This window comes from Tetrao urogallus (genome assembly GCF_951394365.1).
Source record: "Tetrao urogallus genome assembly, chromosome: Z".
NCBI lineage: Eukaryota > Metazoa > Chordata > Aves > Galliformes > Phasianidae > Tetrao > Tetrao urogallus.
The window spans coordinates 62092779-62236957 of NC_136816.1; the positions used below are offsets into that span (position 1 = coordinate 62092779).

Sequence of the window (144179 nt, forward strand, 5' to 3'; positions counted from 1 at the left end):
CTGTACAAACCCCATGGCTGTCCCTAGGTTTCCTGAGACCCTTTCAGGCTTCTGAGATTCTGGATTTAGTCTTTATCTATCTGCAACCACTCGCTCACAGACAGGCACTGGTTGGTAGCACTTGGGTGGTTTTGATTGAAAAGCCTGCCCCCAGCTCCTCCAAAGGATGTACAGTTTGCAAACCCACTGATAGCTTGTTTCACCTCTGAATTAATTAGTTTTACTAGAGCAGATGCAAAGCAGTGTTGAAACAGTCTTTTATTATCCCAGAGGATGCCTGTTTCTTGGTGCACTATTAAACATACACTGAAAAACCCAGAACGATCTCATCATCGTGCTGAGAAAGTCTGTATTTATGAACAAGTTACAGGGTATGATATTAAGGTGGGAACTTTTCTCTAACAATCACAGGCTGCCTGCTTTAAAATAACAGAACTGAATAAAGTCATGCCACTTAAGAAAAGCTTGCCAGAAGCAAACAAGTGCACATAAATTGTAATGGCTAATAAAAAGATAGACTGCTGACAAATAACAAAACTTTTAGCACTTAGATCTTAGACATTTCTGTAAGGAAGGAGTATCAAAGCCAAAAACAGTTAGGGTGCTTTTACTATTTCAAGCCTAAAATCTGCAATTCAGGGAGAGCATAACTTACAGAGATTTATTTCCAACCTTGTATTACAGAGCATATGCAAATAACAGGCAAGCATATTTTATTTTATTTTATTTTATTTTATTTTATTTTATTTTATTTTATTTTATTTTATTTTATTTTATTTTCCCCATGTCTGGTTCTCCTTTTGCAGTGGTTTCATACAACGAAAACCTTATTCTCTTCATTATATTTGCACACACAGGAAAGAGTTTCAGATTTTTGCTATTCATGATGACCAAGCATGCAAGGGATTTCCAAAGGCCATCTGGCCCAGCCACCCTGCTCAGGCAGCAAGGCAGAACCTCTGGTTGGCCCTTCCAATCTCAACCGTGCTGCAACTCCAGGAGGACCTGAAGACCTTTGCTGTTCATTTCAGAGGCAGCCATGCAGCGCTTCCTTAAGTTTTAAGGAGGATCACCCCTTTTAAAAAATCTCATACCTTACACAGGGAGGGAACACGCACTTAGCAACAGGCAAAAGCATCTGAATAGGAGTTTGTATCCCAAAATGAAGAAGATACATGAGTCTGCTATACCATTAAGTACACAGTTAATTCCATGAATTTGGTGTTACTGTTTGTGTGAATGAAGTTCTTTTGTAACTCAAAAAGAAATTAGATGCTGTTTTGATGTTACAGGATCAGCTAGCCACTTGTGGCTCTGAGGGCTTTCTCTTTGATGCAGAAATTTGTACTTTATTATGTTTGGTTAAAACAGGGAAATAGAAGAACATGCCTAATTGGGTACTGTTTGCTCTCAAAGGCAGAATCATAGAATCATCATAGAATCATAGAATGGCCTGGGTTGAAAAGGACCACAGTGATCATCTAGTTTCAACCCCCTGCTATGTGCAGGGTCACCAACCACCAGACCAGGCTGCCCAGAGCCACATCCAGCCTGGCCTTGAATGCCTCCAGGGATGGGGCATCCACAATCTCCTTGGGCAACCTGTTCCAGTGCATCACCACCCTCTGTGTGAAAAAATTCCTGCTAATATCTAACCTAAACCTCCCCTGTCTCAGTTTAAGACTATTGTCCCTTGTCCTATCACTATTAACCCATGTGAACAGTCATTCCCCCTTCTGTTTATGTGCTCCCTTCAAGTACTGGAAGGCCACAATGAGGAAAAGGCACCCTGGAGCCTTTTCTTCTCCAAGCTAAACAAGCCCAGTTCCCTCAACCTTTCCTCACAGGAGAGGTGCTCCATCCCTCTGATCATCTTAATGGCCCTCCTCTGGACTTGTTCCAAGACCTCCTCGTCTTTCTTGTGCTGGGGGCCCCTGGTCTGGACGCAGTACTGCAGATGGGGCCTCAAAAGAGCTGAGTAGAGGGGAGCAATCACCTCCCTCTCCCTGCTGGCCACCCCTTTTTTAATGCAGCCCAGAACACAGTTGGCCTTCCGGGCTGCAAGCACACACTGCTGGCTCATCCACCAGCACCCCTAAGTCCTTCTCCATAGGGCTTCTCTCTTGTCCCAGTTTGTATAAATACCTGAGATTGCCCCAGCCCAAAGATAAGCTGTATTTATTTATTTGTTTTTTTTGTTGTTGTTGCTGTCAGTGAGACCTGAGATGCAGCAGCAGTGTCAACAGGAGTGTATAGATGGAGTCAGGTAAATTCTAAATGTTTCGTTGATTTACTGTTTAACTAAATCCAGGCTTTTGCCAGTGCAAGCATTTACCAGTTTATGAAGGAAAAATATACACATACGATCCCAGCTGTTTTACATTCTTTTCAAATTAAGGATCAGCTGCTAATGATGAGAATTTCAGTAGCTAATAATAAAATATGTAAGTGGCATCTCTCCTAGGGAAGCTTTACAAAAGATCACAGTATCATGGGATCATCTAAGATGGAAAAGATCTTCAAGATCATCAAATCCAGCTATCAACCTGACCTACTGACACATCTCTTGAACTCCTCTAGGAATGGCAACTTCACCACTTCCCTAGGCAGCCTGTTCGTCTGGAACGAAAATTCTATCAAGTATGCTAAAGCACATAACTGAAGTGTAACTAAACTACTCCACTGCTTGGCACTTCAAATTCAGGACAAAAATATGAGGTAAAGGGTGAAGTCTTAGTGAAAAGCAATGCTTTGCAGGAAGATTTCACTGGTATATTTCCAAAAGGATGAAATGCAAAATGAAGTGGAATGGAATGGAATGGAATGGAATGAAATGAAATGAAATGAAATGAAATGAAATGAAATGAAATGAAATGAAATGAAATGAAATAATGATAGGTGGCAACTCTTTAGTACAGACTTAGGCAAGTGGAGTAAAAAAACAAGTGATCTGAGAGCAGTTGCAGGAGGTAAAACAGCTACTGCCCTGGGGCTGAAATTCAGCAGGTTGGCTTTGGAGTGTGACCACTTAGGCAGAGTGATTTGACAGGTGAGAAGATGAAATCTTACTGGGTAATAGTAAGCGTGTGGCAAATTGGTAGTGCCACTGTGGTTAGCTAAGCTGGAATAAAACTCTGATTAAGAAAGCTCTGGGAAGACCTGGTAGCAGACTCCTAATACCATAATGGGCCTACAGGAAAGCTGGAGAGGGGCTTTTTATCAGGGAGTATAATGATAGAACAAGTTGTAATGGTTTAAAACTAAAGGAAGGGAAAATTAGGTTAGATATTAGGAAGAAATTCTTTACTCAGAGAATGGTGAGGCACTAAAACAGGCTGCTCAGAGAAGCTGTGGATTTTTTATTCATGGAGGCATTCAAGTCCAGGCTGGATGAAGCCCTGGGCAATCTAATGTAATCAATGGGTTTCAATCCTGTCCATGGCAGTAGTTGGAACTAGATAGTTTTGAGTTCCCTTCCAACTCAAACCACTTTGTCACTCACTGATGCTATCAGGAGCAGCAGCATGAGCCTGATGCCATTAACCTGGCTCTGGAGTCTTCCATGTGCCTATATCACCTAGTTTTGAGCCCCTCGCTACAGGAATGACATTGAGGCCCTGGAGAGAGTGTTCAGAGAAGGGCAACAAAGCAGGTGCGGGGTCTGGAGCATAAGTCTTATGAGGAGCTGGGATTGTTTAGTCTGGACAAGAGGAGGTTCAGGGGTGACGTTATCATGCTCTACAACTGCCTGAAGGGAGGTGGGGGTCACCCTCTTCTCCTGAATAACTAGCAATAAGGCTGGAGGGAATGGCCTCAAGTTGCACCACGGGACATTCAGGTTGGACATTAGGAAATATTTCCTCTCCAAGAGAGTGGTCAGGCACTGCCACAGGCTGCACAGGGAGGAAGTCATCGACCCTGGAGGTGTTCAAGTAATGTTTACATGTTGTACTGAGGGACCTGGTTTAGTGAGAAATACTGGTGATAGGTGGATGGTTGGACCAAATGATCTTTAAGGTCTTTCCCAATCTCAGTAATTCTATAATTCTGTGATTCTATCATCCCTCCAATTTCGGAGCCTAATCCCTATGTAAAGTGGGGAACAGCCTGTACCTTTGCTCCATTCTTGCTGTCTCCTGACCAATATTTTTGGGCTGTAATAAACACCACTGTGTTTTCAGCAGTGGAATGAAAGCTGGTATTTCAGAGGGTTTTATGGCTTTCTAGTAAGTGTAAAGTAGGGATAAGGGATAAATGTTGACTCAAAGGGGTGTTTACTTTTTTTTTGTAACCCACAGGTGTTAGCTTTGCACCTAAGAAGTGGCTCAGAGTCTTTCAATAAATACCAGCTTTCACTTGCTCAGCTTTCAAAGCAAATTTCACCTTAACTAAACCATATTTTTTCCCCAGGAAAACAGTGCTATCTGTTACACTTGCACTTGCCAAGCCTCAGTAATTTTACAGTTGTTATTTAGAAACATGGTGTTTGCCAACACAGTAACTATCATATATGCAAGTCTCTTTATTTCAAAGAGGAAATAATTTTCAAATGGCAAATTAAGTTTGGCAAATTGTGGCAACTACAGTAACTGTGAATCATGACTGTAAATATTTTTTGCTGTGCCATTACTCTATTTTCCATGAGAATCCCTCTTAAGCCAGCCCAGCAACAGTAGGCATCGTAGTCCCATGGTTGTAAGTTGAGGCAAAGCCTCCGTAATGCACCAACACACATGTACCCCTGGCACCTGAACAGAGATGTCTGCATCATTTTATTGATTTCCATTTCTCTGACATTATCTGGTCTGGTGTCCTGCCTGGTGTTGGTGGTTGTTGGGTCAGGAGCTTGTCCTCACAACACAGAGACAGCCATAGGGATGCATGGGTTGCTGCTGGCAACACTTTGTGTGATGGAGGAGAATAATTAGCCACAATCTGGATGTAGAGCATAAGAGCATCATAAACTGTTTGGAGGGTTATTAACTTGCAGAGCAGTGCCTTCTGTTCACCCAAGTGTTGATGGAGTTTTGAAGAAAAATAGGAAAAAAAAAAAAAAAAAATTGCTACCAAAAGGTTGACTGTAAAAGTGAAGATTGGTCTTGAGAAGTTAGTATTTACTTGGTGTTTGAACAGACCCAGTGCCAGCAGCACAAGGCAATGGTCATCCTCTCTTCTGAGTTTTTCCTACCTTGAATGAAAGCAGGAGCAAACAGATAGCTGCTCTTCTATAAACAGGACTTTGCAATGTTCAGCATGTGTTTCACTTAAAATATATATATATATATAAACTTTCATGCATTTTATCCTTGTAAAATGCATGCAAGTTGCTAATCACCACAGCATACCAAAATAGGATTATGTAGTGTTAAAGTTCATCACAACAGAGTTAAAAAATTCATTGGAAATTTTTTGTATTGAGAGTCTAGAGGTATCTATTACGTATTACGTATTAATACGTCTAGAGGTATCTAAACATTTAAAACCCACTGCCAGTACTGGCACTGATTTACCAGTCTCACAATTGTTTCTTCTCATTAATATACTTTGATTTTTACAGTCAATAAAGAAATAACTCAATCTCTAGGCACTCCACATAACTTTTGAGATAAGCACTTCAAACTTCTCAGGCTTTGCCAGACAAAGCATCAGCAGTGATATATATTCCCCCTAATAAACATTTTAGAGACCCCAGCTTGCAAGCCCACCATCTATCTTCCTGAGATATTTTGCCTTCAGAATTCAGGAAACAGACATGGTCTCCGGGCACCTTTCTTTGGGCAGAAAAGTAGTATCAAAGAACACACAACATTCGCAGCAATTCCTCCTTTTGGATATGAGGAAGTGCCAACTGCAAGAGCAGCCATGGAGGAAAGCAGCAGAGATGCCAAAGAAAACACGGACGCAGCATTGCATATATGTTTTGACCACCTGAATTACTGTGTGAATTACTCATTCAGGCTATGAATTTGCATTATACTAGTGAGGAGAGGTCCTCATTACTATGTTAGTGTGAGAAACACTGAGCTAAAGAATTTAATACAGTAGGAAAAAAATCAATGTCTGGCAACGGGTGAGTTGCAAGGAAAGGAAAGGCAAGGGAGCAGCGAGGCACTTCTGGTCTGGGTAGGCTACCATGCGCCTGCCTAGTCTGGCACAGTGTTTTGTGGGTGCTGTGCTGCAGGTGGATTGAAAGGAGAATTTAAAAGAAATTACTGTTCTTTCTCCTTTCTCATTTCCTCTTATCTCCCAGAGACAGAGGCACTTTTCGCAAAGATTCATTGCCTTTTCAAACTTCTACTTTTAAATGCTTTCTTTATGAATTATAAATGTTTATTTCATAAATTCTTATGAATTATGTGTACATGAAGTGCCAGAACTTCCTTCTATATCTAGCAAGACTTCCTTTTTTACAAGCACTGGATGCACAGTAAAAGGATGTTCAGATTATTCCAATGTACTTTTGTGAAGATATTTTTTTCCAAAGGTATTGTTTCTTGGTCAGCAAACCATTTATCCACTGCTGGCAGACACTCAGCTGCTGAAATCCTTTGCTCTCACATTATTCTTAATTATTCCTCTTTATTGTCCTACTACCCATCTCTGTGCAGCAGAAAGGAGGTAGCACTTCAGCCCAGTCTCAGTTGAACTTCTCTAACTTCCTGAAAGTGCTGAGAGCTTCTCCTAACAAAGGAAACTTCCAGAAGATTTTAGAGTGAAAAGCAGCGGAGGAACAAGTCAGAGTGATGACACATCATGTCCCAAATGGACTCCTGTGTGCATGTATGAAAGCATGTGTGCATGACACATATTGCTCAAAATTGCTTTGCTTTCTATGAAGATAGTTTCAAAGCACTGCATTTGCCCTTTGGGATGCCTCTGGTTGAGAAGATTGAGGTTATCTGTGTCCAAGCAAGTCAAGAAAAATTTCAATCTAGGATCCCAAGATTGTTTTCAGGGAAGAGGAGAAATGCAGTAGATCAATGCATATTCTTGGTTCTCATTTGCGATGGAAAAAGTAGTTCATGCTTTTCCTTTTACTTCCACAACCCCATGGCTGTTTAGCCAACAGTGTGACTTGCAAAGCTCTTGCTATATTCAAAAAAAGCCAAAGCTGATGGTTAATTCTGGCTCCCTCACATTCAGAGCCAAGTCTCCTATTGACTTCAAAGGGAAAAGGATTTTACTCACTGCATCTCCTCCAAGTGCCACTCAAGCTGCTTATCACCCCAAACACTCACAAACCTCCCACTGTCATTTCTCTTTCAGCAATGGAAAACTCTTCCAAAAATGAAATTCTAAAAATGAGACTGAGTTTTTCTAGCTTTTTCACTTCATATGGCTGGTGGAATAACACATCTACACTCCTTTTCAAATGGCATATGCTTAACATAACAGCAAAGAAATATCGGGCTATCTTCACCCTGTAGCTACTGATGAATATGCTACATCATTTCAACACAGAGATTTTCAACAAAATACTTACGCTGAGAATCAATATGCACTTTCTTCCATTCACAAAAATGTATTGTATGATCTTGACATATTTATATATAGACTTGCATCAATCTGTTAATGTCTGAGAAGATCATGGAACAGGTCCTCCTGGGAGACACATGTAAATGTAAAGACACATGCAAGATGAGGAGGTGGTCCAAGATAGCCAGCACGGCTTCATCAAGGGCAGACTGTGACTGACCAGTCTGGTGGCCTTCTATAATCAACTGACAGCATTGGTGGACAAGGGAAGGGCAACTGATATCATCTACCTGAATTTATGCAAGACTTTTTACATGGTCTAACACCACATCAGTATGTCTAAACTGGAGAAACATACAATTGAAGGGTGGACTATTCTGTGGATAAAGCATTCGCTGGATGGTCACAGAGCTGGAAGATTGTCAATAGCTTTGTGTCCAGGTGGATGCTGGTGTCCCCTAAGGGTCTGTCTTGGGACTAGTGCTCTTCAACATCTTTAGTAACAACCTGGACAGTGAGATTTCGTAACTGTTCATAAGTGTCTACAGTGCAGGAGTCAAGTCAATCGGGACGGACTCTTTTAGAGGCATGCATCAGTAGTACAAGGGACAATGGGAACAAACTGTAACACAGAAAGTTCTGCAACTAACACAAGGAAGAACTTCTTTACTTCAGAGTGACAGGGTACTGCAACAATAGAGAGGTTGGGAGTCTACTTTTCTGCATACATTCCAAGCTGGAAATCTACCTGTGCAACCTACTGCAGGAAGCCTGCTTCAGAATGATGGTTGAACTCAGTGATATCCAGAGATCCTTTCCAATCCGTACATGTGATCTGTGATCACATGCTCTTTCCTCAAGTTTGATGGTGACAGAAAGCAGAGTGGTGCAGTTGATGTGATGGAAGGAATGGATGCCATCCAGGGGTCCTGGGACAACTTGAACATGGACCAACGATAACCTAATGAGGTTCAACAAGGCCAAGTGAAAGATGCCACACTTGGGCTAGGGCAAACCTTGATGAGAACAGAGTGAGAGAAGAACTCATTGATAGCATCCTCTCCACTTGACCATGCCTGTGCTGTTGCTGGTGGCTGCCCTCATATCTGCTGTGGACAATACTGAGTTCTTCACAGAGCTTTCCAGGCTGGGGCTCCACTTCTGAGCTGTTGATACTTACATTCCCAGCTCTGTTCCTGTCATCTGAAGCTATTTTTATTTCATCCTAGGGTCAGTGAGCTTCACAAAGCTGTAATTACTATGTGGAAATCACCAAGGATCTCTTACAGGGTGCAAATACAAACCAGTACCAGACAGGTTAAGTTTCTGATTTCTACAGCAGCAGAAATTGGAAATCTATCACTTTACACACAAATATTTCAGAGTATTTCATTAAATTCTATGTGTAGATTATGGTAGTCAGTGTGGATTTGGGAGCTTGAATTCTTTCCCTTTTTGTTGTCTTGCCCAAGTGAGACAACTTCAAAACAAGAAAAAGGAGATAATGCACATTACACCTCTGCCCTGCTCTGTTCAACTCTTCTGAAAACATGCGTTGGGAAAAAAAAACAACAACATGCATTGAAATAATACAAAACATTGAGTGCTGCAGAGGGTTATTTTTCCCCATTCTCCAGAAGAATAATTGTGAGAAGAGCAACTGAGAGATCAGACATCAGAGTTGTACCCTGAGTTCAGGCTAGCAGGTCAAGGAAATGAGCTATGAAGCACTGGGGCTTTATTTCATTGAGCCTGAAAATGAAGTTCCCTGGTTGATCCTTCACTGAGAACTGTGCTGCCAGCCATATCCCATGGAGTCCAAAGGGACTTTGAACACAGTGAGTTGCCAGAGTGGACTTGCTGTAACCTCTTCCTCCCGCCTGATGGTTTATTGCACTTTCAGGTTATCTGATAAGTCTCCAGTGACTTCTTTAACCTTGATCTTACCAAGAGTATAAGGCAAACCTAGCAGCTGAAACATGTGACTTTATGTTGGAAATTGTTTTAGTCCTAAGGGATTATATTAGTATAGTATATTTACTAGGAATTCCTCATATCTTTTATTCACTCAGCATCATACAGATCGTTACATTTGCAAACTTAATTGTCTTTATAATCCAGAGCTGCACTGCATTTAATGAAATTGTTTTTAACATTTTTTCACTCTGGGAGCAAGTCATGAAGCACAGCAATTAGGGCTCCATCCCGTGGGCAGAAAATTACTTTGGAAACGGATGCTTGAATTCCAAGCTTTAGATAGAAACACTTCCGGACTTTTGGAATGGTTCATTAGGTACAGAGCCATCAGGCCATTAAGGTGTTAGGTTTAACTTAATTTTCTACATAGGTCAAGGTGAGGAAGCAATTCAAAGCAGAGAGAAGCTAACTTGAGTCCATGGGTATCAGGAAACTGGTGGCAGAGTGATAGGAAATGTGACACCTGCCCCTCCACTTCATCATCTCAGAGAATGGAGGAGCTAGGCAGAAGTAACAGAATCACAAAATCATAAGGATTGGAAAGGACCTCAGGAGATCAAAACTTCCTGCTAAACCAGGTTCCCTACAGTAGGTTTCACAAGAAAGAATCCAGGCATATTTTGAATATTTCTGGACAAATAGAATTCACAGCCTGTCTTGCCAGCTTGTTCCAGTGCTCCATCACTGATAGTAAAGAATTTCTTCTGCATCTTCCTGTGTTCTAATTTGTTCCCACTCCTCCTCATCCTGTCACTGGGCACAACTGAAAAGAGCTTGGTCCCATAGACTTGACTCCTGCCCTTCAGATATTTATAACTGTTGAGAAGATTCTCCCTCCTTTTTCTCTAGTCCAAGTTGAAGAGTCTCAGATCTCCCAGCCTTTCCTTATAAGACAGATGTTTGAGGCTTCTAATAATCTTTGTGAATCTTTGCTGGACTCTCCCTATAAGTTTCCTGTCTTTCTTGAGCTGAGTAGCACCGAATTGGACACTGTACTCTCAAAGTAGCTTCACTAGGGGAATAGAGGGGGAGCGATCCTCCCCTTGACCTGATGGCTACACTCTTTTTAATGCAACCCAGGATACCATTGGCCTTCTTGGCCACAAGGGCACACTGCTGACTCATGGCCAACCTGTTATTCTGTAGGACATCCAGGTCTTTCTCTGCAGAGCTCCTTTCCAGCAGATTATCACTTAACCTGTACTGATACATGTTGTCAATCCCCCCCAGGTGTAGGATTCTGCACATGCACTTTGTTGAACCTCATCAGATTATTCTCTGTCCATCTCTCCAGTCAGTCTAGGTCTTACTGAATGGCAGCATAGATCTCTGGTGCGTCAGCCACACCTCACAGCTTTGTATAATCAGAAAACTTGCTGAGGGTGCACTCTTTCCCTTCATCCAGATGATTAAACTATTAAACAAGACTAGACCCAGTACTGACACTTGGGGAACACAGTTAGTTACAGGCCTAGAGTCTGTGACCCTGATCACAATACTCTGAGCTCTGTCAGTCAGCTAGTTCCCAATCCACCTCACTGTCCACTCATCTATCTCACACTTCCTGAGCTAATCCACAAGGATGTTATGAGAGCCAGATTCAAAAGCCCTGCTTGTGGCTCACCCGGTCATTACATCATAAAAGGCTACCAGGTTGGTTAAGCATGATTTCCCCTTGGTGAATCCATTTTGACTACTCCTGATGACCTTCTTTTCTTCTACTTACTTAGAGATGACATCTAGAAAAAGTTGTTTCATCACCTTTACAGGGGTGGAGGTGAGGCTGACTATCCTGTAGTTTCCTACATCCTCCTTCATGCCCATTTTGAAGACTGAAGTGACACTGGTTTTGCTCTAGTCTTCAGACATCTCTTTGGTTCTCCATTACCTACAAAGATAATAGAGAGTAGCTTAGCAAGCAGTTCTAGCTCCCTCAGCTTTCATGGGTGTATCCTATCAGAGCCCCTGGATTTGTGTGCTTCGAGTTTCTCTAGACAATCTTTAACCAGATCCTCAACCATGATAAAATCTTCCCTTCCCCAGACTCTCTCTCTCCCTTTCTCTTCTACAGGGTCTTATATTCAGTCTTTAATAATAAGACTAGTTGCTCCTCAGGCACACAGCCCCTTGCGCTGGAAGATAGGGATGGGGAACAGAATAGGCCCTGTATAATCCATGAAGAGATGTTTTGGACCTGCTCTGAAAGCTGGACACTCTCAAGTCCGTGGGTCCAGATAGACTGTACCTTAGAGTGTTGAGGGATTTGGCAGATGTGGGTGCCAAGCCACTCTCCATCATCCTTCTGCAGTCCTAGCTAACTGGGCAGGTACTGGTGGTCTGGAGACTGGCAGATGTGATGCCCATCTTCAAAAAGTGCTAGAAAAATGATCCTGGTAGCTACAGACCTATCAGTCTCACCTTGGTGCTTGGAAGGTTATGGAACAGATAATCTCGGGAGCCATCATGGACCAGTTAAAGGTCAACCAGGGGATCAGGCCCAGTCAGCATGAGTTCATGAACGGCAGATCCTATTTGACAAATCTGACTTCGTTCTATGACAAGTTGACCCGCTGAGTGGATTAAGGTAAGGTTGTCAATGTGGTCTGGACTTCAGTAAAGCCTTTGACACTGTCCCCCACAGTATCCTCATGGCGAAGCTGGTTGCCCATAGTTTGGATGGGCATACCCTCTGCTGGGTGAAACACTGGCTGGATGGCCAGGCCCAAAGAGCTGTGGTCAATGGAGTTAAATCCAGCTGACAGCCAGTTACGTGTGGTATCCCCCAGGGCATGGTACTGGGGCCACTTCTATTTAACATCTTTATTAACGATATTGATTACAGGATTGAGTGCGCCTTCAGTAAGTCTGCAGACGACACAAAGCTGGGAGGGAGTGTTGATGTTGATCTGCTGGAGGATAGAAAGGCACTACAGAGGGACTTGGATAGACTGGATCGATGGGCCAAAGTAAACTGTATGAGTTTCAATAGGGCCAAGTATTGGGTCCTGCAATTTTGTCACAACAATCCCTGGCAACCCTACAGGCTTGGGGAGGAGTGGCTGGAAAGCTGCCTGATGGAAAAGGACCTTGGTGTATTGATGGACAGTTGGCTGAATATGAGCCAGCAGTGTGCCCACGTGGCCAAGAAGGCCAATGGCATCCTGGCTTGTATCAGGAGTGGTGTGGTGAGCAGGACTAGGGAAGTCATCCTGCTCCTGTACTCGGCATTGGTGAGGCCTCACCTCGAGTACTGTGTCCAGTTTGGGGCACCTCAGTACAGAAAGGACATGGAGGTGCTGGAGCAGGTCCAAAGAAGGGCAACAAGGCTTGTGAAGGGCTTGGAGAACATGCCCTACGAGGAGAGACTGAAGGAACTGGGGCTGTTCAGTCTGGGGAAGAAGAGGCTGAAGGGAGACCTTATTGCTCTCTTCAAATACCTGAATGGTGATTGCAGTGAGAGCAGGGCTGATCTCCTCTCACTGGTGACAGGTGACAGAACGAGGGGAAACGGCCTCGACTTTCACCAGGTGAGGCTTAGGTTGGCTATCAGAAAACTCTTCTTTACAGAAAGGGTTATTAAGCACTGTAATAGGCTCCCCAAGAAGGTGGCTGAGTCACCATCCCTGGATGGTTTAAAAACCATTTGGATGTGGTGTTCAGGGACATGATTTAGTTAGGGTAGTATGGTTAGGTCATGATTGGATTCGATCTTTAGGGTCTTTTCCAACCTGAGCAATTCTATAATTCTGTTATTCTATTCCTGAGGAGCAGTCTTAGCAGTAAAGACAGAAGAAAGGAAGGCATGCTGTAACTCTTTCTTCTCAGTGTCCTCCATTAGCAGTGCACCCCTCTCATTCAGAGATAACCTCCACATCTTGGTTTGTATCTTCAACACCAGTCCTGTTTGCTGTTTCTGCAGTGCTCAGTGACTGCCTTCCCACACAGACAAGTCATAGGCTGCTTGAATCCCCCTGGGCAAACTGAATTCATAACCTAGTTTCTGTTATTTGGTTCTTTTTTGTGAGAAGTTGTTGGCTGTGATGTTTCGTGCTTGTGGTCCTCTAACCCTCTCAGTGTGCCAATGTGATCATTCCCAAATCAGTCCCTTCTGCTACTCCTAGCTTCAGAGTCCATCAGGCCTGCATTACACAAAACTTCACTTGACTCTTTATTAAGCAGTTAGAGAAGTCGTATTGTCATACAATTCATAGAATCATATAAAAGTTGTGTTTGAATGACTCACAAGAACTTAGAGTCCAATTCCTGGTCCCATATATGATTACCCAACATTCATATCAGATTTCTGAGAACTCCCCAGTCCTGAGAAATTATTATGCAAAATCCACCATCCTCTGCATACTTCACAATTTGTATCTAAAAGCTGCAATTCCATGTTCACCTTCTAATTACGTGACTATCTTCACAGCATTCTATTAGTTGTTCTACTGAATACCACTTTTCAATGTATTTTGATTATATAATTCATACACTTGCCTAGTTTTGCATTCTGTAGAGTGTTTCCTCAGCCTTGAAGGCCAAGATTTGAAGCACAATCCTCTGCTACATCCCTTTTCAGGAATTACATAAGTCTTTCCTCTAATTAGCCTGGGCTCAACTGCATGTTTAACTTACTCTGTTGAAGTCTCCATCACACTGTTAGTTGGCTGCAATCAATTAGCCCCAGAAATAGTTTGTATGAGATGCATTTGCTCTGTGTTCAGCTGTTAGTTATGGTGCATTTAGCTGAGACAGGTTGTGCTGTATCTTCCAGATCTACATGTTACTTCATATCTACTAAAAGGCACACTTCCTGTAAGGCCATACTATTCCTCCCTTCACAATATCCAGAGATTCGCAGAACAAGCTGTATAGGATTACGAGTGACCTATGATCTGCACATAAGACCAAGATTCTTCATCATTCAGATGATATCCAAAACTCTGCTATCTGCTGGTGGAACTCTTTTAGCAACAGATACTCCTGGAGTCTTCCCTCCTGGGGAATTGGTTGAGACAGTGGCATCTGACATATCTTTTTTTGCAGCCTTTGTTATACTGACATTGTTGAACCCTGCAATAAACTGAAATATTATTGTTTCCATTCGGAACCAGATTTGGATATGAACACTGTAAGTTTCTCATCCTCATTTGACAGTTATTTTCAATCCACTTCCAGCTTCTTTGTTCTCTTGTTCTAGCCTTCCTCTCTCACTTCATTCTCTTGTGCTGGAAGATAAGGGATGAAGTTTAAGGGAAAATTTTATGTTGTTGTATAATATACTCCTATTAAGCTGTTCCTTAACATCACACATCAGAGTCAGGCATACAGTGGAAATATGACTTCCCAGAATTAGTAGTTGTCTTTTTTTCTCTAGCATCCATGCCTACCTCTTCCTACCTCTTCCCCTAGAGAAGCCAGATGCATTGCTCATTAAGGCTGAAACAGTGCCTTGCGTCTTTGTCCTACCTCATCTACAGATGTCGACATGAAGTGACCACATTGTTCATACCAATCATGCGGAGTGTGTAATTAGAAAGGAACATTACCTCTCATCCTCACAGCATGAATGGTCTACAGCCTGTTAAATGCGGCTAGCATACCAATTTCATTCTAAAATCTCATTAGTCCTGCTTACTATTCCCAACACTGCTAGGCAGTGTTTCATTACCACGCAAACAGCAAGAGCCTGTTTGGGAAGCCTTGTCTAAGATGTTGAAATACATCTTTCGTAAAAAACAATGCCAGTTGCCAGGAGTGGAAGTGACTACTGTTAACACTCTTTGGCTCCTGTTGGGAAGTCTCTGTGTCATCAATCATGGTTTCTATTTAAAAATAGAAAATACTTTTCTTCCCTAGTGGCTTTGGATGTAAGCACAGTAGAAGCATCAGCCTTTAACCAAATCACATTGGTTCTCCATCCAGGGGATCCATATTCCACTGAATCCAGTGGAGTATTTTCATTATCTTCACTTCATTTTGGTCTATTTTTCACCAGCCAAAGAAATCAGAATTCTTTGTTTATTAATGCTTAGTATTAATTGCGTAAGAACCCACTGTATGTTTATTTGCTTTCCCTATTTTCTCATTTAGTTGTTTCCATTTCTTTTAAATAACATCTTCTTTTAAATAACAGCTACTACAGAAAATGAGTGACTTGACTAATGTTTGCACTTTAAAAAATAATCTTACATCAAACAAATGGGAAGTATATTACAGTGCATATGTGCTCTTCAGTCACAATCAAGATCAATTACAAGATATCATTCACAATCCCTTGATAGTAAAGAAGCAGTTGTAGAATTTAAGAATCACTTTTTAGAGTACCTAATTTCCATATTTCAACAAATAAAAAGTTGCTTTATTATTAGGTCATCTATCTAGAAATAGTAGTTTCCTCTTTTCCCTGAGTTGCTAAATACCTTATCATGTAGATTTCAGCTATGTCCTAAATGGCTGACACATACAAAATTATTGCATCTCCTGTCTTTAGTGATCTGCTGTAAAATCCTGCAGGTAATCTCATCCATTTATTTCCTGGTACCTTCACCAATTTTTCTCTGTATAGGTTTATGTTTTCTTACCACAGTAGTATTATAAACATCATTAATGAAATTTTCTTCACATGGTTCTGTCTTTTAATAGTCTTTACTTAGATGTTCCTATTTTTTTTTTCTTCATGTTAGATGTAACCCCAAAGGTACGATCCCAGCATCCAGAAAATTTGAATTCTTATGGAGCCATGTGTATTTTCAGTACTGACTTTAGTTAGAGTGTTCAAAAATGTCTGTTCCTTCAAAGGAGTAGATTTTCTGACAAAACTATCTGACTGCCTTGAAAACCTTTAATTCTTCCTTGCTGCTGCCAGAAAGCTTAAAAATTGGGAGGGGGGAGAAAGAAACTGGAGGGAGGAGGCACCTGTCTGCTGCTTTCATCTCTGTATTTTTTTGGAACAAAGGTAGATATTTTCCTACAGATAAAGTATTTTCTGACCACCTCAACACAATGTTTGGTGGCTACATCAATGATGATTAGCTTTGGTTCTTGCTTCTGCTTTGCCTGTGATAAACCCACTGATAAATTAGCTCAATTAGATCTTATTTTTGTTAAAGCCCACTTTTAATTCGTGAGAATGTGCTGAAATTATACTGTTATCCAGCTTGTTTTGCCCTGTGAATACTTCAAAAACACATAGAGAGTTGTTCATGGCAGAATGTTCATGAGTTTTTACATATGAAAAGCACCATTTCTTGCATCCTTCCCTGCACAGAAGTTGCATATTATTTGTGTGATCTTATACCACTGTGTGGAAAATAGAATTTTTCAAGTGCTGCCATCACCACCCTCAGTAATGCCGTTACAGTCTTTACAGTAATGCTGTTACCAAACTTGATCATTTTTAACCAGATGAAAAAGCAGCCACCATTTATGCATTTTTAAACAAATAACCTAGGTAAGAAATATGGTGTGGGATAACATCAGAAGTACAATGCTTTGTTCTTTTAGACACTTTATTGTTTAAATGGCCTTTCTTAAGCACTAAATAACTCCACATGACAAACTTAGAAAAGAGAAGAGTATAAAATAGAACAACTGCTCTCTTTCAGAAGTCTTAGAAATAATCCTCAGGGAGGATTGATTTCTGCCTGCATGCTGGATGCGTGCATTATCACTCATCTTTCACCTTCTTCTTCTCAACTTCCAGAATTTGGTTAATAATAACAAAATACATTTCCATATATGCTAATTATTTTGTTCTGTTTTAAGAGTACACACAAGTCTGCATTTTGGACTTTTTAAAAAATTTGCATTAAGGCATGCACAATTCTCGGGTTCTCTGTGTTTCTAATTTGATTATAAAGAATACAAGTATAAATATGTTAATAGATCAACCTGCATCCAATCCAACTTCACACACTGAAAGAAAAAAGCAGATACGAAAGCTCTAGCTATCTGTAGAAACAAAAGCCAGTGAGTTTCTCACCAGTGCAAAGAGAGACTTTTACAGTTCTCCAGTAAACTAGGAACAGTGGAATGCTATTAAATATTTCTACCATTATTATAAAAAAAAAAAATACATTGAAAAATGACAGGGCTTTCATGTGTACGATTTCATTTTGCTCTGAGTTAAGCCAAAAGCTTTAGAGACTGGCAAAGATCAACAGTAGTTATTAGCAACATACTTAAGCTTTCAAAAACCAATATACACCTATTTTATGTCAGAAAAGGCAGAACAAGTAGTGGCGTGGATAACAAATCAGCTGTAGTTTTCCAGGTAACAAGTGCAATCCATTACTAACTTTGCCACTTACAACAGATTTGATCCAATCATGGTAATAAAAATACTCATTACTCCTCACTGGAATGCTCTTTAGAAATCTGTAATTTTTGTATTGTAATTTCATACTGTCCTTTGAAGATAAAGTAAAGCAGTACCTTCCATTTCCAGGTCATTAGAGTATTTTATGTTTTCATATCCAAAATCTAGACATTTTTCCATGTTTACTAGTACCAGTGATCTTGAAAGGGGCAAATTAGCTTAAAAGGCTTACAAAAATACTGAAAAATTAAACACATTATGTGATCGCTTGTGTACTTCTCCTTCTCTTTCATGTGGCATCAGTTCACATCCAACATCTCTCCCAAGGCCAACCATCTGTTTGCATTTATCCATATAAAACCCACCTTAAGAACTGTTTCTATTGCAATGAGTGAGTCAGCATTTTCTCTGTTTTTAAAAAAGAAATGTCAGAAATATTCATTTTTCAAGAAATCTTTATTTTGGGCTGAAGGAAGAGGTTGTATTGTGTGTGTTTTTTATTTGTTTGTTTTTGTTTCTTCTGCACACTTGGACCAAAAGAGAAATAATGGCTATTAATAATTGCTCCCTGCATTTTTTTTCCCTAAAACAGCTGCTATCAAAGATGTTGAGGAATAACACAAATGCAGGACCACAGCTGGCTCTGCTAGGACTTCAAGGTGAGGTGATCGTCTACCCTGGTTCTTGTCAGGCATTATTTCTTACAAGTGCACACCTCCAGAATTCCACACACATATCAGCCACTTCAATAAAACATGACCGCTCATGCTGAGGTCAACAGATCAAGGCTGTTGTAACAGCTCCAGATGGCTTACAGAGCCTTATTGGCTTCATTAATTCATTGATTCTAGGGCAGAAATATAAACGCTTTGCTAATGCAAACACTGAAGAAGCTGCCTCTCAAAATAAAGACAGGTTGGGAATGAGAATGGATGATACCAATTTATATCATCTGCAAAGGGCAAAGCCAAAAGAAAACAAATGTCCAAAGAGTATTGCAGGAAGGAATTATTTTTTTGGTGTGAACAACCCATTGCAGAGATTTCATATAGGAACAAAGAAACTTGGAGCAGCCATCAGCTGGGAGATCCTGCCAAGGTCAAGATCCCAGCACAGAGGATATCTGGTCTTATTCTGCAGTTCTATCACTGATAGAGTGGCTGGGCACTGAACAGGTTGCCCAGGGCACTGGTTACAAGCTGCCAGAGTAGTAGTAGTGTTTGCACAATGCTTTCCATCAGACAGTCTGACTTCTGGTGATTCTGTGTGGAGCCTGGAGTCGGACTAGCTGATCCTTATGAGTCCCTTCCAACTTGAGATATTATGTGATTCTACGATTGCAGCCAGGGCCAGGGAGGCTATTTGGTGCCCAAGGGCTGCATAGGGAACGAGGAGGCTGTTGATGTCCCCACCACCGTTCCAGAAGCTGGGCTGAGATCCCGAATTAGCGCTGAGGGGAGATGGGTGACACGGCCCAGTCGGCGGCACAGGCGAATTCTGTGCCAGGAAAGGAGCGGCGGCACGAACTCTGCCGCCCAGCGCCCGGCCTGAGACGGCTCCTCGTCCCCTGAGTTACCTGGGACGGGCTGAAGCTACCGTCGCCAACCCCTGCACTCCTCGGGGACAGCCCGGCCGCACCGACCGGCGACGCGGCGGCCACACGAGCAGCACACCGCATCGGAACCAGGGCCCGGCCGGGGAGGGGCAGCGGGCGGGGGCGAGGCGGCGAGGACGGGGCGGCGCCGGGCGGGCGGGGCCGGGCCGGGGCCGGGCGGGCTGGAACGAGCGGTTGCGGCGGCAGTAGGAGAGCGGTCGGGGTACGGCGGCATGGCTTCGTCGCAAGGCAAGAACGAGCCGCGGTTCGCCGACTGGATGGCAGCTCTGCCCGACAGCATCCGCAGCACCCCGCTCACCAACCTGGCCATCCCAGGTAGGGCCGCCCCTGCCTTCCCCCCGCTCCGCCGCCGCGAACAGGTGGGCCGCTGCCCGCCCTCTGCCCCTCGCGACCGCGGGGGGGGGGGAAATGGCGGCGGGACTCGCGGCGCCGCTGCCGGTCCGCGTCCCCCCCGGGATGGAGCCGGAGCGGGAATCGCTGCCGCGGGAGCGGCGCCGTGCGGGGCGCTTCGGCGGTGCTCGGCGCCGGGCATACCGGCGGGCGGTCGCGTGCCGAGCGCTCCGTCCCGGCCGTCATACCGCCGGCACCCGGCCGAGGGTCGGCGGCGCGCCGGCGGCGACCTCCTCACTCCCGGACTTTCTGTGTTTTTTCTTTTTCTTTCTTTTTTTTTTTTTTTTTCTTTCCAGCGAGGTGCGGGCTGTGAGTTGACCTAGGCGAGGCGGTGGGTGGCCCTGGTGGGTGGGCTGCATGGCTCTGGTGCCTTGCCCGGTATGCTGGCCCCGGTGCCCGCTGGGCTCCTCAGGCGCTGAGGCTGCGCTCGTGTCTCTCGAGCTCCCCTGGGGGAAGCGTCCACTTCTCGCAAGTTTTGCCCAGCAGCTCCTTGCGTTGCAGCTATTTGTAACGCCAGCCGAAGACCTGTTTAAGTCAATCGCGGCAGTTTCACTAGAACTTGTCTTCTGCAGCAGAAAGCTTTGCTTTCATAGTCTCTTACAGCTCATGCAAGCTGTGGCTCATCTTTTATTGCTACACTGTGTTTTTTGCTGTAGGTTGGGTATACTGGGTGTAAAACTGCATTCCCTCCTCAGTGTAGAGACCCAGCATCTGTAATTATGATGTCAAATCCTGTTGGAGCTATTAAAAGCTTTTGGTGTTAATAACTCTTTGTTAGTCCTCAAGCTACAGAATGTTCCTGTAGAAAACTGTCTGTGATGAGAATTGAGTTGGTTTGCAATTCACTGAGTCTTTACAAGTTAAATGTATTGTTTTAGAGTCTTTTTCTTGGTTTTGACTAACCTTGTGTGAAATTGCTTGTGAAGTGGATCAGTGTTCACTGGTTTCTTTTGCTGAGGCTTTTGGGGGCATCTCTTACTGAGCACTCAGTTACTGTCTCTCAGTCCTTTAGTAAAACACAGGACAGGCTTTCACAGTGCACTTTTATTAGAGCTTTGGTGCAGCTTGGGCAGCAATAACACAATCTTTCAGATGTTTTATTAACATTTCTGAATGTTTTTCGTTTTTTTTTTTAAATGATCTCTCACAGACCTTCTTATTGCAAAGTGCAAAGAGTGCCCTTAAATTAGCAGAAGGGCTTTTTTCACATAATGGTGAAGGACGTAGTTCTTTCCGTGAAATTATCTTCAAAACTTCCTTAACTTCAGTGACATAAAGTGAAGATCTTAGGAATCTGCCTGTCTGGTGACATAAATTGATGCAAAATCTGTTAGTTTTTCTGTTTTGCTTCTAAAATGCCAGTTTAGGCAAATAGAGCTGTATGGAGAGGGGGGAAATAGAGCTCATATATATTGGTCTGTCATGGAGCACAGGCATACAGCCTCCGTGGGTACTGCTGCAGGTAAACTAATCGTACCTTCTTGCAGTAGATTGTTACCGTGTTCAAAATGCAACATGAAAATATACAAAATATACAGTGTTAGGGCAAAAGGGATGGGATTGATTTAATCTTTCAAGATGAAGTAATGTTTTAGACATAGACAAAGTTTGTTTGCAAGTTTATTTCCATATGACCAAAACTGAAAATTAACGTTGTGTGTGTGTAACATAAGCACTGCTTCCTGAGTTGCTGATGCAAGGAATGTGCAGAATCAGAAATCTATTAAATCAAACGTTTTAGTTTTGACATAGGACTTTTAAACTGTTTTGCAAACTAATGTTTCCAAATTCTCAATTATTGTAGTAATGTAATCATAAAACAATTTATGTATAAATAGAATTTTCTTTACTTTTTTTTTTTTCTATAACAAAGGAAATTAACAGTAAATTATTTTATTTTCTTTTGAGCAGGATATAAGCTTTCCTTGCAGCAGTAGGAATACTGTCTTTGAACTTAACTCAGCTGTATAGAATTCAGCTTAGAGTACTGAGGAAGAGTACAATGCTCATGTGCAAGAAACCAACTGTTAGCTTGAAAATGTCAGAATGAATTTTCCAAATGGGTGTATCATCATTGATCCAACACAGAGGATATTTCATTACATTATGGAAAATGTTGTTGTTCTATTAGAAGCCACAGGTACGTTTCTCATTGTTTCAGAAGGAGTGCCTGGAAATGAGATGATGCACTGTGTCTGTTGCAGAAGAAAGACACAAAATACGTAGCGTCGTGTTATGATAGTATGTAAGCAGTAATACTGCAGCGTTCGTAATGTTTAGAAACATGATAGATCGTACATAATCTATTTTTATTTATTGGTTACTTGTTAAGCTTAAACTCTTGCTTCCATAGCCAGTGCTGGGTTTTGTCAATATCCCAGCATAGTCATTCACTTGTTTTGTTCTCAGCAGTTCAGGCCAAGTATTTTTCTGAAGATGGGGAATCCAGTAGAGGAGGCACAGATCTCTATTACAACGTGTGCCAGCTTTGTCAGTCAAACTTTTCCATTTGGATTTCTTCCAAGTATGAGAATGTCTCCTTATACCATGGTATTTTCTTCCTTGTCCCTGCTGGCTGTATCTGTGTTGTTGCGTATTGCAGATGGCAGATTTTCCTCAAGTAGAGAATGCCAGTAACATCTAATAGTATACATTGTGTGGAAACAACAAAATCTTCTAGCAACCAGAAAATAATATCATGTTTAATCTTCTATTGCTATGACGATTAGAACAATGAAGGAGTTATATTCACTTCAGGGTTTTTCTCCTACTGCTTTAAACTCCTGACATTAAAAGGTCTGCCTGGCTAGAGACATAACAGTCTGATTTAAAAAAAAAAAAAGGTGGGGGATTGTGGGTTGCTGGCTGATTGTTTGAGAGAGTGTCTCACAGTACTTGTTAAGGTGTAGTTTTGACGGATGGCTGCGCCTATTTACTGGGGTAAGAAACGGCTTTCTGTCGATAATGTAGGCTTATAGAACTGAAGTTTTTGGGCCCCCAAATCATGGATAGAATGTGAAGTGTAGAGTGTGTTCTGTTGCACTGATGCTCTCTTCTTATTCTGGATTGACGACATAAGCTGTGTGCAGTGCAGTAAAATAGGCATTGGTAGGCAGCATTTCCTTATGAACTGACCCACTTAGATCAATTAACTTTTTCTTATTGACAGTCTGTAGATAAGCGTGTAGTTTTGAGTCTGAGTTTTATATAAATTATGTATATGTTACCTTTCCCCCTAGTCCTGATTTTCCAAGCATCTGAGAAAGCCTTTACAAATAATTTACAGTGGAAGAAAGTGCTTTCCTCTTGAAGTAACAAATCTTTCTACCAAAATTATAGCTTGCCTGCAGTTAGTTATATGAGTAATTCTGATGTGCTAGGGACATGTATAAAATCCTCTGAATGAATTTGAGACCCCAAATACCCTGTGAGTGCTTTGTTTTGAGTGCTGAGACTTTGTTGTTTCGTGTGAGGGTTTTGTGCTTTCTTTGAGTAGATGAAACCTTTGGCCTCAGCATGTGCTTTTGTCGCCTGAGAATTCACTGTAAGCAATACAATTCTCAGTGAAAATTATTTTCACTTATTACCAGCTTGGTGGCTGTTTGCTTAATGTAGTACCTTAGAATGAATCCGCAGGATCTGAATAACATCTTTTGTTTCTCAGATAGGATTTTTTTTTTTTTTCCTCTTTTGACCTATAAAGTTCTTTGTCCATTGGCCAGAAAGCAATTACTAGATACAGCAGAGCTAAAGTTGACTCATTTTAAATGAGAAGGAGATTTTGGCAGATGGAATTCTTTACTTCTTATTGTGCTATCCATATTTGGAAAGAGGCTCAGAGATCTGAAATTCATATTCCCCACTTTTCTATCATCATCATTTAAAAAAAAAAAAAAAAAAAAAAAAGCAGCAGGACCTTGCATAAAACTACCTTACAGAAAGAGGTGATGTCTGCTGGTATCAAAGATTTTCAGTAAATGTATATGATGTATATAAGGTACAAGAAATGGTACAAGAGACTTGGGAAAAAAACATTTACAACGTTGTAGTTGCAATATTTTGGCTATTTTCTGGATGACAGCATTGAAGAAGTAGCATAATGACTTCTTTTCTAGTAATACTTTAAATTTCTATCTTCTGTTGTAATACCTTGCAGATGTTTGAGTGGTTACTGCTTGGACAGATAGTTCTCACTCTCAGACTTACAGAGAACTTTTATCACCTTTTAATGGGCTAAAAATATTTTCCTGTTGGTTACATGCATATACAACGTTTTCATTTGTAAATGCTATTAGGGATCTCTTTAATTTTGAGCCTGAAAAGCTGATGAAATTGATGTTCTTAGTGTGAAGAGGGGTGTATTTAGGAAGTCGTTGGAGGCCGCTTCATCTTTATTTGTCCACTAGTGGTCAACAGAATACCTCTGCTTTTCTGTGTACAAAATTATTTCCACTTTCTACTGTGAACTGATACTGCAGGTAGCCTTATAAATAAGCTGATAATGCAGGGCCCCACCTAGCTTTTAGCCTACATATAAATATCTGGAAGAACTGTTCTTTTGCCAGCACAACCTGTATTCTGTCATAGTGCCCTTCTGCCTGAAATAAGTGCTTTATGCTTTCTTTTCTGATCTGAGAATTAATATGTTCATGACTGACATTCCTGACCTTTCCTTTGTTAGCCAATTTCTTAAGTAATGAGCTTCTTTTATCTTACCTACCTGTAAAATAACCTCTCGCTAGCCTTGCACATGTTAGCGTTATTTCCAGCCTTTTCAGAAGTACTTCTCTGACATGGTTTCTGTAGCATTCACCATTAATTCTCCATGCCAGGATGTGTTTCTAGCATGCAGAGAGTGAGACTGTGTGGTTTCTTTTACCGCCATGCATTCAGGCTCTTCAGCTTCTCGCCTGTCTACTTGGAGGAATGACTTGAAACCACTTTTTCTTGGTTTTCCCAGCAGGTGGTTCTTATTTAATATGGCAGTTTCCTTCCCTTGATCTCTTCTGTGTAGTTCCTGCTGAGCTGACGACTTCTCTTGCCTTCCTTGCATCCCACTACACTGGTAGGTGTGGCAGAGGAAATGACTGCATTGCCATCCGGAATTATTCCCTTCTTTCCACCTCATTGCGTTTGTTTCATTTCATCTCTTGGCTGGAAACTTGCGGTTCTGTCTTTACATCAGGACTGCTTTTACCTTGTATGAAATTTTAAACTCTGCAAATGTTTTATTTTTGGTAACTTTTGGCATGGTCTTCGACATGAAATGATACTTACTTTGCAGGTGCTCCAATGCACTCAAAGAAGAAAGTAATTAAAAATGCAAGTTCAAAGCAGGCCACATTATGAAGCCACAACTTTGAGTAGAGGATTTATCCCTCTTATAACACTTAATGTATTTAAAAGGAAAACTTCAGTGTCTTGTACTGCTCTGCCAATGGAGATTAACTAAAGTTTTAGCTATGTAATTAGACATTTATTATTTTATGTCTAATAAATACTTTTGAAATTCAAGGAATAGGCTTGGATTTAACAGTTCTGATTTTCAAACCATTTCCAGCAGCTGTTTCCAATGACAGTAACATTCCATCTGTAGTCATTCAGAAAAGCTTTCTCACTCTATCCTGTACAAAATGCCTAGCATACAGATAAAGAAAAACAGTGCAGTGGGTGAACAACTGGGTGATGGGTCAGGCTCAAATGTCTAGAATAAATGGGGTTGCATCAGGCTGGCAGCTAGTTATTAGGGGAGTTCTGACAAGCTCCATTTTAGGGCCAGTTCTCTGATGTTTTCATAACGATCGGATAGAGGACTCAGATGCATACTAAGTAAGTTTGAGTTCGACACCAAGTTGAGAGGAGCCTTTTGGGCAGAAAGGCCTTGCAGAGACTGAAGGGCTGGGCAGTCACCAACCACATGAAGTTCAAGAAGAGCAAGTGCCAGATTCTGTGCCTGAGACAGGGCAATCATAGAATCACAAGGTTGGAAATGACCTATAAGATCATCTAGTCCAACCATCTCCTCATCACCATTGCCACCACAAGGCTACTGTATCATATCATGCAGCACATTGTCCAGACGCCTCTTGAACACTGCCAGGAACGGCGACTCCACCACCTCCCTGGGCAGCCATTCCACTGCCTGACCACTCTCTGAGATAAATAGTTCTTCCTTATGTCTAATCTAAACCTCCTCTGATACTACTTGAGGCCATTACCCTGTGTCCTGCTCATTGCCTGGGAGAAGAGGCCAAATCCCTCTTCACCACAACCTCCCTTCAGGAGGTTGCAGAGTGCAATGAGGTCTCCCCTGAGCCTCCTCTTCTCCAGACTAAACAATCTCAGCTGCTTCTCATAAGACTTGTGCTCCAGACCCCTCACCAGTTTCGTTGCCCTTCTCTGGACACGCTCCAGGACCTCAATGTCTTTCCTGTAGTGAGGGGCCCAAAACTGAACACAATATTCGAGGTGCGGCCTCACCAGTGCTGAGTAGAGGAGGATGATCACCTCCCTGCTCCTGCTGGCCACACTATTTCTAATGCAGGCCAGGATGCCGTTGGCCCTCTTGGCCACCTGAGCACACTGTCGGTTCATGGTCAGTCGAGCATCAACCAACACCCCCAGGTCCTTCTCCACACTTCATGCAGCCACTTGTCCCCAAGCCTATAACACTGCATGGGGTTGTTGTGCCCAAAGTGCAGGACCCAGCACTTGGCCTTGTTGAACCTCATCCCATTCACCTCAGCCCAGCGATCTAGCTTGTCTAAATCCCTCTGAAGGGCTTCCCTACCCTCAGGCAGATCAACACCACCTACCAGCTTGGTGTCATCTACAAACTTACTGAGGGTGCACTCAGTCCCCTCATCTAGGTCATCAATAAAGATATTAAACAAGATGGACCCCAGTACCGACCCCTGGGGGACACCACTTGAAAGGGGTTGCCAGTTGGACTTAATTCCATTCACCACTACCCGTTGGGCACGGCCCCCTAGCCAGTTCCTTACCCAAAGGAGTTTATACCTGTTCCTCAGTTGCCACATTCCTTGCTGCATCAAGTATAGGATGAGAATTATCTTTGGTTCTTCTTTTGCCATTGATATATTTATAAAAGGATTTTTTATGTCTTTTACTGCAGTGGCCAACCTGAGTTCAAGTTGGGCTTTCGCCTTCCTAACTTCCTCCCTGCATACCTTAGCTACTTCTCTGTAATCTCCCCAAGTAGCCTGTCCCTTCTTCCAGAGGACATAGATTCTTTTTCTCCCTAAGTCTCACCAATAATTCCTGGCTCATCCACACCAGTCATCTTCCCCTACGGCTCGCCTTAGGGCACTCAGGGGCAGTTTGTTCTTGTGCCTTTAAGATTTCCATCTTGAGGAGCGTCCAGGCTTCCTGGGCCCCTTTACCCTTGAGAAGCGACTCCCAAGGGACCTGTGCTACAAGTGCCCTGAAGAGATCAAAGTCCGCCTTCTGAAAGTTCAAGAAGGTAGGTTTGCTGGTCACTCTTTTGACCACTCTTTCTCCCCAAGAATGGAGAATTCTACAATTCTGTGGTCACTCTGCCCAAGACGGTCCCCAACTTTCACTCCTCCCACCAGTCATTCTCTGTTAGCAAAGACCAGGTCCAGCAGGGCACCACCCCTGATAGGCTCTCCTACCAGTTATGTAAGGAAGCAATCTTCCATGCAGTCTAGAAACCTCCTGGACTGCTTCCTCTGCGCTATATTATTTTTCCAACATATATCAGGGAAGTTGAAGTCTCCCATGAGAAGAAGTGTTGGTGATTGCATGACTTCTGCAAGCTGCTCATAGAATGCCTCATCCAACTCTTCGTCCTGATTAGGCAGTCTATAACAGACCCCCAAGATGCCGCCCCTACAGGCCTTCCCCCTGATCTTTACCCATAGACACTCCACTCTATCATTCCCAACCCCGACCTCTTCAACCTCGAAACAGTCTTTAATATAAAGGGCCACACCACCACCCTCCTTTCTTCCTCTATCCCTTCTGAAGAGCTTGCAGCCATCTATCACAGCACTCCAGTCATGGCAGTGGTCCCACCATGTTTCAGAAATAGCAACAAGGTCACAATTAGCCTGACTTGCAATCCCTTCCAACTCTTACTGCTTGTTGCTCATGCTGCTTGCATTGGTATAGACATATTTCAGACGAGTCATCTGCCTCACCCCCAGCTCAAGCATCGTTCCCCTAGAATGCTCATTCCCCTAGAGAGGCTCATCTCTTGAGAGGCCTGTTTTGAGGGCCCTTCCCCCTTCATAGTTTAAAGCTCTTTCAATACGCCCCGCTAGTTCCTGCGCTAGTATTCGTTGCCCCCCTTTGAGATAGGTGGGTTCCATAGACAGACAACAGGCCAGGGGCCGAGTAAACTGCCCCATGATCAAAGAAACCAAACTCTCTGGCTCGACACCAGCCTCCGAGCCAATTATTCATCACTTGTGCTTTCTGATTCCGCTCAGAGTCCCTCGCTGCCCCTGAAGGTATAGTGCAGAAGATCACTTGAGCTCCCACTCCTTGAACTAAATGCCCCAAAGCCCTGAAATTTTTTTCATCTTGTGTAGACTTCTCTGAGCGATTTCATCACTGCCCACCTGAACTACAGGTAGTGGAAAGTAGTCAGATGACCTAACCAGCTTTGGGAGCTGCCTACTTGTGTCCCTGACCCGAGCCCCAGGAAGGCAGCACACTTCCCAATGGCCCAGGTCAGGTCTGCATATGGGGCCCTCCGTTCCTCTGAGAAGACAGTCACCCACCATGACCACCCTTCTTTCTTTCCTGTCGGAGGCAGTCTCAAGGCGTGAGGGTGACCGCCTTGCCCTAGGCTCTCTCCTAAGCAGATCCTCTATCACCTCTCCAGTCGCCTCCCCTTCAACTTCCAGCATCTGGAACCTGTTACTTGGAGTTGTGAAAGCGGGCTAGGCAGGCAGGGGTGTCTCTTGTGACAACGAGTTGGGACTCTCTTCCAACCTTCCTCATCAGTGAGGTCTGTCTGACTGTGACAGGGCAGGGGGTCCACCACCTGTCTGGGCTTTTTTCCTGGAGCCCTTCTCTCTGGTAAGCCAGTGAGTCACTCCACCAGTCGATCTCCCGCTCACACTCCCTGATGGTCCTAAGTCTCTGCACCTCATCCTTGAGCTCCACCACCAGGCTGAGCAGCTCATCCACCTGCTCACACCTTGCACAGGTGAAGTCCCTGTCACTCTCCCTGGGCAGAAGCGGGCTCAGGCACTCTCTGCAGCCAGAGGCCTGAACAGCAACATTTCTCTGTAAGCATTCCATGTGGGTCGCCACGGTCTTCATAGAACGAGCCCGCTGTCTAGTGGAGACTATGTTTCAGCCTATGTTCTCAGAGACTGCCAAGGAAAGCCGGTCTCCTGAGCAAGGAGGGAGCAGAGCTAATTCTCGCTACTGGACCCACCTCCCACACGCACAGATGTAGCGCCCTATGGGAAGCGTAGGCTGTGCTCTCTCACTGAACCTCCTCTTTCTCAATGAGCAGAAACAGTGGCTTCTCACCTGATGTGACTCGTGGGGGGAAACTAGCTTCCACCCTCTCAGGAGCTATTTAAGGCTTATTATCAGGTGCGAAGGTGTGAATTTGAGGGTGGCTGTCTAAACCGTGCCGCCAATGTGCCAGCTCCACCCCTGGTGACTCAGGAGCCCGCCCACAAGCTGCCGGCTCCCAGCACAGGCGCAGTACTGATGCTAGCCTCAAAAAAGCCCTAAAAAGCCTTAAAAAAAGCCTTAAAAAGAGCTTTTTGATTGGCCTTTTTTTACTCCAGATCCCTTGCCAGCGCAGACTTACCTGCTCAGAAGCTAGTCTCCGCAGCAAATGACCGATGGCACGTTTGTAGGGTGTTTAAACCGTGCCGCTAATGTGCCAGCTCCACCCCTGGTGACTCAGTAGCCCGCCCACAAGCTGCCGGCTCCCAGCACAAGCGCGGTGCTGATGCTAGCCTCAAAAAAGCCTTAAAAAAGCTTGAAAAAAAAAGCTCCACAGCAAAAATTCAAGTGTGGATATGTGTACAGACTGAGGATTGGAACCTTAGAGAGCAACCCCATGGGAAGGGATCTGGGGGTTCTGGTTGATAGCATGTCAGATCGGAGTCAGCAGTGTGCCTTGGCAGCCCAAAAGACCAGCCGTACCCTGGGGTGCTCCAGACCCAGCACTGCCAGCAGTGGCTGTCCCCTCTGCTCTGGGCTATGCACCCTCACTTCCAGCACTGGGTGCAGGTTGGGCACCACAATATAAGGAGGACATACAACTATTAGAGAGCATTCAAATGAGATCTGTGAAGGCGGTAAAGGTTCTAGGCGTTGAGGAGTGTGAGGCTCTGCTGGGGTCCCTCGATTTGTTGGGCCCAGAGCAGAGCAGGCTGAGGGGAGGCCTCAGGGTGGACTTGGCTGCCCAGGGCTGTGAGCACGGCCTCTAGCTGCTGGAGTTCAGAAGGTGTCTGTACAACGCTCTAAGACTTAGAGTTTGAATTTTGGGCATACCTGTGTTGAGCTAGAGTTAGGCTTCATTCTTCCGGGTCCCTTCCAAGTCGGTTTATGGTTCTGTGTTCTTGTTTTACCTTCAAGGTGGGTACAAATCACAGTGCTCTGTTTGTGAGCAGCTTGTACGATCCTTACAGTAAAGTTCATGAGGCATTGCAAATAATGTAATTTGGAAGAAGGTTGATTTAAAATATGAAAATTTGAATTTCAATTTAAGCTTTTGCAGAGCTGGTTGCTTTTTCATTTGATCTGCTGTAGCATGTGTTGGCTACATCTTTTTGTATTCTTTTGAACATTTGTAGAGTGAGAAATAATAACTGTAAGGAAGTACTGAAATGTTGGAGTAAGTCAGTATAAACAGATGCAGTGAAACACTTTTCGCCTTCTCAAGTAGCCATCAGAAATTGGAATTACTAGTGGTTTCCTCAGGAGGATTTCCAGGATAAATAATTTGCATTTATTTTCATGTATATATATATTGTTTGTGTTTGCTCAGCAATACCAGCTGAGGTCAGATTTCACATATTTGTAGCAGGGTTTGGTTTCTTTATTGAGAAGTAACAGTTTGTGCTGAGGACTGGTTGGGTAATGTGAAACTCTGAAATATACGAAGTAATTTTTTAACTATTTCCAGTAAAAGTAAAATTGCAACTGATAATAACAATAATAGTAATCACTCCCTAAGTTGTCATCTGTCCAAAATGCACGCAGAAAAGCTGGGGATTTTTTTTCCCTAGGAGAAAAATGCCTGGCAAACAAGAGGGCTTTAGTGCTAGAAGGTGCTGAGTGCATCAGGTCCCATGGGATGGTATGGGTCTTCCATCAGCTCAGACCTAATTGTTCTGAAGAGACTGTGGTGTCTCTAACGTAGCAAAATGTCATATCAACTTTTGAAGTTGTTTCTCTTGGGGTGAAATGTAATATATTCTATTTTTTTCATCTTAAAAGCAGAATATGTACTTTTTTTTTTGGCTGAATCCAGTCTTTGTCATGGTTTTCACTATGATCTGATTTAGCAGAATCATTAGAATAATTTTCTGATGTATTGCCAACTTTTAAAATGCTTCTGTTTCTATTAAATTATGTTTAATTTTTTTTCATCTAATCTTTCATCTGCTAGCTTGCATTCCTTGTGCTTTATTTCACAGTTGATACACTAAAATGATGCATTTAAGCATTTCAGAATATCTAGAAAAGGAGAAAGGGAGGGAAGGAAACAACAGATACCCTTAGCAGCGATTCCAATTTTGGCTCCCCTCTGTCTGTGACACTTAGGATGTCTCAGGTGATTGAAGATGTATGACTTGAACTACTACTATAAAAGTGGAAACCTATGGAGGAAGCTTATTATAAATTTTGCTACTGATTTGGAAAAGCCAGGATAAAGCCAGAGCTAACCTGACGTTTAAGTAACTTCTAAAGGCTTTTTTTTCCCCAGCAGTTTTTAAATCAAAGCAAAACATAATGAAACAGGTAGATATTTTCTGCTTTACCTTGTGGTACTGTCATCCAGAATGTATTAATGTTTGTTGTTGGATTTTTTTTTTTTAAATCTTATTAAACATATGGCAAGTACTAACATTTTGGCAGGCATGCAGCTTGCTTTTATAACTATGGAAGGTTACTAAATTGGGACTTAAGTGAGAATGTTTAATATGTGAGTTGTGTTTATAGTGCAATGTGATCAGTCTGTTGGTCTACATCTTAAAAATTTTTTTAGTTTGTTTAAATACGTTTAAAAAACTGCATATTCCTCAAAAGTGAGTTTCAGACTTTCCAAAGCTGAATGATGTGTTCAGAAGATGTACCAACTGAGAACAACAGAAATTGTTTTCTGGTGTTTCATTCAGATTTCTACTATTAAAGGGTAGAAAAGATACAGAAAAAAAGTTTTAGTTTTTTACTACCTCTGAAGCCACTACAAAGCTGCTCTTTTTCCAGCGTAGACTAGGGCTACTGATCTCAAGAAAAACACTAACATTGAGGCTGGGCTTGTTTTTAGGAGAAGAGATTAATTATGAATTGTACTCCATGGGATGTGGAGTAATTCACTGACCCCTAGACAATACTGTGGGAGAAAGGCTATTTATTTGTTTATTTGCAAACTGCAAATCAGTGCAGTGGGGTGATCTGGGGCTGTTCAAAGCTGTTCTTGAAATTCCTCAGAAAGTGGGAGGAGAAAGCCTCATGGAAGTAAAGATCTGACTTGGGCATTAAGTAGCAGATGCTGTGGGTTAGGTGGCATTCATCACTGTCTCCATTTGCACTAAGAAGTACCATTTAGGGTTTCCCTCCCAGATCCTCTTATCTGCAGATACATTCTAGAATTGGCTATGCTCGCTGCCTGTATGTAATGGGCATCTACCTGTAATGCCAGAGTCACCTATGTATGTCTTTGGTCAACACATTCAAGTTGAGGACTATGTAGGCCATTTAAGTATGTGGATTTAAATCTGGATTTTCCTGTTCAGGAAGTAGCTTTGTTTTGTTTCTTTTTTCTTATTAATACTACAAGCTTTTCCAGAAGTCATTTTACCATCTCCAAGCATGAAATGCTTTTGCATTGGCATGGAGATGCTCAGATTTACAGAACCACAGAATCATGGGGTTTGAGGAGACCTCGAGATCAAGAGTCCAACCCCTCTGCTAAGGCAGATACCTGACAATAGGTCACACCGGTAGGAGTCCAAATGGGTCCTGAATATCTACATAGAAAGAGACTCCACAACCTCTCTGGGCAACCTTTTCCAATGCTCCATTGTCATTACTATAAAGAAGTTTTTCCGTATGTTTTTATGGAACTTTCTATGTTCAAGCTTTAGGCTATTACCCGTTGTCCTATTGCTGTGCACCACTGAGAAGAGCCTGGTCTCATTCATTTACCTCCCACCTCACTTTAGATACTTATAAACACTTACCAGATCCCCTCTCAGTCTTCTTCTCAACCTGAGCAGAGCCAGGTTACTCAGTCATTCCTCATATGGGAGATGCTCCAGATGCTTTATCATCTTTGTGACCCTCTTCTGGACTTCTAGGAGATCCCTGTCTTTGTTGAACTGGAGAGCCAACAGCTGGACACAGTAGTCTAAATGCAGCCTCAGCAGGTCAGAATAGAGGGGTCCATCAGCAGGTCCCTCGGCCTGCTGATCATGCTCTTTATAATGCACACCAGGATACCATTGGCCTTCTTGACTACAAGGACACGTTGCTGATTCATTGCTGACCTAATGTCCACCAGGACACCCAGGTCCTCTGCAGAGCTCCTTTCCAGCAGGTAAGCCCCTAACCTGCACTGATGCATGTGGTTATTCCTCCCCAGGTATTAAACCTCACCAGGTTCCTTCCGGTCTGTTGGCCACTCCTGCCAGCTTTGTATCATCAAGAAACTTGCTGATGGTAGACTCTATCCTTTCATCCAGGTCACTGATGAAGATGTTGAACAAGATTGGACCCAGCACCAGCCCATAGGAACACTGCTAGTTACAGGCCTCCAACCAGACTGCCCCAGATGACAACCCTCTGAGATCTGCCACTCAACCAGTTCTCAATCCACCTCTCTGTTTACTCACCTGTCCCATGCTTTCTAAGTTTCATAACAAGGATGCTGTGGGCAATGTTGTCAAACATCTCGCTGAATTCAAGGCAGACAGCATCCACTGCTCTCCTCCCATCTACCCAGCCAGTGATGATATCACAGAACGCTACTAGGTTGATGAGCATGATTTCCCCTTAGTGAATCCACGTTGGCTATTCCTGATAACCATCTTCTCTTCCAATTGCTTGGAGAATTATCTGGAAGAGGTTTTCCTCTTTCACCTTTCCAAAGACAGAAGTGAGGCTGACTGGCCTGCAGTTTCCTGGATTCTTCTTCTTGTTCTTTTTGAAGACTGAAGTGACAGTCTTCAGGCACCTCTCCCATTCACCAAGACCTTTCAAAGATGCCAGAGAGTGAGCCAGCTTCACCTCTGCCAGCTCCCTCAGCACACGTGGGTGCTTCCCATCAGGGCCCATGGAGTTGTTTGCATTGATTTTGCTAGACGGTCTCTTTAGTTCACTTTGATCTGTAAAACATTGCTTGGTTGGAGTGTTGACTTAATGCTCTTATGTGCAGAATTGATAACCTTTAATCTTTCCATTAGGACAGGTTGTCTCAAATGGATCTTGTCTGTGCTCGGAGCAGTTAGTGCATGTATTTTAACATTCAGTCATGCTTCAGGGCTTATCTAGTAGTGCAGGCTTTTATAGTAAGAGGGAGTTGGACTTGTGCCGGTGGCTAAGTGTTATTTAGGACATGTGCCTAGTGAGTGTTTTGAGAAACATATTTTATCAGTTGACAATAAATAAGGAGAAATCAAGCCAGCTTCAGTAGTTTTTGGATGTAGCTGTCTTACAGGGGAAATAAGCCAAAGGACACTGTGAAGGACATGAACAGCACACGTACAATTGAATACTGCTGTTTCTTCTCTGTAAGAAGCAGGAATCCCTTTGAAAATCACAGTGGAGAATATGGAGAAAAACAGATATTTCTAAAGCCAGTTTCTGATTGGAAACAACCTGAACTGGTAAAAACAGACACTGAACTGTTAGAGAGCTCGGTTGATGTGGTGGTGGTGCTGAAGAGGAATGGTCTGTTTTTTGTTCAATTATGCACGTTAGTCCTGTTGCATCTTTCTGCTTTGCAGAGATCAGAACAACTGAGCCTCTCAATTTGGTCCATCTTAGGATTTAAATTCCTAGCTTTCTTGTTGTATATTGTGTACATCACTTAATTATTATGGTTTCCCTACAGTCTGTCCTTTTTGAAATCAGGAGGAATCTCTGATACTGAAAAGTAGCATCAGTGTTAGATGTGCCTTACTGGTACAAGGAGAAAAAGCATGAATTACACTGAAACCAGTGTTATGTGGTACAGGAATCAGAGCTAGAAATCTAAGTCTGGGATGAGAACTGCTCTGTCAAATGATATCAAATATGCAGTTAGCTTAGCATACTAGACTTTGTCATCTTCCATGTCCTTTGCCAGGACAAGGGCACAAGAAATTGATGAGGATAAAGGGATATTCCCACCATGCGTACATGTACTCCATTATTCTTCTGACCTGTGGATTTCTTGAATCAAACAGTTGCATACAGATTATTATGTTGTATAACCCTTAATGGACTTTTTCTTAATGTCCCTTTAGGCTGTAAATAAAGCTGGATCCGTCTTGTTCCCTATCCCCCTCTGCCATTGGAGAATGCAAGGTTTGCAGGGCCATGAGTAGAAGGCAGCGTGGATCACTGATGAGATGGCTTATCTGAGACAAGACTGGATGGAGAAAGTTTTTTTCCTTGCTTCTGGAATTGCTTAGATTTCTTACACCAAATACATGCAGAATAAAGCAACAGAAAGTATTCTGGAACAGCAGCTGTAGCCTGATCCCCTCCTTTGCAGCTGAATCACTGTATGTCACTGTAGGAGCTAAGGTCATCTTGTCTGTGGTCTTCTGGAGCCTGCTGCAAAGTTGAAGGGGGGAGGCTGAAGGATGACTTTGTTTTTCCGGTGCTCGGTATCTTCTGGCTGTCTGCAGTTCACATAAATGTTCCCTTCCTTTCGAGGAGGAATGTATCTTTCTGAATCTCATGCTTTGTGCCAACTACCCTAGAGGAACTGACTGTATGGTGGCCTCTTTCCAGTCCAGTCTGATTCTCAAGTCTTCAGGCAAAAATAAGCTGCTGGTATAATGTTCAGAACTAGATTTTATCTTGTTTTGCCATTACTTTCCCTTATGTATCAGGAGATAATTTCTTAGTCTTCAAGTCACCTCTGTCATTGTGAAATAACTTGAGTTTTATCAGAGAGAGAGAGAGGAGCTGATGGTGTTTCGGTGTCATTGTAAGTGTTTAATAATAAGTGTTTTCATATTTTAAGAGGTATACAAAAGTGTTGATCAGCAAAATTAATGCATTGAAAGCAGCTTCTGAGTCAAGTGAGAGGTAATGCCTTTTCCTTTCGAAACTATTATTGTATTCAAATTCAGGTTGGGCATTAGGAAAAAATTATTTTCTGAAAGAGTGGTTGGGTGCTGGAACAGAGCTGTCCAGGCAGGTGATGGAATCAGTGTCCCTGGAGGTGTTCAAGAAGGGTTTGGATTTTGTACTGAGGAGCATGGTTTAGTGAGGAAATGCTGGTGATAGGTGGATGATTGGGCTGGAAGATCTTGGAGGTCTTTTCCAACCTGGTGATTCTGTGATTCCAGAGGGAGGTGTGAAATGAGATTTGGTAAAGAGGTCCTATAGTCAATGAGGTACTTAAATATTGTTTGAGAGAAACGCAACCTGGACAGTGTGTCCATCTCCATAGTTTCAGTACTAAACAGGCTAAGGAATTCATATTCTCTATTATGACTGTTTTTTTTCCACACTTCACGGTGCCAAAAAAATAAATGGGTTGCTTAAAATGAGAACTGAGGCAGAAGCAGAAAATAAACCCACTTTTAAAGATTTTAAAGATCATGATGTAGTGACTTAGTCTTTGAACTATTCTTTTTTTCTTAAGGAGTATTATATTTTAAAATAGTTGTATTCTGCTCTGATATTGAACTGCAGATGTATTAGAGGAAAAACTAGGTAACTGAAGCTTCTTATTATGTTTTGCATACTGCTGATGCCTTGTGTGTGAGACTCATTTGTGCTTTGTCACACGAACGAGCACAGGAAACACTTCTGGCAGGAAACAAGCAGTTCATCTAAGGGCCTGATGGCTGACAGAGTGGTGGGGGGCACTACCTGTCTCGTGGTCTCTGGAAAAGAAGACCAGCTCCAGTTGTAAGCAGGTTAGAGCGTGAGCTGTGAAGCTGAGGTTTCTGGACTTAATTGAAAAGCAAAGAAAGCATTGCAGCAGCCTCAGTGAAATGGGAAGTTTGCACGGAGGGAAGTAGCTGTTAAGTCTGTGTAAGTACTGAAATTCGTTAACAGTTCTGCATCCTTTCTATGTGAGTGTTGTACACATGCTGCCTGTTTTGGTGTTTCCTGGAGCAAGCCAGTAGCACTTCTTTCCCTCAGTCTATATCCTTCAACCCCTCATGTAGAGTTTCTGAGCATGCTTTTGTAGACACAGACTTGAAGAGGCTGTTCATTGCTTTAGTCTTTAATATATGCTATTTAGTATATGTTGCGAAATAAGATGTGAATGCTCAAAAGCCTCTGATTTGTGTCGTCTGAAAGTTTGAAGGCATGAGTAGTTTCAGTTGTTCATCCAAAACAATACAAGAGAAGAGAATATATTAAATTAAATGGAGAATGAGTATACTGAGGGTTGGAGGGATGAGTACAAAACAACTTAGGTTATGCAAAGTAGTATTTTGTTATCTCTTAGTCAGCAGAAATATATCTGGGTGACTTCTCTGGCACTGCATAAGGTAGAAAAAAACTTAATATTTTATTCTGATCTCCTTATCAGTAGCTGCATGGGTAATGTAAAGCAACTATAAATACTTATAAGCATTTTTGACAGATTTGTAAAGATTTGTAAAGAGAAAGAGGTTATAAAAACAGAGTAGGAAGACTGTTACTGTGCTCACTTGTTAAATTTGTTGTCACACCCCAGGGTATCATCATGCTCTTTTGCTGAAGCATGATAAAAAAACCAAATTTCTGAGAGTTCTGAGTCCCAGTCTGCTCCTGAACCCAAGGGCCTCTGTGCAGATTAGAAGGTGAACTCTGCCAGATACATCCCCATCTTTTCAAAGCACTGCTTCATAAAGCATCTAGAGCATAATCCAGGAGTGTTTTGCTGATGATTTCACCTATGACTTAAGAAAATGCAAAGGAAAACCTAAGCTCGAAAAGAGAAAGCATAGGCTATTAGGAAAGTCAGTACAGTTCACAACAATGAAAACAACATGCTACTGCTAAATAAGAAGTTATAAGAAGTTATACCCAGTCACTTCAGCAGCTGCTGCATTCGTATGTGGGCTCTGAAATGACTGGTTTATTTCTGTCCTTCTTATGTGTGTTCTGAAAATACATATTGTTGTGATATCTCTATCATTTAGAGGTCTTTTGAGCTCTATCATTTACAGCTACTTTGCAGTATGGAAATATTCCATGGGTGTCAAGCTAGGATATGTAAATTGAAAGCCAAGGGAGGGAAGATGTTTTTATAGCTGATAAATTTTAATTGGGATATGGAGCAGGTAACTGCCTACAATGCCATTTTCACTAGGACTGTGCCTGCTGATGTGTGTCTTGCATGCTATTCTTGACAGTGATTTTGTGTTAGCTTTAAAGAAGTAACCTTGAAGTATTTTTGAAGGATGAGCTGACTTTGGGGAAAAAACGAACAAACAAACAAAAAAACCCCATAAATTATAATCTTTTTATTATTTATTGATATTATTTAATTTAGAAAAAAAATCTTGGTAGTCATACTTGCTTCCAGTCAATTTGAAATTCTTTTGGGTGAAGACAGCATTAACTGGGTGACATGAAGTTTTGGGAAGGAACATTATTTCATTGCTAAAATGGTTGGGTGCTCTTCAATTTAATGTATTTCATGAATAAGCTAGATGAGAACAAGCTCATTACTGAAATACATGGGTAACAACAATTGAAGTAGGAAAACATTAGCCCATACTGGACCACAGTAAAATGAACTGCAATTGGGTTAAAAATAAGCAAATAGGTTGGAGTTGGACTGCAGAGTTATTTGAAAGTTATTTGGCAGGAGACTTAAAATGTAATTCTGAGAGAGATCTGGAGGGGAATGATTGCTGCAATTTTAACACATCAAGCAGCTGGGAAGAAGTTGCTGTTGCAGATCTCAGCTGCGTGCTCACAAGTATTGTTTATGATGGAGATGCTAGTACTGTGTCACTGCAAATGTGGTACTGTATTTGTCATTACTAAAAGACAGAAATGGAAGGTGGAAGTGAAGTTACAAAACCATTAGCTGTATGTCAATTTGAGGAGTGGGAGTGAAGTGGCAAAATTGCTAGCATAGGGCCCAGATACAGCTTTGGAAATGGAGTTGAAATCAGCAAGAGATGATAACAGCACATAAATATATTGATGATGGATTAACATAATATATTACTTGGAAGAAAGAAATGAGGTATGATTTCTCTGAACTCCTTGAAGCTTGAATTGGAAGGTCTATCTTGCTGTAAATAAAGATACACATTTCCAGGTGGAAATGCCTTGTCTGACTTAAGGAACACTCTTTTCCCATCCTTTACTCATCTTCAGGAAACAGAGGTTAAAATGTGTCATTTTTTCAAGCAATCTCAGATGTAGAAATGAGCTGTAAGTCATGATAGTCCATTTAAAAAACTGAGTGCTCCTGGTGGATCAAGCTTATGCAGTCTTCTTGAAGTTGCGGCTTGCCATGACGTCACCACCACCTGCAGCTGTCTTCAAACCTCAATTCTTTACTTGTAGCTTCAGCTTTCAGGCTCCTTAAGAGAGTTGCTCTGCATGTGGTAACAATCAGGTGGACTCCGTGGAACACTGGGCATCAGGAATTCAGGGGGTTTCTTCTGCAGATTACAGCATGACAGAGGTGGTTTATTTCTGAGGAAACCTTTTATGGAATATTTTTAGAAAAACATTAAATGTCTTAACGCTTTGCTTGAGCCTCATTGATTTCCTTCAAATTAAAATCACTTTCTGGCAAAAACAAAACAAAACAAAAAACAGCAATGAAACCTCTAGGGAATAAATTTAGAGAATATCAATTAAGATTGTCATAGCTGTTAATTGGTGGCAAGATTGGAGAGGGTACACTACATTTAGAGGGCTGCGATTACAAACTGTGAAGGAAATAATCTAACTGATGCTGTATAAAAGTTGTTGCTTCTAGAATAACTGGGATGTTGTTGTACCGTTCTGTAAAAAAGCCTGGCCATGTACTGAGAGATTGGATTATTTTACATGGCTTGACCTGCTCTCTGAGCCCTTCTCTGCAGGGGGCATCTTAGACTGTCAAGAAGCGTTCTCCTTTTTGATGAAGTTTTAAGCTGAGTAGCTCTGTCTGGTGAAGAGCCAAGATGTATGAGCTTGGAATCTCTCTCTAGATGTTTCTGTGCATGGCAGAGCCTAGCCAATTGAATTGCAGCCTGAAAATTATAAAAAATTCTCTCCACATCAAGAAGTGAATTTTGAACCCTTTTCCTTTTCCAGTGAATTATTATTATTATTATTATTTTTCTTGAACAGGTAGGCCAACTTAAACTCTATAAGCAACTGACAAACCAGGGGGCAATATCCACCATTGAGCCTTAACTAGCTGTGGCTTCATGTTCCACTGGAGTCAAAGCGCTGTCTGTTCTACAGAATATAAAGCAGGACAAGTGTGAGGAAATACACCAGCAGTTAAATGCAGTGATTCTTTCTAAGTATTATGGTAGTGCTTGTAGGTTAGCAGTCCCTAAGACTTGAGGAACATATGAATGAACACTGTACCATGCTGCAAGTAGATTGCTGTCATTCTTGAGCTAGGCAGTCTAAATGATTATTCTGGCTTCTGTCTATACTGTCCTTACAGCTCTGCCAGCACTTCAACCTTAAACACATAGTAGAACCTCTGAATGGTCCAGTCAGGGAGAAAATGCAGCCTTTCCATGTATATGGTTCTGGAGTGCAAGTCATGTTCTGTGTTGCAGAACCACGTCCATGGAGTGAAGACAAACCATAAGTTATGTGTTACTAGAAGAGTAGTAGTGTCTACTACTATTTGTTTGTATATTTAAAAACATTCAAGGTCAGTCTCGACAAGGCTGTGAGACCTAGCTGTAGATGTCTCTGTTCACTGCAGGGGAGTTGGTGACCTTTAAGGGTTCCTTCCAACTCAAATTATTCTATGATTTATTTTTAAGTGTATGTATGGATATATATGTTCCATGTGTGTATGTATATATCTATATAATCTATTTATACAATTCCTGAAATATGTGCATTATAATGCTGTGATTATTATGTGCAGGGAACCTACATGATATCAAATTACCCTCTTCTTTTTTGGAGGGTGGTATTGACTTCCTGATCAGTTTGTGAATCTGCCAAAAAAAAACAAACCAAAAAAAAACAAAAAAAAAACCAAAGCAAACACTAAGTAGTCACCATTCATTAGTCTGTTTGTTCAACCTAACCAACTCCTACATCCCTAAGTAGCTCTTATTTTACCCTTGTAAGGACATGATGCCTTTGTAGTTGAGGTTCCAACATGTGGCAGTGCCATCCTGTATAAATGAATGCATTTCTTAACTGTGCTTTGTTCCATTAATCATGGCACTTGGTTGCCTAAGAAGGGTGTATTACTGCATAAGCTGTTGCAGCAGTTTCAAAGCCTCAGGAAGGGCAAGCTTTGAGGAACTGCTTACCCTGGCTGCAGGGAGAAGAGGGAAACTTGTGCATAATGAGAAGTTGGAAACCTTGCTGCTCCTCTGCACTTCAACTCTGGTACGCTGGGTGTTCAGTTGGAGATGATGTCCTGTAAATTATTGCATGAGCTGCCTTTTTACAGCTCTTAGTGATGCATTTTATTATGATATTAGGAATGATGATATCTGGAGGAGGCCATTTACTGCATCAAGAGCATGAAGAAGATTGGTGTTAGAGACCCTGTGAGATTCATGTTTTTGATGGAACTACTGCTTCCTACAGAATATGAAAATGTTTCTGACTCTGACTGAAAAACATGAGCAATGGTTTTTTTTTTTTTTTTTTTTTTTTCAGAACGGCTCTCTGATAGGGACATAACTATCACAGCATGCCTTGAAGGTAGTAAAGAAGAGAAATATAAATTCTGTTTGTATTCTACATATATTCAGCTTGGAGTTAAATTGTGCGCTTTTACCAATCACAACCAGTAGATTGAGAAGTAAAACTTGTTAAAGCAAGGTTAGAGTTCTTTCCATGAAACACACCCAGGGTTTCACAGTTGCTGTAAAGTCTGTCAAATGGAGTTATTCTGTGGCCTGAACTGATTTATTCTGTTTTTTGCAATAGTCCAGCATAAGTAATCACTGTCTTTTGTGGCTTTAGAGATCTGCAAAGAGACTCCGATCTGAAATCCGCTAAAATTGTAATCCCTTTTCCAGTAAATTCTGTATTGTCAGGAAGACAGCTTTGGAAATAACAGATGGCTTTTTTCATTAACACCAGAGAGGAAGGAATACTTTATTTGCAGTGGAAAAATACATTTTCTGATTTAAAATAAAAAGTTCTTCCTCAGGCATGAACCAGCTTGAATGTATGAACTCAGTAGTAGCCATATATGTCAAACATAAAGAACATGTTTCAAACCGAGGTTCTGTTTAGAACACCATATAGGTTCTTGTATTGTCATCATCCCATTACCTTGCCATTCACCACTATATGCACTATAATATATACAATATATAACTATATATATTATTATACTATATATACTCTATATTAATATAATTAATATTAATTAAAATTATTTAATTAATTAATATTAATTAATTAATATTAATTAAAATATTAATATAATTAATATTATTATATTATTAACTATATATACTCTATATGCAGAGTACTAGGGAAGAGCAAGAGCAGAGGCAAGCAGATCTATTACTTCCCTTGTATGTGTAGCTTTCAACTACTGAAAATGGCACAAGCTTTGCTTTATTTCACTGAATTACTTGTGCATCTTTGAAATCTTGCAGTGATGGAGATTGCATATTTTTTTCAAGATTTTAGGAGATCCAGCTAGTTCTGTTCAGTTTCTAATGTTGAAGTAACTCTTTATTCTGTGACTTATTCTAGGTCTTGAGGGGTTTCTGACTTCTGGGTTATCTCACAAATAGGACACTTTCTGTAGAGGATTAATTAACAGGGAGCTGAATTCCCCTTCATGGAATGTTGCACTCCACCGAAGCACTCCTGGTTAAGCTCCTATTTTAAAGCTGTTTATAACTGAGGAGATTTCTAGTTGAAAGTTTCCTCTTTGGGGATATCTGTAAAGAAGATTCAGGGGAAAAAAGAAAAAACAAAAACTACTTGATAGATTCACGGAATAAGCTTGGTCTGGAAGGAACCTTGAAGATCTTCAAACTCCAGTTCACTCAGTCAGGCTGTTCAGGGCTCCATCCAGCCTGGCCTTGTGGACCTAGATCAGAATTAGGACTTGCAGGATAAAGGGTCTTGAGAGTGCCAAGAGGAGCTTTGCATAACTGAGAACTATGTATTTCTGCTAGCAGTGTTTTCAGTCCACTTCTCTGTTGTAGTTGCTTGTTTCAGCTGCTGTTGTCTAGCAGCTTTTAAAATTTTATTGTATAGTTTTGCTGAAATATGGCTTGCTAATTCCCTCAGATATTTCTGTTCCATGAACCATCCATGGAAAATTGCTTTCCTCCAAAATAATAGCCTGCAGGCATTCTTGAACAACAAAACATGTAATCTTGGATGGATGGAAATTACACATTAAATAAATAAAAAAAAAAGTAAAAAAAATCTGATTTAAGTAATAGAGTAATGTGTGACCTGATCTGTGTTCCTGCTCTGGCAGGGGGATCAGACTAGTTGATCTTTCAAGGACCCTTCCAATCCCTGATATTCTGTAATCCTGTGAAAATAATTGATGAAATGGACAACACATCTTCTTAGTTTAGGATCAATGGACTAGCAGAAATAATTGTTTTCCCATTATCTTCAAGGTCTGGAAATACTGCAGAGAACTTCTGACATATCTGTCAGAAACCAAATCATTATCACTTGTTTTCGCATATTTAAAAAAAAAAACAAAAAAACCAACAACAACAAAAGCCTGCAAAAGGCAGAGGATGCTCCTGACATTGTTGTCAGTTTTGCACTTTCCCTGGGTAGAATTTGTACCTGATTGACTAAATGACTTAAAGAAATGACTGATTTACTTGTATGTGCCCTGTGGTGAGTCTTCCTGAATCTTCAAGGAGTAAATGTTTGTTTTTTCAAGGATCCAGAAATAGGCAGTGATTTCTGAAAATACTCAGATAATATCTGGAGAATATGTGGGCTGAAACAATTTTTTTTGCTCTTCCGATTGACAAAGGAGTAAAAATTGTCAATAAAAGTCATTTGATTGTGGATTCAAGAATTTCTTATGTTCATTATATATCATTTTTCACTTTTTTGGCTTCCTTCATACTCACTAGATTTATTAATTTGATTTACACAGCAGATGCTTACTCATATTGATTTCCTTTATTCTGACAATATTTTTGAAAGTTTCATCTACCATCTTTTAAGAATCAAACTTATTTTGCATTATGAGGGTCAGGTAAGTTTGTTCTGTGTTTTCCTCTCTTGGGCAAAAAAAATAATGTTTGGATGTTTTTACTTACAGCAGACTAACATCTCAAATATGTTGGTTTAGGATGAATTTATAAACATTGACTGTCTTGGGGTAGATTAGGGCTGGACATTGCAGAGTTTAGCAGTGAAAAACACATTATTTTCAACTGTAGTTTATGTGAAGTATAGTCCTTCTGGTATCACAGTTGCACAGGTAGAGCTCTGCTCTCAAGATGTTTTATGAAAGTTCTAATTCTGAAAGCCTATTTCTGCCCTCACATACAAAAGATCAGAATATGAATGCGACTGTGATCCTGGTTCAGCAAGTTGAAAAGACTGGTACATACTAATTTAAAATAAGAGAAGGTGTGTTTTGAACAGAGTGACCCAGTGAACTTTCCTGAGCACTCATCTGGCTTTTTTATGAAAAGCAATTACGGCTGTGAAACTAATCTGAAGTAGTTCACTCACTGGTTTGTGCTTATGGGAGAGCAGGTTGATGAATTTGACTGATAAACAGGCTGCAGAAGGCAGACTGTTATTAGTCACAGCAAGGTCCACTCTTTTAAAGCAAACTGTGGATTAAGCTATACAATGGGCAGACTAAGTTAAATTTCAGAGTCTGTTAAGTCTAAGGACTGGAAGCATAAACAGCTGAGCTGCAAAAGATATTATATGTAGGTTGCTCTGGAAGTAATGCCTCCTATTTAGTTCCATGGAAAATACAACAGATAAAAAGAGCACAAAAACATTGTTTGATAGATCACATTCTCAGACTACAAAACACTATTTTTCAATAGTCATCACCTTTAGCTATGCATTTTTGCCTATAGGCTGTACTCTTAAACAGTCTGCACAGCTGAAGTGAATTGCTGAAAAGCACTGCCTGCTGCCTCACTGTGCTCACTGGTCTCCATAAATGGTCATCAAGCATCGGTGAACATCAGTGAGGGGCTGTTTTTTGTGCATGGAGGAATTCAGTGACACAGCTCTGCTCCATCTGCACTCCCACATCAGATGCCATTTTGTCAGACTGCCCTTCTGCTGCTATCTGTCACATGGCAGTAACATCTAACAGAATATTGGTGGGAAGGTTCAGCCTTTACTGCCATAGCCCGAACATCTGCTCTGATGTTGTGGGCCAACATAATCAAATAAGAGGCATTACTTTCAGAGCAGCTCTTGTATATGTGCCATGCAACTGCAGTGTAACTTTTTCCAGGTGATCAGCAAAAGAAAAGGTGGGGTATAAAACATTTTAAATTCCTTACTGATCTGAGAGGTAGTTATTAAAAATTCCTGAAAGACTCAATAGCGTCAGATGTTGTAAGCAGCTGAGCACAGGGCTTTGTACCTGGAGAAATGCTGTGAAAGCAGTAGCATTGCTCGTGTCAGGACTTCAGGGATGTTGGCTCACTTTCCTTCCAGGGACAGGCTTTACAGCCAGGGTTTCTTTCCTAAATTCTGTTAGCTAGCTCTTTGAAACCCAGAGTTAGAAATGGCCTCTTAGGGCAGGTAGGTCCAACCTATGCCTCTTTCCTGCTGTGAACAAAGGACAGGAAGATTAAAGAGAGCCTGGCTTTGCTCTGCACTGTACTTGGGCACAGACCTCACATGCTGAAGCAGGTAGTCTGGAGGTGTGCTATTTGGAAGTCTTGTTGAATTTGTGCACTTAGATGATGAAAGGCTTGCTAGAAAGCAGCACAATGTTGCTTCTGTGAGTCAGAGACTTGTTAGAGCAGTCCTCTAAGTAGGGGTGCTGAGGGCCTCCCTGGCAGTAGCTCTGCTTCTTGCAGTGGAAATAGTTACAACAGAACCGACACAAACATGAACAAGGATTTAAAAATTAATTTTCTCTCTTCTAAAGGTATCTACTAGTATTGCTTTGCAGTACTGTGTTTTTCATCCTTTGCTCTTTTTTTGTTTGCCATCTGTTGTCATAGGTTGTATGATGGCCAGGGCACAGAATGCCCATGACTTAGGATTCTCAGTTCTGCACTGGGGTAATCATAGTGAACTCCTAAATTCTTTAGAAAGGAGCAGGGTAAAAAATCATGCTTGGTATGCCCTGGCTTTTTTTTGATGAGTGGTTGAGAGCTGGGATGTCAAAAACCAAAAAGCTATCCTGAGCCAAATTTGACTGATCTGAAGTCATGGCAAAACTTTTTTTCCCTTGACAGAGATAAGTTCTTCCTTGAAAGCCTTATGTGCTAGGTTTTGCATTGTCCTAGAAAACTCAATTAATTTGTATTTGGACACATATTAATCATTGCATTGACTTCAATTAGATATATTTGTGTGCCTATGTTTTTTCATATTTATATATTTCTATTTGGTCATTCTGGTGCCAGCACCTTGTTGAAACCTTGTAAGAGATGAAGTTAGAACTTACATTGCAAATACAAAGTATAGATGGGATAAATAGTGACAGAAGAAGAGATGAGCAAGCTAGAAAACTTTTAAGAGGAAGGTCTGTTCTTACATTTTTGTTTGTAATGAGCTCCAAAATTCTGAATGATCCAGTTTTCAGGTAAAATACTGTAACATTCTGTTCACCATTTTTCACATATTGCACTGTTGAGCACATGGGCATCCTGGATCATGCAGCAAGCGGGTGCTGCAGAAGCTGCTGAGCACCAATACCTGTCTTTCTCTGACATGAACCCATGTGGAAACTCTCTGAGAAAAATTTATCTTCTCAGGTATATCATAGTAGTGATTGCTGTGTTGTTAGGCAAAGAAAAAAGTGTATTTATCAAAATAAGGTGTTTGTATTTACTAGTAAGTTAAACCTTACTTCTTGTAACTGTCAATACCCGGAAGGTAGTTAGGTTCAATTACCAGAACTTTGTGTAGACATTGTATTGTAATATCTGGACACCTCTGCAGCATTTATGATTTAAATTGTTTCTTTTATCTCAATTAATTTTTCCCCCAATACCCTTATTTTGTCTAGCTGATTTGTCTGGAAAAAAATAGCTGCTGAGGAACAGAGAATTGGCAGAAGTGGGCTTTGTGTTCTGATGCAGAGTGGTTTAATGCCACATCTCCTCTTTGAATGCTGCAACTTACCATCCTATTGCAGGGCAGTTTTAGCAGACCCATCCTTTGATCTCGCACTTAAGATCAATTACCCTGTCTTGAGGGCGTGCTTATTACAATTAACTCAGTGTTGATGCTTCCTCTTAGGTTATGAAATTCTAGGATTTAGGGCAGTGGGGTCAAGTACCATCTCTGCTTCACAGCCTTTATAATAACTAAAGCTTGCCTTCTCCAGAGCTCTATCTGTTTGTTGACTCTGGCATGGAATCTGCTCTTTTTGAATGGGTCATTAGCACCAACTTTGCAAAGCTTCCATGGAACATACATATTTTGCTTAAACTGTGGGTGATCTGAAGCAAAATAATAAAAACAACCCTAAAGCTTCTCTTTATTTCTTTGGCTCTGCTGAAAATCTGCTGCACTGCAGGCAAGGTTAATATGACTCTGTTTTTAGTTCTGCCATCTTCTACAGCCTTTTCTTAAGTTCTTGTCTCTTCTGCTACAGATGATCTGTTTTGCTGCATTGTCTCTTCCTGTCTTTTCATTGTGTTCTGTTGGTGGGTTTTTTTTGTGTGGTTTTTTTTTTTTTTTCCATTTTCTGTTGAGTTGTGATTCTCAATATTTACCCACCTTTACCCCCCTTCCTTTGTGGCTCCAGAATATCTGTGTTTGATACAGTGTTTAATAACCATTAGAAAGCCAATCACCTTCTGTGAGGAGTCATCATTGCCAAGGGTCAGTAATGACTGTCTCTGAATAGACAGGTGTTTCATTTTCCTTCTTGGGAAAAAGAAGCATGATGAGAATCTGAATCAAAAGTTAAAAGCAATTCAGAGAATTGCTACAGTGAGTTGTGTAATTTGAAGCTGATATTATCAGATGAGCCACATTACTCAGCGCCACAGTTTGTTTCCAATTCTAGTGTTGTTGTGGTTTTGAAAGGCTTCAGAAATTGTGACAGTTGTGGAGAGAGCAGTTACCAGTCCGGGGACAATATTATAAAGAATATGTAGTAGGTTGTAAGTCCACAAATGATAGATTGCTCACATTTTTCCACTGTGAGGTCAAACTGAAATCAGTCTCATATATAGCTGAAGAAAGTGGACACAGGGACTCTTTTTGTCAGAATTTATTAGAAGTAAGAAATCTTCGCTAAGTGTGGAATAAAAACTTAGAAGTTTTTGGGAGTGAAGTGTACACTGTTTTTGGAACCAGTGTATGAAGAGGACTTAAGATAAACTCTATGTCCTTGTATGTTCTTCAGTTAAACGTCTGTCATTCTCTCCTGCTTTGCTGTAATTGTTTTATAAGACACTCCTGGATGCATGCTAAGGACGTTCTCTACTGATTGGAAACTGATAGGGCTTTGAAATATTGATGAATATAAGGTTAATTTTTAATTCTCTGTCAGTCTCAGCTAACTAAAGCTCTACGTGCTTTTGTCTCAAATACTTTCTAATACTATAGGACCTGAAGACTGCTCACTTTAATATAAATACAGCTATAGAACTGTACTGTACCAGAGGTCAAGATGATCAGTTTAATAGAAGAAAATGTTTGTGTGCTTCTTTTTATGGTTATACCAGTTTGCCAAATTCTGCTCTTATGTATTCTTTGACTGAGCTAATCCAGCCACAAGGTCTTCAAGAATTCATGCTGTAGATGAAATATGAATCATGGAATGGCTTACATTGGAAGGGACCTTAAAGATCATCTAATTCCAACCACCCAGTAAGTTCATACTGATATTCTATATCATAAATCTTTTTGATACATATTTATTTATTTCTTACTTGTTCTGGTCACTGCTATAGCCCCAGACGTCTGTCTTGGGACTGGTGCTGTTTAACATCTTCATCAATGACATCGATGTAGGAATCGAGTGCACCCTCATCAAGTTTGCTGATGACACCAAGCTGAGTGGTGTGGTTGACACGGTGGAAGGAAGGGATGCCGTTCAGAGGGACCTCAACAGGCTGGAAAGGTGGGCCTGGGTGAACCTGATGAGGTTCAACACAGCAAAGTGCAAGGTTTTGCACTTGGGCTGGAGGAATCCCAGGCATCTACAGAGACTGGAAGGAGCAGTCCTTGAGAGCAGCCCTGCGGAGAAGGACCTGGGGGTCCTGGTGGATGAAAAGCTTAACATGAACCAGCAGTGTGCTCTTGCAGCTCAGAAAGCAAATGGTATCCTGGGCTCCTTCAGAAGAGGGGTGGCCAGCAGGGACAGGGAGGTGATTGTCCCCCTCTACTCTGCTCTTGTGAGGCCCCAACTGCAGTACTGTGTCCAGGTCTGGAGCCCCCAGTAGATTTAGAGGGAAGATTTAGGTTGGATGTCAGGCGGAAGTTCTTTACAGAGAGAGTGGTGAGGTGTTGGAACAGGCCGCTCACAGAGGTTGTGGATGCCCCATCCCTGGAGTTGTTCAAAGCCAGGTTGGATGTGGCCCTGGGCAGCCTGGTCTAATATTGAATGTGGAGGTTGGTGGCCTTGCCTGTGGCAGGGGGGTTGGGGATTCATGATCCTTGAGCCCCTTTCAACCCTGGCCATACTGTGATTCTGTGAATGCCTGCTTTTTTGTTTATTGCTTGAAAAGCTTCAGCCTGCTACGAGGTTACTTATTCTGCACTCATTCATCTTTTCATTGGCTGCTTCGCCTAAATAAAATTTAAATATTCTTATTATACATTCACACTTATAAATATCGATCAGTGTCACAAATCCTGATTTTCATTATTGAGATGGAATTGATTGAAGTATAGTGGAAAAGAAATTTAGTCCCCATTTGTCATAGGCAAATGTTGCTTTGTTTGAAATCGGTAGTCTCTTTATGCTGCCATCGTAAGGGGGCTAATACTACTGTACTACTGTAGCAACAGCAGCAGAGAAATGAAGAATATGAGGAATTATCCTTGCACCCCAGGAAAATGCATTATTCTGTAACTGCCACAGTGATATGTGGGTGTCTGAGCCCAAACTCAGTATTGGTGGTCATATTGTTTCCTTTTGAGTGAACATGAACTGTGTTTGCGTAAGCAACAGCCTTGCAATAGGTGCAGCTCCAAGTGGAAACTACTAATGGCAGGTCACCGAAATACCTTTTTAGTTGGCAGTTTTCTATAAGATCAGCGCTGTTTGTGCATTTGCCATTTAAATACTGGTATAATGCTATATCTGGTGCTAGGAGCTCAGCTTCTCCACTGCCAGGAAGATGAACTTGGGCTTTTTGCTTTTGCCTGCTTTTTTCCCCTGCAAAACTGGCAAAATGACTGCTGGTATATGCACAATAATAAAACTTGTCAGACACAGCCAGCCAGAGTTCTTCAGAATTCACATTTAATTTATTCACAGCACAGCGTGCAGCAGAGCTGATGGCTGCAAGTTAATGTGCTGCACTTTAATGAGATAACTGTTTTCCTCCCAGGTTCTGATGCGTATGGTAGTTTTATTTGCCGACCTGGCCAAAGCTAGAAACATAAGAAATTGCCATTCTACACTAAAATATTTTATTTACTTAGAATGTAGTTTTTCCAGGAAGGAAATTAGCAAAGTAATTAAATTGTCCTTCCCTATTTTAGCACAGGAATTATTTTATTTTATTTTTGGAGCTTGAATTTTACAGTATGTCTTTGTAAGTATTCAGGCTCGCAAGTATTAGTTAGATAAAATACTCCATTCACAATTTCTCTGCACTTTTGGAATTAAATTTCCACCTATTTCTGACACCTGATTCCTGCATTTCCTTTAGATGTATGCGTTTTTGGGGAGGAGAAGTACTGGGAGAAATGCGGGAACGCAGCAATGTCAAATACAAATACAGAAACATCAGTGTGACAGAGCTGCAAAGTCTTCCCTTAAATAGCAGATTATATAGCTTCAGTCGGATTCTGAGATCCAGATGATGCCCATCTAGTCTTCGGGTTATAACTCAATCTTTTAACAGCAGCAGTTACCTGGTTAACTGATTAGGGCATCCATAATGAAAGGATGATCCTTCCTCAGGAAAACCCTTTCCTCCACTGGATCCCCTGCTGGGTGGGCTGCAGCAGGCTGCCCTTGTCCTGCTTTGTCTCAGTGGGTATTGAAACAGGTCCGGCAGCACACTGCAGCATACTGTGCCTCTTTAAAAACAGCTTCTAACAGTCTTGCTGTCCATACTGCTGAAATAAGTGAGAATCCTCAGAGAGGCTTGCATTGATTTATCTAAAGCCAATTAAAATAACATTTTAAGTCTTTCTCATACTCATGCAGAAACATAGGTATTGTACACAAAGAAGCATTAGAGATGGAAGTAACATAATTTGTATGTGCTAACCTTTAATGTCTAAAATGTGTCAAAGTGAAGGTCAGACTGACCTTTCACTTCATCAATTATACTCTACAGTGAGTTTTCTGCAAGAACCCGGGCTGTTAAACTTGCCACCTTAACACAGCAGTACTCACACACTGAGAAACCAGGTAGTTCTGTAACTTTTGCGCACCATTTGCAACACAAGATACTGTCCACTTAGATAAAAATACACATATAAACCATTATTAGGAAATAACTGATAGATTGTGGGGGAAATGTGATAATAGATTTCACACATACCTGATGTTAGTTATAGTCTCCTTTCTTTGCTGTTAACAGAAGGTGGGAGGAGTGGAGAGGAAAGAGGAGGGTGTGCAGAGGAGGGAACGTGCCACTGACCATAACTGGGGTTTGAAACAGGGATGACCAAATTGGTGTCCAGCCTTTTACCAGAAGACTTCATAAAAAGACATAGCGATATTTAAGAACGCTCATACTACTCACTACATTAGTGATGTGACACAGCCTGTAGGAAAGCACCTGGGGCTGACTTTTTGTTGTGTTTTTTCAACCAAATAAAAAAATCTTACTTTCCAGCACTGAGAAGATGGAAAGAAGCACAAAGATAGAATACAGGCGTGCTTGCCATTGCCAATGCTGAATCCTTTTTAGGTACAGGATCTTTCCTCACTTCTGGGCAATAAGCTATTTGCTGATGTGTAGCTTTTCCTCAGATGTATACAGCACATCAAAAGGAAAAATCATGCACATGTGCAAAGATTGGTTTTGCAGAGTGGGCTGTTGGCTGGATGGTTTGCCTTCAAAGAAGAGCCTCCCTTATGGCAAGATGGTTCATACTTCAGCTCCTGGGGTGTCTTTCTATTCTTAACGATGGAGCTTTAGGTACTCGAGCAGTCTGAGGTTAATTGTTATGTACTTGGCAGAGGAAGTGGTAAATCACAGCTGTGAATAGCCCAGTGCAGTTTCCTGTGTCATTAGAAGCTAGCAGCTGAGTTTGTTACCCGTTGATCAGGAGTTAATGAGATTATCTTAATGAAGAAACTTGAGGTTCAGAAAATTATTTAAAAGATTTGGGTTTTTAATAGCCTCCTGCAGTGAAAGAAAGAAAGTTTTCTTCAGGATTTTGCTCTAAATTTGTGTCTATAAGTGCCCAACCTGATGTTGCTGTTATTTTTCTTGAAGTTTCCACAGGGTTTCCAGGTCAGTTTGTTGTTGGTGATGAGTGTTTTCATCATGATAATGAGACTTCATATTTTCCTTGTTTTGTCTGTTACCAAATTATTTTGTCAGGCTTTTAGAGTTTGATGTATAATGGTTGTTTTTGTTTTTTGTTTCAGAAATGTTTTAGTCTGATTGAGCACATTTCTTGTTTCAGTTATTTCCTGGTGAGTTGAATATCTGAGTACAAAATATGATTTTTTTTGTGCTGTTGCCATTTTCTACCCAGTAGTATGGTATAGTAGTTAAAAAATGAGTAAGGCTTAAAGGATTAAGGGTAGTAGTAGGTCTTCTGTGGATAGCGTGTAAATTTGAGAATTAAATGGTAATGTGGCTTCATTTTTCTTCCTTTTTAGGCAATGTCTGCTTTCAGATACCAAATTCAGTGTCCTTCTATATTGCAGTAATTTCCTTATGACTGTGATAGTCCAAGAATGCCAAGAACCAGGCATGTAGAAATGGCAATATCTTTTGAGGACCAGTGGCTGTAATTGGGAAGAAAATTGGATAAACTTTCAGGTATAGAAGCCTTTCTCCAAGCTTGAAATGAAGCAGTGTACTTCAAGCTAAGTACAAAAATACAGCCTGACAGTAATCTAATGCTAGTGCCATCTGAGAGTAAACACAGCTTGAGTAGCTCAATCTGTGAAACATGAAACTGTCGCTGTCTAGGTATCAACCAGAGTCTGTCTTGGGTTGTGCTGGGAGCACCCCATGGCCTCTTTTCCTCGATGTTCTAGCAACTGGTTATCTAAGCCCAGTCCTTACAGAGGAAAGGGGAAAAACAGCACGAGTTTTCTGTCACTGTATGTATGCCTTTGTAATGCACAAAGGTAACTAAGGGATGAAGGAATATGAAGGAACAATGTTTTAAAAAACCTGGTTGCTTTGATACTGTGAGTAGGAAGACAATTGCTAAAGCATTACATTTCTATTCAAAGTTTAGTATGTAATGCAGGGAAAAATAATACCAAAATGTGGTCAAGAGAAGCAAGCTTTCAAAGTCAGAAAATACTTGAATTAAGACTGCTTGCATAGTTTTAGTTTCTTCCCATTTTGTGTGTGAGTTTGTGTTGGAGTGTTAGAAGATGATATATTGTTTCTCACTGTAGAATGCCTCATGCCTCATAGAATGTCTCATTGCTTCTGGGACTGCTTAGGTAGGTACTTGCTGGGTTCTCTTTGGACTATGTATGGTTCCATACCTTACTGCTGAAATATGCAGGAAGAATGGTTTATTTTCCCTCAGATCTTTCTGCAGAACTCATACAAGTGAGTCTGATCCTGCTTGTTTCTTTCTCTTTTCTTCTTCAGAAACCTTATCCTTGCTTTCAGATTCTCATCATACCTCAGCCCAACCTACATCCTGGCTGCTGTGGAGATTTGCTCTTCTTTGTTTCAATAAAGATGGCCCTTTCTTTTGACTGACAGCATTTTCCACTGGCACCATCACCTTTTCTTTTAGGCTTTCTTTTGCATTTCTGAAGGAGCAGAATACTGTTCCAGACTAGGAGTCTCATTCCCATCATTTTCTAAAATTGAGATCTACCATGATATAAAATATGAAGCACTTAGAAAGCAATTGATGAGCTGTGACTCTTTAAATTTTGTTCATAATCGTCTTTGTTTATTTTAACTCTCCTGTTTGATTGTTATTTCCTACTTCATGGATCTTTTTATCCTTAAATGGTTAGGTCTTTGTAGAAGTACAGGCTGTCTGTGATGTCTCTGTTATCTAGAGCAATGAAGCCGTGCTCAGTGATGAGGGTTTTTTTTAAACTATCCTAATATAGCTGTTGCTGCTATAGTTGTACTTCAGTGAGACGGAAAAGAAATAGAAGTATGACTGAATATGAGAGAGTATGTTAGGCAGGAAAAACAACAACAACAAAAAACCCCACACAACTTCTGGTGCTCAATTTGAAACATTGTGGGTCTGGATTTCCAGACTCTTGCACTCCCAACAGTTGTCATTCTCCCTGCCTTAAGCACATGCACTTCAGCCTTCAACCTGCTGCTTTCTCTGGACTGTGTGGACTGGTGTCTGGAGTTACAGAGCACCTTAGGGGCTGTTTTATGTTCTTTGGTGTGCTCAAAGCATGGTTTCTAAACAAGAACTTAGAGCAAAGACACCTTAAGTTTCTGGTTCCAGGCAAGATTTATGTGTTCAGGTACTGAGCTGTGTACAGCTATGAATCGTGACTCATTTCTGGGCAACTCATTGCTTGAGAAATGCTGTGGTAAGAAGATCTGATCACACGTAGTTAAGGAGTACAAAGTGTTTTTTAGGGCCACAGTTTTAGACTTGATCCTTTAGACCTCAAAATTCCACATAGAAGGTTTTTAACTAATTAGTTCCTGAGATACATATGCTGGGATTCATCCCGCATAACTTTAGCTGTCTGAAGTGAGCTGTTTGTCTTGTCTAAGGAGTAGAGGAAAGGACTGTCTGAATAGGTGGATCATCCTCACTTGCATTAAACATGGGGACAAGCATGAGAATCCATCAGAAGTTCCTGTCTTCTGTCTCTGTAGGACTTTAGCTGGTCTTTATATGAGAAACTACAGTTGGGTGAGGTGGTTGGGGTCAAAAACATGCACTGCCTATGTGGATGTCCATTAGTATGATGAGATTAACTATCCAAAGAATTGCTGTTCATGCAAATAGCCACTGTTCTGCGGGGGGGCAGTTCTACTGCCAGAATTGTTTAGAGGCCTTGCACAGTTTTTAATGTTTGGTGCTGAGGGTTCTAATCCACATTACCAAAATTCTGGAAATCTTCTCTCACTATCATCTGATAGTTGCAGGAGTGAAGTGGTAAAAATGTTTTTCTCCTTTGGCTTGGTTTCAAATAGGGTGACATAATTTTTATCAAAGTGCTTCTCCTAGTGCTTTAATTCAGCTAACAGATTGATCAGTAAGATTCCTCTTCCAGTCAAAACGTCAGTCAGAGCTGCCTGCTCCCCAGAGTGCTGTACACATTAACATTTTTAACAATCACTATTGTTGTAATTATTCTGAGCATCTTTCTTTTATGACACTCACAAGAAAAAGAATGACTTTTTGCTGAGTTTCTACACCCTAATTTTCTCCCTAAGTATGCTGTGCTGACATCTTTCCTTTCTGGCTGTGCAGTGTTTCTTCACTGCTGGTACCCAGCTGGGAGCTCCCTGTCTTTGTTATTGAGCTGCCATAATAGAGGGCAGGAAGGATCCAAACAGGCTTTGTGCCTGTGAACAGGTGGTTTGAATGTTCAGAGGAGCTGATGAATAGACAAACATATGATCTGACTGCCAGGGAGGTGATTTGATATCAAACAAAAGGTCACATACTGGCAAAACTGTTTTACTGGTGGTATGAGGGTGGGGACTGCTGTGCTCACTATTCATTTTCCTCCTACACTGAGGGATGGATTCTGCTTCTATTGCAGCTCTACTCGCTGCACAAGAGTGCTTTTTGGGTAGCATAGAACAAGACTTGCCCTTTCACAATCACGGAATGTGCAGCAAGCAGGATGGATCTCAGCATGGATTGATTGCTGTTTATCTCATAGAATCATAGAATTGCTCAGGTTGGAATCTCCCTCTTTGCAGACAGTTATTTTTTGGAATTGTACATGAAAATATGCCTGGCACCTGCATTCATACTTGCCTTGTCATCCTTGATGGCTTCATTTACTGTTCAGAGCTCAGTGCCCTTGTATGCCTCTTTGTGCCTGCTTGACTGGTGAAAGTCAGTCAGTGCTAGGAAATCTGTCTTTCTATATGCAAATAGTTGCACTGCCTTGTTTCTAGAATTCTTCAAAGATGCAAAGGTGCTCACTCTTGGAGGATTTAATATTAAATATGGATTTGTATCTCTGTGCAAACAGAGTTGTATCAGTGAAGTAAAGCAAAACGTGGAAAATATTTTTCCTTGGGGGTGAGGTACAAATCTGGCCTTTTTTTTTTTTTTTTTTTTTTTTTTTTGTGGCTAGGAACCTGTTGTAAGAAAGATCTGTACTTGAAGTGCATTGCAGCAAATGAAGAAGCTGTTATATTTTCTATATGTTCTCACACAGAATAGCTTGCAAATTCAAAAATATTCTTCCCAAGATTTTGTGCTGGTTTTTCATTTGGCTTTCATTCATCTGCACCTACAGTTGTGCTTTTTATTCTTAGAAGAAATTATGATTCACTCAGTAGATCCGTCAAATTATTAAAACTTTGCACTTGATGAGTGGGCTGCATTAAATCTGCCTGGAACAATGCTAGGAAATATGGTGCTGAAATCAGTTTTTGATGTTGAAGAACTGTCTAGTAATGAGGTCTGAACATTAGTAACACCAGCAACTATCTCACTATTACAAAGGGTGGCAATTTTGAATTTCACTGCAGTGTCACTATGTTACAGTTAGGCACTGCCAGGCTTAAACTGTGTATCTCACTAAAAAAACATGGATGCCACTGGCTTCCAGCAACAGTCAAACTCTGTCAAGTCATTTTCAAAGGTTTTTCGGAAGAGAAACGTACAAGTATATGCTCTCAGAGTTTTTCAAAAGAACTGAAGCAGATTAGTTGAGATATGTTTAAAACAATATTTGTAGCTATAGCAAAGGAATGATTTCTTCCCTTTTTCTTGTTGTACTCAATGAAAAGAGATTTTAATAATTTTTGCCATTAGGTTGGAAGTGCCTTTCAAAAACCAGAGAGGAAGAGAGTACTTAGTGGGAAGACAAATATTATAAATCTGAATTCATGACACAAAAAGAGCTCTTTTCATTAAAACAACTGTGTGTTGATAAAGATGCAAATCTGCTTCACAACAAATGCATCACAAATTTTCTAGACAGTGATTACAATTTATGAATTAGAGCTAATTAAAGTATGTCACTAACATGATGGCTACAAAATGGCTAATTGCCAGGAGAGAAGCAGAATTAGGAACTTCCTGCAAATTTTAATTTTTAATGAACATCTTTAAATTTCAAAACACACTCTCTGATTAGATAAATTTATTCTTTGTTTATATGTCAGAGCCGTTGTTAGCAACAGAAGATTGCAGAGTAAGTGTTTGTCATAGGTGAGAAATAACTTGCCAGGCAATTATTTTGATGCTTCCCTCATCAAATCTTAAACATTTTCACTGGGTTGAATGTTTTACAGTTGTGAGCACAACACAGTCTACGAGATCCACCTTCTGCAAAGAAACTTCTGTTGTTGCAGGTGGGATCAGCTTGCTGACAAGGTGGGTGGCAATCTGCTAGGCTGGAGAGGGGAACTGTAGCATCTGCACAGTACCATTCGCCTCTGGTGATGAAACACAGCCTCTGTGGCTGCTGCAAAGGCTCTGTCTAGCTTGTTGCCCTCGTGGTGTTACTGTGCTGCTGCCTGTCTCCTGGCAGGTTTGCAGTATTGCTGGGAGATGCAGGAGCAAGGTGACCCATTCATGAGTACAAGGGATATCCTTGTGGGCTAGGCAAGCAATGATATTTCTGATATTGTTCAGCTGTTGGCTGAATGTCTGTTTGATCAAGGTACTGCCTCAACTGAAAACACACCTACACCTTGTTCCTATGCAGCACTTGTTATTAGGAGACTTAATGGAAGACAGAGTGTTAATATCTCTTGTTTTACAGAAAATAAAACCAAGTGGTGAAGAAATTTTCACCAAAGTGCTGAATGTGTTTCCCAGATAAATCTGAACACAGACCATTGTGTCACAGCTGTGCGTTTGCAAGGAGAGGTGGTCCCAGGAACTCTGTCCCCAGGCGTTCCCCAGCTTCAGCAATGTTCTGACTGGAAGGCAGCTTTGCATCTGACAGAACAATTAGGAATCTTAAAAAGCTTTTTAAACAGTTATGTGTTGCAAGTCTAGGTCTCTGCCAATCTTGATCCACTTTTAAGTTATTGCAAATGGCTTGCTGGATTATTGTTTTGTTTTGTTTTTCAGCACAGCTACTCCTGAAAGCAGTAACAAGGATTTTATTTTTCAGAAGACCGGTTACTCAAAATTAATTGAAGTCCTTCATTAATACTTATTTCTATAACTGGAAAAAAAAAAGAAAAAAAGGGGGCAGAGATTTAAAAACAAACAAACGAAAACCACTGTCTGATGTAGACTCTGCTTTGATAGTCTCATTGGAAAATGACAATCATAGAAGAAGTATGGAACAGCTGCTATTATGTTTAGTTGCAGAGTGGGATTGCAGAATTGAAATGCTGTCTGTCATCACCAATTTATTAAGTAATAACTTAATAGTTTAAAGCAAGAGCAAAGGGTCTCTTTTCATGTCCTCTCAACAGATGGATCAGAAACGGACCATCTGGAGCAAATCCTTGAAAATGTCCAGAAATAAATATTCAGGATAGCATGAAGCTGGACAGTGGAAGGGGATGTATCACAGTATGCAGTGTGATTCTTGTGATCGAAGTTATTTGGGAATTCAAAGGAAGCATGAAAGAAGTTGTATTGGAATCATCACTATATTGTAAGTGTCAGTTTTACAAACATTGTCAGCTTTACTTTAGGATTATTGTGGATAACAATATTTTGACTTCTAAGCTGAGGAAGTGTCATGTTAAAGCCAAAATGCAGTCACCAGAGTGTGCTGCTGTCAGTACCATGTTCCAAGCAAACACGATTTTTTCAAGACTTGATCATCACTTGATGCTCTGATACTTTCAAAGGTCCTTTGAATGTGTTTAGTAATTTGTAAATTTTATTGCCTCAAAATTTAACTTCTGAACCAAGGGGATGAAAAGAGCTGAGATGAAGCTGAGGATAGTCTCCAATTTCATATTAGGAAATTAATATGAAATGTTTTACTTACGTAGTGTTAGTATGAAACAGCTAAGCTAATTATTGTTTTTAAATACTTATCCAAGAACATATCCAGTGTAAATTAGACGTATTCAGAGCCTGGACAAAATGCAGACAATCTGACCATTTAGTGAATCAATATTTGTACCTGTGCTTTTTCATTGTGGTGTGTTTTTTTTTTGGGGGGGGGGGGGGGGGGGGTTAATGGTAAATGCTAGCAGCCAGATCTGCAGCAGTTTAAATTGGCATAATGGTTCATTAGGGCTACACTGATAAATACCAAGTGGGAATCTGGAATGGACTGGAAATTTAGGAAATGGAAAGGTTATTTTATAACTTGCTTCGTTCATTTCTTACAGTCCTCTGTACTGTACAGCAGCTTAGTTGATTGCTGTATTGAATCAAGTAGGGAAACCGTTTGCAATAAATAAGGCAAGAGGAGCTGAAATTGAATTGCTGGGCATAGCATGTTTGGCAGGACTCCAGGTTGATTGATTATGCGGGGCTTTTAAATTGTCTGTTCAGTGATGGTAAAGAGATGAATAAAAGACAGGCATTAACAGTTTGGTTACTCTGTATTCCACAGGTCTTTCCTTGCTGCCATTCTGTTTGCAAAAGGAAATTATTAGTCTCTTTATGTTCCTAGACCATACGTTACATAGAGGATATGCACAGGTAATGTGGCTGGTAAACTCATTTCAGAGTCCTAGCCAAGGCTGCTCCAGCAGGAGCTTTGGTAATACTTGCCTGTAATACAGTGTGAATTTTCAAACGTGTTATTTGATCTACCATCTGAAATAGCAACAAATAGAGTTCTGTTTCTGGGATATTTGTTGAGATTGAGACCTGTCTTTAGATCTCCGGTGTTTGGTTATGTTTTCTCTTTTGTTCTTTTATGTTCTTAGTCCCGAGAAATAAAAAATGAAAGTAGTTAATGGCATGGACAGGGAGATTTGTTCAGAGTTGCAGTTAAAAGCAAGAAGATTTTCTGAAACCTTATGTTATGGTTTTTAACTTTGTTCAAATGCCAGACTGTGAACCTGTGGGGAAAGAAGAGATGGCAAATTATTCTATACCTCTATCTTATACCAAACCTCTGCTGCAGTGCAGCTCCTACAAGTGAATACCTTCTTATCACTGCGTGCATGGTCTGACAGTGCTCCCAGGTCTCAAGTACTTGTCTGTAGCTAGTACTGTATTCAGCTTGGATACGGTTTGTTTTTAAATCTCCCTATTTGGCTGCAGAAATGTCACCTCTCTGTACATATCTCATGTTCTAGAGATAAAAAAGTAGATCACATTTGTTTATTCTTCCATTTGCTACTGACCACATAAATTTATTTAAAATTTGAATTCTGCTTTTCCAATTGTGTGTATGTTTCCTCTGTTCCCTTTTCTAAGGCCTCTTTGTCCATTGTCTTTATGTCTAAGTGTTGTCTAATTGCAACTGGCTGTTCTTTTGAATTCATCTGATGTTCTGCAGGTGTCACGATTGCTTTTCTTCACACAGTGTACAAACATATGTATATGGAGATATATATATATATATATATATAGGTGTGTGTATATACATACACAGGTGTATATACAGGTGTATATATATACACACACCTATATATGTATATATACCAGACCCTTTTTCCTTTTGTACACATTCCTATAAAGGACAGTTTATAGGGACTGTGTGTGATTGTGGAGATCTTCCATGGGAATTTGAACAGTAAAGTGTGGTGTAAGATGGTGGAATGGGAGGATAATATTGGCTGCTAGGAGATTATGCAAGATAAGAATGATCAGCATCTGACAGATTGTGGTATCTTAGACGAATTTCTTATGAAAGCCACAACCATCTTGAACTTTCACATGCAAAGTCCTTCAGATTACTTTCCTTATCCTGCAGTTGGATCTGAAAATCCGATAATGATTTTGTGGAGTCAAAGGATCCTCCTGGAATGATTTTCTTCCTCTGTAGTGCTTTCACAGGGAGAAATCTTGGGTTTTAGATACTAAAACAAAACTATCCTATATTTGCAGACCTCTAGTATGGGGCTTGAGAGGCAAGTGACACCATGGAGTGGTAACTTGGGGGAGAGTTGATGTTTGCAGATGACAAAACAAGCCTGCATGCATCCAGTTACCTGTTCTCTTGCACCCTGTTTAGTTACAGGAAAGCAAAGTAGTGACAGGATACCACTGTTTCTTGTGCACATTTAACTAGTGCCTTCATAAAGCATAGGCTCCAAGTTGTGAAAACTGTCTTTCTGAAGTTTTACAGAAAAAAAAAAAAAAAAAACTTTAGAAAAGATGTCGTGTTTTTCATAAGCATTTCAGGGTTAAGGGTAATATTTCATTATTTTACTCTACTAAACATGATGATAAACATTACAGTGTCTTCATAGTAATTGAGGAGACCCTGTGTGAGAGACTTATCTTACAGCATTCATTCTCAGGAGTTATGTCTTGTGTAAAGCACCATGACTAAGAAAGTTTTGTTTGCAAAGGTTTGTCAAATGTGCCAGAGAATAGAAGAATGTCCAGTGCAAAGACCATAGCACTATAGAATCACCAAGATTGGTAAAGACCTTGAAGATCATCCAGTCCCACCGTTTATCTATTGCAAATATTTCCCATGAAACCATGTATCTTACTGCAATATCTAAATCTTTCTTGAACGCCTCCAGGGACAGTTACTCAACTACCTGCCTGGGCAGCCCATTCCAGCACCAGACCTCTCTTTCATGCAGTAAACTTTTCCTAATGTCCAACCTGAATTTTTCTTAGTGTAGCTTGGGGCCATTCCCTGCAGTCCTGTTGCTAATTATGTGGGATATGTGGGAGAAGAGTCTGAGCCCCACCTCCCTACAATATCCCTTCAGGTAGTTGTAGAGAGTGATAAGGTCTCCCCTGAGCCCCCTCTTCTCCAGAGTAAATAATCTCTATTGTTTCAGCCACTCTTCATAAGATCTGTGCTCCAGATTCCTCACCATCTTCATTTCCATTTTCTGGACACGTTCCAGGGCTTCAATGTCTTTCTTGTAGTGAGGGGCCCAAAACTGAACACACTATTCAAGGTGCAGCCTAACCATTGCTGAGTAGAGAGATGATCACTTCCCTGCTTCTGCTGCCAACACTATTTCTGGTACAAGCCAGGATGCCATTGGCCTTCTTGGCCACCTGGGCACACTGCTGGCCTGTGATCAGCCATGCATTGACCAACACCCCCAGCTCCATTTCTTCTATGTAGTCTTCCAGCCACTCTGCTGCAAGCCTATAGGACTGTGTGGTTTTGTGGCCAAAGTGCAGGACCTGGCTCTTGGATTTGCTGAACTTCATTCCATTGGCCTCAGGCCAACTATCCAACCTGTCCAGATCCATCTGTAGGGCCATTCTATTCTCAGACAAATTGGTAATTTCTGCCAAGTTGATGTCATCTGTAGACTTACTGAGGATGCACTAAATATCTTCATTGAGGTCATCAATAAAATTAACAAACAGGACAGGCGCCAGTACTGACCTCTAGAGATACCACTTGTGGCCACTCACTGGCTGGATTTAATTTCACTCACCATCACTCTGAGCCTTGCCATCCAGCCATTTCTTACTCGGCAAAGAGTGTACCTGTCCAGACCATGGGCTGTCACCCTTTACAGAAGAATACTGTGGGAGACAGTGTCAAAGGCTTTACTGGGTTCCCAAGAAGCTTGACTCTGAGAAGTCCCAGATCCAGCATGTCTCGCACCATCTGCAGCCTGTCCTGGACTGCTGATAAACTGTCTGGCTGTGCAGCCATTAAAGTGCAAGGAGAATCCTTGTTCTCTGCTTCATATGTGTCATTGCAGCAGAGTTCAGTGCTTGTACATACAAATGAAAATTTTTGCCTTTAAAGCTCCTATGGAGATGCATCTCTAACTGCATCAGATTTCTTTGAACTCCTGGAAAACTTGTTTTAAGGCTTTGTTCATCCACAACTGCTGCAAATGCAACTTCAGTTTAAACAAGTGCATTCCAATTTTCCTTTTCTCGGCCTTAGAATATTGGATAGGGATGCAGAAACCACACATTCTGTGCAAGAGTTTTTCCAGCTAAAGAATCACTGGAATTGTTCAGTATTGATATTCAGATTTTGCAGCGAGTATTTGGTCTAAAGAGGAGAGGAAAAAAGCACAATAAAGTGAAAGTAGTAGTGAGGCTAATACAGTCTGTCAGTGCAGTGATGAGTTAGGAAAGGGCTGTACTATCTATCATAGAACCGCAGATTGTGCCGAACTGGAAGGGATCCAAGAAGATAGTTAAGCAAAACCCCTGGCTCCACACAGGAGCACGCAAAATCCAAACTCTATGTCTGAGGACATTGTCCAAATGCCCTTTCAACTCCAGCAGCTCAGGGCTGTGCCCACCACCCTAACCCACGTCCCTCCCCTGGCACAGCTCCATGCCGTTCCCTCGGACCCTGTTGCTGTCACAGAGGGCAGAGCTCAGCACTGCCCTCCACTCCCTGAGGGCTCTCTGCTGCTCCTCACGTACCTTGTCATCCGGACTCTTTACTGTCTATTGCAGCCCTCCTTTAGACTCTCCTTAATAGTTTCATGTCCTTCTCAGTTTGTGGTGCACAACCTAAACATGGCACTCCAGGTGAGGCCGTGCAACGCAGAGCAGAGGGGGCAGTCCCTTCCCTTACCTGGGGCAGTACTGGGCCTGATGCTCCCCAGGGTGCTGTTGGGGTCTGTTTGGCTGCCAGGCCACATAGGCATATATGTCAGAGGGAAAATCAGTTAGGTCAAAGAAGAGGGGAGAGGCAGGAGATGATGGCAGTGCAAAATTCAGAATGCTTCATTGTGCTGAAAAGGTGCAGTACCTGGCAAGAGAAAGGTTTGTGTGGTCAGAAGCAATCATTTCAAGAAAAATTTCTTCTGTTAACAAGAGTATCGAAGGCTGTTTTTCATGAAGAGAAATCTTATACAAAAAAGCACAAGAAGCAGAGGTGTCCTGATTTGATGCTGTTTTCGAGTGTGAACATTGCATTACTTGTGGCTATACATAATAAGTAGTGCTTTATGTTCCTGTGTGCATGGAGAGGAAGAGATATGAACAGATCAACAGCCTGTTCTCTTTTTATAAGCCTCCTCAGCTGCATACTGCCCTTGAAGGCTGTCTTGTCAATGGTAGCACTAGGGTTATGAACAAGAATTATGATCGGAAGGCAGCCATGTGAGGAGATGGCATTTTACATGCTGAGCAGGGCTGCCTGGGGTCATTGTAGCTTCTTGCCAGTTCCAGAGCTGCTGGCTGACAATGCAAGTGTTGCTGATCGCCCCCAAGAGATACGGCTTGGATACTGATGAAACGCTCAGCCTGACTGTGCTGGTGCTGGAATAAAACACACCCTAGACTATTTCTGGCACGTTAATTTTATGCTTAGAATCAGATATACCTTTTGCATTTTGAAATGTCCGTCTTCTTAAACTATTCCTTGGATTAAGAGGAAGATAGTTAATATGATAATTCTAAGACTAGTGTTAAGCTGTCAGCTGTGATAGAATTCTCAGATGCATCTGAACAAGCACGTGAGCTTCCAGCGCAAAAAAATGGAAGATATCATAATAGATGTGTTTGCTCTGCTCTCAGAGAAGCAAAAACTTTAAAGAATCCTCTTTTGTGGAACTGTGATGACAGTCAGTAGCTAGGATTCTGCCCCTGAGGTTCTCATTTCCAAGTAAGTAGGTAGGTTAATCTGTCTTCAGGTTATAGTTGTCCATGAAGTAATGTACATGATGCTCATTGATTTGATATAAAATAATGTCATGGTTTTGTGATTTTTGGCTTTCGGTATTCCACATCATAACATCATGTGGGGCACTGGGACTTTAACTGTCAATGCTTAAGTCCTGGGTACCTGCCCTGAAAAGAAGAACTACATTCCCCAGGGGACCTTGCGGTCAGGGAGAGGAGGTTTAACTCCTGGCAAGGTCGCCTGATCTCTCTTTCTCGCCTGCCCTTCATTGTGGGCGCTGCTCCCGTCTCCCTGCTGCTCAACTGGACTGCACATCTCACCTCAGCGTTGTGGTGAGGCCTATCCACCTTTCGGACATTCTCTCTCTCTCTCTCATTATATTTGATTTATTAGCTTCAATTCTGATTATATTGTATTATAGTGTGTTATCTTGCATTCCGATAATATACTTAGTAAATTAGTTTGTTTCTCCTCAGATTGGTGCCGCTGTTTTTAATTATTTTGGGGTCTCCTATTTCCTTTTTTCCGGAGACGCAGATCTGCGGATCCCTCCGCCCCGCTCATCACGGAACCGGGCCGAGCCAGCCTGTAAACCGTTGACATTCTTGGTGGAGAATGCGGGCAACAATCCCACTGCCTCTCAAACCATGACAAATATACTATTCAATCTTCATACATGTGGTTAAGTTCATAAGGAAGGCCATAACTGTCCACCTATGATAGCGCTTGACTATGGAAACCAAGGAGCTATATCTGCTCTACTGTTGAAGGTGTAACCTCTTGTCATCCTAGACTATATGTTTTCTGGTATGTGTGGTCAGAGTGGGGAAGCAACACCAACTGATTCTTTCAATCGTCAATGTGATCATTTCTATGTCTATGTATTTAACATGAAAAATGTTCCCTGTGCTGTTTGAATTCAGATGTCTGCAGGATAGCCCAACTACTGTCTTGCAGTGAATCTGGAGACACCCCCTGTGGCAATGAAGATGGAGAGAGGCTGTGAGCAGTGCTGCTGCTGAGAGCTTGCCACGCAGTATGAGGTCTCCTCTGAGCTAAATAAACCTTGGAACAAGGCTCTTTGTTCTGTGCTATGGCCTGATCCTGTAGCCTTTTTTAGGCTTCTCCTGATGTTAGTGTTGCATTGTCTGAGTAAATGCAATCTTGTTTAGAACTTATGTTTGATGAGGCTATTCATTCACTAAATGTTGGACTTAGAGCACAGAAATCTGAAGCTCTCAGAAAGCCCCTGCTGTTCAAGTGCTGCTCTGTCATGCAGTCTTGTCTGTGGGCTGTATGCATGAAGTCCATGCTAAAATGTATCTGGAGGTGGTTTTACTGGGAAGAGGTGGGAGGCTGTTTACACTTAAGTGTCTCAGAAAACATTAAAACACTTCCTCCTACACAAATTATTAAAGGACAGTAAAGATGTTAGCTAGTGAGAATGGAAACTTGCTCTCAGGAGGGCAACATGCTAATTTTCTTTTTAAGAACAGTTTCCTTAGCAGAAGTTGCCTTGTGATATCCATAGTTGTGACATACGCTCATAGTGCTCGTAGAGTTAGAAATAAAATCAGCTTGCTTCTTTTTATATCTTTGCTTTTCAACAGCGTATTGGGAATTTTAAATATATTAACTGACATGCTCTAAGGAAAAGGGAATTGATCCTTGATTTTGTGAGAGGGAGCTGTAGGAGACAAAATGTGGGTATTTTTTATGTATGCTACACATGTAGTATGCTTCCCAGTGAGGATATCTCATGGTTTTATGATTTTTGGTTATCGGTATTCCACATCATAACATCATGTAGCACACTGGGAGTTAAAGTGTTAATGCTCAAGTTCTGGGTACCTGTCCAAAGAAGAACTACATACCCCAGGGGGCTTTGTGGTCAGAGAGATGTAGCCCCTGGCAAGATTATCTGACCTTCACTTCTTTGTCATGCTCTCCTCCCAGCTGCTTAACCGAACTGCGCATTTCACCTCAGCATTATGGTGAGGCCTATCCACCTTTTGGACACTCTCTCTCATTATATTTGATTTATTAGCTTCAATTCAAATTGTGTTGTATTATAGAGTGTTATCTTGCATTCTGATACTGCATTTAGTAAATTAGTTTGTTTCTCTTCAGATTGTTGCTGCTGTTTTTAATTATTTTTGGGATCCCGTTTCCCTTTTCCAGAGGTGCAGATTTGTGAAATCCTTCTGCCTTGCTAGTCACAGAACCAGGCTGAACCAGTCGATAAAAAATTAACAGGATGAAGAGCAAATTCTTTGTGATTATGAAGATTACAGGCAATGTCAACAAAGACTGTCTTTGAAGGCATTTGTAGCCATGTTCAAAAGCACAAAACAAAATATGATCTCAGGAGTATTTCACAATTGATAAGATGCTAGTGGAACAAGAGTAATAGTTGCTGAAATCACTTCTTGTGCATGAAGATTTGGTTTTTGTATAGTGAGAACAGAAACAATTCTTGATCTGAAAACTGGAATGGAATGTCAACTTCAGACTGAGGGATTACTGATTTGTCTTTCTCCCTAGCTGAGTACTAGGTTTGTGCGAGTCTTTTTGAGCAATATGCAATGATTTGTAGTGATCTGTCAAAACATTTTTCTGCCTTTCCTTTCATTTTCTTTAGAAACACGAGAAGGGCAGTTAGAACAAATGACCTCCAGAAGCCCCTTTCCAACCTCAACTATTCTGTGATTCTCCGAAGGATTGAGCTCTCTATTCTATATTAAGTGGATCAAAGATACTTGCTCTGTGTTGGATTTTATATGTGTTGTGCTTTACCACATGTGGCTCTAGGCTGTGGCCATTTATACAGTAGTCGGTATCTGTTGTGCTGTGGTGCTGTTGTGGTTTAACCTGGCAGGTGGTCAAGCATCACACAGTAGTTCACTCACTACCCCTCCAATTCCCAGTGGGATGGGAAGGGAATCAGGAAAAAGAAAGAGAGCTTGTTGGTTGAGATAATAACTATTTACTAAGATAGAGCAAAGGAAGAGGTGAAAAGGATAGTAGTTATGAAAATTTTATATCTGAATATGTATGTGTGTATATATAATTGTGTACGTGTGTGTTTGTATGTATATGTATGTGTATATATATATGTATGTGTATGTGTGTGCGTGTGTATCATACAGTCATAGAATGGCTTGGGTTGGAAGGGACCTCAAGGGTCAAGTTCCAAACCCTTTGTCACCAGTAGTGTTGCCCGCTGCTAGATCAAGCACTAGAGCGAATTGCCCAGGCCTCCATCCAACCTGGCCTTCAATGTGGGGCATCTACAACCTCTCTGGGCAATTTGTTTGAGCACCTCATCACTTTCTCAGTAAAAAAAATTCCCCCTGAAGTCTAATCTAAATTGCCCTTCCTTTAGTTTAAAACCATTTCTCCTTGTCGTATCACTATCTACCCATGTAAAAAGTTGATTTCCTTCACATTTATAAAATGCCTTTAAATATTGGAAAGCCTCAATGAGGTCTCCCTCCAGCCTTCTCTTTTGCAGACTGAACAAGCCCTGTTCCTTCAGCCTATCTTCATAGGAGAGATGTTCCATCCCTTAGATAATCTTTGTGGCCCTCCTCCAGGCCCTCTCCAAAAGCTCCACATAATTTCTGTGTTGGAGGACCCAGGCCTGGATGCAGTACTCCAGGTGAAGTCTCACAAGGGCAGAATAGAGGGAGAGACAATCACCACTCTCACCCTGCTGGCCCCCTTCTTCTGATGGAACCCAGGATACCATTAACCTTCCGTGTTGAAAATTCATGCTGCTGGCTCATCTGAAATTTTTCATCAGCCAGGACCCCAAAGTTCTTCTCAGTGGGACTGCTCTCAAGGAGTTTTCCCAGTTTGTATATACATCATCCCAAATACACATGTATGTATGCACATATATATACACGTATATCCGTATATATACACAAATATATACATATTTATATGTTATATATCCTATATGTAGGATAATATATATTGTCGTTGTGATACATATATATATGTGTGTGTGTGCATGTATAAAACAAGTGATATATGTATATGTATGTTACAGATATAAAACAAGTGGTGCACAGGTGATTGCTCACAACCCAACAATTGATTGCCCAGTGGCAGCTTGCATGATGAACTCCCCACTTTTTCAGTCTTTCATTCCACATGATGTCCTATGGGATGGTATCCCTTTGGCCAGTTCAGCTGTTCTGATTATTTACCCTCCCAGCTCCTTGTTCTCCTCCCAGCTCTCTTGCTGGCAAAACAGTAGGAGAAGCTGAGGAAACTGAAATGTTCTTGGCTTTTTACTGTACCACTCAGCAACAGCTAGAAACGTCAGTGTGTAATCAACATTGTTTTTCTACTAAAACCAAAACATAGCATCATACCAGTCACTATGAAGAAAAACAACTCAGTCCCAACTGAAACTAAGGCAGTTCGGAGTAAGGTGCTCTAGCTGAGTAATGTAGAAAGAAATCTGCCCATGGCTGAAGTAGTGTTAGAAATGATGTCAGATCAACGTACCATGACTTCTGAAGAGTTTTTAGACACAAAATAAATTTGTTCAGACTTGCTGACAAACCACGTTAAAATATCAGTGTGCTGATTTCTGTGCACCTGCCCGTTTTCTCAGATTGTTCCTTGACATGTAACTTGCCTGCAGTAACAGTCCAGATGAAGCAGCATGGCACAGACTTATGATTCATGTCCACAGATGCTTGAGTAAGGTCAGAGTTACAGTTTTGTGGTGTTCTTGTGGCTTATCTTTCCCTGGTGGAGGATGAACAGTGCAAGCTTTTATCTTCTGCAAGGAGGATGGTGGGTAAAGGAAAAGCTTCCAGTTCCAGAAGGTAGTTAGGCTGGGTGGTTAGACTTCCTTTACTTTTCTCACCTGATAAGTCTTCAAAGAAGAAGGGGAAGTTTTCAAAGAAGAAGGGGATCTTTGTTACAGAGGAGGAAGATAGGAGTTTGTTAGTGCTGATACAGTAGGCTAGGAGGATGCGGGCGGATTGTAGAATGGATTTCTGATGGGAAATTGTTACTGCACTGTATTTGCAACAGGTTCCAAATTATTGCAAAGTTAATAGTAACCTAACAAGTTTTACTCTAACAGCTTTGTTCTCTGTCCCTCTTGTCACCTTTTTTGCTTACATTTGCAAGTACAACCCGAATATATTTTCTCCTTTGTCACTGCATACCTCTTCTTGCTCCCTGATACTCAAACACTTCTGTTTAGCTGGTGTTGCATGAAACTCTAATACAATTTGGAACTCTGTTATTCTGAAAGAAACTAAAAGAGAATGGAGCTCTTTCCTGCAGACATTTGGGCATATAATTAAAGGCATTCAAACAGTGGAGTGTGCGTAGAACTGGACTCTGGACATGTACTTTATCTGTAATCTTCCACTGAAAATCAAGGTTAATTCATCCCTGTAGTTACACATTGAAATAATAAAAATTCCTCCCAAGTTAAAAATGATGACTTGGAAAGATATAACTGCCTGCATATAGGGTTGTTAGTGCTGTATGACCTGGAAAAAAATTTAATTTTAAACAGTGAATTTATTTATGTTCATGTTAGCTCATAGGCATTTCAAGTTTAATTGGTTTATTTTAAAAATGTTTTCACTTCAGTTTGTCTTTTTTCAATAGGAACTTTGGGGCATTATATACAAGAAGTAAAAACAGCTCTTCTGTTTTCACCATTTGAGTTAGGTGATTCAGGTTGATTTTTGCCCGTGCTGGCTCACCACTTGAAAAATGCAGACTTTGAAAATATTTTCTTCTTATTTTCTGATCAGGCAATTCATTTGAATAAAACCCAAGTATTGGTAGTTATTTGAAGACACTGTTCTTTTTAAAAGAAAAGTCTGACTTAATTAATTAATACCAGTTTCCATGCTGAGACTGAGGTACAAGAATACATTAGTGTTTGGCTTTATCAGTGCTCTCGGGAAGGGTGAAAACTGTTCTGGCTTTCTCTTGAGAAGTTTTCCTGAACCTTTAGACAGCCAAAGCTGAATGTAGGCCTGCTGGTGCTGCAGGAAACCTTTTCTGAAAGTCTTGACATATTTACAGACAGTACTGGAGTTGCTTACAGACAGGGAGGGAGCTGCAGAAATGCCAGAGGACCGGTGGACACTGAGGTGCAGGAACAAGACAATGCTAGGTACAAATTGCCTTCAGCTAACCATGGCCATGTAATTGGCTATGGCTGTGAGCTTTGGGTGGATGATAGCTAGAGGTGACCAGTTCCATCACTTCAGGCTTCTTGATACCAGAACAAAACAAAACAAAGGTGTTGGGGTTTGCATGGAGAAAGCCCCCTGGTCCCACTGCAGAAGAGCAGTTTTAGACTTCTCAGCTCTTCTTCAAATCCAAATTGACTTGCACAGGGGTGTCTGTGCATCTTTACCTGGTTTCCTGGGATCAGCAGCATGGTCTTGAAAAACTCAACTGTTTTTCTCGGGGTTTTGACAGGATTTATGAAGTTTGTCTGGAGGGCCGCAGGTATCTGAATATTGTCAGGATGGATGATAACTTAATGTGATCAGAGTGGAGCCACTAGGCTTGCATACAGAAGAGTAGGCCATGTATTCTGTTGTCTGTATTTTTGAGTTACATTAAGCGCTTTAAGCCCTGCGACCTTCAGTTGTTGTCAGGGGCTCATAATTGTTGAACAACGGAAGAAAGCCACACAGTTGATTATGGGAAAGCTGGCTCATTGCATGATCTATAATCTCTTTTTTTTTCCCCGAGTTGTTCCTGTTTTGCTTGGGTAATCTTTCTTATCAAACTAAGCTGGTGTCATCCAAGCAAATTAATACTAAAGGTAGCTGGATTATGAAGTTTGAATTGCATTACACTTGGCAGAACCTTTTGACATCCTGAGATGTGCTGTGATTTCAACTGGGAAAGTAGTGAATGCTCAGCCACCTTAAAAAGAATGTGGAACACAACATTAAGGTGCAGCAAGTCTAGTGTTCATGTATAAAGACTCGCTATTCTTTAAAACCACATTTTGGCTAAGATTCAAAGGGCCTTTTTTCCTTGCATGACTGTTTTCAACACAGATGAGATGGTGAGAACAGACCAAGTGAAACAGGATCATCTGCTTTGGTTGCCTTTGGTACCAGATATCAGGGATTGCTGCCCTCTGCAACTTCCGAAAAACATGTGATCAGGTGTCTGTCACTGTAGAGTTGTCACTGGCAAGGATGTCTTCAAAAAGGTTAGACTGCACCGCTTGTGAAGCTTCAGGGGTAATCACCTATGGGATGTCATCTCCTAAATATAAAAAAATAACATCAGGTAAAGCTTTTAATGACACTCATCAATTGTAAAGGGTTCCTTTACAATGGTAACTCCCACTACAGAGACAGAAGGAGCTCATAATCCATGGGAGAAGGATGAAACATGTCCCAAACTGTGAAAATTGTCATTTTTCTGTGACTTGCTGATCTGCTACGGTCAAGAGCAAGATGAACAGTGCTGTTTGAATCAATACCTCTCTTCTAGGTGCTCTTGTTAAGAGGGTTGTCTTACTCTCTTACCAAGGTCTTTTTAAGAGGGTTGTCCAGAGCCCCCAGTGAGGCAAGAGGAGGGCAGAGTGAAATTCAACAGCACTTTCATCTTTTTGAATGGTATATTAAAGCTCAGCCACCAAAAGTGGTAGCTTTGCCAAATCTGTAAATCTCTAGTGTGGCTGAAGAAGCATTTTTGAACTGAATCACATTCTCCCTGGGGGACTCTTTAGCACTGAGCCCAATTATTTTTTAAATGAGGGGGGAGTTATCCCTCTGGGAAAGCCGTAAATATGTCCATAGCTGAGCAATAGAGGGTTGTATATTCCCAATTGTCCTATTAAGGGAATTCACTAAAGAAAACAGACCATTCTTGTACTCCAGATGATGCTGCACATTTTACCAATAAATGTCTGAATAGTGTTTAGCTTACATCTAAGTTCATAGAAATTTAGTGTCACAGTGGTGGAAACTGGCCAGTTTTGTTTTTTGCGTCACAGATTACGCAAGCATTTTCAGTGTCTTATTATAGTTGCTTGAGAGGTTGAGAGACAAGAAGTGAAGCTGTTGTCTCTTGGGGGAGCAGGGAGAACAAGAGATGGGGAATAATTTAGGTTGAAAAGGAGCTCAAGCAGTCATCTGGTCCAGCCACTGTTCAGTTACTTCAGCAATTTCCTTGTCCTGCATTATGAGATCTTCTGCCCCATTTGTAGTGGAGCAGCATTTTCCTTTTTCCTTGCTCTTGCTTCTGGTCTTTCTGTAGGAGATCTGTGTTGCCTTTTGCATTCTTTCCAAATTTTAACTCCAGCCAAGCTTTGCACTTCGTAACTCTCCTTGTCTCCCTCTTCTATTTCTCACAGGTAGCTGTCCCTGTTTACACTTTCTATATGGCATTTTATGTTTGAACTCACTCATGTGTTCAGCCAAACTTGCCCCCTGCATTATCTCCTTGATTTTTTACACACTGGGTTGGATTGTTCATATGCTCTGGGAGTTGTATTTCAAGTACAACCGTTTCTCCTCAGTCCATTGGCACTTAAAGAAGTTGAATGAGCAAAAACTACTACTTCAAAATAGCAAGTTTTTGTTCTGCAGTTTACCTTTCTTGCTTTCCTCAGGATTTTAATTTTTTTCATCACCTTGTAGTCAGTTTATGGCTGTCATCCTTCGTGTCCCTAGCCGTTTTCTCCTTTATTTATCCCAAGCCCAGCAGTCCACTAGGAGGAGTGCCTGCAGAAAAGATAAAAAGTCTTTGAACCTCTCCAGAGTGTTTTGTGCCCTTATGTTTTACTCTTCCAGCAAATATCAAAATAGTTGAAATTTTCCATGAAAACGGGGTAGTCAAAGTTTCCCATGAAAATAGTCCATGGTGCTTCTTCCATATGGTTAAAGAAGGCTTTATCCATTTTCTCTTCATAACTCAGCAGTCTATGACTTATCCAAACTGTACTTATGCCTTGTTTACCAACCCTGTGATCTCAATCTGTGACTCTTCATCCTTGACTGCTTGAATCATTGTCTATTGTGTTGCTGAAATAGTGGGAAAATGCTACCTAGTACTTCTAGAAAATGCTAGACAATTAGTAAATTGGTGAGAAGAGAGTGAAAAAGAGAGTATCAGTTCACTCTTCTTCCTGGTGTGATTTGGGTTGAATGATTTCCCTTTGCCTTGCTTCTTCTCATTTTAAGTTATGAAGTCTCTGTAGTAAGGACTGTCACTTGTGAAACGTAGGTGCAGCTACATTATATCAGCACCTGATATATCAGGTGTGAGCATTTTCTGGAGTTTGCAGGTCTGCTTCCCTACTGTTGTTAAAAAAAAAAAAAAAAGAAAGAAAGAGAAGGAAAAAGAAAAAAAGCTAATGTGTGAACACTGCTGCCTTCTGAAGACTTCATGTGTGATTGCATTAGTATTTCTGAATGTACTCTTGTTGTGGTGGGCAGCTCAGCACCACATGGCTGCTTGCTCACTGTCCCTAGGTGGGGTGAAGGATAGAATCAGAAAGGTAAAAGTGAGAGAACTCCTGGGCTGAGATAAGGACAGTTCACCAGATAGAGCAGAAGCCAAGTGCACAAGCAGAGGATAGCGAGGAATTCATTGGGTGCTTCCCATCAGCAAGCAGGTGTTCAGCCACTGCCAGGACAGCAGGGCTCAGCATGCATCGTGGTTTCTTGGTAAGATAAATGTCATCACTCTGAAAGCTCCTCCTTCCCCCTTCCAGCTTTGCTGTTTAGCATCATTCCGTGTAGTATGGGATGCAGTACTGGGCAGTTTGGGCCATTTGTTCTGATTCTGTTCTCTCCCAGCACCTTGCTCACCTCCAGCCCCTCACTGGCTGGACAGTGTAAGAAGCTGAAATGTCCTTGGCGCTGTGTAAGCACTGCTCAGCTACTGCTAACACATTGGTGGGCGATAAACTATATTCTTGCTCTTAATCTAAAATACAGCATCAGACCATTTATGTGTGGAAAAGTAACTCTACTGCAACCAAAACCAGGGCAGTCCTACTTGCTTTCTTTATGGGACCTGAGATCTAATGATAACGAGGACCAGCAAGTCTACTTGTCAGTGGCAATGAAGTATGAGGATGTCTCTGTGCATCAAAGCAAGGCTGGAAGGAAATTTCCTAATGAAAATGTACAAGATCTTGTCTTACATGTTCATACAAGGTCTTCTCTTTACCAGAAACACAGTGATTTGGTAAAATCACTTAAAAATTTTACTCTTAATTTTGTATGCTAAGTGCCAGGATTTTGAATTTCACAGAGTTAGAGGTGCAAGCTGATGATGTGGAATATAGATAGTGTGTGATGAGGATAAACATTAGATGACCTGCTCAAATTACTTATTCGTGTGGACAGCCAAAAACATTTTTTTTTTTTTTTTTTCAGTCAGGAAGAACGTTTACAAACCTTGAAACAGCTCACATCAGATCCTTTCACTGTCAACCAAAATAAGTCAAAATTTATTTTCTCTTTATAGAACTGAGTGGGTCCTTCCTGTTCTGGCTACAAAACATGGAGTTTTTTAGTGCCCTCCTCTTCATACCTTTTACACAGGAATTCAATTTTTAGATTCAAATATGTGCCTTCAGATCTTATTTAAAAAAAACCAAAATTCTATACTACTCTGCTTGTACTGGTCAGCAGCTTCTAACCATGATGTTCCTTCCTTTCTGTCTGTGTTCTGAATGAAGGCTAAAGGCTGCTTGCTAACAAGTTGTTCCTGTAGTTTTCAACAGTGAGAAGTATGTGGCCTCTCACGACTAAAGTGTTTTATAGTATTGTTTGTCACTGTGTTGTGTATTGGCTGTGGTGATCAAGCTTAGCTACCTCTTCTGCAACTCCCAAAGGCTATAGATCTGACAATAAAAGGCAAATAGTTTAATTAATCTCACTATGATTTTGGGCCCACTGCTGCATTCAGTTAATCTTGTTTGTACATATATACTTCAGAAATAAAATCCTACTGAAATCAAAGGAACTTCAGTAGACAAAATGAAGGTTTGCAAGATCCATCTTTAATACCAGTAACTATGCCTTGTTTTTAAGAAGACTGAATTTACTTTGATTTCTAGATTAGTGCAGGTGTATGGGAACTGCTGAGTCATGGCCTGAACCTCTGATTAATCACCTGAGGCGAGCCATGAGCCAGCCAGAGGAGCACAGGTGAAGGCAATTCACCTGTGCTGCTGGAAGGGGTGGAGCCTGGCTCCACCCCTCCTAGACCTATTTAAGAGCTGGCTACCAGAGGGGAAGGATCTCTTCTGGAGATCCCCTCTCTTGGTGTCTTCTGGTGAGCTCAGCCAAAGGGTAAGCTCTTCTGCTTATTCTCTTTGTGATCATTGTCTACCTTGCTTGATTCTCTCGATTATATTGTGATTACAACATCTTGATATCTGTTGATTAAACAACTATATTGCGATTATAGCATCTTGATTATACATGCAGGTAACATTGAGCAACACATTTAATGTATCACACTGATTTTTCCCTATGATGCTGTTGAAACACAAGTTACTGCTCTAATCATTTGTTTTACTATTAAAATTCTGTATGCAGATCTGGTCCCCTGGGGTATCAGTATGTAACAAGATACTCTATAATCTAATTGGGCTCTGCAAGGAATACAGTATTGCTTCAACACTCTTCAGTAGCAATCTTCATCAAAATGGGGAATTTGTCTAATATTGAAAGTGAAATGCTGTTCAAGGAGACAACCGTGAAAAGGAGGGGTGTATAATATTTTAAGATTTTTCTCAGATTAAACAAAGAAAATTCAAGCCAGAGTTTAAGATGAATTCACAGAATCAGAGAATGGCCAGGGCTGGAAGGGACCTGAAGGATCATGAATCTCCAACCCCCCTGCCACAGGCAGGGCCACCAACCTCCCCATTCAATACTAGACCAGGCTGCCCAGCGCCCCATCCAATCTGGCCTTGAACACCTCCAGGGACAGGGCATCCACAGCCTCTGTGAGCAGCCTGTTCCAGCACCTCACTACTCTCTCTGTAAAGAACTTCCCCCTGGCATCCAACCTCAATCTCCCCTCCCTCAACTTAATACCATTTCCCCTTGTCCTGCTGTTATCTACCCTTTCAAAGAGTTGATTCCCCTCCTCTTTGTAGGCTCCCTTTAAGGTATTGAAATTAGGTATGATTTGTGTGACTCCACTTATTGTTAAAGAAAATTTTACAGCTGTCACTTCAGTATAAAGGGTTTGTTGCAGCTCAGTTAAAATAGCATCACCATCAGAAATGACTGAGTAGCAGGATTTAATTAATGTGAAACTTGTTTGCTACAGCTGGTATGCCTTGGAAGATAATTTTGAAAAGCACCTACAAAAGCATAAATAGCAGAAGGCATGACTTGTGCTTTGAACTCATTTTGATGCTTGAAGTTGGATCTCAGGGGGCTTAACGCTGTGATCTATTTTAGAGTTGCAGTCTTGCTGGCCTGAAGGAGTTGTGCTGGTGATATGGCACAGCCTGAGGATCAGAACTCCTTGTTGTGGTGAATGTGACCCGCATGCTTGACCAGGTGGACAGTGGCTCTGCCTGCAGTCATGCAGTCTATGCAAACTGTGCATGGTAGACAAGTATGATAAGCATCTCTTAGGGTGAGCAATTCTTGCCTAAAAGAAGGACAGAATTCACGCTAGGAGAATTATCATGTGTTTGCAGATGTCTTTAGAATCTCAGCTGCTTTCATGTAAAGATGTAAATGGTTGACAAAATGTGTGCATGTTTTTAAGGACATACCTTGACAGAACCAGAATTTTGCAAAGCAGTTTTTCTTAGATATTTGTATACAACCATGTTGTTTTGTAGAAAATGGTAGCTTCTTTACATGGGCATGTTTAGTAGTAGTCCTGTTCTTGTCAAGAGCACACAGTGGAGTTTCTGTGTTTTAATGGAGGAACATGCTATCCATGGCTCTATTTTATTTCTTTTATTTATGTGTATATAATAAAATATCTTTTATTTATGTATCATGGCAAAAATAATTTAGAGGTATGTTTAAGAAGGAAAACAGCATTTAGTAACCTTTCTGACAATTTGAGATTTGAATTAGAGAAAAGGTCAGAAAGGTTACACGTCTTTGGCATTTTTACACTCATGCAAAGATGTGTGGCTTGTTGTGCAAACCAGACAATGCACTATTCAGAGCACAGGGCCAGATTCTCATCTTTTCATTGGCTCTGGGGGTATGTTATATGTCTGATTTTGTTGAAGTTTTATTAGGTTTTTTTTTTTTTGACATTCAGAGCCTCTGACTTAGGTAGTACAGAAAGGGTCAGTAAGAGCTGAAAGAGTGAGAGAATGCCTAGACAAACTGTAAAGCAGTTACTTCTTTTCATTCAAGTTCCTGTGGAGAGCTGATGGAAAAATGTTGATAGAGATCAGAAAGAAAGAACCATTAATGCCTCCTCTTGCATGCAACCAATACTAATTGTTCTTCTTTGTTGTGTTTTTAGGTTCCCATGACTCTTTTAGCTTCTACATTGATGAAGCCTCTCCAGTTGGGCCTGAACAGCCAGAAACAGTCCAGAATTTTGTGTCTGTCTTTGGGACAGTGGCTAAAAAGCTGATGAGGAAGTGGTTGGCTACACAGACCATGAATTTCACCAGCCAGCTGGGTGCAGGTATACGGTATTTTGATCTTAGGATTTCCACCAAGCCCAGAGACCCAGACAACGAACTCTACTTTGCTCATGGCTTATTCAGTGCCAAAGTCAAGGAAGGCCTGGAAGAGATCAATGCATTCCTTGCTGACCACCTAAAAGAAGTGGTTTTCTTGGACTTCAATCATTTCTATGGAATGCAGAAATACCATCATGAAAAGCTTGTCCAGATGCTCAAGGACACATATGGAAACAAAATGTGTCCTGCTATATTTGCCCATGAAGTAAGCCTCCAGTACCTGTGGGAAAAGGAACACCAAGTGCTGGTTTTTTATCACAGCCCAGTGGCTCTTGAGGTACCATTTCTTTGGCCAGGCCAGATGATGCCAGCTCCATGGGCAAATACAACAGATCCAGAAAAACTAATTCAGTTCCTCCAGGCATCAATCACTGAAAGAAGAAAGAAGGGCTCCTTTTTTATATCTCAAGTAGTGCTGACACCAAAGGCTAGTACAGTGGTGAAAGGTGTTGCAAGTGGTCTCAGAGAAACAATAACAGAAAGGTAAGGTTTATTTAGGTAACTTGAGCTGGTTGTACTGACTGTATGTTGGTAATGCTGCTTTTCTAATTCCTTTTTACAGAGACTCCAGCAGATGTGTTTCTGCTATACTACTATGGCTAAGATTCAGAACTTTAGCATAATCCTAAAATATTTAGAGTGCAGCAGATTTAAGGAGGAACTATTTTATCTTGTAAGAAACTCTGGCATAAAAGCCTCATGAAATCATATGTGATTGGATTGGCTTCCCCCCCACAACTCCCCCGACGGCAGACTTTTAATTTCAAGTCTGCTTTCTTACCACAGGCACCGAACATATGCCCTTATATTTCTCACACATTTGTCTGCATAGAATAGATCAGCTGTGAGGGACCTACAAAGACCATTGAATCTGACTGCCTGACTACTTCAGGGCCAATAAAAAGTTAAGCATTTTATTGAGGACATTGTCCAAATGTTTCTTAAACACTTGACAGGCCATGGGGCATCAACCACCTCTCCAGGAAGCCCATGCCAGTGTTTGACCACCATCACACTGGCAGCCTCCTTTCCTACCTTTGATTCCCAGGAGTGGAGTGTGGTACCTCCCTCTGCTTCTCCTCCTTAGAGAGCTACAGAGAGCAGTGAGGTCACCTCTTGGCCTCCTCCAGACTGGACAACCCAGTTATTCACACCTTCTTCTCACAGGACATGCCTTCTCGTTGTGTTATGATCTCTTTTGCCTTCTCTGGGCTCACTCAAATATCTTTGCATCATTTTTATATTGTGGAGTTCACAGTATTCAAAGTGAGACTGCACCAAGATCATTTAATTTTTGATTTATACACTGGGCTGCAAGTATTGAGTAAATATAATTCTTTTTTTCATTTGCGCTGATCAGCAAAGTTCTGATTATGCAGAAATTTGCATCCTTAACTGCCTTTACTCATCTTAAAGATATATGATGTCTCTGCATACTGTCACATACAATATCATAGTTGTTAGGACTCAATTAGAGTGATTTTGCCTCCTAGCAGCCCTTCATTTATCATATTAAAAAAATTGAGGGAAGAAACTCTGTAAACCATTGTAGAGGTTGCGTATTTGGAATGCTGTGTTGACAGGCCATTAGTTCTTACATTACAAAAAAATGTTGTCTGTGCAAGACATGCATTATTTATACCTTGCTGACTTTGATAAATCACAGCCAATTTTCAGCTTAAAGGCAAGTATGTGTGACTGTGTTCTTGACAACTTGCTACTAAACCTGAAATTTAATGCCAAGGCATAAGATTTCTGGTTTAAAAAAAAAAAAAAAAAAAAGTGTTGCAGAGTAGAATAATTTATAATGGCGAAGAACGACCTGTTAATGTTCTGGTCTCTGTATGGTTGCTTCTGTGCTAGGTAGGTCCACTGGGATCACTGCTTCTTCTCTGTGATGAATAGCACAATGTTTGTGATACTATGCCCTCTGAAGAAAACATGCCTCACTTTTGAGAAGAACTGAACCATTTTTCATGACAGCTTTCCCAAGTGACTCTTTAGTAGGAAAAATCGGGACAAATGTTATCTGAAACAACAAAACACTGACACAGAAGTTTTTATAGGCAATTTAATATGATTCACTAATGTTTGTACAATTGTACTTGCAATCATTTGTGTATCCACAGTGTGTTTTTTATAGGTTCCTTTGGGCAGGGTACAACTCGTACTGGTGAGTCTGAAGTGCACTTCCCAGTACTGAAATCCTGCTTTGCTGATGGCTTTTACCTTTAAGTCCTCACCTTGGTGTTCAGGCATTTGTTTTCTCTGGTAAACATCCTTCTGTGCGTTCTTCAGAACATAAAGTAGCACAGCTGAGAAACTACCAGGTTACTCTTGAAACTTGCTGCATCAATAAAATAGCAAGTTAAAAGAAATGCTTTGCCTACTGGAGATTCTGAGATCACAAACAAATTACTTGAAATGTGAGTAATCTGTTGGGCAGGACTACCTGACTTGTTTTTCCAAATTTTGACTGAGATGTTCACTGAATCATAGGGGTTGGACAGGATCTGCTGAAGCACATTCCGTAGAGTAGGTTACACAGGAAAACACACAGGCAGGTTTTGAATATCTCCTGAGGAGACTCCACAACCCTTTTGGAAAGCTTGTTCCAGTGTTCTGTCACCCTCCCAGTAAAGTTGTTCCTTGTGTTCATATGGAGTTTTTTTATTTGTGCCCATTACTTCCTGTTCTGCCTCTTGGTACCATTAAAAGAGCCTGGCATAGGTTGTTCTCAAAGTAATGCCTCCTATCTATTTCCATGGAAACTACAAAAGGTACAAAGAGCACAATAACACTATTTAATAAAGCACATTCTCAGACTACAAAACATGTTTTTGCAGCATAGTCACCACAATTAGCTATGTATTGTCACCACTTGAACAAGAGCCTGCAGGCCACACTCTTAAAAAAAAATGTGCACCAGCTGAAGTGATGCACTTTGCCTGAAATGCACCATTCACCATCTCTCTGTGCTCACATCTGCTGTTTGGTCTCCATACACATTCAGCAGGCATCAATGAGTACAATTTTTTCCACATGGATGGAATGCATTGCTTTGGCTTCATACGCACTTCCACGTTAGACACCATTTTGTCAGGCTGTCCCTCTGCTGCCATCTGTCACACAGCAACAGAATGTAATGGAATACTGATGGGAAGGTTCAACCTCTACTGCCAAACCACCAATGTCTGCTTCTGACATCACAGGGCAACATAAGAAAATGGGAGCCATTACTTTATGAACAGACCTCATATAAGCACTCATTCCCTCTCAGCTTTCTCTTCTGCAGACTGAACAGTCCCAGGTCTCTCAGCCTTTCCTCAGCTGGGAAATGCTCCCTGCCCTTAATCATTTTTGTGGCCCTCTGCCAAAGTTCTCTTGAAGTTCTGTGTCTTTGAAATTGACACAGTGCACTCCTGATGTGGCCTCACCAGAGCAGATAGAGGGAGAGAACCACCTCACCTCGACCTGCTGGTTATGCACTCTTCCCAGTGCCCCCCAGTATACCTCTGGCCTTCTTGACCACAAGTGCGCACATGGTCAATCTGTTGTCCACCAGGTTTTTCTCTACAGAGCTCCTCTCCAGTGGGTCAGCCACTAATCTGTGCTAATGCATGGTGTTATTCCTCCCAGATGTAGGACATTATACTTAGCCTTTTTTAATCTTACAAGGTTCCTCTTTGCACAAGTCTTCAGCCTGTCCAGGTCTTGCTGAATGTCTGCACAGACTTATGATGTGTCAGCCACTCCTGCCAACTTTCTGTTATCAGCAGGTTTGCTCAGGTGCACTCTAGCTCTTCATCCAGGTCACTGATGAAGATATTAAAGAAGACTAGATCCAGAACCAACCCCTGGGGAACACAGCTACAGGTCTCTAACTAGGCTCTGTGCTGCTATGACAACCCTCTGTGCTCTGCCTGTCAGCCTCAGTTCTCTGTCTACCTCACTGTCCACCTCTCTATCACTCAACTTCTAAGCTTACCAGGAAGAGGTGGTTATGGGAGCCAGTGTCAAAAGCCTTGCTGAAGTCAAGGTAGACAACATTAGATGCTCTCATATATCCACTCTGTCATAGCATCATAAAAGGCTACCAGATTCATTGAGCATGATTTCCCCTTGTTGAATCCATGTTGACTACTGATAACTTTCTGTTCTTCCACTTGTTTAGAAGTGACATCCAAAAAAAGTTGTTCCATCACCTTTACAGGGGTGGAGATGAGGCTGACTGGCCTGTAGTTTCCCACATCCTCCTTCTTGCCCTTCTTGAAATAACACTGGCTTTCCTTTAGTCTTCAGGCACCTCTCCCATTCTCCATGACCTTTCAAAGTTGATAGAGAGTGGCTTGTCAGCCACTTCTGCCAACTCCCTCAGTTCTTGGGCGTGCATTCCCATCTGGTCCCATGGAACTGTGTGAGTTGAGTTTGCGTAGATCTCTGTACAGATCCACCTCGGCAAAGGGGAAGTCTTCCTTTCCACACTCTCTTATCTCCAGGGTCAGGGATTCCCGTGGGACAATCTCAGCAGTAAAGACTGAAGCAAAGAAAGTGTTCGGTATCCTCCATTACCAGGGTACTCACCTCATTCAGTGTGTCCTTTTACTGTTGATGTGCTTAAAGAAGCCTTTCTTCTTCCCTTGCCAGAAGTCTCTCCTCCCTTGCCAAATTTAATTCCAAGTCTGCCTTAGCCTTCCTTGTTGCATTGCTGCATGTCCTGACAATATTCCTATAATCCTCCCTGGTGGCCAGACCCCTTCTCCACATTTTGAAGACTTTCTTTTTCCATTTGAGTTTTTCCATGAGCTTCTAAGTATGGATGTCAAAGGGACATGGCCAACCTCTTTTCAGTGATCTCTGGGGACAGGAGAAAGGGAGATGGCCATAAACTGGAGCATAGGAAGTTCCACACCAATATGTGAAGGAACTTCTTCACAGTGAGGGTGATGGAGCACTGGAACAAGCTGCCCAGGGGGGCTGGGGTTCTTCTCTGGAGATATTCAAGACGCCCCTGGACACCTACCTGTGCAGCCTGCTGTAGGGAGGGGGATTGGACTTGATGATCTCTGGAGGCCTCTTCCAACCCCTACAATTCTGAAATGTTGTGATTCAATGCAGATTCTATGCAGATCTCCTGTCACCTTTGTCTTATTTCTCAGTGATGCACAACTCAGCTTATTTCTCAGGGATCTTGAGCTCAGGAGTAGTTCTTGAATATTCACTAAATTTTTTGGGCCTCCTTACCTTGCAAAGCTGTAACTCGTGGGATGCCTCCACATAGGTCCTTTAAGAGGTCAAAATTGGCTCTCTTGAAGTCCAGGGTTAACAGTCCTACTTACTGCCCATTTTTCTTCCATGTAAGATCCTGGACTTCACAATCTCCTGGTCAGTTCATCCACAGTTGTCTCCAGCCTTCACATCTCCAGCCAGTCCATCCTCATTTATATGAACAAGGTCAGCTGCACACCTTTCCTTGTTGGCTTTTCCACTACCTATGTCAAATGTTATATTCTTTGCACTGCAGGAACCTCTTGGACTGTGCGTGCTTTGCAGTGTTGATTTTCCAGTAAATATCAGGGTGTCTGAAGTCCCTTCTGAGAACTAATGCCTCCTACTTTCAGCTGTCTGGAGAGCACCTCATCAGTTTCCTCGTCCTGGTCAGATGGCCTGTAGTAGACACCTATAAAGGTGTCAGCCATATTAGCCTTCCCTTTAAGATTTCCACTCATTTCTTTCCTAAGAAGTACATGGCCATGTGAACTCTAACTGTCTGCTCCATGTAGACTTTTTTCCCTTACTTTGCATAGCTCTTTTAACCATTACAAAAGAAAAGAACTTTTAAAATATCTCCAGAGCTAGTATTTTGTCTTTCAACTATGGAAGTTGAAATCCTACTAGTTATTAAAAAAAGTGCAGGAAGACACAGTCTTGAAATATGTGCTAATTTATACAGAAATTGAGCTCATATATTGAACTAAGTGTTGAAAGTGAAAATCAAGTGTACTCAAAACTGCACCTCATGTGATGATGATCCTGTTAAAAATAAATAGATGAGCAATTAAAGGGTGGAGACCTGATCCAGGTCTATAAATATCTAAGGTGTGGGGGGCAGAATGGCGAGGCTGCACTCTTTTCAGTGGTGAGTGGAGACAGGACAAGGGGAAACGGCCAGAAACTGCAGCACAGGAAGTTCCGCACAAACATGCGCAAGAACTTCTTTACAGTGAGGTGACGGAGCACTGGAACAGGCTGCCCAGGGAGGTGGTGGAGTCTCCTTCTCTGGAGATGTTCAAGACCTGCCTGGATGCCGACCTGTGCGACCTGGTGTAGGGAACCTGCTTTGGCAGGGGGGTTGGACTCGATGATCTCTGGAGGTCCCTTCCAACCCCTACAATTCTGTGATTCTGTGAATACAATTAGTGGAATTGACAGAATTCTCTAATATTTCAGTAAATTGAAAGTATGGTAACCATACGAAAGGACTTGGGGTATATGTTCCAGCTACATGGAGCTTGCTACGTTGAACCATCTAATGATTATTTGCAGAAACGTTCAATTCTTTTCAGAACGAATGCACACATTGGATTCTGTTATCGCATGCAGGTACATTGTGCATGTCCTTTTGCTGGCAGCTGCATTTTTTTTTTTTTTCATAAAAGAAATACTCTGTTTAGAAAATGTTTCTTTTCAGCATTTTCAAATAAAACCCTTATATGTCTCTGCTTTTCCCCTCTTCTACACAGTGGTCACTGTCACTTATCTACTTAGTTTTGAGAACAGCACGGAGTTTGGATCCTTGTGTATCCCATAAGACATATCAGATTGTTCATTACTCATGAAGATTGCAAGAACAATGGTCTGAGAGAGAAAACATGTTTTCTCTTGGTTGCAGCATCTGTCAGACTAGGAAAATCACAAGCAGACTGTATGCAGCAGTCCGTGCTCCTTCCTGTGATACGAAATATTTTCCTCCTTAGCCGATGTGCTTGTTGGCAGCTCTTTAGCATGACTGCTTGTTGTGATGCAAGTCCACTTGCTCCAGCTACAGTGGAGCAATCTTTGATGGTGCTGCTCATGCTTTTTCAGAGCAAGCAAAGAATTTTTTCTTACTACATCGAGACTGAGGTGGCAAGGTGAGAGGTGAAAGATACAGTTTTGTTCTCCCAAGCCTGAAGTCACCAGAATTGATATTTACTGATAAACTTTCTTTATAGATATTGCTGCTATCATCAGAGATCATACTCAGTGGGATAACAACTTGAAAGAAATGAAAATTTAAAAGCCTTCCATCTTTCTACCCAGAGCAAATACAGAAGGAAAAGCTGTTTCTTGTGAACTCTTCTCACATCAATGGATCACTTCTACACAGCTTCATACCACAGCTTTTATCTGTTACTTGGATAAGGAGACTCACATATGTGTGCGTACATTACGTTCTTGCATTTGATGAAAAACTTCGAGGACTAGCAATATGTTTCTGGCGTACTGTTCTGTCAGGCACAGTTTATGTGCCAAGAAATATTCTTTGATTAGCAAACAGTATGTACCAAATGAATTACATTCCCTCTGCTTATTGAATTAACTTCACAGTGAGGCAGCTGCCTTTAGTGCATCTGAAAGACGGTTGTGAAACAACCTTTTGATGCGTGTAGAGCTGTTCTTCATACTAATGTAGTTTGTTTTCTGATTTGTAGTGAAATTACTAATTTTATTTCTGATGGGTAAATGACACTAGAGACAAGCATTATATAATCTTTGTTGTCTCTGAAGTTGAATAGTGCAAAAGAATAACAGATCTCATTTAGAGAGAAGAAAAATCTTGACGTACTTCTAAAGCTTTTGAGGAATGTGAAATAGACACATACCCAGCCTATTGTCCCTTGATTTCCAAATTAATCTCTAAGGATAATGTTCCCTACAGCTCACACATGACTAAATCTTTGACCACCATGCTAAAGCTCTTCCCTTAGCAACCAAAGCAGAAAAATTAAAAAAAAAAAAAAAAAAAAACTGAAATCCTGCACATGGAAACCTTTGAAGTGAAGGGAAAGCATAGATAGTATTACTAACAGAGGTGGTAAGTAGGACAAGAAGCTGTCTGGAGAAAAGCCATCTCTGGGTGCAGTCATAAACTAAGCAGGGTCATATTTAGCTAGCATATATGTGGATATTAGAAGAAAAATAATCCCTGAAATTGCAAAAAGTGCAATTTTGTGGTCAGCAACAGGGGGTGCACTCCTCTGCCAAGCCATACCTCATCCGGCTTAATTTTTAAGAGTTTCTGTGTTTCTGGAAGAGTTAGATTTTGTTGCTTTGTATCCATACAAGGCACTGACTGATGCCATTTTTAAATGGAATAAAGTGAAAAACAAGTATCAGTGGAAATGGCAATTGTATTTTGCTAATTATATGATATGCTCTTATATGCTCTGACTCCTTATAATCTTGATGTCTGCTGGCATTATGAGCTGCAGGAGAGCTGCAATTTCAGCTGAGCTGGTATGGGTTTACTACTTAGCAAACCCATAGCAACTCATCTTCAGCCATCAAGAGGCAAGAGCAGACCTAATCTCTCACTTAAGTCTGTAGTAGCAGCATGCTTTGCTATTGTTACGTTTGACTTTGAAGGCAGTTCTTTTTTTTTTTTTTTTTTTCCTTCTTTCTCTAAAAGGCACAGACTATCATTACCAGAGATTTTACAATTGAACTCTGCAATCCAGACAAATCCTTTGTATTTCTGTTCTCAGATTACTCTTTTAGCTCTTCCACAGAAGAGGAAGTCTCTGGGTTGTTACACAGACCTTGATGTCATCTGAACTGTCTAGAAGCTACATCAGTGGTCCTATACTATAAAATCCAGAGTGGGCTGTGCGTGCTCAGCTTTTTTTACTGGCAGATGTTTTAGAGGCATTTCATCTTGGGAACTTCTGTGAGCGTGGTTTTATCTGATGGTGAAGCTGGGATAATAGTAAAATGCCACAAAATAGAGGAACGTGAGATTTTTAATAATTTTATTATGGATTAGTAGAGATCTAAGTGTGTATTAACAGCATGTAAGACTTAGTCCAGAAAAGAAGACAACATACTAGTCACCAGCTCTGTGCCAACCTGTATTATTTGATGGCTTGACTTTGCGGTTTTCTGAGAGTGGCTGCTCTTCTTTTCTTCATAAAATTTCCTCCATTTGGCCTGCTTGTGACTTATGTTAAGCACCGAAACTCCTGTTTGCAGTTATAGTGTATGCTGTGTGACTGTTCTTAAAGATATTTTATGTGATACTGTCATCACACCAAGCACAGTCTGACCCTGCATATACAGAAAGCAACAAGTGTTTTTCAGTGTGAAAAGTAAACGTTTATTCTCCAAGCTGATACTGAAGTTTAGTAATAAAAAGGCATTTAATACAAATTGTTGTGAATAAAAACTCAGCAAGTATCACAACATTCGTGTCTCTATATAGTGTTAGCTGTAGCACACTGCAAACCATTGCCTTTAGAACAACATAAGAATATAGAACTATAGGGGCATCATCACTTTTTAAGCAGAGAAATTCTAGACTAAACAACATATAGTTACTATGTATTTCAAGTCTGAGGTGTCCTTGCACCTGCTCAGTATTTCTAGAATGGTAGGATGTGGACAGGAAGTTGTCAGAAAGTTTCCATCAAAGTCCTGTTACACATGCTACACGTTACACATGTATTGTTCCATATGCATTTGGTAGTGGTAAATTCTCAGCATCCTCCAGAGCAGTAGAGGAGAACTTTCAAGTATAATCTAGAGAGAATGCATTCACACACTCTAGAGAAGTCACTTGTTTATCTGTCTTCTGCTGTGGCTATTTCTAAACTTGCTTAGTAGTAGTGGGCCTTCAGCTGTGGAAACAATTCAGGATCCAGTATCAGTCCTTGATATATGCTCTGTTGTGATAGAGGAGAAAGGAGAGATGGGAGCTGAAGGGATAGTCTGAAAAGATCTATGAAATCAGCAGGAGCACTGATCATGGAATCATAGAATGGCCTGGGTTGAAAAGGACCACAGTGATCATCGAGTTTCAACCCCCTGCTATGTGCAGGGTCACCAACCACCAGACCAGGCTGCCCAGAGCCACATCCAGCCTGGCCTTGAATGGCTCCAGGGATGGGGCATCCACAGCCTCCTTGGGCAACCTGTTCCAGTGCCTCACCACCCTCTGTGTGAAAAACTTCCTCCTAATATCTAACCTAAACCTCCCCTGTCTCAGTTTAAAACTTCACTGCCAGGAGATACTGGCACTTTCTAAAATGTCTGAACTGTCTTTTGAGGTTAGGAGGGGAAGAGTTAAGTGGGATGTTTCTCACCAGAAGACAGCTGTAAATGAGTAAAATGCCTGAAATCTGTGAAATAAATTCCCAGTCTGGTCAAAGTTTTATTGAAGGTTTTCTAAGCCTGAAATTAATTTTATTTAATGCTGCCCCATGCATACAAGCAAATAGCCTTTCTGGACTGCATGTAATTAGGTATGCAGGATATAGGCTGAGCTGGTACAAAACATATAGGAAGGCAACCTGATGACACATTTACACAAAATAAATGGCTGAAACAGTATGAGTAGAAAAAGACTTGGTAATTAGAGAAGTCAGCCAGGCAGAAGGTCTTGATGACATGCTACATTCTGTATGATGCTGAACATGCATAGGCTTGGAAAATGCTTTTCTTCTGTGAAAACTGAAGTGATAGTGTTTGTCCCTAAGGGATTCATTAATGTTCGTGAAGTGAAATGTAATTCTTTCTTAAGGAGCCACAATCCTTGTGAAAGATACTGCCTTGATAAAATATATAGCTTACTTGATTTTTCTTCCATGAGCTTGGAAATGTTCATTTTGTCAAACTTCTTGTCTAAACTTTATTGCTAGGCAAAAGCTTCATTATTCCATTTTCCTGTCAGACTGGTTGTTTTTTTTGTTTGTTTGTTTGTTTTGATGTTGGTTTTTTTGTGGCTAAGGTACAAACTATATGTAATAGGAGATTGTAGAATCGTAGAATCATAAAATCTGTAAGATTGGAAAAGAACACTAAGATCATCTAGTCCAACTGTCAGCCCATCACCACCGTGTCCACTAACCCATGTCCTCACTGCCACATCTACATATTTTATGAAAACGTTCAGGGACCTCCGTGGACAGCCTGTTCATATACCTCACTACTCTTGCTGAGAGGTTTTTCCTAGTATCCAACCTGAACCTCTCCTGGCACAGCTTAAGGCCATTACCCCTCGTCCTGTCACTAGTTACCTGGGAGAAGAGGCTGACTCCTACCTCCCTACATCTTCCTTTCAAGAGTATGCCTGTAATTATAATGATAGCATTGCACATATTTTTCCATGCTGTACCGTTGCTTCAGCAGAGCATAAGCTATTATAGTAAAATCTCTTTCAGTATTTATCTTATGCAAAAGAAAATAATAAAAGATTTATCTTTAAAACACTGAATGATCATTGGTGGGACCTGACCTTTGGCAAAATTTTAATTTTGAAGCTGTTGATCCAAGAGGCTTTGTAACTAAGCAACTGTCATACAGAATGTATTATGTCATAAAACAGTATTAAGATATAGAGGAGATTGAGAGCTTCAAGTCAGAGCCATGGTGACATGCAAGTACTTTCCCAGTGAAATTTTTCATTTTCTGAGCTGTAGCACAAAGGAGGAACTCTTAACATCATTTGTTACTTATTAGGGTATTAAACCCTGCTTAGCTTTATCTTTCAAGTAGTGCCATGGTACTCTCAGTTGTGCCAGCAACTATGTAGGAAACCAAGAATCAAGAACTGATCTGAACCTTGGGTGATGCATCTTTTCGATTTTGCTGCTGGCCAGTGATGAGGGACAAGAGTAGCCCTCTGCCCTCCCCATTTGGATTTGCACATTCAAATGTCAAAAGCTGGCTTCTCTCCTTTTCCAGTGGGGGCTATTGGAATCAAAGCTCCTAGGTGATGTTGTAATTCAGAAGATTTGTGCAGTAGTAGTGGACTGCACTGTTCAAGTAACCAGAAAGGGATCATTTTAGCCAGGGCATGTAGTGACCTGTTTCCCAAGACTGGAGATGATGTTGCAAAGCAACTTGCCTCCTTGTCTACAGGATGAGTGATTCTTTGACTATTTAGAGTCAGTTCATTATGGATTGCCTTGGTTTTGCTGCTTACCAGGGCTTCCTGGAAGGAAAGCAAGCACGGCAGCCCTTCTGGTTAAGGAGGATGCCTTGAAAAGTGAGTGGCCAACAAGCAGGTGGAGTCAGGATTGCACCTTAGCTGCAAACCAAAGCAGTGACCCCTGAGTGGATCTGCCCCAAATGACCCGCTCTCACTGCTCTTCACAGGGAACAGGGTGAAAGCGGCCTATTGACATCCGCCCCTGCTCAGGACCATCCTTTCCCTGACCACCTTTCCTTGCATCCTCTTGCTTCCACACACACAGCTTTTGCTTTGTTTAATTTCTTCCTCTTGACAGTTGCAAGCAGTCAGTCCAATAAGATTTATTTCTACTTCTGTTGCTTGTATGATGATGATAAGGATTTGGTCAATTAAAACAAAATAATTAAATCTGAAATGAGAGAGTTAACATCAGCTTTTAAAGCTGTTTCTAGTGCCACTGTGAGGAATCAGGGAAAGGGACTTACATACCTAGAGATATTTCAGGCTGTCATCAGGAGCCAGGCAAGCAGTTCTGCAGGTAACTGTGATGAATGTGTGTGAAGACTAGTGTCGTTTTTCTGAAGAGCATCGCCACATGGCACAGCACGACTCTATCAGCTGAGTGACCTTATGCAGTAGTTCAAGGGCAGGACTCATCTGACAGAGATGAGCAAGATTATTGCCAAAGCCTTGCAAATGAAGTGTTCTGATTCCCACTCGCTTGTCCTTGCTTAGTGCCATCCTGCTGCTGATTTCGGATCAGAAAGCATTTGGATGGTAATGATCTCTGTTGCTTGTGGCGTTTGCTGCTGGCTCCTCTCTCCTTCACACAATGTTTTGTGATATTCCTGTCTGGCTGTGCTAAAACAGAAAAGACACAAATGCAGCTGAATGGTCACTTCTTGGTAGAAGACTTCTTTCTTTGTACACTGCAGCCTGAGGAGCATTTATGGAAGTAGTATGACATGCAGTGATCATTTATTGTCTTTTTTTTCTTGCAAGCTATTTCTCATGAGAGTTATAGGGAGGCTGCTTCTTGGAAAAATATATTCCAGCTCAGGCAGGACTTTCCTTTATTCTACAGCAGCTGAAAATGCACTGTGTGGACCAACCACTGCCCAACTTAATGTAATTCCCTCTCAGTAATCTTCTGCAGCTTTACAGACAGCACTGACCATACTGTATGCCTGCTCCTGCGCTGAGTCGTTCTTCTCAGGGTACGTTGCTTTTGTGGTACAGATGCATAGCAGCTGGTGGGGAAATTTTTGCTTATTGATTGAGTTATTTGTTTATTTGTTCTTCATTTGCATTTTAGTTTCTGCTGTGTGCAGCTGGGTCTGTATGTCATAAGATCAGGAGCCACTGCAGTAACCCTTCACTTGTGTGACTGATATGACAAATATGCCTTGTCTTCTGCTGGTGGAGCACAACTCACACTCTGAAGGAGAAAGGGCTGCCCTCTCTGTTGTGGTGTCTCTTTACCCTGGCTTTACTCTTCAGTTTATTGTTCTTGTGTCCTCCAAAATCCTTTGTTACAAATTTATTAGCTGTATAAAGCTTATTTCAGTTTACCTTTACCATGATGGTCTATGGTATGGCTTGTTTCATTTCTGTTATAGAAACCACAGAATCACAGAATCACAGAATCACAGAATTGTAGGGGTTGGAAGGGACCTCCAGAGATCATCGAGTCCAACCCCCCTGCCAAAGCAGGTTCCCTACACCAGATCGTACAGGTAGGCATCCAGGCAGGTCTTGAACATCTCCAGAGAAGGAGACTCCACCACCTCCCTGGGCAGCCTGTTCCAGTGCTCCGTCACCCTCACTGTAAAGAAGTTCTTGCGCATGTTTGTGCGGAACTTCCTATGCTGCAGTTTCCAGCCGTTTCCCCTTGTCCTGTCTCCACTCACCACTGAAAACAGTCTGGCCTCGCCATTCTGCCCCCCACACCTTAGATATTTATAGACCTGGATCAGGTCCCCTCTCAGTCTTCTCTTCCCAAGGCTGAACAGACCCAGTTCACTCAGCCTTTCCTCACAGGAGAGATGCTCCAGGCCCTTCACCATCTTCGTGGCCCTCCGCTGAACTCTTTCCAAGAGATCCTTGTCTTTTTTGTACTGGGGAGCCCAGAACTGGACGCAGTACTCCAGATGAGGCCTCACCAGGGCAGAGTAGAGGGGGAGGATCACCTCCCTCGACCTGCTGGACACGCTCTTTTTAATGCACCCCAGTAAGCCATTGGCCTTTTTGGCTACAAGGGCACACTGCTGGCTCATGGCCAACCTGTCATCCACCAGGACACCCAGGTCCCTTTCCGCAGAGCTCCCCTCCAGCAGGTCATCCCCCAACCTGTACTGGTGCATGCAATTATTCCTCCCCAGATGCAAGACCCTACACTTGCTTTTGTTAAACCTCATCCGGTTTTTTTCTGCCCAGCTCTCCAGCCTATCCAGGTCTTGCTGAATGGCAACACAGCCTTCAGGCGTGTCAGCCAATCCTCCCAACTTCGTATCATCAGCAAACTTGCTGAGGGTGGCCATTATCCCCTCATCAAGGTCATTGATGAAGATGTTGAACAAAGTGAAACCCAAGTTCATCAGTGTGAAGTTTCATTAAATAAAATATGAGCTCAGTTCAAAAGTTGTAAGTATTACTGGAAAAATGAGACTTTTCACAATGTCTGGTTCTTTTTACTGTGAATCAGAACCAGAGGAGCTCTCCAGGTCATCATTTGCTCTTGGAAAACCTTGGTCACTTCTGCTTTAAAGGCTAATTTGAGATCACGTCCATGCTACATTAGTAAATATTTTATTTCCTCCTTTTAATATTTTGGACTACACTTGTTAGTTTTGTTGAATGTGGCAGTAGGTGCATGTTTGTGTTGAATTGTTTCAATCTAGCGATTACAAAAAAATTGTTCCTTTTGCCATTGGTGCAGCTCTGTATTGAAAACTACAGGTATCTTAATCTACCCTATTTTTTATGACTTCATGTTTCAGTGTTTTTCTCCGGGGAGAAGTCTACTTTACAAAAACAGTTTATGTCAAAACATTTCAACTTTGTGCTCTTATTAATTCCATCTTGTCTTCAGATTTATGTTACAGTGTTAATTGTATTATGTAATGCTGTTACTATACACACAACTTTCATTTTTGTATTCAGATATAGATTTTGAAATTTATGTGATGGGAAAGGCCAACACCGTTGTATTTGCTTTCTAATTTGAAATAGAAGCATGTTTTGAAATGCAGGAGTTTCTCACAGAACCGAAGTTCTTGGTCTCATGCCAGAACTGTGTAATACCACAAAGGATGTCTAGCACTGAAATGACCAGTCTTTGCCTTCCCCTGGACATCATTGTTTGCAAATGACAAGCAAACAAATCTAGAGACTCTAGCATATTTTTTTCTCATTTCTACTCTACATTTTTCTTTTGCTCATGACTGTTGTGAATTACTGTCTTACTTTTTAGCTACTGGCCAAGCAAAACAGCATTATTGTTAACAATAGTAATTTACCTGGCATACATGATAACAAATGATGTAAAAGGATAAGGTTCTTCAGGGAGAATCTACCATCTAAGTAATGTGAGGCACATTTCCAGGACCTTTACTTTCTTGCAGGAAAAAAATCATCAAAACCTGCTGCTTATATTTTAAACTTTAGCCTAATTACTTTGTCCAAGAGTAAAACAGACTAGCTGTCCATTTTAATATTTATGATGACTTGAAACCATCTCAGACAGCCTAATGGTAGATGTAATATGAAGTCAGTAATATGCAGTGTGAAAGAGTCTAATGAAGATGACTTAGCTTTGAGAGAAAGCTGAATTTTGCTGTTGATCTGTTTTGCCAGTGATTGCATCATCACTGAGCCATTTCAAGACTGATAGCTGTAAGACCAAATTTTAACAAAAAATGACTGTTAGCATTTTGTTATAAAATCTGTCAGTAACACATATTAGAAAGAGTGGCTCAAAGTTCAGGAAAAATACCTACCAGACTGGCATAAATAGATTTTGTTCCATCCATTGGATTCCACAGCCCAGTGCAATACATAAACTGTACCACCATTACTTCAGCAACAGGCCTTTGTGAGTTGGCTAAAATTAACAGTACTAACCGTGGTTATCTTCATGTTAAGTTCTGCTTTGTTTATTCACCGTGGAGCTTGGAAGCCAGTTTTTTATCTAGTAGATAGTAAAAACCAAAACTAATATGAAAATATTTTCCCCTCTTTTTCAGCCTTACGTATTTTCACATGTAATATGACATATGAATGCAAAAATAAATTTTAATATGAAAAATCAAACCTGACAATATTAACAAGATTTCTGTGCTGAATGATCTGTCTGCATTTGTACAAGTTCAGGGCTGATCTACTGGAAAGGGCTCTGTGAAAAAGGAGCTGAGTGTCCTTGTGGACAACAAGTTGACTATGAACCAGCAGAATGTACTATTGTGGCAAGGAAAAACGGTGTTCTGGTGGCATTAGGAACAGTGTGTGGCCAGCAGATCAAGAGAGGTGATCCTCCCCTTCTATTCTGTCCTGGAGGCCACATCCGGAGTAGCATCCAGTTCTGGGCTTCTCAGTTCAAGAAGGATGGGGATCTTCGAGGGGCCTGGAACATCTTCCTTATGATGAAAGGCTGGGACTGTTAAGCCTAGAGAAGAGAAGTCTGAGGGGGATCTTATTACTGTTTATAAATACTGACAGTGCAGAAATCAAATGGGTGTGAACAGGCTTTTTTCAGTGGTGCAAAGCAACAGGACACAAACTGGAACATAGGATGGTCCATTCAAACATGATGAAAAACGTCTCTTAGTTAAGAAGTCCGAACAGCCTGCCCGTGGGGGTTGTGAAGTCTCCTTCTCTAGAAGTATTCGAAACTCGCTTGGAACTTCCTATGTAACCTACTCTAGGGAACATTCTTTGTTGGAGTAGTTGGACTAGATGATCCCCAGAGGTCTCTTCCAATCCCCAAGATTCTGTTTCTAGGTTTGCACAAGCTTCAAGAGACCTCTGAACAACTGGATGAACTCTGCTCTGTAAGGCCAAAAGCCTGGGATGCTACATGATCCATTCTGCGGCCTGAGTTTCCACTGTCTTAACTGTGAGGATTCCTCTTGCAGCCTTCTTAGAGTTGGGGTAAACATCTTAGAAAAACTGAATACAACCAAAGAGGAGAGTGAACTGTATGGTATAATTGCTAAATGCATAAGCATTGCACATATTGAAACAGGTCTGTGAAAGCAATGTTTTATAGTGGAGAACAGCAAATGTTGCATCCCCATCTAAAATCGGTAGGGAAATGATTGGAGCCTCCATAACCTTTTGAGAGAAGATTTGACCATAGAGCTCAACAAGAAAGAGGTGATAATTAAAGATAGAAAGATTAATGGAAAGTTTGATAAATGTTGATGAGGTTTTTGAGGTGGATTGCAACAAACTTTCTTGATTCATTTTTGTAACTAATTATATGAAAATTTTACAGGAAAACTGGATTGCTGCTAATTTCATTAATGCAGCAAGTAAAGTGTAAAATAGGTTATCATCAAGGGAAATGGAATTTAAAAATCAGAAATGGAAGTGCAATTGGTTGGAAGTACCAGATGGAGGAGAAGGTAATAGTACTGTTCCTTATAGAGACTGCTGATCTTTAGTATTTCCACGAAGGACCCTAGGTTCGACTATATGCATTTGCTGTTAACACAATTTGATTGTCATCATAGTAGAAGAGTAACATACAGAAGGAATTGCATGACCTTAGGATCTACAAAATTTAGAGATGATCTGGAATGGGAACATGCTCTGGTAAGGTGGAATACAATCATCTGGGGAAGCAAGGCAAGGTGTAGTGTCACTTGCGGCTGGATAAAGCTAAGTCCTCAGTGGAAAGTGTCTGGGAAAATGAGCAGCATCATCTTGATATGCACCAAGGCATTTCCAGCACTCACAGAAAGGCTGCGATGATGTTGCCTGAGGTGCTGGTAGGGTATCTTTGGATATCCTGTGCAATTGTGATCATTCCTGTGCTGGGAGTAGGTTAAACCTGGAACAGGTGCAAGAGGGACTATTCGGATAACTGGGAATGTATTGCTGGAGACATGGGACTGCTTGTCTTGTTTATCCTTGCACAATGAAGCCTGAGAGGCTATGTGATTACTGTCTATAAATATCACAGGAGAATAAATACCAGGGAGGAAAAATAGCAGTTTAGGCTAACGGCCAGTGTTCTCGCAACAGAAACAGCTAACTAAACAAATTGACTAAACAAATTTAGGCTGGAAGTAAGAGAAGGGCTTCCTGCCATCAGATCAGTGAAGTTTTACAACAATCTCAGAGAAGCAGGAGTAAGAAAGCTGACTGCTTATAAGATTAGCTTTATCAGCCTTTGAATGAGGAGAGAGATAATTAGTTGGCAGATTCCTCCCAGCTTTCTTGTTTAGATGAACACAATGGCTTCTAACCTGAACTTGCAGAAGCAGCTGTGCATTTTCTTGTACATGTAACCTTATTCTTCACCAAAGATGGAAGGGCAGGTCAGCACAGTGCATCCTCTTTCTGGCTGGGCTGCTCATGTCTGGTCTCCTGACAGAAGGAAACAGGCACGCTTGCAGTATTCGTTCACAGCCCCACTGGTTACTGAGAAGTTGGGGCCCTGCCTGCATCAGGGGACAGAACTTGCCAGTTTGGAGGCACGTTGTCAGAAAGAGCCTCAAGAGTATGTCTCCCCACTTGGGACCAGAGCAATCATTTCTTCTTGTGGAAGAGCAGTCACTTTTATGTTTTATTTCCTGGATACTTTGGCATTGTTGTAGTTGACAGCTGACACACTGGAGGGTAGGGATACTATTCAGAGGGGCCTGGACAGGCATGATATGTGGCCCCATGCCAACATCATGAAGTACAACAAGGCCAAGTGCAAGGTCCTGCACCTGGGCCAGGGCAATCACATACAGGCTGGGCAGAGAATGGATTGAGAGCAGACCTGAGAAGAAGGATTTGGGAGTGTCAATTGATGAAAGATTTAACATGAGCTGGCAATGTGCATTTGAAGCCCAGAAGGTTAACCGTATACTGAGTTGCATCAAGAGAAGTGTGACCAGCATGTCAAGAGAGGTGATTCTGCCCCTCTGCTCTCATGAGACCCCTTCTGGAAAACTGTATCCAGTTCTGGAGCCCCCAGCACAAGAAGGAGATGAAGTTGATGGAGCAGGTCCAGAGAGGGGGCACAGAGATGATCAGAGGGCTGGAGTACCTCCTCTGTGAGAATGGGATGAGAGAGCTGGGATTCTTCAGCCTGGAGAAGGCTCCAAGGAGACCTTATAGCAGCCTTCCAGGACCCGAAGGGTGCCTACAGGAAAGCTGAGGAGGAATTTTTTTTAAGGATTTTTTTTTTAATGGCATGCAGGGACATGAGAAAGGAAAATGTTTGTAAATTGGAAGAGCAGGGTTGTGAATGCTCCCTCCCTGGAAGCACTCAAGTCCGGGGATGGGGTTTTGAGCAAATTGGTCTAGAGGGATATGTCCCTGCCTATAGCAGGGGTTTGAAACTAGTTGGTTTTAAAGGTCGCTTCCAGCCCAAATCATTCTATGATTCTATGATACAGGACTCGATGGAATGCTTTTGGCTTGTTGGTAATGGATTGTAAGGAAAACAACCAAAAGTATTGAGGCTGTCTGTAACTAGGGATGGGAGTAGAGGGAATGGCCTCAAGTTGCACCTGGGGATGTTCAGGTTTGATGTTAGGAAAAGTTTCTGCTCCAAAAGAGCAGTCAGGTGCTGGAGGGGGCTGGGAGGTGGTTGAGTCATCATCCCTGGAGGTGTTCCAGAAACAGTAAGATGGTACTAAGGGACATGGTTTAGTGGGGAAATATTGGTGGACGGTTGGACTAGATGAGGCATGCATGCAGCCCACCACAGCTCTCAATGCAGCCTATTACCTCTCCGCGATTTAAGGGCAACTGCTCTTCTCTGCTGAGCAGCTCCAGGCATGCATCCATTGCTCAGTAACAGCCAGTTAGTGCATTGTTAACTCTGTGTCAATGCAAAGCAAGGCACAGGGAAGACAGTGATGTGCAGTGCTGATTCAAGTGATGGCAAATAACTGTATGCATGTTGATACATTGGCTAAACACAAGACAAGCAAGAACAGCAAAGAATATGCAGATGTTTTGATAAAGGAATTTGAAAAGAGAATCACAGAATCATGGAATCTTTAGAGTTGGAAGGGATCTTTAAAGGTCCTCAAATCCAACTCCTCTGTAACAAACAGGGACATCCACAGCTCAATCAGGTGCTGAGAGCCTGGTCCAGCTTGGCCTTGAAAATCTCCAGGCTCCCACCACATCTCTAAATTCCAGTGCCTCACCACCTTCGCTATGAAAGACTTTTTCCTTTTACCCCACCTAAATCTACTGTCTTTAAGCTTGAAACAATTGCCCCTTATTCTATCACAATAAACTCTGCTTAAGAGTCCGTCCCCTTCTTTCCTGTAGCTCCCCTTTAGATACTGAAAGGCCGCTCTCAAGTCACCCTGGAGCCTTCCCTTCTCCAAGCTGAACAACCCCAGCTCTCTCAGCCTGTCCTCGTAAGGGAAAGTGTTCTAAGCCTTGGATCAATTTTGTGGCCTTCCTCTGAACATGTTCCAACAGGTTCATGTATCTCCTGTACTGAGGAAGCCACATTTGAACACAGTACTCCAGGTGAGGTCTCACCAGCACCGAGTAGAGGAGCAGAGTGACCACCTACACCTTGCAGGCCATGCTGCTCAAGCCTGTCCAGGTCCCTCTGTAGGCATCCCATCCATCCCTCGGGTGTGTCAGCTACATCCCAGCTTGGGGTTTCAAGACTGCCAGAAAAAATGTCATCAATTTATGTTTGCAGGACCATTTTCACTTGATATAAATACAGGACCTGCACATTTTCAGATGAAATGTACAGAGTTGCAATCAGATATTAAACTCAGAAATCTGATCATGTCTCTACTGGACTTTCTGAATCCCTTTCCAAATTCTTAGCAGAGAAGAATACTCTTTGCTTTACAGTTACATTTTATTCATGTCATTGCTTTTTGCCAGTATACACATTTTGAGCAATTATTGTCAAGGATGAAGTACTGGAAGAGTAAAATTCCTTCAGAAATCTCTGATAAACACCTTGAAACCTTACTAAGAATTGCAGCCACCACCATCAAACCAGACCGATATGTTAGTTTCACAGAAACAAGGTCAAATATCCTATTTGTTTTATGTTTTTGTTCCTCTCTCTTTCTTTAAATGTCTTAAGAAAAATAATTCAGGTTAAAATGTTTTGTTACTTGTATTAACAATATTGTATATTTTGCGAGGGTTGCTCTGGAAGTAATGCCTCCTGTTTTATTATATTAGCCTATGATGTCAGAGGTGGATACTGGTGGTATGGCAGAAGAGGCTGAGCCTTCCCACCAATATTCCTTTACATGTTGTTGCTGTGTGACAAATGGCAGCAGAGGGGCAGCCTGGTGCAATAGTGTCTGACTGTGAAGTGTGTATGAAGCAAAGGTCTGTCACTGAATTCTTCCTACAGAAAAATTACATCCACTGACATTCAGTGATGCTTAATTGTTGTTGAAACCAAACAGCAAATGTGAGCACAGTGAAGCTGTATCACAGAGTCATATCGTATCATAGAATGGCCTAGATTGAAAAGGACTACAGTGATCATCTAGTTTCAGCCCCCCTGCTATGTGCAGGGTCACCAACCACCAGACCAGGCTGCCCAGAGCCACATCCAGCCTGGCCTTGAATGGCTCCAGGGATGGGGCATCCACAGCCTCCTTGGGCAACCTGTTCCAGTGCCTCACCACCCTCTGTGTGAAAAACTTCCTCTTAATATCTAACCTAAACCTCCCCTTTCTCAGTTTAAAAACATTCCCCCTTGTCCTATCACTATTAACCCATGTAAACAGCCATTCCCCCTCTGTTTGTATGCTCCCTTCAAGTACTGGAAGGCCACAATGAGGTCTCCCTGGAGCCTTCTCTTCTCCAAGCTAAACGAGCCCAGTTCCCTCAACCTTTCCTCACAGGAGAGGTGGTCCATCCCTCTGATCATCTTAGTGGCCCTCCTCTGGACTTGTTCCAAGACCTCCTCATCTTTCTTGTGCTGGAGCCCCAGACCTGCATGCAGCACTCCAGATGGGGCCTCACAAGAGCTGAGTAGAGGGGGACAATCACCTCCTTCTCCCTTCTGGCCACTCCTTTTTTAATGCAGCCGAAAACACAGTTGGCCTTCCAGGCTGCAAGTGCACACTGCTGGCTCATTCCAGCTTCTTCTGTATGTGCTGTTTCAGCAGTGATGTCAGTGGGTCAGATTGTTATGAGCAAAGTATGCACACTCTTGTTCATTGCTGGAAAAAATGCATAACTTCTGATTGTGTTGAAAAACAGCTGAGAATTTTCTCTATTGAATTGTGTTACTATTTGCCTTATATAGATTGTTGTTTGCCTGGAAATAAGTGGGAGGCATTACTTTCAGAGCGACGTGGCCCAAAACAACCGGTAGTTGGTAAATGCAGTCCAGGCAAGCCAACAGATTGGGTACCCATGGGCAAGATGATCTTGGAGTCTTTTCCAACCTTCCATATTCTGTGAACACTGCTGCTGCTAAATGCTTCACAGCTATGCTTAGGATACTATTTAATGGATATTGCCCCTGGGATACAATTGATTAATAAAGCTGATTTTGCTATATGAAGTCAAAACTAGAAGCCAGAAAATGTATAATGGATAATAATTTTCCTCCTGTGAGATAAAGCAGTTGTTGTAGCAAAAAGAGTCGGGATTTGAAGGTCCTGGACTTGCACAGCTTGGTCTGGCTGCTGGTCTGGCCTTTGCGATGACTTTTTTCCGTTCCAGCTATTCAGCAACCACTCTGCACTCAAGGCTGCTGTGTACCATTCACCAGTCTCACAAAAAGATGAGTTATAGTTGCTAAGCCAGATCAGATGCTTTCTAGACGCCAGTGGAACAGCATGAACCAAAGTGAGCATGAAAGCTCAAGTCCATAACTAAGACCCAAACAAGACTTTTGTACTGATTGTCAGTTCTTCATTTTGTTTTTTTGTTTATATAAGGTTTTAAAATGTGCTCTAGAGAACAAACATGGCAAGCAATGACAGCAATGTAATAAGAGTTTAGTACTGTGTATCTGTTTGATACAAAACAATAAAATTAGTTTTGGACATAAAGATTGGTGGAAGGAAATGGAGGGGTTTCAGTGCATATAAGAGGATAGTTGCTCATATAAAGAAAAAGCAGTAGGAAGTAGACGAAGTTGTATCTCAGATGAAGAGGCGTACAGCAGAGAGGAATTTTGATGCTGAATGGAAATTTGCTGGAAAAAAACAATTTTTGAGAAGCATTGATGTTATTTTTGAAATTAGGTCCCAAGTGATAAGTAAATGAAAGTGAAGAAAATGAAAGTGGGAGAACATTTTTTTCTTGATATTTTCTAATTTAATATTTTAGAAATATTGAAATGTTTTGACAAATTCAAAGTAGCTCTTTTAAAACATCTCATTTAAGATTATTTGAATTTTAAAGGAGCGAAAGTTAGAGACCACTGTTTAATTGGCTGTGTTGAATATTAGCTGGATGCTTAATTTTTTCAGTTAACTGAAAAACTCTGTATGTTCCTATATGATTTTGTCTCCTACTATGTTACTTCCTGTTTTTTTATTCACTCAAATCAGAGCTGTAATTATTCGCAATTTCTATGACTTGATGTGCTTCTTCTGGAAAAATGGCTATTTCCTGTGCTTTTTTTTCTAAGGCAATAATTTTTGTAACCATTTTCCATTTCAGCTTTGTTGGGTGGATTGCTTCATTGTGATTGGTATGTCTGTGGGTAATGCATTGTGTAACACTGAGCAAGGTGCTTGGCAAACAGCAGTGCAGTTTTGTATACTTTGCTAGTCTGTTCTTTGCCTCTGCAGACTCCTTGTAATATTGCTTGATGAAACAAAAAAATTAGAACCACTTAGAGCAGTTTGATTTGAAAGGAAATGGAAATTGCTTTGTTCTGTATTCAGTAGCAAAAGATTCAAATAGAGAGATTTAGTTTAATTTTGAAGCATCTACAGGTGCAGGGAAAAAAAAAAAAAACCCTTAATTTTTCAGGCTACATAAATGAAAAAATCTACATTTTATCTTTTCCATTATGTAATTTGGATTTCTTGTATTGTCTGTTTCACTGGAAACATCAGTGTTATGCAAATTTATGTTATAGGTCATGCAGTAAACTGATAGCGCTGGCAACTCAAAGTGCCTTAAGTATTGTGCCTTCCACTTAGCTTCTCTGCTTTCCCTGAGAGTGATGTGGTTTTTTTTTCTCATTTTTTCTAGTTATTCAAAACAAGTTTTTGTTCAGAACTGCTTTGTTTTTTCACTCATGCTGCAGAGTTATGGCAGGGTTAAATACTAGTGAAAATTTCCACCAGTGGACCCAATCTTATTCTCTATGTCTAATTTCAGGATATTTCTTCCATGCACACCCGTTGTTTTTTTTTTTAATTATTTACTGGTGTTCACTGCCATTTAGTCTCATCTTCCTTGCATCATTCAAGTATTACATGCTGTAGAATTTCAGTTTTTAGCAAGGGGCTGAGCCGTCAGGGACAAGTGAAACCATCAACTGGGGAGTAACCTCCAGCTCTGCACCTGGAGGAGAGCTCTTCGGAAGGTCTCAGGCATCACATGGTGGCAAATCTTGGCTGAGTCTGCTGGAGGAAGCATTGGCCGTGGACAGTCTAGGATGGCAACAGCTTATTTACAGATGAAACTCAGCAATTGCTTCCTATCCTGGGTGTAAATCACTGATGAATAAGTCTCTTTTTGTATGTGCTCTCTGCCCTTGCCTGTGTCGGTAGGACTTCTGAAAGCAGGTTCTGTGTGTCCCTTAGAGGAAGCCAGTCTTTTAATTTGTCTTCCTGGACACGTGTTGGGAACTGTGATACCACGTGAAGCCATGAGATGTACAAGTGTATATCCATGGCATGTGTGATGAGTGTTAGTAGTTGAATTTCAGCTGATACCATTACCTAACAGCCAAAATTTGGTATTGGGTTGAGATGAGTATGTGAGCAAAGTGTAGGAGATATAAGCTAACATGAATGAAATGAAAACAGTCTGCTGGTGACTGGTTTCAGGTTGAGGGACAGAAATCAATGAGATGAGATACAGATGACACAGGTTTTTGGGGTCCTTTCCCCAGCACAGTGCAGGACCCAAGGTTGAGGAGCCCTGGTGAGGTGCCTTCATTTGGCTCCTTGGCATCAAAGTTATAGAAGTTTCTGCTCAGCTGGCTTGGCAGATGGCCAAAGTTAGAAAAAGTTGTAATTTTGTCTTACAGTGAAGCCAGTGCTTTTTATACTTTTGTGCTTGCGTGTTGAAGAAAACACAAGTTTTCTTCCTCCATTTCAAGAATTAAACCATTTACATCTGTAATTGATTGTTTCTTTGGATGTGAATATTTAATACTGCTGCACCAACTATAACATGCTTTTATACTGTTTTATACTGTTTTATACTATATTAAAGTTTTAAAATGCCCTCTGAAGCCAAAATGGCATCCAATTTTTTTTCTATTTTGATTACATTTTTTCTATTTTTATTATAATACTTAGGATATCAAATGATTAAAAAGGATAGCCAAATTAAATAAATTGAAATTTTGAGTAGAAATGAACACGATGTTAAAAATTAATCATTGAAGACTTTTCTGTTGTCTTATTGTTTGTTTTCTTTTAGGCTTCCTCTTCCCTGGGTAGTTTCCATAACTTCAGAGCAAGAAGGATTCTCACATACTGTGATTCCAGGCAGTGGGGTTGTAAAACAAATGCCATCTATCATAAGACCCATAAGAAAATGTGGTAGTTAGCCACTGATAACAGGTTGGAAAATCACTGCAAAACCTCTAGTGCTTAGTACAAAATGCATTGCTGCAGTTCCTTCCTGTTTCCCTTGTTAGCATGGGGAGGAAGTGGGAGTATTTCTATTCTGTAGGAGTGCTGGGCACCCAGAAGACAGGATTTTTCAAGACAGCAGTTTTAAAACATGCACTGTCTTTTAGTGAGACATTTTTTTTATTTGTCCTCCTGAGGTCTACACTGGCCCGTGACTGTGAGGTAGGATCCATTCTCACATAATTCTGCTCTGCTCATCTGTCTCATTCCCAGTTTCTTACAGGGTGGTTGTGTTGGAGACCACTGCTGGGTGTCCAAGGATTGCATGATTCTTCATGGGCATGTATGGATTCAGATTCCAGAGACCAATAGCTCTCGTGTCAGTATATGATCTATTCCACCTGTTTGATTATGGTTGCTTTGATCTTGTTTTCAGCTTTCTGCTGAATCATGGAATCACAACGTTGGAAAGGACTTGCAAGATCATTTAGGACTTTGAAAGCATCTTGATGCTTTGTTGCCTGCTGGCAAAAGGCTGAACTCATAAGCACTATGCTTTGGAGAGGAAGAAAAGGATGTGCAGTGTACACAAACCTTCTTACACGCAGGGAGATGATAGCTGCCTGCAGCCATGCCCCTCAGGCACTTGTCAGATCAGCTTAACAATTCTGGTCCACACTATACCTGTAAACTGCTGCAGATGCCTAGGAGCAGAGCTTTGCTGTGGGCAGCACAGGTAGCATGTTCAGGGCACATGTACAGGAGGCTTTGAGTAACTGCCAGAAGGCAGGAATGGTGAGCCCCCAGCCTGTTGTCTGCCCAAGGCTTTCTCCTTGGTGGTGTTCAAAACATGGCATCGATTTGGCATAAAAAAGCTTAAGCTGTCTGTCTTCAGGAGGTGGGAGAGTAACTGTTAAGTGTGATAATGACAAGTAAGTTATAGCCTTTGTAAATGGCAGAATTTTTAATGGACATAGTCATGTATTAATGGTACAGATGGCTTTAACTTAATTTGTATGATTACCTACAGGACTCAGGTAGTAAGAAATTACGTCCCAGCCACCACCACTGAGGAAGATGTATGTTACTTATAAAGGATTTCTTTTGGAAGATGCCTCAGGACTTCCTGGCCCAAGTCATTTGCTTTTGCATCATGTAAAATGGCTCCTTCCAGTAGAGATAGCTTTCTCAGCTATAGGCTTGGGCAAGGGAACTAGACTGAAAAAAATGTATCAAAAAAAAAAACTGATGAATGCTGATTTGCCAGTGACGACAGTGCTGGCTTGTTTTTCTGTATGATATTAATTCATGTAAGGTTCTTTAATGGTGTGATTACTTGTTTACATTTGTACAAATGAGGTCTATCAGAGCCATATTTCTTGCAACTTGGAAAGTGTGAGAAGGGCATTCGTGATGCGGTGTCAGTAGGGTTATGTGGAATAGGAATCAAAATCAGCTGACACAGTTTCTATTTGGTTCCATCAGTTCCGTAGGTGGGTTCTCAGAACAGTAAATAGAAATGTTTGCTGAATGTGAAACAGATAATTCAGTACAACAATAGAAAAATGCGTAACTCTATGCAATGGGAATTATGTGACTTCTAAGGAGAAAAAAAACCTACAATAATAGCTTCACTCTGGAAATGCTTGAGAACACAGATCATGACACAATAAAGAGCACAGGAACTGTCAATAAATGTCAAGAAAAATTTTGGAGATACAAAGCAGAAAGAATCTTTGATGAATTATTACATGAAAGTGACAAAGCAGTTCCCAATCACTGGTCCGTTCTTAACACCTGACCAGACTTGAGTAGTTTTAATGCAGTGAATCAAACATAATGAGTAAATAGGCTACAAAATAGGCTACAAATCTTTTTTTTTTTTTTTTTAAGAATTTTTAAAAGTAACTTTTAAAGCAGAGAAGGAAAATAAAAAGCTTTATCTATTTCTTTTATTGGTGAAAGACATTTTCTTACAAAAAAAAGCAGAGGCTTTGTGTTTAACAGGCAATGGAATAAAATCCAGTTCTTGTTTTTATAGCCATTCTCCCTGTCATTACTGTGGATTTCTCCACAGTTTGCTGAACAGCCAGATTTCTGTTTGGAAAGGGCTCCAAAACCAATTGCCACAAGCAGATAAAGTCTAGCAACCTGCCTGTATTTGTATAAATGAGCATTCAGCCTCATTCCTCTTTGGCTCACAAAAGGTTGAACTGATTGACATCTGAACAGCACTCAGACTGATTAGGAGGCAGTGGCAGTTCTATTCCCCTGTATTTTCCCCTCTATTACATCTGTTACAAGACCTTCTCTAGTCATGACATGGTCCTTTTCTTATACTCTGTACTATTGAGACCCCCACCTGGAGTACTGTGTCCAGAAGCGCAGTCCTCAGTGCAGGAGAGACATGGACTTCCTGAAGTGCATCCAGAGGAGGGCTGTAAAAATGGAATGGAACACCTCTCCTTTGAGGACAGGCTGAGAAAGCTGGGGCTATTCAGCCTGAAGAAGGCTTTGGGAGATCTGGTAGAGGCCTTTCAGTATTTAAAGAGAAGCTATAAGAAGGAAGAGGACAGTGTCTTTCACTGTGTCTGTTGTGATAGGACAAGGGGATAAGGTTTCAACCTAAAAGACAGGAGATTTAGATTTGACACAAGGAAGAAGGTTTCAACAACAGTGGTGGTGGTGAGGCAATGGAACTGAAAGCCCCATCTTTGGAGCCATTCAGCGTCAGGCTGGACCAGGCTCTGAGTAACCATATTTAGGTGCGAATGTCCCTGTTTGTTATAGGGAAGTTGGACTAGATGACCTTTAAGGTACATTCTAACTCAAAAGATTCTATGATCTATGACATGACCACTTTGGGACTTTCAGTTCAGACTTTCAGTTCTGTTCTTTTCCCGCTTCCATTCCCTAACACACTGACCAAAAGAATAGCCAAAATCGTAGTGTTGCTTTGTTAGCGAGATCTCTGATAATACAGAAGCCACTGAAGCCCATACCAGCTGATGTATTCATTATGCTATGTTAATGTTCTGAGAGCAATGGCTAAAAACATAACAAGGAAAAAAATAGGATGTTGAATATTAATCACCTTCAGAAGCATAGCACTTGCTGCCATTAAATATCCCATTGAATTCTTGCATGAGCATAGAAATATATATTCGATAAATACAGCTGAAATGCCCTTTGAAGGGAGGTTAGGAAAGGCCACTTTTGAGCTTGTTTCTGCCTCCTCTTTAAAATGAAACCCAGAAGCCCAACAACAACTCAAGGTCCCGTGTAACTCTGCGGAGTACTTGTGCTATGATCATTTACAGTAAAATATTCATATGGCCATATTATGGTAGTCTGTGTCATCTGATCAGATGCATTTCCAAACTGTATGAAACAATTGAAGATGACTGAGTAACAGAAAAGCATTTCAGAAGAATAAATATAGAACTGTTGGGTGTTAACATACGTTGTACCTGCAACATGACAGCTCGTGGGCTGTGTAATATGTCCATTCGGGATCCTGGCAAATGAATTCCCACCTGTGTTCCTTTGAGACTATGAATACTAAAATTTGCTTTTTTCACCCAACATTGCCCAGATTTTCTGACTGTAATCAGTAATGCCAGTTTTATGAGCACATAACTGCTGGCTTGAGAGGATCTGAGAACTGAGGATCAAATTGAAGGAGTTCTTTCCCAGCCAGTCCACGCTTGTACTTAGGTCATTTGTTCCTTTGTTGTTCCAATTCAAAAGTTTATAAGATCCTATATAACCAATTCTCCTTAATCTGCTGGGGCCATGTGGGACGAGGCAGGACTAAAAATGGTTGATTTATGTCTTTTAATCCAGAATGCTTCCACTTGCTGCCTTTCATTTTGTCACAACAGATACATTAGCACAACTGAGAGAATGGTAAATTGTAATCTGGAGGCAGAAACAAATGGGTGGTATGTAAAAGAAAAATAAACCTTTTAAAATAATTTTGTTGCAAAAGAAAATCGCTGAAGAGTTAAGTACTGTGGAATGGTTTCTTGGTTTGCATGGAAGCTAGATAAACAGTTGATCTTTATTGGACACGATGAACACTTGAATAACGCACCTTAATGCCAGTGTTTTTGGTGACTATTTTTGACATTAACAAGAATGTATGAGGATATTTACATAGGAATACTATAGATACAGAGGAAGGTTTTACAATCTTCATCACTGGAGGCTTGTAAGAACAGAGTAAGCTGCATGTTTACTAGGATTGGTTTGTATATTTGACCTGTGTGTAGCTGATCCTGCCTCAAGATGGGCTGGATGTACTTGAGCAACTTTTCAAGGTTTTGGAAGTCATGATTTTTATGATTCAGTGACACATGAGACATCCACAGCTCCCACTGGAGCAATGAATTCTCAGCATCCTTGAAAAGCCAAAGTCAGCATGTGCTGACTTATGGCTCAAGAATTAGTCACTGTTCTTGCAAATATGATTAAAATTGAATGAAACAGGGAGGAAAAGGTGTAAGGATTCAAATTCTGGCCCATATATGTACACCCACCTGCAGAGGAGTTTTTGGTTTTTTTTTTAACAATAACACTTATTTGCCAAAGTCTGTGTACTTTTCTGGAGGGGAAAGAAATGCCACATGGCGCTTTCGTCCTGAGCAAGAAGTACCACTTCAGTTCTCTCTGGTGTTGCTAGTAATGGCCATTTAATGCTAGCTTTGCAATCTGGAAGTGAGACCAGTATACCTGCGTGGGTTAGTAATTTCGTACATCACTACAGCAAATCTGTTGTCTGCTGATTAGGGCTCAGACTCTGACTAAACAGTGAAGAGCCCTTTTGCTTTGTGCTCATAGACTTGCTTCTCCTCCTCTCTTGAAAGCTCTGCGCAGAGGAATGGCTTTTTCCCCACATGAGGTCCTGTCATGGAGATCTGCTGCCATTAATGTTCTGTTGTCAGTCTGTGATGACTCAGACATGTAAAAAAAATCCTACCTTCTTGCACAACTAAAATAGCCAAAGAACAATTTTTTTTTAAAGCAAATTTTAATGCAATTAGTTACGTCATATTTTCTTTTTGAAAGCTATAATGGATCTCTCAGTTTTGCTGCTTGAACTGATGCTTCTTGAATGTATTACTATTTTTTAAATAGAGTTTAGTTCTGTTGGAGTCCACCTGAGATCTTTCACAGATGGAGAAAAACAGAAAAGTCATAGCTTTGAAAGGTCTATTCATGTCTTTAAGTTTAGGGCAGGGTTTCTCAGTTCAGTTCTCAAACATGTCATTGAATAGTTCCTGAAGAAGTGAAAAACTTCAAACAAATGAAAAACATAAAAAGACACCGGCACATATTTATTTTTGTGTGAACAAAGAAGCATAATGGGAAAAATAGAGGTGATAATGTGACTGTCAAAGCTGAGCCTATGTTTCACAGAGTTGTAAATAAAAATCACTCTACCAGCACTATCTGAGAAAGTACATGGCTCCTCAGCTGGAAACAGTGATGTAAGACATCTTGGGGAATCTGTGCCCATCTGAGCAACCTAATGGGGTGCCATCTAGAGAGACAAGCTTTGGCTTTGAAGGAATACAGATATCCCAGCAGGATGCAGTGGGGCCTAGTGCACGCTGTGTCCCAGCTGCATCTTCTGTGCACACCTCCAGGCTTACCTTTGGGCTGCCCCAAAGTTGTAGAGGCGGAGGCAGCAGGCTGGAGTGCAAGCTCATGGGATGAGAGGTCGAAACTCCTCACTTTCTTCCTGCTTAGATACACTGACCAGCTGACCTCTCTCCTGCACAGTTCTGGGCAAGCAGCACTCTTCGGTGTCCTAGGTTCAGAGTCTTGCAGTGTATTTCGCAGCATTGGGGGTTAGAAACCTTTCCTGCTGAAAGCTTTCATTCTGGCTTTGAGGGCTGGGTTTTATAGCTGTGGGATACAAGCTTACATCTATTCTGAATGGCTGACTGCATTCTGCATGCTCAGGTTTTCTGGCTGCCTGGCTCATAGTTTGTAGATGTTAATATGAGACTTTCCCTCTCAGTTTATTCGTAAGGTAGAAGTCTCACAGCACTCTTTGCAGACTAGCTAGACTTTTGATTTACTCCTTAAGCTCTCACTGCGTGTCCTTTTCTGCAAAAGCGTTTGAGGCACAGGAGGGTGAGGAGACTGAAGGTTGCCTGAGGCTGTAAGGAGAGATGAAGACTGAATTGCTGCAGTTTCAACATTGGCATCAATGGCACTGCCACCACTGTGATTCTGTTTGATTATTGAGAGTGAGTTGCACTAACAATGTAGAAGTGGGTGTAGTTACAGTATGACAGCATGGCTTCAATTAGTAGAATTGTTTTTGCCTAGCAGCAAAGATGCCAACCATTAGTATCTACAGGTGTGGCACATTCTGATGTGTTTGGACTGCTGCCAGTGCTTGCAAGACTGGGATCAGAACCATTGGCACCAGATTCCCCAGCGAGACCATTAGATGTGGATAGTAGCAGCCTCCATGAGAGAGCTATGCCCTGGTCACCAGAGTGGTGCTGTCAAGTTGCAAGCTGAGTAGCTGGCACATCCTCACGCTCTGTCACTTTTATCAAAACTGCAACAAAATCCACTAAGACTGTGGTATGTATTGGGTTTCTGCGAGCATAGTCATGTAGGTGGCTGCCACGCAGCATGGTTTGTGTTCCTCTTAGTAAAACCCTTAATGAGAATAATTATTAGTTTGAGGCATGCAGAGACTGGAAATTACAAGGGAGGGTGAACAAGGTTTGTGCTGCTATCACAAAGACACCCTGAGGAATGTTAAAGTGCACTTATTCTAGCAATTACTGTGTGCGCGTGAGATATCTGTGTACAGCTGAGCAGAGCCTTGTTTCATGCAGTCATTGATGTAGATCCTCCTTAAAGATGACACTGTGGGATGAATATGGGGAAAGGTATGTGTTTTTCTGCAAATTTCTACCGCAAGCAGAGTTACATGTGATAAGGTCAGAGAAATCTTTTTTTCAGGTATGTATTTTCACAGAGATGCATTCTTTGTTTTTGCTATGCAAACAAGTTTTTTGTTGGATAATCTGATTCAATTTTGACTTATTTTTGAATGCTTGTAGTCTCTTAAACAAAAGATTTCTGTGACTTTATCTGCAAATTTGTGTACAGACAAGGATCATGCAACTGTTTGAAATATCAGTGAAGTGTAAACAACTCATTTCTACTACCAAACCTATTTGGAAATGAAGTGGCAGGGCAAACTGAATTTAAAGTAGAGCCCAAATCAAAGGGAATGTGACCATCCACTAAGGACTAGATTAATAACAAAAGAGTAGGAAAAATTAAAAGGTATTTTAGAGTATACAGCTGAGTGTGTAGGCAGGAAGCTCTATGGTCAAAAGATAAATTACGTCAGAACAGATTCAGAACAAATAAAGTGTGCCTGAAGAGGTAATTATGTGTCATAGGGGAGTAAAATAATGAGGATATAAATTTATGCGTAAGGAATAAATCTGTGCCTGCCAACACTCAATCAGTTCATCTCTAAACCCAGAATTCACAGAGCTTGAACAGGATGTTGAAGACAAAGGCACCTGCCATCTTAGTAATGGATCCACATGTCATCCTCCAGTGTTCAGCAATTCCAGCTTTCTATGGCTGCATCAATCTAAATATACTTGCTAGTTTTTTTCACAGCATAGTGCTTAAGCTCAGCTCTATGAGCTGGTGCATATGCATGTCTCTGCTTCAGTCCTGGTGAATTAGTATATGACATAAAACCCTCTGCTGGTCCTAAATATGTTATCTTAAAATGTATTTAAGCACATAGATGCATGTGCTTTGCTTAAGCAAAACATTTGTTTTCTGTGTTCTCCTGTAAAATCATGGAGGGTTCTAACTTTAACGTTGTGTATGAGTGTGTATTTTTTGTTAATTATTTTTTGTTTTGTTTTGTTTTAAAGACTGATTCTGGCCCCTAACACTACATTCTGTGCCTGCTAATAGTTCTAATAGTTCTTCTTTCTGCAGATCTGTTTTCCTAAAGCTTTTGAGATTTAAACTGCTGCCAGACCAGCATTATATATGGACCTTCTCTCAGTGAAAAGATCTGTGCAGCATGTTGGCTGAAGGAAAAGTATTGATCTCTGGATTTTGGAGCAGAGGGAAAAAATGATCATCTCAGCTGACTGCATGTTTATCCAGTCCATAGATTCTGATGTTTAACTTCATAGCTGGAGCTTGACAGAGAGTGTATTTTTAGGATAGCATCCAGGCTCGTTCTGAGGACTCCAAGTGCTGCAGAACTTACCACAATCTTTGGGATTTACTTCCAACTGTCGATTTCCTTTTCTTTCAAAAATCTGTGCATTACTTTGTTTGACCTTATTAACTTCTGAACACTGGATATTTTTTCTTGACTGCTGCTGCAGAACTACGGAGCCCTTTCATTTCCCGTAGCGTTTCCAATGATCAGTGGTTTATATTTTTGTGGAATCAGAAGGACTACGTTATACTTCAGCTAGACAGATGCCTTTTACACATATCTCAGCACTAGGGGTCTGACATAATAAAAATATGCTGTTTTAGAGAAGGGACTATGGTGCTTTTTAGTTCAGTTACTAATAATTTGTTTTTTATGAACTATAGTTCATGGCAGGGATATTAGTACTAGGAAAGACAAGGTAATGAGTATAGTTTGTATTTATAGTGTATTTGTAGTGTAGAAGTCATGGTGCTTTCTGAAAATACTATTTTTGGTATTTCCTTGAACGCATCAAACATGCTTTACAGATGGCGTTGAGTTCTCTCTTACTTTGTTTTCATAAGTAATTCTCATGGAATCATAGGTCCAGATGATATCAAAAGGTGTCTGGTTGATTCCTACAATCCCATGCAAGGTAAGTAATCAGGATAAGCCTGTATGACCCTCCTTGTATTCTTTTCTTCTGAGAAGCTGAATACAATCAAACATGCTATATCCAGAGGATAAAAATTATACAGAGTGGAATTTTCCAAAAGCCTGAGCAGTAACCCACGTGTATCCCTCGGAAACCAAGTGAGATCAATGGGAGTCGATATTGGAAAATTCTGCCTCAGTGCATTTGTCTCACTGCCTAATGAGTAATTATTGTTCCTGTTTTCTCCTTAGGGCTCTTCCTGCAATGATGCAGTGGGTCCGAACTCAGAAACCAGGAGAAGGTGGTGTGAATATTATCACTGCAGATTTTGTAGAACTCGGTGACTTTATCAGCACTGTTATAAAGCTCAACTATACCCTGGATGAAGGTGAAGATGACACTACTTGATAGTACTGCAATATGTTTGCTGTTGTGCTATTTAGAATTAAAAAAAAAATAAAAAATAAAAAATAAAAAAAATAAAAAAAAAAAGAGAGAGAGAGAAAAGATTGCATTTTAAAAGAAATATTGTGTGAACACTGATCTTTCTAAAATACATTGAAGTGTTTAGGGCTTTAGTGGCTGAGCTTAGGGGAAATATTTTAATCAATTATGATCATTTTTTACATTTGTGTTTCACGTGAAGAGCAAAACTAACCATGTTTACAGTGTTTGATATGAGAAGACCATTTACATATTTTCCATGAGATACCAAATGCAATTCTTGTGTTCTGTGGTTGTGAGCAGTGCCAAGAAATTTGCTGCTTTCAGCGCTGTGGGATGTGTGTTGTCCTCTGACTGCCCATAGCAGGATTCCCAAGGTGTGAATATTACACCAGGCGTCTGAGGACAATATATATGGCCCTAACATTTTAAGCCACTACACTTCATCTGTTAGGTGATTAAATGCATTGTATTTATTGATAGCTACAGGTTTTAATGCCTTTGTGAAGTAAATACAAAGTCATGGCTCCAACTCATGTATAATCACTGGGCAGTAAACACAATGCATTACTCAGCTTGCACAGAGCATTGACTAAATCCTGCTCGTTTTTATTTCTCAGAATGGAGGTTTTCAGTGTCTCTGCCCCAAGTTAAGTAAGTCAGCAGTTACGTATTGATGGCCTAAGTCTGTAGTACGTGCTGCCAATGTACATTTTCCATGGCTTTAGCAGGTATAGCCATTTTCCTTGGCTTTAGTTAGGCCAGCTTGGAGCACTGCTCCTTCCCAGGACCAACCTCACATGAGAGTCTGATCCAACATCCATTGAATTTAATAGAGAAATTTACTGTGTTTAGCATAAACTGAGCATGGAATCAATGAGCAGGATTTTGTCATATAGTAGAAATATGCTTTCTGCAGGATTAAAAATGTAGTTTAGAAAAAATAGATGCAGTGTGAACTTCTTTTTGGAGTGCCTGTAAATACAGCACTTCTCTACTGATTAAAAAAAAAAAAATCAGTGCCAGTTTCTTAGTGAAGAACTGCTGTACTAAAGAGTGTAGTAGTTCAATATCTAGCTAAAAACAGTATGCTATAGTTCTTACATTGTATGTGGGAAATAATGCAGCATAAAGCAAGCTTAGAAGTCTGTTGAGTGGCACTGTTCTAGCAGTGGAATCTCTGATCATTGCGCTTTTAACAAAGCATATAAAATATAAATATATGGAAAAGTTAGTAAGTTATAAAATGAGAGCATTGCCACTGTATAACACCTAACTGGATATAGTGCCATCCGTCAGATGTCCTTATTACATCAATGCATATACACTCAGCTTTGGAAAGCCAAATGTTTCATTTGTACAAACCAATAGATGCTATATTGTCATACAAGGAAAATGCTCTTTGAAATGTGCTTTCTAGGATAAGACTAGGGTCAAGTTCCATTCATATTGCTGGAACTTTCCACTCAGTGAGAAGGGAGAAAAGCGTCATATGGTACTTTGCTAATTTCTGTCAGATGGTAATTACCATCGGCCATCAGATTCTATCAAAACAAAAATGGTCTCATTGAAACAGATGAGTTATGGGGGATTTGTTGGTTGGTTTTGTTGTGTTTTGTTGTTCTTGTTGTTGTAGGGTTTTTTTAATCGTTTTATGAAGAAGTGGGTTAAAATGAACACTTGCTGCTATTTTGTACTGAGAGAGGGTGCCTTGAAAAATGTGTGTGTGTGTGTGTGTGTGTGTACAGCAGAGAAACATTTAAGTGTATCTGTACTATGAAGACACATTTTAAATATATGTATACAATACAAGGACATCCATGCACACTTCCATAATGCTATTCTAGAGAAAAAGACTGCAAGTGCTAGGAAGTTATGATGCCTCCTGGACTAGCAGTTGTGTGTTTAAGAGTGTAAAAATCATCCTTAGTGAAATCTGTGATCTAAGCCAGTTAGGTTTTGTACAGCATTAACATTTGAAGTTGATCTAAAATATTTACCAAGAGCCACAGCCCATCTTTGCATTGAAAAGGGGTAGAGCTTGGTGCTTTTATCCAGGACTACACAAGATGTCAGGAGGGTTGGTGCACATTGTTGTCAGTCTCCACAGCTTCGTCAGTTAAAGTAATGGACACATAAAGTAAAACCAGAGCATGTGTGTTCAGGAAGCCTGTGCAAACTGTTTTACTTAGTTCGTAAAGCGTTTCCTTTTCTTCCATGTGGAGTGTGTCATAGAGAAACATGAAAATGTTTGCTTGTTTATTCGACATGTGGTGTGAAGTGCTCCTTTTATCCTTTTGTGTAACTGAATTTGCTTGCTTCCAGATTCTTCCTGTCGTTCTTTAGCTACTTAGTACATCTAGGCTATCCTTCTAATACTGTAAAACAGTCAGGATCTCTGGATGGAGCAAAAACTGGGTTTGTTCTTTTGGATTCTGGCTGACATTCTGTTGGATTTAAGAGCATCAACAGTGAGTTCCTCTTGGGACCCCTGGCTCAAATTTACACCAGACACACCGAGTCTCTCGCTTACACAAGGGTGTATTTAAAGCAAATGTTCTGCTTGTTGAAGAAAACGTGTGTTTGTGTGTGTGTGTGTGCCTATGTATATGAATAAATATAAAGCTATATCATATCTTCAGCTTATTGATGTTGTTATGAAATGTTTGCTTAGCATCATTGTATTCTAATTATCATTTGGGTGCTGGAAAATAAAAGCAAAAAGAAAAAAAAAACACAACAATCCTCTGACAAGAAGGATAATAGATAAATCACATAGTTTCTCCATTAATTGGGGAAAACATTAAATTTTGGTCAGAAAATTTGTTTTCATTTTGCTGTCGATCTCCTTTCTGTTGGAGAAGCACAGTACCTTATGATGGGGACAGGTAAACAAACTTGCCTTAATTACTAAAAAAAGTGGAGGTGGGGGGAAGCATGCTATCCACTCTTTCCTGGCGATTTCATCTGTAAGGCACCAAAACTGTAATCAAACTGTCTTGATGGGGATACACTCCCAGCTGGATATCATCTGGGAGATCTCGCCAGAAAAGAGCAAGCCAGAAAAGACTATGCAACACAACTGGACCACTCTAGAGGCCCGTGTTGCCATCCATATGCAGCTAAAACTTTCTGATTTCATCTAGAAATGTGCTTGCAGAAGAACTGCAGGACTGGGTCGGACTAGTTGTCTGACTTCATTCATTTGAGAAGTTTGTACCCGTGTGTTATGAGGGATCCTGCATGGAAAGTTAGAAGACTGTAATTGGACTATCAGAGGAAAAATACCTGTCTACACTGTTGATCTCCATGAGTATCCTTTTATTTAAAATGTGATGTCGCTTGCTGTCAAAGCATTTTCTCCTCCTGTGTTCATTTTCCCCCTTGCTATGTTCATGTGTGCATGTGAAGCACCATTGCTTTCTGACCTTTTCGTGCGATTACTTACATTTTCTTTCAGTCATGGAAAGTTACAACTGCTTCATACAGTTCAAGATGAAAGGCAGTGGAGCAGTTTCTTAGCTAGTGTAAAGCTAAGTAGCTCCATCTTTCAGTTCATGCTAGCTGAGGGTCTCTTCATTTGATGTTGGCACAACTTGTGTTGAATGGTAAACAATACAGCAGCTGGTTCTAGGAGTACGAGTCCAGCCTTGGGCAAAGACTCAGAACCAGACCAAAGGAGCCTGGTTTTAAAATCAGGGGGCTATTCATTTGCTGTTGGTTATGTTACTAGTTGTATGGGTTCTGCCATTTCAAGCCATTCTTTTACATGTACATATGTATGTGAATATATTTGCACATGTGTGTGAGAGAATGTATGATTCTGTATGCTGGGCTAAGTCCTTCTGTCATACTGATACAGATCTAGGCCATTTCTAGTAACTTCAAAGCATTTACTAATGTTTTACCCTGGGATGAGAGGGAGCAGATAGTCATTGACTAGTAAGTATGTGCTGTGTTGCAAAGGACATAAAAAAGCAGTTAACTCCGCTAGATTGAAGAAGTGGAGTGCCCTGAAAATATAGCTCTAGTGCTGTTTATGCTGACTATAGTATTTGGAGCATTAGGTGTTAGCAACTGAGCAGACTATTTGGTGACTTCAAGAGTTCAGTTAACATCATTTTAAACTTCTAAACTCTTTTCAGTGGAGTAAAAGCTAATAGCATATATGATGTATTTGCCATATCTCAGTGGTAGCTTCTGTGTTACATACAGTCAATATTCTTCTGAATTCTATATGTTTACCAATGATGAGGTTAAAATATGCTCTATAATATGTGCAATGTATTGATTATAGGTATGTTGGAGTTCAGTGATGTATTTAGTTTTAACTGTGCTGCTGTTTTGTAGACATGTTTGTGTATGGAAGTATGGATTGTCTACAGTGTATGAGAAATAATAATTAATCCTAAAGGAAAAGGGCAGTTATGTAACCTGCCTTAATGCATTTGCATAATCTTGTTTAAAGCCCATAATTATGAGTTCTGATTTCTGGCATTACTGGGGATTGACTGTAGGGCTGAGTCCCTCACTTCTCTGCATTAAGGAGTTAAACTTGAAGTTACCTGGAGCTCATTTACATATTGATAAACAGAGAATAGCATGTTTGCACAACCTTGATTGTACCTGGTGGCAAAAATGTGGTTTCCTGTGTGGTACAGAGCAAATCACTTCTGCACACACACTGCTCCTGTTGATGCCAGCAGAAATCATGTTCATGCAATTGAAAGGTCTGAATTTCCTCTTCTGGGATGCCGACATGACGTTAACGTTGTGGTACCCTGGCTTTATGGAAGTGCCTGGATGTTCATGTGCAGTACTGCTCATGTCCCATACTGGAATTTAGCTGTAAGTTTGCAGTAAGAGCTTTGAACTCAGTCCTATCTGTTCTGTAATCCAGATAGGACTGTAAAAATCCTTATGTAAAAAGGATGAATACTTGAGGCTATGCAGCCTGGCCTTGCATACCCACCTACAGCATTCTGCTTTTAAGAGCCTTGACAGCTTAAATTAAAACGTTGTAGTAAATTCCTGAAGGCTGACAGGACCTAGTGCTCTAGGAAGGGGAATGTAAATCTCTTTATTGCCCACAGGTATGACCTCTCCCCTCTACCATTCCTACAACTAAATCTAGTTCTCCTTTTGTGGTTTCATGTGAGAGATGCCTCTGCTTGATTCTAAGGGTGATGCTGAAAGACGTGAAGAACAAAGAGTATGCCTCATGCATAGCTGGTTTGATAACAGTAGGCAGAGCATTCTTGCTTGGCATGAAGTCAGCCTCAGCAAGACTTATTTAACCAGTGACAGAAGGGAGGCAGAAGTCTGCTTCGAGACCCTCTTCTGTTATCTTTGTCCACCTACAGTGAAGCATCTTTCCAGTTTTCTCCTTTGTCTCTGTTCAGCGTTCCTCATCTCAGCTTTCACATTCCCATCCCTTAACTACTTGTGGTGAATAGTGTTGTGCTCAAAGTGAGTATTATAGGTTTGTCATCCTCACTAGACCATCACAGTTCACAGGTTCTTACAAAGTAGGCTGCTAAAAGATGGCACTGTCTGGTATCTGATGTTATCTCCACATTCCAGATGACATATACATGTTCTCTTTGAAGGACTTCACCTTGCCTGGTGAGAAGTCAATCATACACTTTCTCTCTTCGAATTAAAGACAAACTGGATGATAAGCCAGTGAGGGTCTCTTAATTTTTAGATGCAGTTAGACTATTTTACTGCAGTGGAATAACAAAGACTAGTCTCTTCCCTTGGTTTTAGGTTCTGCCAGAGTCACTTTGACCAGCAAATTCCTGGAGTGGTTTTGAACTGGAAAAGCAGTTTTGCTGTGAAGCTGGGATCCTTAAAGCAGAATCCTAGACTCTGTATTATTATTGAAAATGATTATACAAACTTAAAGTTATAACTTTGGAAGAAATAGAAAGGCTTGTCAGGACAGATGTTTTTTGCCTGTCTCAGACATGAGTAGCTTTAGGATCATTCAAAGTGATAATTAGGATGTTATTGCCACACTGCCTCCTGATGATGTTCAGGTCTCTGTACAGAAGCCTTATTATTCCAAATGAGCATTAATGCATTTGAATGACTTTCTCCATTTCTGTGGGAAGAATGAATGTGTAACACTGAGGACATGGAGCTCCATGTGTGTTGTGCCCACAAAGGTTCACAGAGCTGCACCTTCTCTTTTTAGGATCTACTTAATGGTACTTTAATAAATGTTGTGTAAAAAATGCCTACAGTTCTATATAGCAAATGTGAATTTTTATGAGACGAATGTGTATTAATGTATAAATAAACAAATAAATACTGTTTCTTTGTATCCAGTGAAACATCTAATAAAGTTCTGGTACCTGTGTTCTTGGTTTACTGCTTCATTGCTGTATTCCAGGTGTTATATATCAGAGGCTTCTTAAACACTGTCTTTAAGGTGCTCAAATCAGCTGTTAAACTCGAGCTGTGTTACCATGTCAGAGGCATGCAGAGACTGTCCTGTGAGGGCACTGTGGTTTCTGTGTGACCACTGAGCACCGCAGGACACTGGGGTGCATTTGTATCATGGGAATACAGCAGGCTCTGCTGTTCCATGTGGCAGGGCTTTCCAGGTCCAGTGTGCCTCTGCCACTAAGCCCTAGGGCCCCTCTCTGTAGCCTGGATGAGCCCATGCAGCTGTGTCTTGTACCAAGGAGGGAGATGGAAAGAAGGGACTCCCAAAAATGGATTGTTTCTGTCCTGGTTTGTGCAGCAACCTGATGATACAGAATCATAGAATCCTTAGTGTTGGAAGGGACTTCCAAGTGTCAACTGGTCCAACTCCCCTGCAGTGAACAGGGGCATCCACAGCTAGATCAGGATGCACAGAGTTTGAACTAGCCTGGCCTTGAAAGTCTCCAGGAAGGAGGTGAGGCGTCCACCACATCTCTGGGCAACCTGTTCCAATACTTCACCACTCTCACCATAGAAGACCTTTTTGTTACATCGTACCTAATTCTATTCTCATTAAGCTTGAAACAATTTCCCCTTGTCACCACAGGCCCTGCTGAAGTCCCCTTCTTACTTGCAGCTCCCCTTTAGATACTGAAAGGCTGCTATCTGGTCACTGTGCAACCTTCTCCAGATGTCTCAGCCAGTCCTTGTAGGAGAGGTGTTCTATTCCGCGGATACACACAGGTCCAAGTCTCTGCTGCATTGAGGCCTCCACATTCCAACACTCCAGGTGAGGCCTCACCAGCACGGAGCAGGGGGGCAGAACACCTCATTCGCCCTGCTGGCCATGCTTCTTTTGATGCAGCCCAGGATACGGTTGGCTTCTGGGCTGTGAGGGCACACTGCTGGCTCATGTCCAGCTTCCCGTCCACCAGTACTCCCATGTCTTTTTTGGCAGGGCAGCTCTCAGTCCTTTCATCCCCCTGTTTGTATTGGTAGTGAATGTTGCCTTGACCCAGATGCAAGAGCTTGCACTTGGATTTGTTTGAACCTTATGAGGTTCACCTGGGCCCACTGCTCAAGCCTGTCTAAGTCCCTCTGTATGGCATCCCATCCCTCTGGTGTGAACCACACCCCAGAGCTTTGTGTCATCCACAAACTAGCTGAAGGTGCACTCAACTCCACTGTCGATGTCACTGATGAAGATATTACAGAGTATTGATTCCAGCACTGACCCACTTGTCACTGGTCTCCATCCAGACATTAGGCTATTGACCACCACCCTCTGGACTCGATCTTGTGGCCAGGTATCTGAGAATACAGTCCGTTGAGATGCTGTAACCTTTAAGAAGGGTATTTGTAACACTGACACAAAACAGGTATTTACCAAAGCGTTTTGATTCCAGAAAGTAGTGGTGTACTTAAGCCTCTGAATCTGGGAGAAAAGTAAAAGGATGTTTTATTTTACACGTAGATGTTTTTCAACATGATAAGCAAGTGCAATTAAAATGCAACTATTCTCTTGGAAGATCAATTTTAAATAGGTTTTATGGAAATAAGCAATTTGTGGGCATATTGTAAGTGATAAATATGAATTCCACGTTTTTGGCCAGGCTTTTTTTGTTCCTTGGTGCCCAGCTGCAGCTTCTGGCATTTTCATTTATTTTTCTCCCTGCAGCTAGATTTCTGAGGAAAAATTAATTGCAACTAAGTGTATTGATTGGAATCAAAGTAACTTAAATAACTGGTCTTAAATGAGTTTAAACCTTCAAGTGCAAAACACTGATAGGAAGAATGAATCTTAGACATGATTTACTTCTTTTTTTTTTTTTTTTTTTTTTTTTTTTTTTAATTGTTATGGTTTCTGTTTTCTAAAGATAGGTTAATTTTTACAGGGAGCCATTAAGACCTGGCTTAGCAAGTAAATACAACAGCACATCATGTTTGCTTGTTTGCCAAGCAGCAGGCTAAGCTATACATATGCATAGAATAGACGTTATTTTAACATACATTCCTGTACATTCCTCTAATTGTGTTAGGAAACAGTACATTGTATTTCTTATTTATACACTTATTTTTTGGAGTTCTTTTTTTTATAGTGCCTCCTGAAGATGATTAAGTGAATTAACATACACAAAATCTACACTAATAAAATTAGACATGGATCCCAAAGTAAACTCTCTATTGACTGAAGGCTATGGAAAGGGATTTTTTAAAAATAAAATAATTATAGAGAGTTTATTATTTGAATGGGTATTTTTTAGTACTTCTCCTAGCTTTTTTAAGACCAAAAGTCCTCAAATACTTGTACTGTACAAGTACAAAAAGAGAATAAATCCTGCTGGTCCATGCTGCCCCAATCCCAGCTGCCACAAATCTATCTCTCCAGGAGTCTCTATGCCCAGGTTCTTAGCTGGGGACCTCACCCATTTTGTTTTTTTAATGATTGCACATGTTCCAAGATCAACAAAGTGGCAATTATTTAACAGTAGTAGGCAGTGAATGTAAGCTTTAATTTGGACCACTATCAGTCAACTCTTCCAACACTTCCAAATTAAGGCCCTTGCACTGTGTACACAGTGAGCAACTGAATTATCAATAGAAATCAGCCACTAACAAATTATTCCCAATTTAAATGTTTTTAGCCAGTGAGAAGATTGAAAGACCAATCCATCTGAAGACCAGAGCATAGTTGTTTTTTTGTCAGAAGTATGAACTACTTCCTCTTCACCCAGTGCTTAGTCTTCTCCCTCCCCATGTATGCCACTGATGCATCTAAAAAATATTTGAGTTCTCATTGAGCTGGCAAATTTAATACCACATTCCTTAGGGTAATCAAAAAATAAAATACTGCATTGGTCTCTGCACATCTGGAGATTGTATTGCTTTACAATAAAACCCAGCAAGCTGCACTTTGCATTTTTTACCACAATCTCATTAGAAGAAATGTTTCAAATGCATTTTAAGTGTGTGAACACAATAGAAGCATACTGAAATGCTTTCAACCCTGAAATACCCTGAATTAGGCAATTGAGGGAGAAGAAAAACATGCCTTTACCTATCCTGGGTCTTAAGGTTATGCAGTCCTTAAACACTTCATTTGATACAGGTATTTTCTAGTCTCATTCAGTGTTATTTACCTAGGCATGTGTAATTGACTACTTGAACGTATCCCCAAAACCTCGGTAAATTTGTATAAGGTATCTCTATGAAAGAAACAAAGGTGCTCACTCCGTGCATCACAGCTCTGAGAAAAACAGATTAAAAGAACTCAGGAAAGGGATGGAGGGCCCAGGGTGGCTCCCAAAAGGGGCAGTGCTGCCAAGAAAACTGTTTTGAAAGAGTTGATGCAAAGGTGGGAAAACCTCAGACCTGGGCAGTTGCATCAGTAGGCATTGCATGGGCTGGGGCTGGGTTTGCTTCTTGTTAAGATGCAACAATAAATGCTCCAGATGGCTGGTCTAGCTGGGAGACACAGCTGTATATGTGTAATCTATGCAAATATATTGTTTTCTTGTTCCCACAGGGTCTGCGATGTCAAGGAAGGATATTCCTTACTATCTTTTCAGTATTATTAACTATTGCTTTACCAAACTGCTTCCCATTCAATTCAAATTCATTTCCCATTCAATTCAATTCATTCCCATTCAGTATCCAAACTGTCACATTTCTGAATCTCCTAGATACCTTATCATGACACTTGTTCACTTTGCAAGGAAGCAGTGGGACACACAAATTGGTGTGTGTTTCAGATGCATCTAGCACAAAGTGAGCAAAACACACAGAATGGATCCCTTAGGGAGCGCATGAGCCAGTTGTCTGAGTCCTCTGTGCTCTCCTGGCAATGTAAGAGAACACAAGAATCCTATCTCTTGGCTAACGTTCAAATCCAGGCATACAGTGTGTTGCATTCTTGACAGTAAGCAAATGCAATTCTTATCCTGAGCACCCAGCTCCTGCCAATCTGGGTGCAAATCTGGCCTGCAGTTAGCTGAGAGGAGTAGACATTTCTCTTCTTGTATGCTGCTGCAACACAAAACCCATAGAGAAGGTGAAGTGTTATATTTTAAGCAGCTTTTTTTCTGTCTAGACCATCAGCATTTGTCACTATGTAGGAATGGAGCCAGGCACAGCCTAAGATGGCTGAGCAGGGGCATGCAGATAGGGATGAGACTAGGGCAGGGATTGATGGCTGCACAGGGGCTGAGTTGGAGTCCTGGGCCCACAGCAGCTCAGTACGTGGTGTTGGTATATACAAATAATGGAATAAATCACCATTTATTCCCTTGCAGTAACACGAAGTCACCCCCACTCACTGAAACACTTCTCCTATGACCCCAAATCTGAGCAAACTCCTTTTCTGATACCTCATGTATCTGCTAGCTCATACGATTCACCTCTCTCTTCCTCCAATTACAGTGCCCTAAAAAAAGAAGTGTGAGAAACCAGAATATAGCATAGTGGATGTACTTCTGCGTACTCAAGTCTTGTAATCATACAAAGTCACGCAAACTCCCATACTGGCTGATGCATTTTAACAATTTATTGCTATTGGCCTGTTTCAAAAATAAGTGTAATAAGTGTCTGATTTTGTTTTTTTAACTGAAAATAAATATTTTCTTCAACAAAATTAGCAGTGAGGACAGCAAACAGCTGTAGCTTATTCCCTAGGTTGTTGAGAAACGTATTTGTCATCTTCCTGCCTTTCAGTCCTGTAATAACTGTTACATCAGCACTGAAATAAACTGCAAGTAATGGAGCAAAAAAGTTCATATAGTTAGGCTGAAAATGTGAATCACAGCAGGGATCATAAGGAAAGAAGCAGAAAAACAAAGCACATCGTTTGGCAGTGTTCACCTAAGCATCTTGTGTACAGAGTGCAGTTTCCTTACCCCTTCTTGAGGAGGATGTGACAGCTCTGGAAAAGTCTCAGAGAGGAGCAACAAGGATGAGTGACGCTCTGGTTAGCTACCACTTCAGTTAAGTCTAGTTCAGGACTCTTCAGGCTGGAAAAGAAGCTGTTATGAGGGTGAGAGAGGCCTAAGGTCATGGTTAATGATGGCACCTGATAGGTCATGTTGATAGTTGGACTTGATGACCTTGAAAGTGCTGTCTTTTTTAAATTAGTGGTTCTTTACAGAAAGGGTTGTTAAGCACTGGAAATAGGCTCCCCAGGGAGGTGGTTGAGTCACCATCCCTGAAGGTGTTTAAAAACCATTTGGATGCGGTGCTCAGGGACATGATTTAATTAGGGTAGTACGGTTAGGTCATGGTCGGACTCGATCGTGTTTAAGGTCTTTTCCAACCTGAGCAATTCTATGATTCTATAAGATTTGGTGGTTCTATGAAACCCTGAATGGCATGGAAGGGTTTGACTGCAACTGCTATCCCAATATGAGCAGGAAGCCTCAGTGGAATCTTGTCAAAGGCATATTCAGAATGAAAGCAGGCAGATTCTTACCCATGCTAGTCACACTGAGAAGCTCCTCGCCCCAGGATGCTGGGGGCTGAGTATTTTCATAAGCTCAAAAGCTTATCAGATATGAAAAATAAGTGTATTGGTGGTTGCTAAATATACAGAAGCTGGATTAATCTCAGAGAGTCCCACATGTGTAAATGGTTAGTGGCTGGGGAGGTGCTTAGAAGCTGCTATTTCATAACTGAAAGGAAAGTTATTCTGTCAACTCGTAAAATCAGAGAAATCTTTCACACAAATCAAAATTCAACAGAGCTACAGTTTGATAAATTGGAATAAAGTTAATTTGTGATACACTGATGTGTAGGAAAACTCTGCTTGGATAGCTCACCGTTGAGCACTCCACTGATTTGTTATCCAGGATGACAGAAAAATTCAGGCTTCTCTGTTTCCATATTAATCCTTTTTAATACCGTTGGCTAGATAGGATGATCAGATGTTTGAAACATTATCTTGAGGGAGAAGATCTTGTTATGCCTTCATTTGTCTATTTGATGTAGAGATTTTCATAAATCTGTCTCTGGCTGCTCGTCCGATGTGCGTTTGGGTAATATTATTCTGTGGGCTGAAGATTTCTGCATATGATTTACAGCAATGTGGAGCACCAAGAGCACTTCATTAGCTGTAGTCATGGCTTGTCACAGGGCTTGGTGTCCAGCTGGCTTACATGTCTCTTTTCCATAGCCCGGTCTAACAAGCTGTCTGTTGGGTCTTCATGGTGTGTGTTCAATGAAATAAAAACCACAATGGCCTTTTCCAGATGACAAGCATTCAGGCACACTGAATGCTACAGGATGATTAACTACCTAGTTGCAGAAATAGTAATCATACCCACAAATCATGAACTCACACAAAACAGCAGTGCCCCTGTTAATCAAATATTTTAGAGGGGAGTTTGTTGTCTGCGTGAATCACTGCATTATACTGAGGCTCTCGTATAGTCAGATCAGGTGCTTTTTTTGTAATATGAGGATTATTACTCTGTACATCTGTTCATACATGCAACATACTCTGCAAGAAAATCAGGTAATCTGTATTCTCCTTACCAGGGCAGCTAAATGTACAAACTAAACTTGGCTAAACATTGCTGTCTCTGTGCAATAACAAGCCTGCAGGTGAGGGACAGGAAGGGTATGGCAGCAGGCACTCACACAGCCTGGCAGCACCAGTGCAGGCTGCACAGCCCAAGCCCTGCAATCTTTGTTTGGGAATGGAAAGACATTAGCTGAGAGAGAGGGAAGGGCTGGGAGGCTGAGCTGCTGAAATTCAGCAAAGCAGAGCTGGTCGCATGGCAGGCAAGGGTTGGTGCAGGCTTTCCTGCATCTGCAACCAATGCATCCCACCATTCTGTCCAGGAGCAAGCATGCCAGGAGGACCTCAGCCCCCTCAGAGCTTGAATAAATGTTCCTGGTTGTACAACACTTGGGCTGCGATTTATCCTGATGATGACATTGACCATTTAAAACCAGGAACAACTGAATGCAAGCGCATGGCCCCCTTGCTGGAGCCAGGTAAAAAGGGTCTGATTGCTGGAGAAGGGAGTAGAAATGGCTCTTCTGCTCTCAGATGTTTGTCATCTTCCCTCAGCTTTCTTTTTAATAAAGCCAAAGTCCTAAATTAGAGATTGCTAAAAGGACTTGACAAAGAAAAATGCAAATTAACAATTTATGATAAAGCTGCTTTTCAACATTCAGAGCTGCTCTTTCTGAGCATTGAAAGTGTCAGTTGTGCAAAGGCTGCAGTTAACGAATATGCGTAAAGTGTGTTAATTTGCCTGTAATCATAATGTTTAACACAATAGAGCTCCAAGGAGCTTTTCCCCTGACATTCTCTCTCTGCTGCTATCTTTTTGCAGCTATGAATAGATTTTCAATTAAATAAATACAATTTTTTAATTAAAAAAAAGAAAAAAAAAAAAAAGAAAAAAAAAAAAAGCCTCAGTTTAAATGACCAAGATACCAATGAGAGAATTCAGGTATATGTTACTAAATTATTGCTCAGTGAACCCTTTGCTATTTTTTCATTTGCCATTTTCTCAGATATACAGAAAAAAAGAAGGTAAAAATTCTGGAAAAATTAAATAACTTGGAGAATTGCACTGACAATCATGCCTGTTAGCCCCTCGTGCACAGAGAGGAGGAGATCTCATGTCTCCTATCAAACCAAAGCCGGTTCAGGATATCTGGCAAGGAAGCTGGAGGAATGTGCCTGGGTATGTTATCATCTCCTGGGCTTCGCAGTGATGGCTTCATCACCAGCGAGGTGTCCCCAAAGGCTGGGGTGGCCAGCATGAAGGCAGAGCCAGCCTGATCATGGGGTGGCTGTGTTGTGTTAGCCAGCATCTGCAGGTCATGACCACAGGGACATTGGGTGGTTGCTGCCTCCATTTGATCAAGTGGAGAAGTGGAGGGAGGAAGTTTAGCAGAACCCTCATGGAAGGAGAACAGCCATGCTAAGTTTTGGTGTTTTGTGGGACCCAGTGCACACCCACAGTTTGTTATTAAACATGAATGGGATCTATTTTCAGATCTGCATCAGCATTCTCTTGCTTCAAAGCAGTGAATTCCACTGCTGCATGGAGTAAAAGCTGTAGCGTTGAAGCTTCTCGCGCTGTTCCGATGCATTTAGCATTTATAATACTCAGTTCAAGAACCTGGTTGGTTTTACTGAAGGGCCATATGAAGGAGCTGGGCCAAACTGTGTTTACAAAAGTTTGTCAGCAAATTTAAATCTTGTTCTTCTCCAAAAAAACCTGAAACAGCGATTGTGCCCTGCAGGCATCACGTGTACACGTGTGAGTATCTGCATGTTAGTAAGTGCTTCTGTGAGGAAGCGGTGGCCTTCAGAAAACAATTACCTGGTGCTTTCATGTCTTCCAGGTATTGTTTTTCTATTTGTTTGTGTTTGGTTTTTGGTTTTTGTTTTTCTCCTGTTTGAATAGTTTGTTTCCTGGAAGAAACTGCTGTTTTTCAACACCAAACTGCCAATCCCTCCTACGTTAGCCAAAAATTTTGGGCAGGTTCTGTAAGGCAACAGTGGTACCTTCAACACTGCACAGCGCTGGTCTGTGCCTCCTCAGTTCTCCTCTCAGATCTTTCACATCACACGGAGCACTTCAGTACCATCAGACATGCACAACAGAGTATCTTTATGCAAGTACTTACACTCCTAAAAATGGCCAAGATGGAAAGAAACGAAACAAACAAAATAGTTTGTGGATCTTTCTATTTTATTGTTGCAAAGAGGACAGGTAGCTTTAAATAGTAAAGAAGATGACATGACATATTTTCCTCCTGCTGTCCTTCATGCATCTTCTGTCAAATTGCTGTGAGGTGGGGAGCTCAGAGCATTTTGACCTTACAAATGGGAAACTCACTTTTTTTTTCCTGAGGAAAAGGAGATCCTGATTCTTTGCATCAATTCAGTTGCTTTTCTAGGGGTTAGGGTGCAAATTTGCACATGGGATTACCTTGTGCTGGCATCTCACAGCACCTCCCCCACCCCCAGCACATCAGGGACCTCACGGTGCCCAGGTGAGATGCAAAGAGCATCATGCTGGTGCTGGGGTTTCTACAGGAATCCTGCCATGGCCAGCTGTCAGCTAAGCAGGCCCTTTGGGACTTTCTGTTTGCAAACCCAAAAGACAAGCATGGACCTCATTTGATGGGTAAAATATCCACTTTAGTGACAACATTTTTCTTCCTCTCCTTTACCCCTTCCAAGCACAAAGGGTGATAGAGAAGGTGCAGATGCTGCATCAGAAAATGAAGTTCAGCTGTGACTTAAAGATCCAGTTTTCTTGGTTTTCCTGAGGTCTTTGAAAAGTTCTAACACAAATCAACAGTTTTGTAAATTCTCAAGGGAATACTGTGATTAGGCTTCCAGTAGTTGAAACATTAAATCAATGTTTTAGTAACCTCTTCAACACTCCTGCCTTGCGCCAGAAAGAAGACAGTAAGCCCAAATACAATAAACCAGCATGCACGTAAGCACTAGGCAATATCTGTGCCCCATCTGTCATGATTTCTCTTGGGAGAATGTTCTCCCCATGGTACTGTTCTGCCCTTCCCCTTCTTTGTCTGTACCTGAATGTGCCCTAGTAACCCACAGTGTGTGATTTTGGTACTATTTTCTTTATTCAAAATCACAGCCTCTGGATCACATCATCTTTCATTTTAGTCAGACTGTGAGAATTCTGGAGCTGAGGAGTCTTCATGCATAGCTGCTGTGAGATGTCAGTTGGGTCAAGCCTAATTAGATAGCACACACTCTGGATAATTATTTTTTTTTTTTTTAATAGACAATTGATCATTCTTTTCTTCAACTGCTCTAACTCTTCCGGGAGACCTCAATAGTCATCATAAAAATAAAACCAGATTCCTCAAATTGAAGTTGAATCTCACTCATCCATAAGAAAAATAAAGTGGAGTTAATGTGATGACGTCAAAACCCTGTTATTCTTAATTCAGGTATCTTGTTCAAAAACAAAATTCCTTCACTGGGTTGGCCTTATAGAAAATGACCATTTGTGCTATCATCGTCTCCAGTCCTCCAGCTCTGATCAGCAATTGTCTCTCCCATGCACTCTCACCTTCTGTTGTACTTCTGGGGCTTCCTGACACTCCACCTTAGGTGAACCTCTTACTTGACTTGCCATTAATGATTTTCTTATTTAAAAAAGCTCCAACCTCTAGGATCACAAAGAATTTTGAAGTGAAGAGTCCTTTGCTGTTCTACCCTGTGTTCTACTTATGACCTTTCTTTTAAGTTTTGACCTGTGGCTGAAGGAATGACCTAGTGACACCTACTCCTACACCCATGGCTGTACACCCATAAGTGCATCGTGTTGTTTCTATGAAGATTAGATAATTTGGATCACTGGCTTCTGCAGTACAGAATCAGTACACCAGTGTCAGCTGGACATTAATGACTTAAATTTCCTTTAATGAATTGAAAGGTGTTTTGCATGACCTTCTTGCCTGGAGTAAATGGCAGAAAAAGAAGGCAAATCTCTGATGCAAGTTGTTTAATTTGTTCGTTTGGTCTAAATCACAGCAGCAGAACAGTCAGCTTTCTTTTCAAGGCCCATCATCTTTAGCAGAGCTGAAAAGCCACTCACTAGGACTATTTTTAGAGGGCAAAGGTGGTGCTAAGCAGCTGTTGCAGATAATGTACAGTGGGTTTTGGCAATGGCACTGTGCGCTGTTACATTTGTTCGAGGTTCTACTACTTAAAACATGGGGATAGGAAACTGTATAGCCAGACCCATGAACTGGGAACACCCCTTTCTCAGGTGCCAGCAGCTGGCTGTGATACAGCTCCTGATGCCCCAGGCTAGAGGACACCATGGTGGTCTGGAGCAGCACTATGGAGCAGAAACCACGACTAGGGCAGCCCACCATGCTGCCAGGCTTCTGGAAGTGGGATGGGTGGATTAGTGGATAGATGGAGAGGATGAGAACAGTGGTGAAGAGCAGTAGTAGATCACAGCTGTACTGCAGATTGAACGAGAGAAGTGAGTTGCAGGGGACTTGGGTATGTACAGGGAATGTGTACAGAAGCTGCAAGCCAGGGCAGTGGATGAACAAGCACTGGGAATAGGAGGGCTTGGTGGAGAAAGCATGGGTAGAGCTGCAAGCCTCAAAATGCTGGCAGTGAGCAATGTTGATGTTGATGTAGGGGCCAATTCTGATGGGTCAGCCATGAGACCTCCTGTGGGTTAAATCCTGGTGGGCAACGTAGGCTTGCATCTTCACCAGCTTTGTTCTTCAGCAATCTCTGCATGTCATGGAATATCCTGAGTTGGAAGAGATCCACAAGGATCATTGAGCCCAATTCCAGGCTCCACACGAGACCACAAAAAATTCAGACCCAATGTCTGAGAGCATTGTCCAAATGCTCCTTGCTGGTCTCTGCAGGCTCCAAGCACAGAACAAACCCCATCTCAGGTTGTGGTGCCAGGGAGTGGACAGGAGAGTCCAGGATGCAGTGTGATGAGAATCAGAGATGGTTGTTATCAGTGTCTTTATCCAAGAAAATTAACAACATGATGATTTCAAAGTGGGTTTATTGGTGTGCAAATCTTTTCTTTTTTTTTTTTTTAAGGAGGTGAATAAACCACTGAGTCTAAAAAAAGGTGATGGAAAAAAGCCAAAAATGTAAGTTACTTGGCAAAATCTGTAGAGAAAAAGTCATGGGACTGGGTGCTGTAATTTCTAGTTCCTAACCTGTTCGGTTGTCTGAGCTACACTTCCACACTTTCCTCTGCTGCCCTATCTTGAATTACATTAATTTAATTACTTTGATAGAAACAGAAGCAAGACCTCAGGCTGGGATTTTCAAGGGCAGTTGAGGACCTTGAAAGAGCAGTTGAGGACACTCACTGCTGGTTTCTAGAAGATTTCTCTGTCTTTGAATCCTACTGAAAACCCAGGATCTCAGTTACTTCTAAGTAGTGGTACAGAAAATTTGAAGTTTTGTTCTCCTTTCTGCAAAGCAGGGCAGAACAGTGGTGTGTATCCTGGTAAAGCCATTCATTGCTGTATTTTTTTGGCCATTGTTTGCAGTCATTTTCTTCTTTGGCAGGTGAATATACAAGCAGGCTTTCTGTAGTAAATGTTTAAGACATTTTCACAGAAATGCAAAACTAAGAGTTGTGTGACTTACAACAAAATTACAGCATGTCCTTCTGCATCCAACTCTTGAATGCCTCCATGGTGTGTTAATCCAGGTGTTTAAGTGGTAAGGCTGAAGACCATAAACTCCTCCAAAATGGATGCTTTTGTCTGCCCAAATAACAGAATTTAATGTTTTCAGTGTCAAAATGTCTGTCTCAGCACCAGTGACTCTGATCCTCTTAGCACTGCCAGCTGCAGGGAGGGGTGGTATGTTACCTACCCTTCATGGCAGCACTGACTTGCTTGGGCCCATCAGTGCTTTGGGCAGCGGAGCTATGAGCGGGCTCCCCTCCATTAGTCTCATGTGTGGTTCCAGCCACTCTCACAGTGGAGCACCCAGCAGTGAGAGTAGGTCATACAGATGTTCCAGTGGACTTGCATATAGGGTTATTCTTGGGGGCTGAGGTGCACACAAATCTGCACAACCAGCTGTACTCTGTGTGCAGACCATGCTCAGGTGAGTGCATGTGCAGCATGTTTAGCATGTGGCTCTTCTGCGGAAGACACGAATGTCAGCGTAAGTTGTGAGCATCGGAGACCTCCAGTGACTAACCCTTAGGATGCAGAGGAAGATTGCATCCCTTGTGCTTTGCCTTGCCATAAATGGATGATGAATAAAGCATACTGAGTCATGAAGAAGAGCGCAGTTCCCATAATTGCAGGTGAGCACTGTGAAGATGACATGGCAACACCACCAACTGTGAGTTGCAGAGAAAATGTCATCCTGCAGAGCCACCTGCTACAGAGGTATGTGACCTTTAAAACATCCTTAGGATAATCCTCAGCCCTGCTGCTGGGGTGGAGGGCCAGCAGGTGCACCCCAAGGCCTGGGAGCAACTGAGGGCATGTCCTTATAATGCAGCTCTCCTTGAATTAGGAGGACATAAATGTGACTTTCACCTGAACAATTTCTGTCTAGTATCAAGACTGCATCTCCTCAGAAGGGCACACAGGTGAGTGTTCACGAATGTTTGCAGCGTGATAGCTATGAAGCTGTATTTGAGAAAGAAGAATCCTTTCAGAGTATGTGGGAAGCTGTTCACAGTACCACACTCACCCAAGCTGTGGCAAGGATGCTGTGGTGCATCTCTCAGGGTGAGCAGGCCCTTAGCGCTGAAGATTGAAGTGACATGTATTCATGTAGGGAGGGGAAGCAAAGCACCATTACCAGATCAGTCTTTTTTCTGGGAATAGTTTGTGTATGTGAAGAGGGAACAGTTTGTACAGAGCTTTCTGTGTAAAGAGGGACCTGTTTCTGCTGAGGGTGACTTGTGGAGCATGCAGACAGACACGGGCACACATCCGTCATTCCAGCTGCGACTTTGATTACAAAGATCTAACCGTATCCTTATTCAAGCTATTTGCTAAATCCATTGTGATGGGTAGCATGTCATGTTTCTTGGAAGCAGCCTGTTTTGGGTCACAGAGTGTAATTAAAGGCAATTAATACAATTACTCACAACTGCGCTGCTGAAAATGCTCCAGATGCCATTATAGCATAATGCTCTGCCATAGGCCCCCACCGTCTACACATTTATGTCCTCCTAATGTGGTCGCTATGGTCAAAACAGACGGTTAGTAAAGGGAGAAAAGTATGTTTCATTGTTCTCAGCTCCCCTTAATCTGGAAATTTCAAGTGTGCCAGTCAAACCCTAACTCTATTTTTCAGTTGTCTATTTCTTGACCGATGGAAAGAAAGGAGACAGGCTGGTGTGTTGGGTGATGAGTGCCATGGAAAATGGTCATAGCTAAAATCTAACCACTGGGATGTAAAAAATATACTTTACAGTAATCTACTCTACAATTAAGTATATACTAAATGTGTAAACTTCCACTAACAAGTTTTATAATTATGGACTAACTATTCAGAGGGACTTAAACTTGAAATCTGAAAGACTGTGTTGCAAGCTTCAAATTTTTCCTCTGGCATCCAGCCTTGTCTTTCCCTTCTTTCTCAGCTGCTGCCAAGTAATTTACAGTTCAAGAAAGGCTAATGGAGCTATAAACAAAGTGCAGATGCCTCTCACATTTCCTTTATTGGGCTAAAGTATGAAAATAGCCACTGCTTGCAGAGGAGGGAACATGAGTAATTACAGAAATACCTCGCCTCCTGTTTGTCTGCAGCTCAGGTATGCCATAAATCATCTTCTGTCTTCAGCAGGGTTGGCCTAAGGAACTAAAACCTACCTGCATTCACCTTCTGTCCTCTGGGCTTATTTCTGTGAAGTGTGCTTTGTCCTACTGGGATGATCATTAAAGTCATTAAGTTTCTAAAGGATTGACTACAGCAAACTTGGTTCTAAGAGCCGTTTTAGGCAGATAGCAGGATAGCTTCAGATGACCTCATGAGCCTGTCGGTCACTGTGCACACAGCAAAGTTCTGCATTTCTCACTTGCATCAGCATTAATAAAAAATAACTCAGCTGAGCTGAATGGTGTTAAAAATGTTCCACAGTAATGCAGTCATGATGGTTCTCCTTAGCACCAGGTCCAGGTTGCCTCATGCTCCCTATGCCCTTGCAGAAATGCAGGTGCTGAAACACAGGGCAGGCAAAACTCACCGTCCTGCTGGGACCCCTCTGAGTTCCACCAGGGCCAAGTCCTTCAGTTGGGAATGGCTGCAGGAAAGGGGAGCCACTGGACTAATTTAATATTTCTTTTGCACTGATGAGGTGAAGAACCCGGGATGTGTGCTGGCCTGACAAAGAAATATCTTCCCACACATCACACACCAAGCTTATCTCACGTATCTTTAGCCCATCCCGACTGCCCCACTTCTACTCCCATCCCACTGCTCAGTGCCAGAGCCAGATGGGGAGGTGAGCTGGGGTCCCCAGGTGGGTAGCGGGTTCCGCTGCAGCACCATGGACAGAAGCCGTCCCTCGGCTCCTCGTCAGGAATGCCACCTGCAGTGCCATTGCACTGCGTTCAGCGCACCCCTTCTCGATACTCAGAGCACAAATTCTACTGAATGCCTTGTGAAAAACGAGACGTTGAATAACATGCCATTGGTAGGGGAGATGGCTTAATCCGACTGCAACTGAGCCACCACGGCAAGTAGATAAATGCAGTTCTTTCCTATACAGTAACCAAAAGGGTTTTCACAAAGCTGTTCACCATCCACTGATTCAGTTTTGTTGGGGAAAATAAACAATGTGCAGAGTAGTAGCTTCAGAGGCTCCCAATCCAATGGATAATCAAGGCTAATCCAACTTAGTTAGAGGCAGAAGATGTGATGTGAAATCTTACGTTAGTGATCAGTTTACTATAAATGTTGTTTATACTAATGTATGAATACATTCAGGATTCAAAGCCATACTGACCTGATCCTTGCATTCGTTGCAAAGCCTTGATGCTTTGCTCCCTGGTGGAGTCTGGCGATGGGACACAACCAAACTCAGAAGTACCAGAGAATTCCACAGCGAAGTCTGACGCTGTCCTTAAGACTGCCCCACTGTGCACAGCTGCGATGATCATGGTGCTGTTTTGCCTCCAACTCAGACAGAAAGAAGAACAAGAACTGAAGCTGTGTAGGGAAACCGCTGGCAGCCACCTCTAGTCTGTTTTGGCTGGGGTTTGAGCCACAGCCCTCAATTTTACCCAAATCACTACCAGACACTGTCAGAAGCCTGTGGTCCTGATTTGCCCCAGAAATACAAGCTATTTGTTCTCTTGGCTCTGTCATGTCCTTTAGATGTGACCTCACAGTTTCATACTTGATGGAGTTAGGCTCTTTCAGTACCTGGCATTTGTCTTTTATTATCGTGATAAAGACACTGATCACACAGAGTCTGGAGAAAAACAGACACTAGTTGCAGAGGTGATTCAGCACAGCTCTTGATGAGTGTCAACTTACAGATCAAATTAAACAGTGATCAAATAAATTAAAAGCTCTCCCTCCATTACTTCTGACCGATCTAGTTTCTTAGTGCACAGTTTAAAAAAACTGTGATTTAAAATGTTTATTATGTCTGTGTTAAATGCAGTCTATATTTTATGCCTGTAATTTGAGTTCAGCACAGAAAAGCCTTGAAGTACTTTGTCTGTTAGTGCTCCCTGGTGGTGAGGTTTGCCTGCAAGAGAACTACAGCAATTTTGCTAGTGAATGTGTAACTCTGTATCTTAATTGTTTTAAATAAAAATCCAGTGCTATAATGTCAATCATGCATATCTCTCCTCACAGGACCGAGTATTTATGTAGCACAGTGCTGTTATGATTTGAAAAATGTACATGCCAGTGAGAAAAATCCTTTTTCCTTCCAAGGCTTTGTTCATTTCAGTTATTAGTGTTAGTGTGACCTGTAAAGATTTCCAAAACAGATGAGATCAGAGGCTCTTGTTTTTTTCCTCATTCATATCGAACAGTGCACCAGCACAGCCAGGTAGATGTGTGCCATACAGCCTGAGATGCCAGCTCAGAGGCAAGGGGAATATTTCTGCTTTCAGGCCATGGGCTGCTTGGGCTCCTGCAGCCAAATGTGGAGAAGACTTTCTAGTGGTGGGCTTGGAGACAAAACATTGCCCAAAGGGGCTCTGATGCCTTTCTTTTGTGCTGAACTTCACCAAACTGAGAAATAGCTGAAAGAATAGAACTCTCAGCCACAAGCCTGATACCTGCAAAATACCCACATGTGTCACACTTGCAGATTAAGGCAGACATGTAGAACAGGAGCCTGGCATAACAATGCTGCTCCCAGGCAACACAAACTAAGCCAGAATGGTTTCTTCTGCCCTCCTCTGCTGCTAGTCATGTTGCAGAAATTAGTCTGCTACTGGCTTTATAGGCAAAGCCTTGCTATTGGATTCACATGAGTAAACCCCACTGTGTAAGCTCCTCCAGTACAAGCCCTCTATAGCCTTTGGGTTCCCCCAGAATACACTGAGATTGACATCTGCACATACAAATGAAGGCATAAAAATAAGAGGTTCATGCAATTTGTAAGTCAATATTTGATATCTTTTAAATACAAGTGTGAAATACATATTTATAAAAGATGTATCTACTTTAAATTACAGCCCTCTCACATTCTGAAGCCCAGTGCAATGACACTGTCTGAGGTCTGATAGTTTCCCTTAGTGTACAAGGCTGATGTGGCTCCTTTCAGCCTAAAGCCTGATGTATTGCAACAGCTTCTCTGCCCCAGAGCGCTCTGGTTGGTGGGATTTGCTGCAGTGTCTGAGCACCAGGAAAACTCTCCTTCTGGGAGCAGGGTGTTATTATTTAAGCCAGCTTGTGCTGCATTTCTGAGCCCCGCTGGAAGGATCCTGTTTTCTGCTGTGATTCCTTCCTTTATCTGTAGGTGAAATTTTCACAGCAAGCAGGTTTTGCAGTAATGCTTTAGTTCTATTCTGGAGTGTACAATGATTAAGCAAATTAGCTCTTGGCTTCCAGGGCACAAGCTAGAGCAGATGTACTTGCATTGTGGAGCTGATGTGACTGTTCAGATGGTAATTTTATTGTTGTTCAGACAGGGATAGAAGAGCAGGCTACCTCAGTGCTTCAGATGCTCAGCTGTGTGTTCATCACACTGCTTTTCTGTAGGCATTGCCTGGTCTTTAAACGAGTGTAACACCGCACCTATGGCTTCTGCCAGACCTGAACCAGCTCTGCAGCTCTGTTGAAAGAGACAGGTTGCAGTTAACATGGTGGTAGGTAAAAGTTCTGCCTGGGAATTCTTGGTGAGAGTGATGAGGATTTGTTGAAGGAAGACTAAAAGGAATCACTTTCAATTAACCACACTGTAACTAATTTATACATAACACAATCTAGCGCAATCTCAGCCATATTTCCTCTCTGCTCTCCTACCTTTCCAATCAGGGTAGCTTGCTCTTCTGAAGCACTCTGAATTTCCCAACCAAATTGATGGAATAATAGGCCAACAGTTAAGTTCCTTCTTTTGCCTCATTTAAAATGAAACTCAATTTACAGTACAGTAAGCACGGAAACATATTTCTATGCTATCAATTGTTACAAAAGCCCACAAACATTTCTGCCCATATAATCACATTGCATTTAGACTTCTTCATATTGCAGATCCATGCGGGCCTATCTTGCAGTGCTCAAGCTAGAAAAATTTTATTACTGTATCTGAGCTATATAGGATTTTGACTTAAATTAAATCAAAACTTGGCATACAAATGATCTGCCTGCATCTCAAATGCATCATGTGTGTTCAGTGTGCTTTCAAGGGGAATGCAGGTTCACCTCATGCTATCAGCATTGGAATCAGATATTTACCAGCTTTTGAAGACCCTGGCACTCACATTGCAGTGCATCACATCTGCAGGGTAATGTGTCCTGTTTCACTCTTTCTGTTGACTTGTGTTTTTCTTCTAAAGAATTAAAAATTACTGTGAAGATGATGGAAGGCAGGGTTGTACTGCAGGAACACCCGGATGATCACCTGGGCTTTTTTTTGCAAGGCTGAAAGGAGGCGCATGTTAGAGGATATTCCTGTGCAGCTTCTGTGGCAAGACTGCTGCAAGAGGGATACTGAGTGGGCCAGGAGTGTTCTGCAGCCCTCTGGACACTGCTGCTGCTGGCTGCCCGTCTGCCCCACCTCTTGTAAAGCAGGATAGTTCAAACCTTGCTTCTGCCTCATGTGCACCTTCTTGCATGGCACACACCCTGCCAACAGCCCCATAAACTTTCTTGACCTTATTTTAATCTTTTCTTGCCAAATTCGCTGACAACATCAGTGGTAGCTCCCATAATTCCTCCTCCCTATTTTGTGCTTCAGAGATGATGGATGACCACATGGCAAACTTTCAACAAGGAAGGAAACCCAGTAGCAAGACATCTAGATAGGGAAATTCAAGTTTTGTAGCTTTGGTTCCCAGTATTAAGATCTGTCCAGAGCTTCTACCCATGCAGGGAGGCCCTATTGGGTATCTCCTCCAGCATCATGTGCTTTGGGCTGGGGACAAACACCTGTCTTGAGCTGGGGTCTGTGGAGAAGAGAGTCATGTTTGTCTGGACAGCAGTTCAGTGAAGACATAAGGATGTACTGGTGACAGATGCAGAAAGTTTCTCATCTCTGTTAAGAGAAGAGATAAAGGAAGAGTGAGTGATGAACAGCAGAGTGAACCAGCTTAGCTTGTGCAAAACAAAGAATCGTGGCATTTCTTCCCATTTTGAAGTACATGGGAAAGGAAAAATAGTCATAATTTTATGTAGAAGTTTAATTTTGGCATAGAACTAAGCTGACGAGAAGTGAAAATAAGATAAATTAAGCATGTTTTTGTTACCTTTAACAGCATGACCAAGGAAATCTTCTCCAGGTCTGAACTCCTTCTTCATCTAGTGCAAAACAGAATGTCTGTGAAATACCAAATAAAAAATTGCATTAATGCCTGGAATGCTTCTCAACCAGCTGTGCCAACTGCCAGTTGGCTGGTGTTAGATAGGGTTACATCAGTAACATTAAAGTCTGTTTTACATTAATAATCTGGAAGAGTAAGAAAAGGTTAGTTGAGTTCCACCCTTGTGGCTCATGATAGCAGGTCTATGGAATTTCTGAAGACATGTGGCACTTTCATTAACTCTGCAGTACAAACGTTTGAAAGACATTTTACTGGTTTTGCTAGATGACACATTTTTCACAGAGCTTTTCAGTTACACATAAAAGCCTTTAATCAGGCAGATACCCAGTGGTATCTCAGGTTTCCTGACTGGGGGTAAAGGAGGAGGACAGCATGGGAGGCTGTGTTGTTTTGCTGAGACCAGTTTAGCATTTACAGATGTTTCTGTTGTAAGAGAGTTTGTGCCATGTGAAAGAAGCACTAGAAAGTTAAAAGAGAACAAGGATAAAGGTAGAAACAAGGATAAAGGGACAACTATATGAACCAAAGTATAAACCAGACTGCAAATATTTGACTTCTGTGGGGAAGAGTCTGCTGAAAGCACACGAAGTTATTTTCAGCCTGTTCATTTTTCTGCCATTGACATGTTACTCCCAAGAAAGCTTTTGCATTTCTCCATTTCCTTTCAATTGTAAATACTTTATAAAGGTTCATCACTCAGTCAAGTTTCTCCACTTAGGCATAAGGCAGCAGTCCTTTTCTGGGATCAGATAGTGAACCAGAGGACAATGATCAGCTTCTTCCCTCCCCTTGTGCTCCCCCTGGAGCAGAGCCAGCAAGCAGTGCCTTCTGTCCCACAGCTGTGCAGCTGCCAGGGCTGCGAACCTGGAAAACACCTGGAGACCAAAGAAGGCAACTACTGGATGCTCTGAGTGATGATCATAGGACCTTTCTGATCATAAGTCAGTTGCTCCTCAGGGGTACTTCTTGCTTCATTTTGTTCCTTTTGTTGTTGCTTCTGTCCTCTTCTTCTGTCAGGAAGAATATTCTCCTTCCGTTTGCAGGAAGCTGAGACCTACCAGCAGATGGGCTGAAGGCAAACTGGAATCAGACTGCAAAGGAAATTTTCTGTTTCTTCTCTTTGTTTTATGTGTGCATGTTTCTAGACCTTCTCTGCCAATACAGCGAAGCCTAGTACAGCACCCAGAACTGCTAGAGCTTGTTTCACTGCTGGGTTGAATGCTGCTTAGTGGGTCAGGTGCCACTGTATTCTTCCAGCCTTGTTCCCAAGGCTACGTGTTGCCTCCTCAGGAAATGCTGGGTGCTGCTGTGTCACAGTCTGGCTGCAGTAAACTCAATGTAGGCACATCTCCCCTCCAGTGGCTCCATGAAGGAAGGAAAGCTGTGACCTCATTTCTGTATCAGAACTTGGTGATGCTGCATAGGCTGGCAAGAAGCTGTTCATTTTGTGGAGATCCAAGAGCTAAGTTTGGTGCATTTAAATACTTGCAGCAGAACTTCTGTGGTTAAATAAATAGGTATAGTGGGCTGTTATTCCTTCACTACTACCTTTGCATTAAAATGGTTAATTATCAGTTAAAAACAAGGAGCTACCTCCAAAGTAGGTGAGGGAATGCATGACTGTTTATTTAGCAAAGCATCAGGAGGTGGCAGCTGTAACTTTGCACTTTCAAACCTTGTTCCACCAAACCTAAATCTGCCAGTATGATTTGTTTGTCTCTGCTGCTTCACAGCACACTCTGCCTGCAACCCCAGCCTCTCCAGACCAATGGGGAAGGAGGGAAACAAGGATGTGGTGCCATGGATTCCCACTGACCAAGAGACTAGTGATGGGCACCTAGCTGCATACACTGTGCCATACAGTGCCACGGGGAATGCTGCCCTTCTTGTCAGAGCATCCAACGATGGACAGAATAAATATTTTATGGTTCACTATTCTTACTGCCACAGGGTATGTCAAAACAGTTCAGTATTGAGGCTGTTCAGATGGCCTTTCGTGCTTAAAGGTGCCTACGTTTTTCTTGCACTTCAACATGCCTTCTCATGAGAGATATGTAGGCTTAATAAAAGTTTAAAGAGGAAAAATACCTATGTGAATTATTGAATGAAGTGTATTTTTGTCCGAGTCCAGCCAGATATTAAACTTTAATCTTTAATGTAGGAATGAAAGTGTTTTTTTCTCAGTGTTTAGGAAGATTTTGAGGAAACAAATGTCCAGTGAATAGTATCAGTTTATTCTCTTAAAATTGCAGACTTTGCCAACAGCGAAGGTGAGAGCAGAAGCTGTAGCTGTAGCTGCAGTATGTGTGAGAGCTGATGGGAAAGGAGGGAAAGAAAGATGTGTTGTGGTTTGCCACCCAAAGACCTGGAGATACAAGGTAACTATATGTGAATTGGGATAGAATGGACAGCTTTTCCTATCTTTGCATCTCAGGCAACTGGAGAGCCTCAGGAAATGACATTTAAATTGAAGATCTGTTAGAGTTCAATCTTCCTTATTTGCTTGAGAACGTTATGATTTTTGCTCCCTCCCTTCTGCTCTTTGGAGTTCTGGGTTTCCTTCCTTGAACAGAGTTTAGGAGTGAGATCATCAGCTGCCCTCAGAACAGAGAAGTGGTGCACCCCTGCCAGGCACTGCGAGAAGCCCTGCAGTGTATCCAGCCACTGTGGCCTAATATAAATGTTTGTGCATCTTCTTGCATTGGGCATGTATGTTTGTGAGGAGAGATGTTCCTGCACAGTTCTCTGGAAAACGCCTGCTGATGAGGGTCTGCCTGTAGAGAGGCTGTGCAAGGCTGACCCTTCCTGTCACCAGACAGAATCTGTCCTCATTAACTAGTAACCAGATCAAATATAACCTCCAACCTTTCATTTGAAAGCCTGCAGCAAGCCATGCTGAGGTCATGACAATCGGCAGCTAGGAGTCTTACAGTAAGTTGATAAGGAAGATTTTTATTGGCTTCAGTGTATATAGGTTGATGTGTGGGGAAGCTTTTCAGGTTTTTTTTGTTTTTTTTTTTGTTTGTTTTTTTTTTTTGTTTGCTTGTATCTTTTCTTCGAAAGCTTAAATTTACCTCTATCATGTACTTACATTTGTCTAGTTGCTAATGCAGTTCAGATGTACTGATTGGTTGGAACTTCACTACCAAATGAGAGTATTTTCTGTGGAGAGCACTCTGGAGGAATGAACAAGGTAATTGAGAGAGCCTTGTAGGACTTCTTCATCGCTCTTCTAAGTTAGCAATATTGGTACAAGGAGCCACGAGCCCAGGTAAGGAAAAAAAGATCAACTATCTGCTCTCCTTTTGGTTCACTGGCAAGATTGCTGTCTTCTCTGCCTTCAGTTTGATTATACTCTGTTGATTACACTTAACTGTTCAAAAAGCTTGTTGACTGAATGGCTGCATAAAAAGCACACTGAGCCCTCACTGCTACAGTACTGAGAAGACCAA

The 144179-nt window shown here is 41.4% G+C and overlaps 1 protein-coding gene across 1 annotated transcript; it reads left to right on the top strand.

Moving 5' to 3' along the window:
* Positions 1-19597: 19597 nt before the first annotated feature.
* PLCXD3 (phosphatidylinositol specific phospholipase C X domain containing 3) lies at positions 19598-114783 on the top strand (the record flags this gene model as incomplete). The annotated part of the gene is made up of 3 exons (XM_079548031.1): positions 19598-19700; positions 79162-79870; positions 114627-114783. The coding sequence occupies 3 exons, from the start codon at positions 19598-19600 to the stop codon at positions 114781-114783; spliced, it is 969 nt and encodes a 322-aa protein (XP_079404157.1).
* Positions 114784-144179: the final 29396 nt, after the last annotated feature.